At 53.4% G+C, this 133,655-nt stretch overlaps 1 protein-coding gene across 2 annotated transcripts; it reads right to left on the reverse strand.

Annotated features, from left to right (window-relative positions):
• Nucleotides 1-48,104: 48,104 nt before the first annotated feature.
• On the reverse strand, nt 48,105-112,777 carry MGAT5B (alpha-1,6-mannosylglycoprotein 6-beta-N-acetylglucosaminyltransferase B). Of its 2 annotated transcripts, XM_039562331.1 has the most exons (18): nt 112,540-112,777; nt 106,227-106,339; nt 88,034-88,178; nt 76,678-76,790; nt 75,586-75,659; nt 73,931-74,101; nt 72,977-73,141; nt 72,189-72,358; nt 63,059-63,190; nt 62,094-62,227; nt 61,340-61,470; nt 60,736-60,741; nt 58,980-59,135; nt 58,237-58,383; nt 56,721-56,837; nt 50,539-50,613; nt 49,828-50,102; nt 48,105-48,737 (listed from the first exon to the last, which is right to left on the reverse strand). In XM_039562331.1, exons 1-18 carry the CDS (start codon nt 112,605-112,607, stop codon nt 48,539-48,541), a joined length of 2,391 nt encoding a protein of 796 aa, XP_039418265.1. In that variant the 5' UTR covers nt 112,608-112,777; the 3' UTR covers nt 48,105-48,538. The 2 variants fall into 2 exon arrangements, with proteins under 2 accessions (XP_039418265.1, XP_039418266.1); XM_039562332.1 differs by lacking the exon at nt 60,736-60,741.
• Nucleotides 112,778-133,655: the final 20,878 nt, after the last annotated feature.

Genomic DNA, 133,655 nt, shown 5'->3' on the forward strand with positions numbered 1-133,655 from the left:
ACTTCTGAGGCACAGACCAGCTGTGCCCACCCTGAGCTCCTCTCTGCTGCCAGGCACATGAATTCACACCTGCCCAGCAGCATCCTCAGGCCTCTCCACAGAGCTGGAACACACCCTGGAGCAGGCTGGGGAGTCCTCCCCAAACCAGCAAACCTGCAAGGGCAGCACCATCCGTGCCACAGCAGGATCTCTGAGGAGACATTTCCCGGCCTCTCAGCAACAGCAGCCACTCAGCTGCTCCTCCCATGACACCTGTGGGATGGGGACGGCTCTGGGCTAGCAGTGAGGTGTTCAGTGTGTCTGCACTTCGGGGTAAATATCCATTTCCAACCACAGCAGACCCCGAGCAGGAGGAAGGCTGGGCAGGGCAGAGGTGGCTCAGCAAAGGACCACAGCAGTCTCTTCTATTCTGTGCTCAGGTAGCCACACTCTGAAACACTCCAAAGCACTTGGGAGCTCCCTGTACCCTTCAGAGTGAGGCCAGGGCACAGCCAGAGCTGAAATTATCCCAAGGAAATGCCTCTGTGTTTATCCTGGGGATCAGCACTGAGGTGGTTTGCTCTGACACCCTCTTGTTCCACCAAAGCCACATCCCTAAAGGTCCCGCAGCCCCAGCCAGGCATTGACACCACTCACAGAGCCCCCACACCCCGGCTGCCTCCCCACCACCCCAAAATCTGCTTAACAGGGCCACAGATGCACAGGAGATGCTTCCAACACAGACGTCAGGGATGAGTTGGTGCCCTTTGCAATCTCCTCCTGCTGCATTCCTATAGAGTGCAGCCAATTTGCATAATAAACATGAGCTATAAATGTCAAAATCGGCCACATCCATATCTTATTTTCACTTCAGACTCTGAGTGCATCTTTTTGACTCTAACTTGCCTTTGCAAATAGCTGCAGCCTGGCACTCTGTGGCTGCTGCCTTCCTAGATCCGTGGGGCTGGGCTCCCAGAGCCCAGCATCCAACTTCCTTAGGCCAGCCCAGAGCTCCTGCCTTCCCTGCAGATGCAATTTTAGTGACTCTGACAAAAATGTTGAGCCAGGAGACAGAGCTGTACAGCAGCCTGGGGAGGTGGATGGCCTCTTCTGCATGCCAGGAGGGAAAATGAGGCAGAACCAGCCAGGGATCTGGCTCTCCACGGCAGATCCACGCTGCAGATCTGGGTCCCCAGTGCCACCCTTGTGCCACCTTGCTTTGCACCATTTCTTGCCAAGTGCCACGAGCATGGAAACACATGGATGGCGTTCTCACAGGTGCAGGGTGAAGAGAGACGGCTTCAAATCCTGGCACCTTCCAGACTTGCCCGTGCACTCCATTCCTCCTCCTGCTGAGCTGTGGGTAAATGTGGATGCTAAAAGGCAGGAGCAGAGGAATTTTCCAGCTGCTGAAGCATTTTGTGAAGTTCTTCTTTCTCATGCTTTAGCTGAGAAACAGTGAAAGATGGTTTTGTAAACTAATTCTCCATTTCTGCACCTGGGTTTGTTTTCCAGCCTTGTTTTGGTACTCTGGAAAAAAATAGTTTGAATGGGTGTTAGAGAACCTCAGCCAACCCCTCCAGGGGGTGGCTGGTCAAGCGACCAATCATACCATGCTCTCTCACGTACAAAGATATATTACCTAGCTTGTAAATAATAGAACAATTCCTTTTCTCCTTGGATTTGGATTGTGTCGTTTCTCGCCAGTTCTCGGTAAAACAGCGACAGGTAAACCCCATACAAATCCTGTATAAACCCACCTGCTGCTCTCTGGGACGGCCCCACTGCCTGCATCACACCGGAGCCTTGTACCTAAATGTTCCCAGCTCCCTCCAGCGCCGCTCTTCATTCCACTCTTCAAATGCAAATGAGGATTTGCAGGAAACCATTTGATTCACGGGTTCATCCTTTATTTTGGCAGATAGCATCAGTTAAACGCCTGCTTATTTCTGCTTTCTGAGAACAATATAAACCACTTAAGTACACATGCAAGATAGACCGAGCCCTAAGTGCTTATGAGCTGTCTGATTTACCGAGGTGTCTTTATCTTTGCCGAGTATCTCGTGAAGTCATTTATTATTTAGCAGTAAATTAAAGTAGAGGGTCTGTGATTTTCAACAACAGAAATTAATATCCCAGCGCTCCTTTGTACCATATATATCTATAATTTACAGCACTGGAACCGGCCAGGCAGCGCTGCAAGACCTCCCTTGTTACCTGCTGATCACTGCTGAGTGGCAGGAATAAGAAATGGACTGGCAGGAGAGACACTCCAACAGGAAAGGGTAGTTTTAAATTAAAAGTCCAGTTTTTGTGGCTCTCAAGAGGCCCCCTTTGCTTCCCACTGACCTCCTGCACACATCACTTATGGATAATGTAGTGAACAGGCAGGATTCTCACCTTGAGACAGCTGAGTTTTAACCTCACTGGTTCTGTGCTTGGAGAATAAGAATAATAATAATGGTGATAGTAAGACGTAGCAATAAATAATGATAATGATAACAATAATAATGATAATAATGCAGTACCTGCAAGCCTCAGTAACACATGCTGTGGTGTGATTTTCCCACCTGTTTGCAGTGGAGGGGTGGTACAGAATCAGAATTCCAGAATATCAATTCCTGAATAGGCAGGGTTGGAAGGGCCCTCTGGAAATCACCCAGCCCAACCCTGCTGCCAAGGCAGGGTCCCCTGGAGCAGGGGACATGGAAGCACATCCAGGTGTGGGTTTGGAATGTCCCCAGTGTGTAAGACTCCATGCCCTCCCTGGGCAGCTGTTCCAGGGCTCTCCTACCCTCCATGGAGAGCAGTTCTTCCTCATGTTGTGGTGGCACTTCTTGTGTTTCAGTTCATGGCCTTTGCTCCTCGTCCTGTCACTGGGCACCACTGAATAGAATCTGGCACCATCCTCTGCACCATCCCTGGCAGAGCTGGAGCAAGAACGGCTATCCAGAAACACAAGTGACAGCAAGGACAGAGCTCTTCCTTCCAGGCTCCATGGACTCATAAAGCCCGTGGGTGACTTTAGGAACAAGGCTGGGGGTGTCACATAGGACAACAACACATCCCTGGAGCTCCCACCCCTTCCTCTGGGTCTGTGCCAGCTCGACACCAGCAGCCTGGTGCCAGGTTCAAGAGCAATAACATGGCCAGAAGGTTTTATGGGCTGTGTCGGGCTCTGGATGACACAAAGCAGCCAATAATTTATAGCAGTCTCATGTACTACAAAGGCAAAACATGTCCCTCTTGGATGGAGCTCTGCGAGGCGGAGGGATAAATCAGATCCAGCAGGGAGCAAAGATGAGAAAAGCAGCAAAAAGACCCAAAATGTTCTACTTGGATTCTTGAGAAGGAGGAGAGAGAAGGGGCCCTGCAAATGCCCTCCTGGTGGGGGTTGTGTGGGCTGGCCTGAGCAGGCTCTGGGGCTGTGCTGGGGTTTCTGAGCCCTGCCAGGACAGCCACCGCCAACATCTCCTTCAGCACCTTTTGTCCGTGCCCACATGAGCCCCCCGTCCTCCTGGAGCCCACCTGGGCTGCAGAACAAGGAGGTTTTGTCCACCAGAGATGTGCCCCAGGAGCCCTGGGTGGTGGTGATGCCTTTTCCTGGTCTTAAAATCAAGAGTCATACACGGTTAGAAGGGGAAAAGGGATTTTACCTTGGTATTTATTTTCAGGATCCTTAGGTGCACACGTCCAGGTCATATGCATCGAGATGCACCCCGCCAAGTATGTGTGTGTCTCCCCCCAACATTGGGTATAACATTATTGGTGTTACTAATTAGCAGATCTATCAAAAGTTCCCTAATGAGAGGCTCAAGTGAGCCCCCCTCCCCAAGGAACCTTCCCCTGGATGGTTCTATCTTGGTTTACAGAATATGTTCTGGAGAGGACCTTGGGCTCTGGGGCACACTGATCCCTAACTACAAAGCCTCTAAAATGCTGAGTCTCTCAGCTTGACAAACAAGTCCAAGAATGGAGGCAAAAAGCACCAGGAATACAGAAGTTGTAAAAAGGTATAACAGGGGTATAAAAGAAAAGGCAAAAAATCTTCATGGCATCAGTGGCAGGGGTGCAGTCACCAGGCACTCCTGATTCCTGCCTGGAAAGGAGGCACTGCCACAGCGCAGTCCTCAGGTCTGGCACAGGGTTTGTGCTTTTGGCCAGCAAATCCATCTTCTGGCATAATCCCAGGAAACTCTGTGCTACCTTAGATGCTGCCAGCAGGAACAGCACCCGTGGGCCCTGTGGATGCTCCCTCCAAGCACCACCTCAACCCACACAGAGCAGCACAACCCAACCCCCCAGCACCTACAGAGGTGTTTCACTGCACCAGTGACCGACGTTTCCTCACACCAGGACCAGGGCCACTCTTGCCATGATGCTCTGTGGTGTTCTGCCCCAAGGACCGGGCTCCCTGGCCTGCTGATCCCTCATTTCCACCACGGTCCCCCAGGCTGGATCACTCCCAAATTATATATGTGCCCTTCAATTTCCCAGCTAAATTAAGAGAGTCGTTTGTCTCGCAGCCAACCAAATAAAAACATGGAAAGGCATCAGGAAACTCAGCCTGTAACAAGCCACGCTTTCCCTCTCTCTTCTTCTCAATGTGGAGAAATTTCCAAGGAGAAACCATGGCAGCGTTATTTGTCTTTGTTTCTGGGAAGAAAAGCAAACTGATTAAAAGCAAACATAAAGCAAGGGCTGTGGAGTCCCAGAGGTTTCCTTGCGGGAGTTCAAAGGAAAATAAACGAATAAAAAACTGGAAGCATTAGAGCAAGACACTTAAGCTTTGAAGGCCATATCAGTTATGGATGAATTAAAACACACAATAATTAGCACTGAAAGCTACAATACCTGAGGAGATGGGGAAAAATTGGTTTCTTCACGCTTATCCAGCCCTTCCAGGGATGCTCCTGCCAGGATGGGTTTATGGGCCAGGCTCTGTGTTGTCACTGGCAGTGTCTGCACGTGGAGGCTGAGCTGCTCCAGCTGGGAGAAGGGTTATCACCGGGAAACACACTGCTGCCTGCGTGGCCTGGGATTGCAGCCCGCCCTGCGAGCCCTGCCCGGAGCAGGGATGGGACAGCAGCCTCTGTGCTTCCCCCAGGAACCCTGCCAATCCCCGGGATGATGGGACCTGGAGGTGGAGATAAGGATGGAGGATAAAACTCCTCCAGGAGCCTTGGGAGGCACCTGAAGTTTATCTGCTCGGTGTCTGCCAGCTGGAGATTACAGGCTTCTATTTTCCTCTTTCCAGTGGCAAGAGAAAAAAACAGTAAACAGGAAAAAAGCCCATCCTGCATGCAAAGCATGATGCTCAAATAAATACCACGGCTGTGTTATCCCATTAAAAAAGCATTTAGCTTGGAGCTTTGAACACCTTGAGCCGCAGGATGCCGGGTTCTGGCTGGGGTGGGCAAGAGGGATCGGCGCTTGCCAGCTGCTCTTGGTTCCTCCTTCCTTGGCAAACCATTTCCTCCTGGGGCAGAACTTATTTAACAGAGCCACTCTGGGCGGCCACAGACCTGCCCAGGAGTTAATTCGCTTGAAAATCAACAAAATAGATTAGGTACCCCTGTGGATCAGGGGTCCTGAGCTGGGAATTCTCCAAGAGTTCCACCTTTCCCTTTGCAGTCGGGTCAGGCTCCCCTTGCTGTGCCCCTCCACCACGGAGCTGGGAACGGAGCTTTTGAGCTGCTAATTCCCCCGTCCTGCTCCTGCAGAAAAGGGATGGCTGGACCATTGTGCCCTGATGGTCCTCCGAGGGCAGCGAATCGACGCAATCTCCAGCAGATGAATGGGGAGGAAGCGCTTCCCTGTGCACGCACACAACACCGGGGCAGCGATAAGGAAAAAAAAACCAGGGAGATCCCTATCAAATAATGTGTTCCTGTACGAGCGATTCTGAGGCTGTGCCGGGCTCCGTGGCACTTCGGGAGGGAAATTCAGAACAGTGGAGATTACAAGGAGCATAAAATTCTCTTTGCACTGCAACAAAGTTAATCACGTTGCATTTTTTTTTTTGGAGGAGGAGGAGGTAAAATGAGGCAGCAAGGGCCAGCTCCAGCCCTTCCGCCCGTGTGGCTGCTGAGGGTGGGTTGCACTGGTGGCTGCACCAGCTCAGGTTTTACACACTGGGTCTGCAGGTGCATCCCTTGTCCTTGGTGGGGTGACAAGACCAGGGGACGTGTCACCCCCCTCCATCGAGAGAAACCCCCCTCTGTGGAGCCCCTCCACCTTCAACATCCCCAGCTCTTCACAGGCCCCTCTCCTGCTACTTCTTCTTCTTCTTCTTTATTTCCCCCTCCCCCATTTTACATCTTTTATCTCAATTCGAGCAGATCAAAGCTGACCCACCCTGCCAAAATTTTCATTCCTTTAGATGGCGATGATGTGAGAAACCCTCGTGACTGATGCCTCCAGCAGTACGTTCCAAACCCTCCCTTGCTCGGCCGTGCTCCCACTGCTGAGGAGCTGGGAAAAGGGCAGCACAGCAGGCAAACTGCAGCCAGCAAGGATCTGCTGTGACATTAAAAAAGCTCTGGACCAACTGTTTTTGTCCTGGACCATACATTTAAACAGCCTTTTCACCCTGGAATATTGAAGCCGCCTGCTGAGCTCCTCGGATTAGCAGACATCCTTCGCACGAGGGAGGTCGTGGCTTCTCCTCCCATCCTTTCCTCCTCATCTTAGGAGCATGGGAGCCCGCAGGAAAGGCTGATCCCTCCTCGTGGCCTCAGCTCTGAGCGCCCTTGCTGCCACTAGATGTCAGCGGAGACTGGAGCCGGCTTGGGAAGGGCTGATCCTGGAGTCTGTGCTGGGAAGGAAAGGAGGGTCCTTGGATATGGGCATGGCGCTGTACCCCTCCCTGCAGCGCTCGGGGACACCTCGTGTGACCCGCCACCTCCAGGCACTGCTTCGGAGGTCTCCCCCACAGGGCCAGAGAAGGGTTCAGGAGTCCCGACTCTCCATCCCTGGCACTGAGCAGGGAGCATCCTTCATCCGAGCAGGCGACTGCTCCTGGTTAGGCGATAAAACGGGGTGTGAGAGCAGCAAGGGAAAGAAATCGGGCCCTTTCTTTGAAGGGTGTGCTACACGCACCTTGTTGGTGTGCAAGGGGACCATCCTGTGGCGTGGAGAGTGCTGTGGGGTCAGCTGTGCCCCGAGCCTGAGCTCTGCACTGTCCCCAAAATCCTGTCACCAGCAAGAATGCATTGGCCATTTAACCTCCCCCTAAAATCACCCACCCCTTCCCACACCAACTCTTTAACCTCCCCCTAAAATCACCCACCCCTTCCCACACCAACTCTTTAACATCCCCCTAAAATCCTCCCAGCCTGCCAGATCCTTTGCTTTCCTTCGCTTTCCTTCGCTTTCCTTTGCTTTCCTTCGCTTTCCTTTGCTTTCCTTCGCTTTCCTTTGCTTTCCTTTGCACCAGGTTTTGCCCCACACATGAAGGATTATTTTGGCTTTTTCCCATGGGATGAGACACATCACAGCACCGAGCCAGGCTGGGACGCTCCAGGGCACAGGGCAGCCCCCATCCCGACCCCTCCAAGCTGAACCTGCATCCTCCTTCTCCACAGGTCGGGACCAGGATCTTTGCTGCTGCCCCCAGCTGCGGCATCCACACAGGACCAGCTCCCCTCTCCAGCAGGCTGGGCTCGCTCACAGCACTGACATGGAACAAATAAACTGCAAACGCCTTATTTTCATGGAAAATGAGGAATGGGGATGTTACCAAGCGGAGCGATTTGATTTTGTGCTCGCTGAATTAGGACACATCAGTGGCAACCTCCCGATGAGAAGCAGTTTCCCACCACCAGTGGACGAATATTTAGGCAGAGTTTGAAGTAATTCCCCAGCTTCCCCCAGCAAAACACTTCAAGATCACCTTTTCCCAGCAAATATCCCCTGCAATTTCCATTTTCTAGTAAAAAAAAAAAAAGTGCTTTGCATCAAATTCTCAAGTATTTCTAGTTGTGGGCTGAAGGTTCACAGATACCAAATGGTACGGGAGGGTAAAACTCCCATTCTCCTCCCAAAGGGGCTCCCTTTGTCCTCCCTGTTTCCAGTTCTGACACCCATCCCTCAAATACAAAAAGTTCCATTTCCATTTCAGTTTCTGTTCTTCCAAATCTGTTCCAAGACTCAGAGGGCTACAGAAGAGCAGCCACTGTTGTGCAGGGCCCACACCCCGAAATCCCCCTGAAAGCCCACACTGATTAGAAGATTTCCATTTCTTTGAGGTTATTTTTCGATTCTGGTCCAGTTTGAGTTTTATTTTTCAGTTTGATTTTCATCTTTTTATGGTTTATTGGCTGAAGAGGTTCTTACAGATAAAGGTTGCCTTGCACCCACTGGGGGTGGATGGAGAGAGGTTTGCTGGGCTGGAAGGACCTGTTGCCAACCGAGGGCAGAGTGAGGTGGGATTTCTGCTGTATTTCCCAGGATTTTAGGCAGCATGTGCATGGATGGGGGTGCTGGTGGCTCTACACTCTGGGCTGCCATGGAAAAACCAGCCCAGAGCAGCTCTGCCACATCCACACCCAGGCCTGGAGATGCTCACAGAGATGCTCACAGAGATGCTGTAAATCCTGAGTGGGGTTTGAAGTGTATTAACCCCTCCCAAGATGCTTTTGGAGCCACAGGGGCAGGAGGAGGCTTTAAGAGACACATTTGGCCATTTGGCTGACACATTTCAGGGTGGCCCCGTGGCAGAGGGGACAGAGCGAGGCCACCCCTGAGCCCCCTGCCAGAGCCACCAGAGCAGCCCTGCCGTGGCTGCCTGAAGAATGCAAAAAGCACCAGGAATAACAGCTCCATCCTCAGCAGCTCCTGCAGCCCTGCTCCAGGCTCCAATCCCACCCATGACTGGGAAGGACTGATAAAAACCCAGCCACCATCCCAGAATCCAGAGCCTGGGAGGGCCGGGGGCTGCCTCGGAGTTCCCAGCCAGCAGGAAAACAGCTATTAGGCTTTTTGAAGCCTTCTGAAGAGAATTAAAAGGGAATTAAGTTGCTCACTTCAGCTTAGTCAGTACAAATAAACCTTCAGCTGCTGGATTAGCAATGCCAGAGCAGGAGCAGTCGCTGCTGGAATTTCTTTCTTTCCATTTTTTCCCTTTTTTTTATTCCTTTTTGATTTCATTCTTGTCATTCAGGGCAACAGAGTGTCAAACCAGGCTGGATTTTCTGCAAGCAGGAGCTGCCTTTGCAGCCACAGTGCTATTGCTGTCATCCCTCATGGAAATAAAGGAAGAAGCAAAACCAACCAAACTAAAACCTTAATCCCAATTCACACCTGTGCCTTTCACCCCCACAAGAATGCAATGCAGATCTCATTTTTCATCTCATGTTGGACAGTACCTGGGAAATAAATGAGCAGTTTGCTCTGCACAGCTGAAATCCAGAGCAGGGCTGGCACAAAGGCAGCCAGGGTGGTCCAACCCTTCCCTGGATAACTGAATAAATGTGAGGAACACTGATTTCTTCAGGTACATGACAGGCCTCAGTTTCCCTTACTGCAAAATCCCACTGCTGTTTTCTTCAGTGCATGGGTGCACAGAATCATTTAGGTTGGAAAAGACCTTTAAAATCAAGTGCAACCATTAACCCAGCACTGCATGACTGGATATCAGCCTGTAAATCTGCTTCTTTATATAAATACAGATATATAGCTATAGATATATAGAAATATAGAAGTATAGATATACAGAAATACAGATATATATATAAATATATATATAGAGATATATATAGATATATAGATATATAGATATATAGATATATAGATATATAGATATAAATATAGATATTTAATCATGGAAGCAGAGAATCATTTTGGTTGGGAAGGACCTTTAAGATCATTGAGTGCAACTGTTAACCCAGCACTGCAGGATTGGGTATCAGCCTGCAAATCTGCCTATTTTATTTATATAAGAATGTATATAATTATGGAAGCACAGAAATGTTAGGGTTGGGAAGGACCTTTAAGATGATCATTGAGTCCAACTGCTAATCCAGCACTGCAGGATTGGGTACCAGCCTGCAGAGCTGTCTCTATGTCTGCACACACACACATAAATGCTATTTATAGTGGCAAAGATGGGAATTTCTGGCTGAGGTGCAGGACAGACCCACTCAGCAGGGGTCACAGCATTGCAGCCTGGAGCTGCACGTCCTGAGTTAGACCCAAGCAGGAGGCAGGACAAACAGCCAGGAAAGTGTCTGGTTTGAGGCTGAAGTGGGTGCTGGATCCGAGTGGGATCCGGTGAGTCCCAGGGTTTTCCATCACTCCACCCAGACTGGGTACAGATGCTTCATTTGGGCTCTCTCCATGTGCAGTCAGCAAAGTGCTGGACACCAGCTGGGGCCACTTAAGCTGGGCTTTTGTGGTTTCCCTGAGCAGGATTTTAAGCAGAGCCCCGAGCCCCACCAGCCCGTGGTGCTGGTCAGGTTTATCCACCTCCAGTCGTCTCCCAGCAGGATCCAGCTTCACCATGGAGCCAAAACCCACACCCAAAACAGAACTGCTGACACTCAGCTCCCACTCCCTGCTGCTGGCTGGGGACCTGGGCCTAAACTCAGTCTGTGTGGGGTGAACAGGTGGGTTGTTGGGACAGGGAAATATCCACATGTCCGAATATCCTGGCTGAGCAGTGCCCTGCAAGACAGATCCTCCCAAGGGTGGAGACGGAGCTCAGGGAGCTTGTGCACACCAGGGTGGGCTTTTGGGTGGTCTCAGGAAGACCCCTGGCTGCTATTCCAGAGCAGAGGGAGCTCACCAGGGAGTGCCAGCCCTGGTGGGGTTTGCAGGGAGGGAGCTGCAGGTTCCATACCTGGTGAGAGTGAGGAGCCCACACGCCAGAGACCCTCCCTGCCTCAGAATCAGCAAGAACACCGGGCACAGCTGAGCAAATACCATCCCCACATGCAGTTATAAATTGGGTAAACTCCATCTTTTGCTGTTTGCAGAGCTCTTTCAGGGCAGGCTCAGCAGCTGGGAGGTTATTCCTCCTCACCCAGCTGCTCTGGGAGCACCCTGCTTGTGGGTGCTGCAAGATGTGTGGGGACCTTGCTGCACCAGGAGCCCAAGGAATGAAGGATTCCCTTGACCCTGAAGCTGCATCCTGCTGCCCCCAGCATCCCAGCTCCCCCAGTCCTTTTCCCTTTCCCTTTTCCTATTCCAGACACTTCCAGTGCTGCTCCCTGCTAATGTCCCTGTTTGCTCAGGATGTTTTCCCAAGCACCAGCTCAAAGGAGAGGTTCAAAGGCAGCTGGAGCAAACACATTTCAAAGGTTCAGGGAAACATTTACAGCCCTGAGCATTTGCTCTGGATGCAGCACCCAGTACAGGCCCTGCCTGTGCTCTGAGGCACCCTCCTGCTCTTCTCTGTGCCCCCAAAAAGATGAACAGTAGGCTGAGAGCTGGATGGACCAGAGAAAAAACCCTACAAAAGGTTCCTGAGGCAGGTTAAAACCCTCTGGCACAGGTTAGACTGGACACTGGCACTGCCTGAAAGCCCCACATCACCTCAGAACTTGTAGGGGAAGGTTTTCCTGACTGTGAGGGTACGCTGGACAGTGGGAGAGTCAAGAGCAATGCTCAGATGAAGCAGGAAAGGAGGGAGATGCTGAGATTCGCTCTCCAGAAAGGTCCCACACACGGCACAATGAGGCACAGAAAATGACGGGCACAGATCAGTGCTCCCAGCCTGATCCTGGGCCCTGAAATCATTTCACAGAATTGTTTGGGCTTCAAAAGAGCTCCAAGATCATTGAGCCCAACCTTTGCCTGATCTACACGCTGTCAGCCAGACCACACCACTATGTGCCTTGTCCAGTTGTTTCTTGAACACCTCCAGGGATGGTGAATGCATCACCTCCCTGGGCAGCCCTTTCCAATGCCTGACCACGTTTTCCATGAAAAAACTCTTCCTGACAATCAACCTGAACCATTGTCCCCATGGTAAACAAAACCATTTGCTGTTAGCACTGAGCTGCTTGAGCTGAGGCCTGAGCTATCAAACCATGCTCCTCTTGCAGAGCCTGGAGAGGAGGAGAAGGATCAGGAATTTCAACCCCAGCTTGCCCAGGGAGAGGGCTGGGAGTAGGTGAGGGTGGCAGAGCAAAGGGGAGAGACAGATCCTACTTGGAACATCTTTGCTGCACCAAAAAGTGCTGGGATTGCTGCAAGTAACACCCAGGGAAGTGTTAAAATGGGGTTAAAAATTTCCCCCACTGGCAGCCTGGGGCTGGCATCACCCTGGATCGCGGCAGGGACTCACTGGCTGCAGCAGGAGTGTCACCCCAGGGCTTTAGCAGAGGGATTCCCACCAGGGAGAAGAGCATTCACCCAGTGCTGACCTCTTACCAAGTCTTTACACATCCCTTGCTTTCCAAACTTCTGCTTTCTCGAGCGTGGACAACGCTCAGCCCCTCCACGCCGCTACCACAGGGGGAGGACGTGTCACACACCTGGGGACAAACCCCGGAGCTGCCACTTTCTGCAACCCAAGAAGGAGCTGGCCTTGCCTCACTCCTGCACCCCAGGGTAAAACACCATCCAACACTCCCCAAAACCAGTGGGAACTGAGCTGCCAAAACAGGAGTGAAGGAGCAGCAGCTCCTTCAAGGAAAGGCTTTGCTGCTGCTTCTGAGCTGCCAAGCCCCGGTGCCTCTCCCTCTGATGCTATTCAGCCTGGCAATGTCTTTTCCATTAAATTCCCTGACTTTCCAGGCCCTGCACTGCCTGGCATGTAATACTCAGGCTGTTAACGGGATGTTTCATCCCTGCCTTCCCCTCCTGCCCCTCTGGGCAATAGTGAGGTCTACGTGTGCTCCTTCCCTGTCTGGATCCTCCAGCCAGCCAGAGTCAGGATGGGAGCAGCAGGGCCCTCATGGGGGCTCAGAAGTACCTTGGGTTTCTTTGAGGGTGACCAGAGACCAAAACTGCTTTGTACGAGCCCTCTGGGATGGGTGGTGCAGGAAAAAGGGCAAAACATGTCTGGGGAAGGTCCTGTCCATGTGGGTTCAGCTGCCCCAGGGACACCCCCTGAGTGGGTTCTGTCTTTGCCTTGGCTTTGTGTGCAGGGAAAGCAAAGCACGAGCTGGCTGTGCCTTCAGACACACATTTCCATTGCTGCTGGGGCCAAGGGGAGCATGCAAATCCTGTGGGATATCTGGGCACGAGCCTTGTCCCTGCAGAGCCCAGAGCATTCCCCACTCTCCTCCCAGGCTGGAGAAATCCAGCTCAGTAACTCCTGCGACAGCACCCACAGGCTCTGGCTCAGGGGTTTGTCTAGACAAGATGTGCTGGGACACAAAGTGGACAAAGGGACAGTGGCAGATGGGGCAGGGAACACGTCAGGCAGTGTGGGGCCAGCTTGTTCCTCACAGGAACCCGCTCGGTTTGGGAGCCTCCCCTCCGTGTTCCCAGCGAATGCACAGGCACAGCTGCAGAGCTGCCTGACAAGTGATGAATTTGGCCCTGGCCTAAAAATGTCAGTTGATGTTCTCCTTCCCCATGACAAACGTGCTGGGGTTTGATGGTAATCAAACTGGGGGCAGCAGCTCCAAACACAGGCACAGCAACCAAACTGTCCAACAAAATGTTAACCCTTGATCATCCTCTCTTTCAATAGATCATTTATGCTTTTTCAAGACAGAGGAAATAGAAATTCCTTCATTTCAAGCAGCAACCGTGTGGCCCAGGCCTGTGATGAGGCAGAGGCAGCTCAGAAGCACTGGGGAGGGGGGGCAGGGCTGGAAAACCTGGAGCAAGAAGTACCCAAGCCCTCTGGAGCACCAACCTGCTGCCCCAGCCCGGAGCTGGTGCACAGAATCACTGGGGTGAGCCTCGTCCTGCTAATGAAATAATTGAACATGATTGCCTGCCCTACTCGGATCACGGCCAATATCCATCGCAGAAACCTCATCCACCAGGAGATTTATTTGTTAACGAGGGAGGGAAAATAAGAGCTCGGATCTGCTGCCAAAAATGGCCCTGGAGCTCGTGGGGGTGTGCATGGCGTGAGCCGGGAGCAGAGGGCACCGGGACCAGTCCTGGGAGGCTCAGGCTCCTGCTGGACTGGGGCTGATGGTTTGTTCTGGGCTGATGTAGCACTGAGGGTTTAAAAGAGGCTGGATGGGCAATTCTCCAGCTCTGATTAATGGGGTTTGCTCCCTGCACCCTCATTACCTGACCAGGGGGAACAGCTCAGCCACTCCTAAGGAAAAACAATGAGCAAGCAGAAGAGAAAAATGCCTGTAATAGACCTTTGCTAATAAAATCCATGACAAGGATAATAAATGAACCTTTCCTCGGCTGTCCCAGAAACCATCCCTTGCTCTAAAGCACCAGTGAATTTTTTTCTCTTTTCCAACACTGAGAAGGTTCAGTGGCCTGGCACAGCAGGATTTCTTCCCAGCTCGGAGCAAAGCATCTGAATCTGATCTCAGGGACCAGATCCTCATGAAGGGTGGAAATCTGTGAGCAGCTGCCACTCCTCACTGGAACATCCAGGCTGAAAATAAACTGGTTTGAGGGATTTAGAGTGTGTTTTCGAGTTGCATCCTCTGGACTCCAGATATTTTAGGTTTTGATATTGTGTATTAATTCTTCCTGGATGTTATCAAGGTAACCAGTGAGCTGGGATCCAGAAGGCCATCCCACATCCCTGGGCTGCAGGGGGAAAATCCCTGTTCATACACAAACAAAATGAAAACCACGAGTTTTGTTTGTATATGAGCAAAATCTTAAGTTTCAGTCCCTGAACATTGGGCAAAACCTGGATTTGCTGGAGGTGTGGGCCAGCATCCCAGAGATGTCATTCTTGGGGCTCCTGGAATGGGCCACAAACCCCCCCAGACAGCAAACCCCCTGAGTCTGCCATGCATTAATCAAGATATACAGGATATTTCCATGGAAATCAATCAGCTCATCAACAATCTGCAGAGGGAGCAAGGGTCAAACACCCTCAATAACCACAGCAAACTCCTCTCACCAGCTCTGGTTCCTCCACATCCCCTGTTCCACAAGCACCCCAGGCTTTGTCCCTGTCACCCCTCCTCCAGCCCCAGCATGGTCTAGGCCACAGCACAGAGATCACTAAACAGGTTTGACAAATCAAACCAGACCTTTCCCTTTCTCAGAGCACAGGCAGCTCCACAGCAGAATCCATCCGGACCCTGCAGCCGTGTGTGCCCAGCTCTCCTCCTCCCCCGTCACTGGTAAAGCTGAGACCAAAGGCAAAACCTGCCCAGGACCATTTTCCCCCTCTTATTTTCCACTTTCACATTTTTGCCCAGCCCTTCTCTCTGGCAATGTGCTCCCACCCAACCGAAGTTGGAGGATCAGAGCATTTAAACCCATTTTCACAGCATACATTTAACTGGACAGGTTTTGCTTTAAACTCAAGTACCCTCCTGGGGATCCATCACCAAAATCCATCCACTTGCCATTTGTTGCTAATGGGAGGGAAGATGAGTTTTGAATAATTAAAAAGTGGCTCCTCTCTGCCTGCTGCTGGACAGAGCACAGGATGTGCTGCTGCTCTGCCCCTGCTCCAGGATCCCAGCACCTCTGGTAACCCTGCAAGCCTCCTAAACTATTTACCAATCCTCCAACCTCCTTGAATATTTACTGAGGCTCCTCTAAACTCTTTAGGAACCCTGCAAAACCCCAAACTATTTCTAGAAACACAAAATGTGCCAGGGTTTCACCGCCCTCATCATAAATAAATTTCTTCCCTGCATCTACTCTGAATCAACCCTCTTCTAGTTTAAAACCATCATCCCTGTTCCATCACAATATGCATCAAACTGAGCACCAGATGAAACCAGAAGTAAACCAAAAAAATCACGTTAAGAAAGGAGCCTGGAAACGGATGTTTTCCAGCTTGAAGCTCTTCCACACCCTAGTCTGGAGCTGCTCCACCTCCAGAGGGCTGGGCTGCCCAGGCGCGTTGGATGGCACTCGCTTTCCTCACAAGGGCAGGGGGAAAAGTGATGACAAATTCCTCCAGTTAATTAAAAAGCCCCACTTCAACAACACAGCAGAGCTTTTGAACTAATTTAGGAGCGTTTATTCATTTTGTCCCGGCACAATCTCTGTGGAAATGTAAAATTCAGCTCCTGTATGATTTTCTCTTTGCATTGACTGGAAGGAGAAAGAACGAATAGATTCTGCTAAATTAATTATCAGCATTGATTTCTTGTCCTTTTTATATTTTTATCCCAAGACAGAGCTCTCAGTAACTTTGAAGAATCTCTAGCATTCGGGCTTGGAAAATTGATCTAGCAGTTTCTGTGAAGCAGCATTTCCAAGCTCCCCTTCCTCAAAATACACTCTAAATGTTAATTTGCATGCTCGAAAGGAACCAGGTGATTTGTCATTATATTTGCCTCCTCTCCCAGACGTAGCTACTCGTTCCCTTCTTAATTGATTTTCATATTTAGATTCAGTTCTAGGGAAAGTAATTCGGGGACTGAATCGGGGAGAGAATTAATAGCTGACAACAAATGGGAACTTGGATGGGACTTCATTAGGGCCATTCGAGCGCCCAGACTGGGCCTCTCTTCCTCCAGCACTTTCATTTTCATCATCTGTTATAAATCATTACGGTGAAAAATAGCTACAGAATAGAGACTCCTCACTGCTGCTGCAAAGCTGAGGCGAGAGCTGCCAGATAAGGGGGAAGAATTTGCAAACATTTGTTGGAATAAAAGGCCTGGAGGGTCCTTCCTGGCTCCATCCGCTGTTTCTGGTGGCAGGTCAGGTGTGCAGGACCAGGGGATCCCTGCAGCCAGACCCAAAGCCCATGGGGATCATCCCACGTGTGATGTGTGTCCCCAGCCAGGCATCACCCTGGCATGTGTCCTTATCTCCAGCTGCACCAGGAGCTGATAGGGAGGGGAGAGGAGGCCAGGGAGCTGCCAGGACTTTCACAGAAGAGATCCCATGGCCCAGAGGCACCCGGGGGAGTGCAGCCACAAGAAGCAGCATGGAAATCTCCTGGGATAATGGCATCCCAGCCCTTCTACAGCCAGCACCCACAGCCTGCAGCTCCCTTTGCCCACAGAGGACGCACAGCAGTGCTCGTGTCCCCTCCCTTCCTGGGGACCTCAAAGCCAATGGGATGCTCGTGGTGGCCAAATTCCTGTGAATTTTGGCTGGGAAAAGCCTGAAGCCCAAGAGCCCCTGGTGCAGCTGAGCCCTTGGGACTGCTCTGAGCATCCCAGGGCAGCTCCACAGGGGTGCCACAGCCCAGGAAAGGCTTTGGCAGCCTCACCCATTGCAGAGCTCTCCTTAGCATTACTTGATAGCCAGGAGGGTACCAGGCAGGGCAGCAGAGCTCCTGCTGATAGGAATCAGCAAAGCAGCAGAAGTTCCCTGGCTCGATCAGCTCAGGGAGCTGCACCTCCACTCCACTTACACTTTTAGCACCTGAACTTTTAAAAAACAAAAAACATCCCCAAACCAACCCATCTTTTAAGGAAGAGCTGTTTTTCTCTACCAGTGAATTTCATTTTAGGGCTGGTCCAACCCTGGCTGACTGGAGAAAGTTTCATCCTCTCTTCTAAACACAGTTAGTTCTTTTATAAATTAACTTACACACTGTCACAGTACATTACCTCACCTTGGAATATTTTTATTCTGAACTTGCCGTGGCTTGTGAATGGAACAACACTTGGATTTTCTCTGGGGGTGTTTTACCCATAATGTAACCTATTAAAATACAGCTGACTGCAGAAGAAACAGCATTTCTTCAACAGGGCCCGGGTCACCCAGCAAAATCCAGATAATGAAGAATGTCTTATGGCAAAACTGTTAAATCAGCAGCTCTTGTATGGACCGGCTCTGGGATTTCCTGTAATCACTGGAAATTGCCAGGCAAGGTGCCATGGACCACCAGCTGGCTGGAAAGCAGGGGGCCCCAGGAGGGGAATGGCACGAAGCCACCTCGAGGGGTGACAACTCGGCTGAGCCCTGACAGTGACGATGTCCCTGCCCACCTGCTGCAGCCAGAGAGCTGTACCTGCTCTGGTGGCTGCTGTGATTTATTCCAGCATTTTATCCCTGGCTGGGAAATGCTGTTTGTTTACAGCAGGGGCCACGAGGCAGAGCAGGACGGGTTCACTTCTGTGCGTGTTTGCTTTGCCCTGTATGCCTGAGCCATGAGCACGGCCCTCGGGTCTTCCCATGTTTCCAGAGACGCATTTCCCCGTTCCCAGAGGCAGAAGTGTGCCAGGGACAGCAGTGGCTCCAGCTGAAGGCACCGGGATGCCTCCAGCAGCACCAGACTCCTCGGGAATGTGAGGCTGGGGAAAACCCTGGATGGGGTGGGGGGATGAAGCCACGGGAGAGCCCTTCACCCTGCACTGCTCAGGAGCAGCACCTGCCTTTGGTTTCGTCCCTCCCTCAAAACAGAAAGGAGATGAAAACCCCTTCTTTTACCCTTTCCCTCCCTTTTACAGCTCTCTGAGGCAGGGAGGGGCCATTAACCCTTCCCACCCAGAGACCCTCCCCTGTAGCCCGGTTACCCTCCAGGCTGGTGCTTCCATGTCACTCCCACCCCATTTCTTCCCTTTCCAGCCCCCCATCGCTTCCCAGGGTGTTGTTTGGCTGCTGCGGGCAGTGACGAGGACAAGCAGGTGGCAAATAGAGTCATTTTCTGGAGCAAAGTTACCCGTGGAATGAGCATCAGAGGAAAAAACGGAGCTGTGCGAAGGACCAGGGAGTTGTGAGGGATGTGATGGGCAGGGAGGGAAGGACCAACATCCCTCGGGTGGAAGAGGAGCAGCCCGGGGTCACCCCATCCCGCCAGCAGGATGCCACCCAGCAGGCAAACTGCCCTGTGTCCGGGGTCTGGGCTGGCCCTGGTGACACCCAGGGATGCTGCTGGCACGGCTGGGTCACGCCAAGGTGCCACTTGAGTGCCGTGCCTCAGTTTCCCAGCTCGTCCCCCCGCTGCTGCTCCGCGCTGTCACAGCCTCGGCGGTGACTTGTCACACGCCCAAAGCACAGCGAGAATCTCTGCTGAGGGATGTAAATCCAAGCCAAACGCTTCCTCGCCGTGTCTCCTGGGGAGAGCAGACGGGGATGAGCTCTGGCAGCAGAGTCCCGGCCGCAGGGAGGGCAGAGCCGGCTCCCGGTCCGGAGCATCCCGATTTCCCCGTGGCCCGGCTGGGAGGGTCCGGGGGGCCGCAGGCACGGGCTGTGCTCGCTCTTTAGCCAGCCTGAAAAATTCCTCCTCCGGTGCTTTCCTGCACCGCCCGCAGCCGAGCTGGGGTGGGAGGCGGCCGGAGGGGTGGTCGGAGGTGCCAGGCTGGGGGGAGGAAAGAGGGCAGCTGCCCCAAGGATTTCATGGAATTTTCCCCTGCGTTCGTCCCGCTCATGCCAGAGCCAGAACGGCCCCTGAAGCTTCATCCCCCCTGCTCTGGCAAGGCTTGGCTTGAACCACTCCAGACCCCATCCAAAACTTTGCCTGGTACTGATCGTCTCTGCCGACAGCTCCCTGGGACCATTCCTCCCATCTTTAATAAATACTTCCTTTTCCTCCAGTGGCAAACCTGCCCGGAATCCCCAGAGCCCGGAGGCAGGAGCTCCCGGGACAGGGCAGTGCCAGGGAGTGGGGCAGCAGCCTCTGCTTCCCAAATCCCTTCTTAATTATGAACGATGAACACTCGAAAATCTGACCCGAGGTGGCTGTTGTTGAGTCATCCTCTCTTTAATTGCTTGCAAATATTACACTGTCTCACAGTGTGGGCTGTAAATTACCAGCAAATAAAGTGTGGAAGCTGTTTTACAGCTAATATATTGTTTCTTGGGAAAGTTTGGGATTAAATGGATCTTCCTGCTGAGTTAACAGCCCCTTTCCCTGGGAGTTCGGCTGTGTGAGTGCTGGGATGGGGATTGCTGACCTCCTGCTGGACCTTGCCTGCCCCTTGCAGGTAGGAAGAGCCATAGGGGGTGGGAAAACAAAACCTGGAGGCATCCAGTCCATCTGGTGTGACAGTGCTGGTGCCGCTCGCTGAGCGCCTCAGGGGTGCCAAACACTATTTATCAATATTTCCCAATACCCCCTAAGGTGAGTCTTTCTGAAGATTTCGACATGAGGGTTCATTAAGTGACTTCAAGTGAAAAAAGAAAAAAAAAAAATAATAAAAGCTGCTGCTCAGCAGTGCAGATTTCCCCAGAGGCTTCTGTTATTATCGTCTTCCCAGTTATGAGTGATTTATTCTTAACATTCCTGGCTTGGCATACACTGCAAATCACTGCTCCCGTTGTGAATCCATTCCAGCTCTCCTGGGATGAGGGGACACAGCCACAACAGGTCCCAGCATCCCTCTGCCTTCCTGGCAGTCCCCAGGGCTTGGGCTGTCCCTCTGCTCCCCACAAGCCCAGGGCATCACCCCTTGCTGTTGTCTATTAAGCCCAAGTCCTGGGGGATTAAGAATTATGGCAGGAATTTTTGAGATGTTGATGGAATTTGGAGGTTTCTGCTTTGGGGTGGGGAAGCCTTTGGGGCAGCTTGGCTGGTGCCATGTGGATCATCACGTCCACAGCTGCTGGTGACCCAAGTCAGGCAGGATTCCTGCCAGCAGCCAGCCCTGCCAGGAAAATCTCCAGGAAAAGACTGTTGGAATTGCCCCCAGATTTAACCTCATTTATTAATTCCCATCTCTGCACTCTGAGGGCATCTGTCCATCACCAAAATGCATCTGACCATCACCAAAATATATCTTAAATATATTCCCACCTCTGCACTCCAAGGACATCTGTCCATCACTGAAATGTTCCTGTCCCAGGGGAAGGTGGTGGGAATTGTTTGGGGATCTGAGGAAAGGGGATGAAAAGCAGAAAACTGCAGCAACCTCTCTGGAGAGGAGCAGGGCACCTTCCAAAAGAGACGGTGGCCAAGCAAAGGAAGGAAAAGGTGCCTCCCTTCCATGCCTTGAGCTGCTGGTTTCTTTTCCAGGCACAGGATCAGATGAATTACAGAGGGGCTCAAGGCTGAGCAGCTGAAGCAGGAAAGTCCCAGCAAGGATTTGGCCCTGGCACAGGAGGTGACAGCTCAGAGCTGCAGCAGGATCTCCAGTCACATTAAAATGACAAATTTCTGAGCACAAAGCGATGACTTGGATGTGCCTTGTGTATGACTAACAGAAAATTGGATTTCCCATTGTTTCTAGATCATTCTCATAGTTGCCCTGGAAGGAAATGGAAGGAATTCCTTGAAGCAAAGTGTCCCTTCCCAAGAAATCAAGCTTATTTCAGGGGTTTATAACTTCCTGTTGGCCATCAGAAAACAGGAGGCAAAACCCACAGCAGCCTCTATCGAACACCCCCCAAGCCACTGCGTCCCTCTGGATATCAGAGAAAGGCAAATTAAGAGTTAAGGATCACTACAGCTTTTTTCCCAACCTTTCTCCATAACTCCACAATGAAGGGTAATTAATCAGTGAAGGCTCTTGCTCTGCGAACTAAAATTAGCTTTTTTCCTCTCTTTCAGTGTGTGCAACCTGCAAATTCTCAGCGATCCCAGGGGGCTGCTGCTGGGAATGGATCCTGGGTGGGTGTTGGGCAGGGGTCAGTCCTCCAGGCCCTTCCACAGCAGCTCGTGGCATAAAGGAGGGTTTTTCAGGATCAGCCAGTGAGTTTTGCTACATTTCAACTCCAAGTGCTCCACAACTCCTTGAAAGGAGGTCGTGGATGAGTGAGGTCAGTCTCTTCTCCCATGTAACAAGCACTAGGACAAGAGGAAATGGCTCCAAGTTGCACCAGGGAAGGTTTATTTCGATATTAGGAACAATTTCTTCATGGAAAGGGTTGTCAGGCATTGGAACAGGCTGCCCAGGGCTGTGGTGGAATCACCGTCCCTGCAAGAGCTCAAAAAATATACAGTTGTGATGCTGAGGGACCTGGGTTAGGGGTGAGCTGGCAGTGCTGGGTTAATGGTTGGCCTCAAGGGGTTTAGAGGTCTTTTCCAACCTTATCAATTCAGTGATTCCACCCTGAGCACCACCCTGAGGCAGAAGGGAGGAGAAGTGTCCATGGTCTGTCAGTCAGTCCTGCATCGCTGATGCCTTTGAAAAGTCCTGCACATTCCCCCTCCTCCCCATCGGCTTCGGACACCTCCACCCGGGACTGCAAAGGGAAACCACAGCTCCTGAGACACACAGAGGGATAAATTGGGGGTGTGTTCATATCAAGGATGCTGGATGCAGAGGCTGTGGTTGTTTTCTGGGGGTGCCCAGTCGGGCTGTTCCTCACCCAGCATCTCCTGCAGAGCAGTTCCCTCACCGGGCACCCACACCAGTGCTTGGAAAACATGACCCATCCCTCAGGAAAAGCCTGGTGCAGTCAGCAAGCCATTTCCTCCAGCAGAAATACCTGGAAGAGAGTAAAAGAAGTGGAGAGGAAGGAAGCTGTAAAGCAGAGGAAGCTGTGAGGCATTCCCAACCTCGGCACGGCGACGCTCAGGAGCTGGAAAGGCATAAAAGAGTATCTGGTCTTTGTTCGCCCCTGGAGCCACAGTGCTGGCAAAGAGGAGCAAGAACAATAAAAATTCCACCCATCCTAGGTTTTCCTGGATGAGTGTTGAGGCATTTTTCTGTAAGAACGCTGAAAATAATAACAGAAAACATTTTTGTTGTCTCCAGGGAGGACGATGAACATAAAGTGGGTTTTCCTGGCTGGCTTGTGCTGGCAGCTGGCAGCACAAGGAGCTGCCACCCTAATTCCAAGAGCCACCTTGAAGAAACACTGGAAGGAAATGTGTCCTTCCCTCCTTCACTCTCTCCTTCAGCTAATTTTGTGTTTCTCTTTCTGGCTGTGCTGCAGAGTAATGAACGTGGGTGATTTGCCATCAGATAAATTGCATGCCATTAGCTGCCTGTTTAGAGACCGTATTTCCTCTTTGTGATGAGAGCTCAGTATCTTCCCAATGAGTTATTACTTGGAGATCTTCTAGACCTGGACTGTAAGTACCAAGCAATTACAGCGCCGTAATTCCAGGGCGTAATTCCAGGGCTGCTCGCCTCCCTGCTACACAGAGTCTCTTAAGCCTCCTCGGGTGGACTGGAGGAAGCTTTTCCAGGTTTAAAAGAATGGCTTAATGGCAGCTGTTTTCAGCAGCTCCCTTTTCCCTTCTCCTTTCCCATCCCCTGCCCAGCGATGCTCAGTGACCTCCAGGGTTGCACTTTGCAATAGGAGTGTGTTGGAAATCACGAGAAAGTGGCCAAAATTTTGTGCCTACACACAAACTAAACTCTGGTGCTGCTGTCCCACCCTGCCCAAGCTCCCCTGGAGGGCTGGCACAGCCAAATATCCCAGCCCAGGATCTCCACGGATGCAGCCCTTCACTGCCCTGCTCCCAGCAGTGCTGGCTGCCAGCTCCAAAGCCTTGGGCAGACACCTTCCTGCTCAGGGCCGCCTTCCCTGTTTGCACAGCAGAAAGAAAGCCCTTCCTTCCCTTTAGGAAAAGATCTTTGCCCTGGGACATGAGTCCAGAGCCACATTTGCATCTTTAATAGAAGCCATTATTGAGCTCCAAGCTCCCAGTCCAGGCAAGAGCTTGGGGTGATGGAACCTTCCCAAACCCTGCTGGGAGCAGAGTCAGGAGCAGGGCCTGGCTGTGGCAGCAGCCCTGAGCACCAGCTCCCAGCAAACAGCCTCCCTGGTGGATGATGGATAATATTAATTAAGGAAGAACATTCCTGATGAGCAATGAAACACCAGAGTAACGTCAGAGGGATGAATGGACAGATGGGTGGAGAGCACCACAAACCCCTGATTCACCAGAGCTTCCCTTTCAGTAAAAATTATAAAAATGAGCTAAGCAGGAAACTTCCTGATTTTCTCTCTTTTTTAATTTTTAACAGCTCTTCTCACTCCTGACATCCCTGCACCATCAGGCCTTGGAAACTCTCCCGACACACTCCCAAAGGCATCATGTCCCTGACAGGCTTGGTGGGGTAACCCCAGCTCTTCTTGGCTGGGGATCTGCTTGTTTCAATCAATATTGTTCTTTTATTTCCTATACTTTAACCCCAGGTAAAGGACCCCATCCTTACAGATAAACCAGGTCCAGATTTGTCTATTTCCCTTCTCCAGAAAGAAAAAAAAAAAAGAGAGGATTATTCTTTGCAACGAATTCTTTTTTTGAATGATCAAGCAACAGCACAAACCTACAGGAGATATTTCAGCCTCCCAAACTGCTGACGTTGAAATGTATCCAGGAGACCATACTGTGAGTATTTTAAATACATCAAATAATCCTCGCTTTGCAAAGCCAGATTTTTCTGTCCCAGGCCCCAGGCAGGTGGAGTTCAAGTGAGTTTCGATGGAGCATTAATAGTGTGTTAATGAAGCCTCCCCACCGCTGGAAATCTTCAAAGGCACTCTTGTTTTTGAACTGTAATTGTCCACTGAGAAATGACAAAACAAACAGCAATTACACTGGAAAAGGGATTTTTAAAAAATTATGCCAGTAGGACTGGGGCTCATAAAGCAGCATTAGTGATATATACACACGAAACTGCTGCCAGTTGCTGGAGAACTGGAAGCACAGAAGTGCCTTGTTTTCCTGTTTTCCTCCTCTTGCCTTTTCTCATTATGAAATTTTTGCAGCGGGAGCGATGGCCAGGGATGGAGGCAGATGGTGCCTCTGCAGCCAGCCCCACGAGGAGCTCCCAAAACATCCCCAGCTTGCGATGGGGAGCCGGGCTGGTCCTCTGGCATGGCAGGAATTGCATCCCTGGAAGTGCCAAATAATTCCTCGCCCCCCGGAGTGCCCAACGGGGCCATGGCAGAATCAGCCACCACAGGATGTGCCCTGAAACAGCCTCTCCAAAAAGGAGAGATCTCCCCCGCCCTGGGGGCGTTTTTATTGGCACGATGCACATAATCCGTCACCTTTGTTAGGATGGCCCTGGCCCTGTTTATGTGCAATCCGTGGAATTCTTTTCCTTGAGATAACAACCCCCGCCCCCCCTGCCCCGGGTCTGCTGGGCACAAAACTGCTGATAACAGCACAGGGCCATTTATTTTGTGTGGGATTGTTGCAGTGAGAAGCCCGAGCAGGCAGTAGTGGGCAATTACTGTCGGCTCTGACCTGCAAATGGGGAAAAATTCCCCTTCCTGGCAAGGAGAACGAGAAGTTATGGACTGGACTCGGTGCTGTGGCGAGGCAAATAATAATAATTCTCTGTGCCTGGAAAGATTGGGGGCTGAAGTGCTCCCTGCCTGCTCTGCCACAGCTTTTCACCTTCATTTTTGGAGTGTTCCCTGTTTCAGAGTGGTTTCTCTTTACCTGAAATACATTTTTTTTAAATTAAAAATTGAGGTTATTGTTGAGATGTACCCTCCTGTAATTCAAGCAGCTTGTATAAAACCACCAGGCAGCACACGGGTGCTGTCAGCTCTGTAAAGAAGCTCTAAAACCAAGGAAGTTTTAGTGGCTGAAGGGGTGGATCCAGCACCTCCCAGGATCCCTACCCTCCAAAACTGCAATCAAAATAAATTCCTTCTGCATTAACATTTCCCAGTAATTTAGTCATTGCAAACCCCAGGAATCTGGGATGAGGAAAAGTGGAAAAGCTCCTTTGCTTTTTCCTGCCTGCGAATAAATCCTAAGTATTATAATAATTTTAAACCCATAGAGAATATGAAAAGTAGAAACAAAGCACTCAGCTCCCTCCTGGTGGATAGTGCTCATCTCGCCTAGGAAATCAGCTTTAAATGCATGCTCAGATAAGCTAATTTTTTCATCTGTGGCTAGCACATTTTAAATAGTTTTATTTAACTAACAAAAACCTTTTTTGATACTGGTTTTTGGGCATCTTAAATTGTAAACCAATTTCCATCCAAATAGACCACAGCACACGGTGTGAGTCCAAAATTAATAATCATCTCATAAAGAAGAAATGCACCATTCCCTATATTATAACACAACAAAATGCAGACACAAAGAATTGCTGTAAATATACATTAAGATACATAATTGCTCAAGTAACCTCCCACATTCAAAGTGTTTTCTTCTGTTTAGCAAAACAGAGGAGTTTTAGAAGAATCAAACCTGCAGGTTGGTGGTTACCAATAAAGAATCAAGTTATGGGAATAAATAAAACACACAAATGAGAAACAAGATTAAAAGCTGGTAATTTAAAGCAAGCTTTCTGCTTTGCTCATTCAAATCAGCATTAAAATAGGTGGCTGAAGTAAATCATCTCTGAATTTACAGCTTTAAACTCCTTCCACCCCAGGGAAAGCTTGGGAAGGGGGAGAAGCAGCCCTGGCACGCTGAGGGATGCAGCTGCAAGTGGTGGGACAGTGGCAGGGGACCTCAGGATGGTGCTGAACTCTTGTGGATTTCTTAATGCCTAGAATGGATTAAAAAATCCAAATGACAAGAGCCCAAAGCTGCCTGGGGTCACTCAATCCTCCCCAGCCCCAGCTCCATCCAACACCACATGCTTGGAGAGGCACTTGTCCCACAGTTGTTCCTGACTGCCAGGGTCAAGGAGAGAAAGCTGGGATTTGGGGAGAGCCAGGGGTGCAGAAAAGCAGCAGACTCATGGCTGGTGCTCCATTTTGCTGCACATCCCATCTTGTTCAGGCACTGATGGGTGGCCCAGGGCCCTGGAGTGGGGAGACGGGAGCCTGGCCTCCTGCAGTCACCGAATCCATCCCTTCCCGAGTTTTCTATGGGTAGGACATGCAAGTTTTGTAGGAAAATGTTAACAGGGATCCTCCCGAGGACCACCACAGCATCCCACAAGCAGGATGAGGCAAGAAGGGGCAGCAGTTGCGTGCCAGCCGCACGGCAGTGTCCCAGCTGGAAATGCATCCCTCCTGGATGGGAGATGGATCCACCTTCCTGCTGCCATCGCTGGTAGGATGCTATGGGGAGGCCAGGGATGCGCTGGGATCACAAAGCCCCATGGAATCACCCACACCAGGACCCCCCAACACCTGGATTTGCCACTTCCTGTGGGTCTCCCACAGGATCCCTCCATGCCAGGCTCCCATGGTCCTCCCCACCACTCTTGAGGAAGAGGAGTCCCTTTGGAGTGGATGGAGAGAAATCTGAAGAGAGGATTTGGGATTCCAGCAGGACCTGGGGCAGCACAGAGGTTGTGCAGGGTCGTGGTGGGGCACCTCCCCACTGGCTATGGCAGCAGCCTGGGAAGACACTCAGGAAAAAATCCAATTCCTTCCTGGCATCTCTGGCTTTGACTCACTTCCAGAGCACAGCCCCGCTCCCCAGCAAGCCAGAGCATCTTTCTTTCCTATGAAACAGAGAAGCTCAGCAAAATGTAGCAATAATGTGTTGTTTTCTATTCCACTGCTCAGCGAGGAGCCTCTGGGGATGGCAGGGAAGGAAAGGGACCTCAAAATAGCGGCAGACGCTCTGTGCAGTTGGAGAAGCTCTCTGGAGCACAGAAATCCCGAAATAGAGCAAACATTCCCCTTCCCTATTCCTGTTCCAAGAAAAGGGCTCGGGTGAGAGCAGTGTGAGGTGCCCTATGTTTTTGTTTGTTTGGGAACAGCTCCGAGCACCTGCTGGGAAGAGGCAGAGGGCTTCGGAGGGGCATCTCCCACCGTCAGCCAGCGGAGAGACCCCAGGGCCTCCCTGATCACTTGGGAAATGGGGACTCTTCAGCTGCCCCTCCCACATGTGGCACAGCCTCCTGTCTTGGCATGGATTGCTGCATCCAAGCAGGGCTTTGGCAGATGCTGGGTGTGGGGGAGAAACAATCTCTGAGCAAGTCACCCGGGCTGGAGAGAGAAATCCTAAAAACACCACCGTGTCCTCTGGGAGAGACACCCACATTCCCATAGCCAGGCTGGCTCCGGGAGCTGAGCATCTGCTGGGTTAACGCTGGGACACGAGGATCTCAGAGGTCTTTTTCAACCTCAGTTGGCTGGCACAGGACTGCTCCAGCCCCTCCCTGCTTGGGGACAGCCAAGGGACAGGCCCACCCATCCCCACAGGGGTCACGGTGTGCCCCAGGCTCTGTGCTGACCCCAGGGCACAGGGGAGGCAGGGCCGGTCTCCAGGCCCCATTTGAAGCCTGGTGCCTGCAGTGGGACCACACAGATCTGTGCCTGCCCTGTCCCCTCCATCTGTCCCCTGCCACGGTTCCAAAAGGAGACCTTGAGCTTCATCCCTTCTCCTCATCATCCTCCTGGCCAAGGAAAGAGAGGAGATGCCTCCAGCCAGCACAGGGAAAGGTGCCCTGTAGCTGGGGCTGTGAGTGGGACAACAGAAGGACAAGGAGACTCTAATTCCTTCTGCTGGAGCACCCAAGCAGAGATTTGGTGTCTGGGAGGGGTCAGAGGCCCCTTTGCACCTCCCCAGGAGGGAGCAGAGCCCACAGCCGGGTCCCTGCCCGAGGAGCCAGCAGCAGGGAGGAGCCACTGCAGCTTTTGGTGCCTGCCTGACTTGGGCTCTGGCCACATCCCAGCTCAGTCATTTCCAAGTTCTTCCCATCGCCTTCTTAAACCAAACTGGGCAGCAGCTGAACGCGGCAGCACCGGCACCAGCTGCCCCAGGTCCCAGATGAGCCTTGTTTGCCGTATGAGGCACCAGCTCAAGGCTTTCTTTGTCTTGCCAAGAACAAGTGCTGAGGCAAAGCACGGGCCTTGTGCTGCCAAGAGGTACAAATTGGCACCTTTCAGCCACCCTCAAAATAACCCAAACTTGTGTGGCATAACAAGGTGATTAAATCAGCATGAGGAATTCTGCTGCTCGAGGCCAACAGAACACAGTGACGAGTTCCAAATCTCAGCTCAATTAGGGGAAGGACAGAAAGGGTTTTGGGGAGAGGGACATCTACATGTGCTTCCCAGAGCTCACTGTACCATGCCAGCAGTGCCAGGCTGGGGCAAGCAGGGGGTCTGCATTTACCCACAGCTCCAAGGACTGGGAAAACACAAAGATTGCCTAATATGCCTGATTCCACCCATTTTCACCCCCACCAACTCTTTAGGGGGAGGTGTGAGGACATTGCTGCCATGGGTCAGTGACCTGCCACCCCCTCCCACACCGACTGCCCACGTGTTCTCCTGCTGCCACACTCCTGCAGTAGAAACTGGGTGTGTTAAAGCTGCTGTTAACACAGACAGGATGGGCTCTGTGAGCAAAGAACATTTTGTCTGAGAGTTTTTGCTTCTGCTTCACCAGGCAGGGGAAAAAAAGTCAGGAAGATGCTGCACAGCACATGGGTCTGGCATGAAAGGGAGGGAATTTGCCAGGATGGTGGGAAGCACCCACACAGCATCCCAGGCTGGAGCAGGAGAGCAGCTCCACACCACAGTGCAGGAGAAGACCAGCCAAGTGTGAACATGTGGGTGAGAGCTCCAGAATCCAACCTGCTCCCAACACCAGCTGAGATCCCAGGGGATGTCCCAGACTCCCCAGCCCTGCACTGCTTGGAGAGACCTTCAGGACCTGCAGGGCTCTCCCTCGGACCATCTGCCTCCATCCCCCTGTGCAGACACGTCCAGCAGGTTCTCGATGACCTTCACGGGGTTGTCTGTGCTTGGCCAGCTCTCGTTTCTGATGATTTGGTGCCTCTCTGGTTCCTGCCATGCAAATGGAGGGATGGTAAATCTTTGGCCAGCAGTAATTCACAGCCAGACAGCGCCGGGACTGAATATAACAAAGGGGTTTGAAATCCAATAGTCCCTAAACACTTTCAGGTGCTGCCTTTGCCTTTCTATCTTCAGGCTTCAGGGACAAATAATTCCTTACAATCTGTGTTCCCGGCTCCTCTCGCCTGGAGTGCGGAGAAGGATTTCACTCAGGTCTAGCACAACGCACGGCCATTCGTCATAAAATTATTTTCATTCATTTATCTCCATTCTGCCTTTTCAAGTCCTTTCCTCGTGTGCCACTTCGGCCAAATTCCCAATTCCCTGAATTTATTATCACTATAAAATGGTTGCCTGCTCCACAGCATGACCTAGACACGCACCCCACTGCGATGCTTTAAAGGCCTTCGTCTGTTCCTATGGCAACTGGAAAGGGAGGCAAGCACTGCAGCCAGCACTGGGATGGATCCTGCATGGATGCTGCCATCCCTTCCCGGCTGCCAGGAGGCCACAACAACACGGGGGGATAGGCAGTGCTGGAGCAAACAGGGCAGGAACACATTCTCCTGGTGTTTTCTCTCCCCTGCTCACCTCGTAGCAGCTCTGCTGTGTCCACACACGGCCAGGAGGACGTGGCAGTGCTGGAGGGAGCTCAGCTTGTCCAGAAGGGCACAGGTTGAAGCTGGGATGGGATGGAGATCCAGGCACAGGGACCTGGCAGCCCATGGTGACATCCAGCTGTGGCCCTGTTGGGCTGGTCACTCTGATGTCCACTGTTTGTCCTCTAAGTGAAACACCTCCCACAAACTCACTCCCTCCAAACCAGGCAGCTCTGCCCCAGAAAGCTGCAAATCCTACTGCCTTCAACCTGTTGATAGGCACTGAGGCCTTTCCTTTCATTTACTGATGTTATTCTCTTTTAATTCTTTATTAATCAATTCCCACATCAGCCACTCCATCAGTTTGCCCGGCATCGAAATGGAGCTGACAGGCCTGTAATTATCCAGGTCGTCTCATTTATCCTTTTTAAACATTGGCAGAGATCTCACCTGGGAAATCAGCGGAGCAGATTCAGTTCTTGCTTTTGACACAGACACGATTTTGTTTTTCCTCCTGTGATGGGTCCCAGCCCTCAAGCTGGGGATCCTGTGGGAGCTGCCAAACCAGCACTTTGCATACTGCCATAGGCACCATCTCTGTCTTCTGCAGCATCCCAGCTTTCATTTAAAACTGGGAAAACAGCAGGGAAAGGCTCCCCATCCTCTCTGCAGCACACGGACTGGTCCCTGCTACTCACAGAGCACGAGCTGAGCTCCAGGGAAGGCAGCTCCCAGCTGTCACCACATTACACAGAGTATTTCCTGAGCATCCCCTGCTCTGGGAAAGCTCAGGATGCTTTCCCCCATTTCCCACTTCGAAAAAAGCTATTAAAAGATAAATCAAACTTTTTAAAGTGGGGCAAATTGGGTTATTTCCTTCTGGAAATAAGCCAAGGAGGGCTACATTTTTCCTTACCCTGGGTGGTCCTGACCTGATGTCCCCACATGTGGCTCAGGGTGACAGCACACAGGAGCATCCCCACTGCTGGCCATGACTGTGGGCTCAGCCCCAAGGGGAAGGTGATGGGCAGGACCCCCCTGTGCCCCCTTCCCTCTGAGGGCAGTGACATTGGGACCAGGAGCCATCCCACAAGGGTTCACAGCTGCTGAGATTTCCCTGGTCAGTCCTGCCCAGGTCCATCAAAATCCTGTGAAGCTGCAACAGCCTCTGAGAAAATGAGTAAAAGATCGTTTGCAGGCAGCAAACATCCATGCTAGGCTCCTGCAGCAGGTAACTTACAGCACCTATAAATCCATGTGCTGCATCTTCTGAGGCCAGGCTGCTTTTAACACCCATCAAAAGACACTGGAAAAATCAGAAGGAGATGGAGAAAAGAGGTAATCCTCTGGAGACGAGCCCTGGCTGCGTGCAGGGGAGGCAGCATGTTCACACACCCCCGTTGCCTCTGATCCAGCTCCTCTTTGCTTCCAATTTTACACTTCGGAAGGATGCTGCTTATTCAGGCAGAGCCTTCAGCAACTGGCCCAGCCCCTGGGCTCCTGCTGCAGATGGTGCAAAGCACTGGAGAGAAGGTTGGGAAAAGCTTCCCCTGTGTTGGCAGCCATGCGGTCGTGACACACTGGCAGCAGAGAGGGGCAGAAAAGCCTCTGCTCGCTGCCATCTGGCAGCCAGAGCTTGGGGAGCCAGGCTGGAGGTGAAGGGGAAAAGAGTTTCTCTGTTTATTCACTTGTAGGGAGGAGGAGGAGGTTAAACTGGGAGCAAGAGCCCATTTGCCAGCCTGGCAGAGAGCACTGAGCCACACTGGTGACCTCTGCTCAGCCCTGCCAGAGCTGCTGCCTGAGGGCAGGGGAAAATGCAGGGTTCTTTGGTGCTGGGATGCACTGGGAGCGAGAGCAGGCGTCACCAGACTCCAGCCAATGTTTGTCAAACTCCCTCTGGGAAGCAGCTTTATACCGAAGGATTTGTGTGGGATTGCTGCTCAGCAGCGGAAGGGTTTGTTCTGAGCAGGGAGATACCAGGGGATGAGGAAACACGGCATTTTAAAGCCCAAGGCTGCCCGGGGCTCCCTGGCATTTCCCTCTTGCTGCTGCTTTGTAATCCTGGTTTGTGCTTCCCAGCCGCCCAGCAGGTCCCAAAAGCACGGAGCCAAAGGGCAGCCGGGTGTGTGGAGGAGGTGATCCCTCTGCGAGGATGCTCTGCAGGGACTGCTCAGCACTGCTGCAAGGAGAGAGGGAGGCAGCAGCAAACCCCACAGCATTGTTTTCCAGCCAGGAAAGCTTGGAAAAGGCAACAGCCTCCAAGGAAGCGTCTGTGTGCAAGGGCTGCTGCGCGACCCTCGCACAGGAAGCTCAGCACTGCTCCAAGGAGGCTGGAATTTGGGTCAAGGAGGGGATTGAGCCAACTGCCTGCCTTCCCCCACCTGAAGGCAGGTTTGGAGGGTCCTTGGGCACGGGGTGGGATCCTTGTTCCAGGGGAGCTTGGGGGACATCACGAGGATGGTCCCACATGGGTGTGCAGAGCCCACAGCGAGCTGGCAGGTGAGTGGCACCACTGCACAGTGACAAGTCCCACCAAGATTTCTGAACGTGACATTCCTGCCCACGTTCAGGCTGCTTCATTTTTCACCTCTCCTGGCTCTGAGCTGCTTTCCAAATGATCTTGGGGTCTCCTCTCCCTGTTTACTGCCTTACCTGTCCCTTCACCACAGCGATGGGGTGCTCTCTCTCCAGCAGCACGGGGGGATGGCTGGAGGCAGCACGGACACCAGAGGTGAAGGAAGCCCACCAGGATCCTCCTCAGCAGAGCCCTTGGCAGGGGAGGGAGTGCAGGAGCACAGCCCAGCCAGAGCAGCTCCACCAGTGCCACAATCCAAGCTCCCACTGCAGTTTGGAGGACACCCCAGACACAGCGAGGACAAACACCAAACGCTCTGAGCGTGGCAGCCAGCACCTCCACAGGCCCCTAACCCCAGCACAACAAACCCCATCACACCACACAGAGGGAGCCCACTGCTGCATGAAAGGCCCTTAAAAAGCTTTGTTCAATACCTGTGTGGTAGTTTAAAAGCCTGGCATCGATTCTCTTTGCACATCCCTCCCCGACCTCCCAAACCCCCCCGCGCCGGGATCCCTTTGTGTGGCAGCAGTTTATGTAACACACTCAGTGCATCCAAACTGGGCACAGGCGCTTCCAGAAAGCCCTTCTGAGCACACCTAAAGCTGCTTGCTCACCAGATGGGAGATACAGGGCACAAACCACTCACAGGGGTATTACAGCTGGACGTGCTCTTTGCTCGCAGGCCTTGGCACTACCCAGCAAAGTTCCCAGGGATTCAGGAGTGCCGAGGATTTAATAGCTGCAGGGATGGAGCTGTGAAAAATAAATGGGCTTTGTTTGGTAGCTTCCTGCCACTTGTGGGAAACAAAAGTGGTTTCAAACACCACGGCTTTTAAAGCTGGGTATTTTTAAAAGGAAGAAGTGAAGGAGATTTCCAGCTGACATTAGAGCGGCAAGATAAGCTTGGGAAGTGCTGGGAAAGGAGATGGAGGCTTTGGAAATGCCTTCTTCCCTCCCACAGCAGCAGTGGGACAGACTGAAAGAGCCTTCAGCCTCACAGGGTTTGCATCACACAGCTCTGTGCTGGCCTTGGGTGGGATGTGACCCCCATTAATGTCACCTCTCCGTGGTGCCAGGGTTTTGTGCAGGAGCACAAAAGATTTTGGGAAGGAGCAGAGGTGTGTGTGTGTGTGGGGTGAGAATCACCCTGCTCACCTCACACTGAGGTTTGGGGTGGGATGAAGGGCCTCAACCCTCAGCAGGCAGCTGCTCACCTGTGGAAATACAGCCCAGCAGCTGGAGGAAGCATTTCCCCTATTTACAGCAACTTCCTGGGACCCCAGGTCAGAACTGAAAGTGGTTGCTTTTTGAGAAGCTATTTAGACCTCTACAGAGGAATACACAGCACCTCCATAAATTCCAGCAATGTCGAGGGCAGCAAGATCAGAGAATATGTCCTGACCACGAATCCATCAATCTCTTCAGGAAAGAATCAATTTTTATGTGCTCGTGGCTGTGGGGATTACTGTTGACCTTGTGCGATCATAAATAGAAGGCACTTTTGGCACAGTCCCTGCTTTCATCTGGCTCCTCTTTCTCTTCCTCTCTCTCTCCACCTCCCCATTTTTGGAAGGTAACTGCCTACTTTGCACCTGCCTACAGCAACCTCCTTTGGAAACGTCCATGCATCTTCATCTGCTAAAGGCAGGATCACATCAGAGAATCACAGAGTGGTTTGGGTTGGAAGGGAGCCTAAAGCTCATCTCATTCCACCCCCTGCCATGGGCAGGGACACCTTCCACTATGCCAGGTTGCTCCAAGCCCCATCCAACCTGGCCTTGGACACTTCCAGGGATCCAGGGGCAGCCCCAGCTTCTCTGGGCACCCTGTGCCAGGGCCTCCCCACCCTCACAGGGAAGAATTCCTTCCCAATATCCCATCTAACCCTGCCCTGTGGCAGTGAAGCCATTCCCCTTGTCCTGTCACTCCATGTCATTGTCAAAAGTCCCCTTGATGCTCCTGGGCTCCATCTCCATCAGGGAACACAGTGCTTGGATTCACACGAGCAGGACACGGCCGAGGTGGGTGAGTGGGGCACAGAGCAGCCTGGACATGCCCCCAAACCATCACCGTGCTCATTTACACCTTCCCACAGATGCACAGCCCCGGGCCAAGCTGGGCTGTTCAGCTGAGAGCTGTCAGAATCGTTCCCACAGCTCTCCCCTCCTCCCTCCAGCCCCCACAGCTTCAGGAGCCCGGGATGATCAGCCACATCCATTCACAATCATCATTAACTCATGGAAATTGGGTGAGCCAAGGCAGTGGGCAGCACAGGTCCCTCAGCCCGTGGCTGGGGGCACAGAGCCAGCCAGCTCTGCTTGTTCTCTGGAGACTCAGCCCAGGGCTGCCTTTTCCTTCTTCTCCAGCACCCAACCAATTAACTGAATAAACGAGGAAGCAGCAATTAATCCGGCCTCTCCATCGGCCTGCTAACCAGCCTCTCCCAAATGGAAGCTCACAGCCCTCCCTGCTACTCCAGGCAGCTCCAGAGAACAAGACCGCCAATAACTTTTCATCCTCTGCTCATCTCCACCCACACCCCACATCAGCCTGAGCTTCCCAAAAACCAAGGACAGGCTCTTCCACAGGCAGCTGGGGCAGGGCATTGGTGCCAGAGGCAGCTGTGACCTGGGGTTTTCCGTTCTTGCCACACATGAGGGCACTCTGCAGCTTGTCCCCAGAGCATTTCACCTCGTTCCTGGGAGCATTCCACCAGCTTTCAGCTCTGGGATGAGCCATGAGGCTGGATCCTGTTTCCCACAAAGCATCACACACTTACCGATCCCGCAGGAATGAGGTGAGGCACAGGTTCTGTGAAACTACTGAGGGGAAAAAAATAAAAAAATATATATTTTACAGACCCATCTCCTGCACAGGCAGGCAGGTCTTTGAAAGCTGGAGTGCCTTGTAAAATCTGGGTCAGTTTTGTGAGATTATTTTGAAGGAGTGGAAAATCATTCTGACAACATCAAACTACCCCATTTTGGCTTTTTTTTTTTTTCCCCCCTCTGAATAAAGTGCCTTGGAATGACTTTTAGTTCTTTATAATCTAGTGAAGTTAAATCAAAGTTAGACCCGAATAAAATGTCCCAAATGATTGGTGACAGAGCTGTGAACTCTCTCTGTGGAGCTGGCGGGGAGCAGCTGGGTCTCTCACCCAGGCCAGCACTGCCACAACTCATTAAGTGAGACAGTTAAATCACCCCTTCCCTCACCCCTGCTCCTCCTTTAAGCCCAATTCCCTTCTCTTTCCAGGCCAGCAGACACCACCCCGAGAAACAGAGACCAGGGAGTTCTGTTCCCATCTGGGAACCACTGATGCCCTGGTTATGGGATGGGAAGGAGAAAATATTTGCATTATGGAAGAGCAGCACCCTCAGCACGGGGAGGACGCTGCTTATACCCTGTCCTTAGCAGGAAGCGCTGCCCTGTGCCCCGAGGGATGGTCCTGCTGCCCCACCACAGGCAGAAGCCCCCCACATTCCCAGCACATGCCAAAGCCACCATCCCACGTGCTGAGACCCGCTTGGGGACATGAATCTGTGTGACAGCAGCATCGCAGCGTGAGCACCCTGGGCATCACCAAGGATTCTCTGCTTCAGTGGAGATCCCACCTGGACCAGCACCATCTCCTCCCCTTACCCACCACCCCTCCTCCAGGAGAGCCTGACCCCGTTCACTGCTGTGACCTCCCCTAAACGCAGCCTGAGCAGAGCAAGGTGAGGCTCCCAGCAGAGCAGTGGCAAGGGGGATAACAAGGCCACCCCATGGGCAGGGGATCACCCCAGACCCCTCGGGGTGGGCAGGGGATCACCACAGATCCTTCAGCATGGGTAGGGGATCACCCCAGATCCCTCAGGGTGGGCAGGGGATCACCCCAGGCCCCTCGGGGTGGGCAGGGGATCACCCCAGGCCCCTCGGGGTGGGCAGGGGATCACCACAAGCCCCTCAGGGGCCGCAGCTGCCCCATCTCTGTGAGGCCCTGCTCCTGCAGAGAGGGCCCCCACCCCACGGTGCTGCCAGGGCCACCCCCTCCAGCCCCCTCCCCGCACAGCATATCAGGCTCTGCGCTGTGAGGACAGCAAACAGAGCAGGTGATAGTTTCATTTCCCTTGCAAATGAGCCCCCGTTCCTTCCCCATCCCCAGCACCTCATCAGCAGAGCCATCATCCCCACCCCACTCCCTTCAACTCATCCCCAGCCCTGACAGAGCCATTTCCATCTCACGAGGAGCCCTCGCTGTCTTCTCCCCATCTCACTGCAGGCAGGTTTGCTTCCCAGAGAAGTTATTACTGTTAACCATTAATATTTACAACTTGCTTTTCCAGCAGACTTGATTCCCTGAGTCATCATCCAACGCCAGCTCCTGAAGTCCATCACATGGCTTAGGATGGGACAATGCAAAAGGTGCCTTATATGGCAAAGGGGCTTTGTGGATGTGGGGAAAGGGCTGAGGTCTGAGATGTGGGTGCGAGGAAAACGCTACCAGGTGCCATCCCAGCACAAGGGCCCCCCAAATCCCCACCACTCCTCACAGGGAGTATTTTATCCCTATTTCCCCATCCCTTGCCTTCCTGCTATCCCAGGCAGGGTGGGGGTCCAAAATCAGCCAGCCCGAACCCACAAGCTGTGCCAGGCTCCAGCTGTTTTGCTGCATTTCAGCAGCCCTGGGAGCTCTCCTGGTCTCCACAGACCATTCCCCACCACAGCTGCTCTAAACTACACCGTGCTGGAGCAGAGTAATTAAAAGTAAGCCTGAAACCTCCCCAGGGAACTCAGAGCAAAACCCAGGCTGCAGAAAACAAGGACTGGGAGCTCTTGAGTCCCCTCCTGGTCAGGAGATGGGTGCAGGCACTGGATGGGGGTCACAAGGGGCAACCACAGAGCGATGCCACCTTCTGAGGTGTCACCTGCCCCGGGATGCCCACTGTGGTTAATGCACAGACCCAGTGGCATCAATTCAGATCCCAGCAGCCACTGACCTCCCAGAGAGCCGGGATCCTGCACTGCCTTGGCTGGAAATCCTGCAGGGAAGAGAGAAGGAGACATTTAGGGGAAAATTCCTTCTGCCCCCCAGAGCTCTCCTCACCCTGGCCCAGTCCAGCCAAGCTCACTGGTGCCCCCCCACACCTCTGCCCTGGATTTTTAAGGCACTGGGGAGCCCTGGCACAGCAGAGATGGGCTCCATCCTGCCCCCAGCCCTCCTCCCTGCAAAGCAGATGGGGAACAGGAAAAGCCAAGACAGCCAGCAGGATCCAGCCCCACTTTCTTTAATTTCTGTTGAATAATTAAACCCTGGGAAGTTAATACTTTCTGCTTAAAAAACACCAATTTCAGTGTTTGTAATTACTGTTTTATTGAAGCATTAAAAATTAAAGGGCATCCTGAGGTTACAGTGAACATGAGAGCTGTGTTCAGCCCCAGCAAGGGCAAGCTGAGCTCTTGGGTACCAGCCCAGCACTGGGGGGGCACAGCCCCTCAATGTTCCCCTCAAACTGGGGGTCTGAGCCACAAGCCCTGCCCAGCCCAGGCTGCCTCCCTGAGGAGGGGACCCCTGAGAGCCCCCAAACCATCACCCCTGTTGCTGTGAACACCCCTCGACCCTCCCCACAGAGCACAGGGGTGGGGATATCAACTCACAGAGGAGCCTCAGGCCCCCCAACACCCCTGCAGCCAGGGACACCCCAGAGCTCCCCACCTGCAGCAGCACAGCCCAAATCTCACCTCCAAAAACACTTTATAGGCTCCAGGTGCTCCCACCCTCCCTGCACCATGGAATGGGCTCCCTGGAGCCAGGCTGGCCCCAGAATACTGTGTCCAGACCCCTGGGAATAGGGAACAAGGACAGAAAGGTGCTTTCAGTACCCAGCTGTGAGGAAACCTCCTCTCCTCCCCTAGGTCTCATGAGCTCCCATCCCTTTGCCATCAATTCATCCCATCCCACGTGGAGATATTCTTGGGATTTGCAGCCAGAGCATCTGCTGGCCCTGCAGGGCATTTCTGGGGTGGGAGGATGCCCTGATGGGCGGCAGTTCCCCCACCCCAGAGCAGGGGGACACGGCCAGAGCTGTGTCTGACGAGGCAGGGGCACAGCAGAAAATAAAGGGCTGGAAATGCCAGTGAGTGTTTCCATGCCCATGGAACAGGGGAGTGGGCAGGCTGGAGAATCACCAGCCCTGGGGAGGTGCTCAACACCTGCATGTGGAGGGTCCCTCTGCCAGCTGCTGGCAGGGAGGTGCTGCTGGATGTGGGGAAAAGTGGGGAGGGGACACAGAGCTGCTTCTCCTGTGCTGGGGGTGTTGGGCAGGTGACCCTCAGACCCCACCACCCCACGTGTGCCAGCCAGGGCTGTGCCAGGAGCAGAGCTGGAAGGGCCAGAGGCATCCTGGAGTGTTGGAAAGTGCGTGGCACAGGGAGCATGGCCTGTGGGAAGGGTGACAAAAGCCACCTCGGTCCCTGCTGAGGACACCTCCCTCTTGAAAAGGAGAGGCTGAGGCCGGGGGTGACGTGGCCTCTCCTGTTTTCGCAAAGTCCTATTTCAGGAAACAAAACAAACACAGAACCCAAACAGGAGATGCTTCACTGGTTCTGGGTGGGGAGGAAGAGCAGTTCAGTGCTGCTCCCATCACCTCAGTGCTGCCAAGCCAAGAGCATCCCCCATCCCTCCTGCCTCTCCTGCCGACCCTCATCCCAGTCCTGCTCTTCGTGTAACTCCTCTTGGGAGATGCCTCGTGCTGCAATTCCACCCTCGGCTGCCTCAGTGCTCCTGTGCAGTTCACAGGTCCGGCTGAGAGCCCAGAAATATCCAGCAGCTCTTTCCCTACCACTTTACTCCAGTTTGGGCTGCTCTGTTCCCCAGTTTGGGGACTTGTTACTCCAGTTTGGCCCCTGTTAACCCGTGTGGGGAATGCAGTGGGGCTCAGCCCTGCTCTGGAGCACCCAACTGTCTCAGCCATCCCATGCCACATGGATCACCATCCCCACCACCCAGGGACTGGCAGGATGCCCCCATGAACTCCCAAACTGGTTTCCATGGCAGTCAGTTTCCAACTCTCTCATCAGTCTCCACGGCAATAACTCTTCTTGCTCCCCACCCAGGGTGGTGGGGCACTGCCAGGGGTTCCCCCAGCAGCTCCCCCAGTTTCCCCCAGCACCTCAGCCCTGCAAGCAAACCAGTACAACCAGTGCCGCTCACTCCACCTGCACGGAGCCTGTCAAGCAGTCGGATGAGGCACAACCTTCCTGCAAACTCCATGAGAATCCCATTTCCCTCCCTCTGCCCACCCCTCACCCCCATCCCTGCTGGTTTCCCACTGCTGTCTGCTGTGCTGGGGCTGCCTGGCAGGTACTTGGCGCTCTCCCAAGCTGAGGGCTGCAAACCATCCCCGTGGTAGCAGAAGGAGACAAGCTTTGTAAAAGTGACGCACGGCAGATGCAGATTAATTTTATTTTACAGTCCTGCTGAGGCTTTTGAGCGAGTCACCGATACGGGACTAAAAATACCACCAGGGGCCTCGAGTTTTTATTTTTCCTGTTCAACAACACTTACAACAAAAACACGCAGCCAAAATAGCAGCTACAAAACCGGCTGAGCCCCTGGTGGGCGATGAAGGAGCTGGGGGTGGGCAGGTGAGAAGGCTCTGCCTGTACCAGGGTGGCTGGAGGAGGAGGAGGAGGAAGAGGAGAAGGAGGAGAATCACCCTTCCTCTGCAGCAGAACAGCCTTCCTAGGAAGATAACCCCGGGATCTGTGGTGCACAGGTTCCCTGCAGCTTTGGATAAAGCTGAGCCGAATGTAAGGAGCATAATCGTGCATTTTTCTGTGCTGCTGAATATTGGCAGTGTGATTTTGTCAGTGAATTTGTCCTTTCTGGGATATTTAATGGAGCTTTGTCTGACTGCTTTGATGCATCCAGGACACCGGGCATCCAAGATTCCCATCTGGGAAGCCAGCCTTTGGGGAGAAGCCTCTGCAGGAGTTCACCTTTCAGCCTCCTGGCCAGTTTTCAATAGGGCACTGGCAGCATCTTTCCCAGTGCCCAGGGAGGAGCCAGGCAGGTGTGGGAATTTTATATCCCATGCTCCTGGAAGGAAATTCCCCAAGGTAACAGCCAAGGTGTGCTGGAATGCTTCTGCAGGAGCTTCATGAGCAGGAGAGGGGTGCAGGGAATAGGTTTAGGGGTTTTGCTGGCTGGGCTTTAAGAGAGCAGGAGTGGAGCAAGGAGGGTTTGGAGCCAATCCTCAGCTGCCCCTGGGATCCAAGGGGTCCAGAGTTGTGATCCAGAGCGAAGCAGGAGGAAAGGGCTGCTCCATATCCCTGCTGAGGCCCACCTGGAACTGCTTGGTTAAGGTGCCCAGAAAAAGAAGGACAAGCAGATGTTTTCAGTCAGGCTCTTTGCAGCATAAAGCAGCAGTGGGGAAGTCCAGGAAATGTCCCTGCACTTTGGTTTGCTGGTAGGAACCTGCTCAAACAGGAGCACGAGCAGCCGAATTCGCAGAGTCCTTGGGAAAGTGGTGACGATGCAATTCAGTCAGGAGGGTCGTTGAGTCACCGTGGTGTCCCCTCACCTGTGCCCCAGCCTGGGGAGCAGCAGGTCGAGGGGCCCAGACCCAACCCCATCTCCCCAGGGGATGCCCGGGTGGCAGCTTGTCCTGGGTTGCAGTGTATTCCATTACCATCCTCATGAGCTGTTGAAATCAGGTGGGGCAGTGTTTCCTTGCCTCCTCCCCCCAGACTATCTTGCTGTTAATGGCCCATCATTGTCCTGCCCCATGACTCACAGATAACTCCCTCCGGACTATCTTCTGTTAATGAGCCTAATCAACACTTGGCCTCATGACTCATTACCCCATTGTGAGATGCTCCACCCAGAGGGGGGAACCAAGCATCCCATCCTGGATATAATCTGAGATTCTGAACACCAGAGACAGCCTTTCCACTGGATTTCCAGAGGACAGGAGCTACACAGCCACTAATGGGCCCTCTGAGGAAGAGCAGACCCTTTTTCTACAGGATCACCCCTTCAGAGGACTGCTACCACCACCCTGCCTAACAAGGACTCAGGTTGTATCTCGACTCTGTCAGTTTGAACCAGTGTTTTCTTTTAGTTTTTTCCCTTTTCTTTAATTTCCCCATTAAATTGTTGTTCTGACTTGGTGCCTCCCACTGGTTTGTTTTCAAACTCGTACACAGCTCTGGTGTCACAGACATGTCACTGCACATCCTCCCCTTTAAAATGCAGTTAAGACAGACAGCACAGTTGTGGCTTGGGGGGAAAGATGATTAACCATTGCGACCCCAATTACAGCTTCTAATTGGGATTAGTCTGGTGAGTTAATTAAGTGTGGAAATCTGTTGCCTCCCACTTTTCTTTTATGAACTTCTTGGTCCTAAGCCCAGTGCCAGCCTGGCCACACCTGGGCACAGCTGGAAGGGCAGGGGACAGGCACTGCTGTGTGGTGACACAGAGACTGGGGTTCCACTGCTGGTGACAGCCAGACGGGCTCCACTTTAGCACCCAGCCACTGCCACCGTCTGACCCAATGCAGAGATGGCAAAGGGTGGGGACAGGGAGCTCAAAGCCAAACGTGAGTGAGCCTTTGCAGAGGGACAGGAATGTCACAAGAGCCTGGGGACAGCAGCAGCCAAGGCACATCCTTCTTGCTGATGCACCGAGGGTCTGGTGGCTGAGGTACCTTGCAGGTAAACCTGGTGGAACATCCTCCTTTGTTTCCAAGGCAAACCATGCAAGGAGATCCTGGTGTGCCAGTCTTGGTGAGAGCGAAGGACATGGGGCAAATCACGCCCAGGGGCTCAGTGGGCAGCAAAAGTGTAGGATTGGGAGTGCCAGGAAAGGGAGAAGCAGCAGTGCCAGTGCCCAGGCTCTGTGCAGCAGCCGGGGTGCCTTTCCCTGAGGAAAGGGTTACTGGAAGGGTACAGACAGGATCTCCCCACCCACAGCTTCTGCAGGAGAAGGACATGGGTGGGTTCCAGTGGGTCCAGAGGAGGCCACGGAGATGCTCCAAGGGCTGGAGCCCCTCTGCTCTGGAACCAGGCTGGGAGAGCTGGAGGTATTCACCTGGAGAGGAGAAGGCTCCAGGGAGAGCTCAGAGCCCCTTGCAGTGCCTGAAGGAAGCTGATAAGAAAGATGGGGACAGACTTTTTAGCAGGGGCTGTTGTGGTAAGACAAGGGGTGATGGTTTTAAACTAAACCAGGGTCATTTCAGACTGGATATAAGGAAGAAATTATTTATGGTGAGGGTGGTGAGGCCGTGGCACAGGGTGCCCAGAGAAGCTGTGGCTGCCCCATCCCTGAAAGTGTCCAAGGCCAGGCTGGATGGGGCTTGGAGCAACCTGGGACAGTGGAAGGTGTCCCTGCCCATGGCAGGGGGCTGGAATGAGATGAGCTTTAAAGGTCCCTTCCAACCCAAGCCATTCCATGATTCCCATCTCTCCCAGCACCGTCCAGGCCCACTGTGCTCCCCATCCTATGTAGGGATCATGCCCCGCTCCCACTGCTGCGCACAGCCAGGCAGCTGGAGAGCTGCTGGAGCTCCCTGTTATTTTCCTCATCACTCTCCTGAAAATTAATTAATTCAATTAATTCATAAAATAAACACTCCTCCACGCTCGGTGGCGCTGAGCCAGCTGTGCACGGTGTCAAACTGCAAGAACACCACCCATTCCCAGGCTGACCTTCCAGGTCCCAGTCCCTGTGACAGCAAACTGGGGGAATTTGGGAAGGAATCGGGGCTGGAGAGTGAGGGGTTGCAATGCACCATTTGGCAAAAAGCTGCACACAAAGCTCTGGAGTGGCTGCATTTCCATGCAGGTTGCGAAGTCTTCCCTTATTTCTTAGTGATGCTGTCAGATGCTTTGAATCCTCAGATGAAAGGCACTAAATTAGGACAGATCGTTATTTCCTGTTTTCTGGTTTATATTTAGAGAGAAGCTGATACCTCTGGCAGCTCGCTCTAACACTAAAAGAAACTTCTCTCCTGTTTCTAACTGGTCTCTACTGGGACCTGCGTTCCAGAGGGTGAAAGGTGGTGGGAGCCCTCTGAGAGACAGAGAGGAGATGGGCTGAGCACCCACCAGCCCCTTTCCTCTGGCATTCCAAAGCCAGCAGCAGTTGGGAATGGGCACTTCATTCATCTGGTTTTGTCCTCCTGATGCCCTTTGCAGGCAGCCGTGGCACCTGTGCCAAGGGGCCCTGGCTGGAGGCCAAACCCCACAGAGCCACCAAATCCCTCCAAAACATTCCCCTCTCTCCCCATCCTCCCCAATTTTACTTTTTCCCCCTTTCCAGAGGGATGCTGAGGGTGGGTCCTGGCTCAGCTCCCACACCCCCTGGGCTGGGGGATGTCCCATCCTGTGCCCTCCTCAGGCGATGGCAGGAGAAGCTGCTCCCTCAGCACTTCTGCTCTGGTCTGGGGATGGCTCTTGGTATTTCTCTGCTTGCCTCGGGGAATGATATTGAACGGGCCTTATCTCTCCCGAGAAAATATCGATCCCGAGTTTTAATGGCTTTCCACTAACGAGCCGCAATGAGCGTCACTGGGCACCACTGCTGGAGCTGATAAAGACAGCAGTGCTCAGCCCCACAGCTCTGAAAAGGGGTTTCGCCCCCAATCCAAATCCCTTCTGCGAAATAAAATAAAGAATGAAAAAAGAAAGAGAAAGGAAAAAAAGGCAGAAGATTTTGCTGCTCTTTTCACCTAGTAAGTCTGAGGACAGATTTTCAGTTTGTTCACTTTCTTTGCAGCTCTGGATTTGCCACAGGGAGGGAGAGATGAGGGAAGGGGACGGGAGATTAAATGCACTCGTTTATTTTGGGACAGTCATCCTAAAGGGGGAAAAATAATATTAAAAAAGAAGGAAAAAAGTAGGAAAAAAACCTGGCATCAGGGAGACAGGACTCAATTAAAGCAAGACCTTGAAATACATGAGGCAGCAGTGCCGAGCACGGGTCCATCAGCCATCCCTGTCAGGCGGCCCCGGCTCCCGGCGGCTGTGTGGCAGCAAGATCCATCACCTGGGGAAATAACCGCGGTGCTTACATCTTCAGCAGCTCCTTGATCTACTGATAAACCCGTTAGGGGAAATAAATGGGTTTCTCCTGCCCGGACTGTCCACATCAGGGATGCGATTTGCCATTTTATCCAGCCGCTGATAAGCGGAGGATCAGGAGGGAAAAGCTACTTTCACGGTTTGCTAATAAAGCCCCAGATAAGAGCAGAGCAAGCACCACGAGCTCCCCGGGCTGGGATTTACAGCCCCGATCGCTGCTCCGGGCTGGCTCCGCAGGACAGGGAGCTGCTGCAGGGAGAGGCGATGGGATGCTGTGAGGGGACACCGGGGCAGGGACCGCCCACCCTCTCTCCACAGCCCCCCACTGCACCGGCAGGGGAAGGGTTTGATGCCATCAACATTAAAAACGGGGAGGAAAAAAAGCCCCAACCAACTCCAGGAAGAAAGTTCCGAGTGGAATTACTTAGAAGAAAAGTGAGGCGCAGAAACATAAATCGCCCCTGGCTTCATTTCTAGGTAAGGAAAATGGATTTCCAGAACAATATCATTCTTTTGACACGCCTGTCCTGGTTTCACAGCTGCCAGAAAACAGGTTAGGAAAAACATCCAAGGCATTCCAGGAGGCTCTGCTGGCTGCACACCACCAGAGATGCCATCAAAAGGAGCGACCCCCACCCCGAGGGGACCCCAGGGGCTCCCCAGCACCCACTGTGGCTGTTAAACAAACTGTCCCAGCAGCAGCACCGGGGGACGCAGCTGACAGCTCCTCATTTCATTTTTGTTTGGGTTTGTCCCTAGTTTTGACACCATTTCCCCCTCTTTTCCCCCTCCCAGCTGGGGATTTATTCTTTGCAATTAGCTGTGGGAATTAGCTATGGCAGTGGCTCTGCTTCCCTTCAAATCTCTTCCACGCTCCTGCTCAATAAACTGTGAATTTGATGTTCATATCCTCAGATCTCCCTTCCAAATGGAAATGTGTCCTGGCCAGGGAGACCAGGCTGGAGACCTGCTCAGGAAAGAGCTTGGGAAGGCAGTGGGATGCTCCAGTGATCACCAGGCACAGCCAGGGCAGAGAGAAGCATTTCCAGGTGACAAAGTCCCTTCTCTTCTACAGCAGCTCCTCCAGGAGCTGCTGCCGACCCAGCAGCTCCCTTCCTTGGTGCCACCTCCACATCAGGATGCCACTATGCCCCTGGCACACACACCCCCCACATAACAAACATTTTGGTGCCAACTCTGCACCCAAATCTGATGTCAACACCCAGCACTGGCATTCCCAAAACACCCCAGCCCCCCAGCTCACCCCAACATGGGGTTTTACAGACCAAGGCACCCCAGCACCCACACTCTGGTCCCTGTTACATCCAGCATCCAGGGGTGATGCTCCACCACCAACAGGCCGAAGGAGAAGCTCTTCCCCAGGCAGCCCCTGAGCAGGACTCAGTGCCCGCTGATGGGGCAGAGACATGACAGGCAATAGCTGAGCCTCACTCAGCCCCATCACCCAAATTTACAGGCTGACTCGAGATCCAGCAAGGTTCCAGACAGATCATTATTTCCCATGACAGCGGCGAAGGTGAGCCAGCCACCTTTTGTTTCAGCCTGGAGGAAAATGCTGCTGCCCCGGGCTAATTGGGGCTCTCTGCGGTGGGAGGCAGCGCTGGGCTGCTGAAAGGTGAAGGCTATTTTAAAAGCAGCTGAGCAGAAACAGTGGAAAAAGCTGCCCAGGGAGCTGATGTGTAGCAAGTGCTGCCTCACGAGGCATCCTGAGCCTCTTGGTCTTTAAAACTTGCTTAGACCTCCTATAAAATCCAGTTTTATTTGGTCTTTACAACCCTGGGAAGCGAATTGCTGGTGGTTCCTGCTGGCAGACCCCCTGTGCCTCTCCCAGGCCAACTCCTGCCCACCCAGCACTGTCAGGAGTCTGTGCCAGGGGATGCTTTGAGGCTGAGATGAAAGGTGTTGTGGAGAGGTGTTGCTGCTCAGCTCTGCAAAAGAGAGGCTTGTGCTGCTTTTATTTAGACACACGCTGGCTGCAAGACACAAAAATTACTTAATCAATCCTTCCCCTCGGCTGGCGTCACAGGCAGGATGGAGGCTGCCCACGCAATTTGGAGCTGAAGATGATAAATTGCTCTGGGATAACGGCAGCATCTCCGGCTCATCCAGGGCAGGATGTGGCCAGGCTCACATGGGGGGTGCCCAGAGGACACAGCACCCTGTGGGTGTCCCAGGGACACAGCAGGGATGTGGTGAGGGCAGCTGGGCTCTGCCTGATGCTGCAGCACATCTGAAGGAATGGGATTTTCTCCCAAAACCTGGCACAGGGAGGACAGGCTGGAGGTGCCAGGGGGTGTGGCAGAGCTCCAGTGACCTCATGCACTCATCCTGCCACTGCTCTCCATCAGTCACCGTGAGTCAGAGCAACAATTCCGCCAGGGATCCCGCAGTGACAGCGCCAGGCCAGGCTGCCGCCCCACCAGCCTCCCTCGCCATCCAGGCCAGGAGCAATTCCATGCAGGAAAGGGCTGAGAAGGAGTTTCCAGCCCCTGACTTTCCAGCCACACGTTTTATGGCATGCAGGAATCTCCCTATTCCTCTTTCCAAACAGCAGGAGGGCTGAGCACCAACCTTACAGCAACACCTTGTCCTGGTGAGCAACCCTACAAAAACGAACCAGGTCACTCCAGCCAGCACCAACCCAGCCAGGGGATGTGCCAGGAGGGGAAACACCAGCAGTGGGGGGGAAAACACCCCCAAAGCAAGAGGAACAGCACTAAGGAAAGTTGAAGAAGCGAAGTTCTATGGAAGATGATTTCTTGGAGCTCTCCTCTTGCTGGGCTGGCAACATCTGGGGCACACCGAGTCAGGATGTGGCTCTTCAGCTGCTCTGCCCTCAGTCAGCGCCCGCCAGGAATTCCTTTTGGGTGCTGCAGCACATCCTCCCCTCTGCCCACTCACCTGCATCCCGAGCAGCCCCTGTGCCCTCACCACCGCCTCCAACCATCCCTGGGGAGATGTTCAGCTCCGTGCATGGCCCAGCAGGGTGAAGAGCAGCCTGAAGGCTGGGGGGATCACTTTGGGCACCTCTGCCCTGCCCAGGGACCAGCAGCCTTCCCAGGAGCCCGCCCCAGCCCCTTCTCAGGCTGTTCAGCCCACGCTGGCTCTTCCTGGGGGTACCAGGGGTGCAGTCCCCAGTGTGTCCATCTAACCCAGCCACTCTCCTCGTGCTTTGTTCTCCCCCGGCTCACCCAGGACAGGCACCAGCATCACCCCTGTCCCCTCCAGTGCATTTCCACCCAAGAACTCCCACAGAAGGGCTGGGTGTGGGTTCCCCTTTAATTTACCACTTGTCAGGGGGAGGGTTAAAAAAAAAAACTCAATAAATAAAACAACTTAGGATGCTTGAAGAAGATGAAAACCCTGAAACTGCAGTCTGCTGGTGGCTTGTCCCATTGCCAGAGGAGGGGAAGGGTGTCCCCAGCCCCCCTCTCCCCACCACCCCAGCCCAGTGCCACCAGGTCCAGGTGGGTTCGGATGCGGTCGGACGATGCTCCTCGGGAAGAAAATGACTCCAAAGTTCAGGACACGGTCATTCACGGCTGGCTGGTGGATGAAACAACCCCCAGAGTCTGACAGCCCCGGCTCACCCACCAGGAGGGACCTGTCCCAGCTCCTCGGCTGCCGCAGAGTTCTGAGGAGAAGCCGCTCGGTTCCCGTGTCACAAACGCGGTGGGGACTCCCCCTGTCACAAGCAGTCCCTGCACAGAGCCACCTGTCCGTGGCGGAAGTCGCGGCAGGGGCAGAGGCGCCGGTACTTGGTGTTGTAGCCGGCGCAGCTGAAGAGCAGCGGCTCCTTCTGGAGGTAGCACTCGTGGACGTTCTCGGCCACCGCGGGGTACAGATGGTTCATCTCATACTCGGTGCTGTCGCAGGCGATGCTGAGCCTGGGGGCCAAGGAAAAGCTGCGTCAGGTCAGGTGAGAGGGATGCCAGGGGGGTCACTGAAGGGTTTTTGTCCTTTTTGGGGAGGTTCCTTTGCTAAAAGTGGGGACAGATCTTTGGTGATCTACGTTTGCCACCCCTTGGCTACACGTGGGTGCTCAGCCCAACACACCATGCAGGAAGCGGCGACCCTGGCAACTCAACCCCGCAGCCCAGAGATTGCCCCAACCCACAGATGGCTCAGCATCACCCACAAAACCCCACCCAAATTTTAGGAGTTGGACTCATTGATCCTTGGGGGTCCCTTCCAACTCAGGATGTTCAATGGCTCTTTTACAGCCCCGTGCTGACCAGAAGCTCTGACCACTCTCCATGGGCACCTCCCACTGCAGACAACATTCCCTGGAAGGGACAGGGGATCAGTGAATGCCCACATGCTCCCTGTTAGCTGGGATTAGCCAGAAAACTGGAGTGGGCATCAGCAAAAGCCCCGAGGAGCAGCAGAAATGCCCAGTGTGGGTTTTAACATCCCTCCCCTCCCAGCCGGAATAGCAGCCCTGGTATCGCCCTCCCACCAACCCTTCTCAAGTGACGAGTCCCTGAGCCAGCTCGCTTTAAGGTCTGGAGGAGGACAGGCAGGGGGAAAGAGTGAAATCCAAGCCCCAGCTCTAATTTATCATATAAAAATGTCAGCGGGACGCGCGGCGCCTGCCTGACCAGCGCGACAGCACCGGCAACGCTCGCATTTTAATTGCCCACAGAGCAGCACGGAGCCCGGTGGCAGATTTATACTCTATTAAAACTTCACCAGTGTGTGCTCAAAATGCAGTTTTATAGAGAGAGACATTAAAAAGGACAGACAGGGAGAGAGTGTGCGGGAGGTGGAGAGGAATGGGATGGGAGAGAGGCAGAACCGTGCCTGGAAACGCTGCTGTTGCCTGCTGAAGTGCCCACTGCCATGGGCATGCAGGGTCATCAGTGGGATTTTGGCAGGGGGGACAGGAGGAAAATGGGTGCTGGGGATGGGGGGAGCAAAGGGAACATCATCTGGCTGGTGGCCCCCCATAACCTCACTGAGAAGGCCCCAACTCACTGGAGAAACACCTCCTCCTTGTTGAGGAACCTGAAGAAGGTGGGCTCGCAGACCAGCCCGTGCCGCCGGCACGTCTCCGTGCACGTGTGCTGGGGCTCCGACACCCACACCTGCAGCGACGCCACCGGGGGCCACGCCTGGGGCACCCGCCCAGCGCTGGGAGACCACACCAGGTGGGTGGCATTGGGGGACAGGGCCAGCAGGCTTGGAGGGCTTTGCATAGCAGGACTCTTGGTCTTGGGAGATGGAGGAAGAGATGACGTGGTGCAGAAATCCTGGTGGGAGAGGAGATAACGGGTCAGTGCCCTGAGATGTTAACAGTGGGGAAGGGAGGTTGCTGGTGAGACAGGAGGACACTTGGGATGATGAGTTTGCTCATCAGGTTGAGGTCACCTGCATGCATAGATGGCATCTCCTGCTGTGGGGGATGAACCTCTTCTTCCCTCACCTCTTCTTCTCCCAGTGCTGCCTTATTCTCTGCAGCAGAAAGGCCTTGACCCAGCCCCAGCACCCCCAGGTGTCCTCCACCAACCCCCAGCACCTTTGGTCCACGACAAACCTCCCCCAGCCCCATCTCCTGGTGCTCCCTGCGATCAGGGCACTGGCTGCACAATGCCCATGGGAGAGCAGGGAGGTTCCCCAGGGAGAGGAAGGAAAGTTGGCCGCGAGGACAGAGATGGTTCCCCAGGGAGGACAGGGATTCTCCCCAACCTGGTGCTGAATGTAGGCGTGGATCCGCTCCAGCATCCCCTCGCAGGTGTACTCGTAAGGCAGGTAAGGGTCCACCTGTGGAGGGCAAGAGCAGAGCACAGGCAGCAGGTGGGAACAGCTTTGCCCTGCCCCTGAGGCAGCAGCACCTTGGGCATGGCTCTCCCACCCACCAAAGCCCATGGCCCACTAAAGCAAGCAGGGAAGAAAAAAAAACCTCGCAGGCCATGAAGTGATAGAAGAAGAGAGAGGAGTACTTTGGGTTTGACCTATTGGTGAAAATGAAGCCACACTGTCCCACTTTAGTCCCCCTTCCCTCCACTTCCAGTAAGTTATAAAATCAAATCAGTTTTCGTCCAATAGGTCACTTCAAATTAAGGCATGAACTGTTCCAGCCTGAGAAACTCTCCGCAGCTGTGGGCAAGGGAGGAGCAACCTTAAAGTACAGGGGAGGAGGTAGAACTGGAAAAGATGCCAAGCTAAACCAGAGCAAGAGCATCTTAGTGCTGCCCCAGGCCTGGTCTGGCATCCTCTGTTGCCCAGACCTCAGCACAGCTCTGCCCACTCGGAGAGGAAGGTCCAGGCTCCGACCCACAGAACTGGCCAGTGGAAAGGGCAGGGCTGAGGCTGGCTGTGCACAATAGAGGGGAAAACATCTCCCTTTTCCCACTGCCATGCCGAGGGTTTGCTGCCCAGCACAGGTGGCTTGGATGGGGTGGAAGCCATCGTCTCTGCCAGCCCCAAGGGCTGGGGCAGGGAGGCAGGAGCTGGGTGGGCACTGGGACGGAGCAAACACTGGTGATGGATGTCAGCGCTGTCACTGCACCTCCATGTCCAGAACTGCTCTCTACAGAGTCAGCAGTGCTCAAACCATGGGATATTTTCAGTGTGGGTTACAAAATGTTCCTGGTCTCCAGGAGGCTCTGCTTGCCCTCACTTCCCGACACCTCCCAGTTCTGGGAGTCACCTCAGGTCCTGGCATGGCAAACCTCCTCCTCTGCACTGTGGCTCAGCAGTGTCCCCACATGAGCTGGCACATGTGGTGGCACAGGTTCCAGGGCAGGCAGGAGAAGGCAGCCAGGCTCTCTGCCCTCAGCAGGACCAGTGCCTGACCATTGCTCCCAGGTCTGTAGTGATTTTCCCCGTGGGAAGAGCACTGCCACGAGGGCTGTGCCTGATGTCCCCCTTCCCTCTGGAACAAATTAATTTTTAAGGAACTTTCTGCCCTGGGAAGACATACTTTTCCACAGCCCCTTATTTTTCCAGAGAGATGTTCCATGAGGTGCAGGAGGTGGGTGCATGGAAGGGGCCAGTCCTGGGACCCCCTTTTACCCTGTGTATCTCTGCAGAGCTTTATTCAGAAAGATTTTAAGCAAAACCACCCAAAGATAATTAATCCAGAAAACACTGCTGCTTCTATTTTCTGAGCTCTGCACTTCCAAAATAGCCATTTCCTTTTGAAGTACCTGTCAAAACCAAGCTCAAAGGCTCAGTCTGCTGAGAACCCTCTAAGCATCTCCCTGCCATAAATATCCCACCTGAGATCTCAGGCAGGCTGGAAATCACAGCTGCTCCATCTAATTACAGATGTGCACGCTAATCAGGGCTGACACAGTGACAGGCACCGATCCTGCCTCTGAATTCCTGATGGGCTCTCAGCTAACTGGGGCAGAGTCCTCACAAAGCAAAATTGCCCATCTCAGTTGTGCAGAGCCAGGTTGGGTGCTGGGGCTGCCTGGTACCAGTTTGGGGGAGACAAACCACCCCTTGCTCAGCATCACCAGTGCTCAGTCTCATCTCACCACTGCTTTCATGGGGGGCTTTTCCCAGCACCCCCTTTCGCCAGGCATAGTGCAGTCATAATTCCAGAAACAACCTCATCCCCCAAAACGCTGCAGCACATCACACAAAACCTCCTTGTGCCTGCACCTGTGTCCAGAGGTGATGCTCCAGGTGCAATCCCACCTCTCCACAGGCTCCCAGGGGCCTTGTGGGACCCATGGGCATCAGGAGTGGGCTGGAGCCCACTGCAGCCCCTGCTCCTCCAGTTCCTCTCTCTCAGGGGGTCCCCCAAAGACTCTCACTTCCCCCTGCTCCCCTCTCCAGGTCTTGTTAGGATTCAGCTCGTGCACTCAGGACTGAGAAAATGCCAATTTTGAGAAGATAATTGTTTAATTAAAATCTGACAGGCTCGGCCTCTTCTCCACAGCTTCGTCCTTAATGGCACTCCTCACATCGGGAGCTCAGGATGTCCCCAGAGCTCTGGGAGGGAGGAGGAAAAGGAGGAGGGGGGTTCTGAGGTGGGGATCACTGCATCCCACTGCAGAATGATGCATGGGATGGCATGGGAGGGAATGGAGGGGTTGGTAAGATGGACTTTGCCATCCTTTCCCCAGGTGGGGAACACAGAGCCAGAGCCTGGCAGCCCCAGTGCTCTCTCCATCAGCCCAACAGGGAGTTACTGGTGTCCCATGGGGCTGTCACCACGAGAGCTCTGGGTTTAGAGTCTCCAGCTGGAAGGGAGTCCTAAGTATCCTTCATTCAAAAGGAAAAGAAATCGGAGAGAAAAAAACCTGAACGTCATCAGACAAATAAGTAGAAAAATAATGCAATTCTGTGCTGGCACGTAACAGCAGGCTGGAACATTTTAACCAGCTATTTTCACTGTGATGTTTAATGTGCCGCTCTTTCAGGCATAGTCTGAAATGTATAATTTTCCATTATAGTCCCGTATGTTTGACTTTAATATAATGAAGCCTTCTCCCTTCACTACGCCAGAATATTGGGTCTATTAAATTGCTTCTGTGAGGACTGGTTTTGACAATGGGAAAAGCTGAAGGCCCAGAAAATGGTGGTGCTTGCAAGGCTCTCTCCTTCTCTGGCCTCTAACCCCTGGATAACAGATGGAATCCATCACTGGGACAAAGCCTCCAGCATCACCTTTCCCAGGGGGACACCACTTGTCTCTCTGCCCCCTGTCCCCGTGCCCAGATTTGATCTCTGGGGTAGAGGGGTTTGGTGCTTCCCTGTTTTTAATTTTCCTTATAAATAGGTCAGGGATGCAAACCACCAGGGAAACCCAGAACCACTCTGAGTGAGATGAATGGCAGGGACACAGCCTGCCAAAAGCCTTCCCCAGCAGCTGGAGGGTGACCTGGAACAGGTGCCACCTCTGAAAGGACAAGAGAAGGGAGCACAAGGGCTGCTCTTGGGGGAAAAAACACAGATTGCAAACCCAAGCCACGTCCCAGGCATGATTCAGCTCTGCCTCCAGAAGGAAGAAGTTTCTTTCAGGCAGAACTAGGTTGGGAGGGATGCCGGCTGCATCCCAACTGCTCTCTCTGCACAAAGCCAGCAGCCAGCCCTGAACTTGGGGAGCTCTGCCAGCCCAGCAGAAGCTGTGGGATGGCACAGCCTGCCCCCAGCTGCAGCCCTGGGTGTCAGCAGGAGAAACTGGGGTGCTGCAGTGACACAGAAATATTGCTGACAATCAGCAAATCCCCCCCAGACCAAAGCAGGGTGAGCTTGTTGTCAGCTCGACCACACCAGAATTACTGCCAGGTTTATGGACCAGCTCCCAAATCCCCAGACATGCTCCCAGCATCGTGGTTCCCAGTCCCTGGTCCCCAGCACAGCTTCCACCTGATGGCAGACCCAGTTTTCCCACAGCATCCCATATCCCCCAAAATGTCTCACTGAGTTCTGGCCTAGAAGATGCAAAACATCTGCGGGATATGTGATTTTTCTGTCATACAACAACAACAAAAAATCCCTAAATAAAATCGATTTCAGGTCAGTTTTCAATTTTCAATGTTTTCACCCATCAAGGAGGGGGAAAGTGCTGTGTTTCACATTCAGTCTGTCTGAGTTGGTGAAGCAAAGGGAAATGCATCATTTCAGATCCAGCATTCCTTTCAATAAATTGGCAGGGTATTTCCAAACAAAGGCAGGCAGATGGGAAACAAAACCATGGTATTTCATTCCAGTAATTTTGAAATGAAATGTTTTGACAGAAAAAAAATAAATTGATGGTGGTTACTCTGAAACACAGACAAATTTATTAGATATTCCAATAACAGAACACCCCATTTTGCCTTCAGGGGAAAAATATAAAAGGAATCAGTAAAATAATTTCTCCAAACTCTAGTAACTGGCTGGGAAGAGGAACACTAAATTGCCCAGCTACCATCTTTCTGCTGCTCCTCCTGCTAATGTCCTTGTTTTCAGTTCCTGCTGTAACAAACAGTATTTTAAAGACAAGATACCCAGGGACTCCTGGAGCCAAAGCCCATAATAAGGCTTTTAAACCTGTAAGGTAGGTCAATTTTTAGGTTTAATTGCCTTGACAGCATCTCTAATAAAGCAGACCTTTCTATTTAAAAGATAAAAAGCTGGGGGAGGCGGGGGAAGAGGCTGCTGTAAGTTATTCACACTCACTCCCTGCTCTGCTCTGGGAGGATTTATACAATGTCTGTAAACCCCCAGAGAGGTGAGTTGTGGATTAACTCCTCGGTGGGAAGGAATCCCTCCTCTCCAGAGCGACCCCGTGTCGCAATGCAAATGGGGCCTCAGTGACTGGAGCTGTTCATCTAAGGCAAACTTAGGGCTTCCAGCAGCTGAGGGTAATTCCAGAGGCTGGGATGTTTTGTGGGAGGGGACCACGGGGTGGGGATCCTGATCCCAGAGTGGGAATGCGGAGAAGAGCTGAGACAGGAGCTTGGTTTGGGGCAAAACGGGGGTGGGCACAGCAGCAGCACACTCCAGTGAGTGCCCAGTTCTGGATACCAGCTCCTCCTGCCCAGTGCCCATCACACCACCAAACCCTTCCCTAAAGTCCTTTTCAGTTCTTTAATTTTTAACCAGACCATTAAGCACAAAAATGACCTGGTGCACATCCAGTCAACACTGCAGCAGCACAACACAGCTGCCCAGGAACCAGCACAGCCCTTTCCCCATCCTCTATCTCACCATTCTTTAATTATTTTAGCAGCACAGCAGCACCAGGCTCCACTATTTTCCTTCTTCTCTTGTGGAAAAACTGAAAATCTCCTTCCCTCTCCCAAAACAGCTCCCAGCCTCACACCCACAGCAATTCCTTCACTTCAGGGCTGTCTCCAGCCCAGATGGTGGAGGGTCAAGCTCTGACAGCTGGCCTGGCAGCACAGCAGCAGGGATGTCATTATTTTTAATTTCATTCTAATCGAGATACGGGAATGAATGTGCAAAACAACAACTGTTTTCCTAAGTCGGGTTTGATCAGTCTTTACAAGTTCACAGAGAAAATGAGAGTGAGGTGAAGAGCTGCAGTGATCACCCTCGAGGAGGTGAGACCCAGGGTTATGGCATGGCCACAGCACCTGAATCAGGTCCCCAGACTGTCACAGGCACCCACCTCTGCAACTCCTAATGCAGGGAAAAGCAAGGACGACCCTTCTCTGACCAGCACCACACCTTTCCCCCCAAATCCCACCCAGCACCGTGAACCCTGAGCCCCCACAGCCCCAGGCAGAGCCCAGGTTCCACAGCACACCCCTGTCCTCTAGAGAGGATGGCTCATCCCAGGCGAAGCAAATTGCCAGCAAAATGGCTATCAGCACTTTCCTTCCCTCCAGGAAAACTGACTTTAATAATCTGGACAACTTGAAAGGCTCCTGCCACCGGGCAGGAGGTAAATATTCATGAGGGGCCCTTCCAGAGCGAGCACAGCAGGAGTGCTGCCTTCCCCGGGGTTCTCCCCTTCCTTACATCCCTCGCAGAGGCAGCTCCTGAAGTTATTCCCATCGATTGGCTCCATCCAAAGGTAACGATCAGTGAAATGGGGGAAAGGCAGGCGCAGAGGGCTGTGGCTCTCTGGGTTTATCTCTGTATCACACCAGCTCCCAGAACTGCTCTGCATCTCCAGCAACCTCAGCCTCCTGCTCCCAAACCTTATCTGCCTTATCCCAGCCTCCCCTCGCTCCAGGGACTCCCAGGGGATCCCTCAAAGGCACAGCTCTGCCCTGGGGAAACACCTACAGTGCTCTGTGCCAAAGCACGCGTGTCCCTGGGGGAAAAAATCCAAAGCAGAATGGAGGAAGGAAAAGAAATTAATGTCTGAAAAGGAGAGCCAGACTCCAACACCTGCTGCTGCTGCTTGTCCAAACCCAGCAGCGGGGAGGTCACCCCAAAACTGCTCCCAGCTGTACCTGTGTCCTCATGATGGTTTTGATGGCAGCTTCGAACTCCTCGGAGTTGTTGTAGTCAACAGTCCACACGTGGGGCTTCCCAATGAAGTCTTCAGCATATGGGTGTTGGGAGGACACCTGAAACACAGCGGGGCCAGCTGGATTTTGCAATCCCTGCTGGAATGCTCACAGCTGGATGGCAGAGAGGAGCAGCAGCCTCACAGACACAGTGGGGTTTGACCCACTGCAATAGGCAGTGCTGGAAAAAGGTTTCCTCTGGACCCAGCTGCTCCCCAGCCTCAGGATGATGTGCTAAAATTCCCAACAACACTGAATTCCTTTTGCAGCCCGGAGTGTCTCCATCTCTGTGACACGGGTACAATTTAACCTTGACCTGAGCCATTCTGTGGGTCTGGAGGGCAAAAATGCACCAAAGCAGGAAAGGTGCATGAAGGCACCACATTTCCCAGGTTTGCCATCTCTAGGAACAAGGCAGGGACAAAATTCAATGCTACTGAAGGCTGGGAAAGCCTGGCACTGGGAGAAAGCAGTGCTGGAAGCTGCATCTCCTGATGCCACAGGCAGCCCCCACACTGATGCTCCACAAGTACTGACATCCTGGCTTTTCCCTGGGCTACCCACACAGGTGATTTTTGGGGATCTACCTCTTTTGTTTTCAGCCCTGATCTCCTCCAGGAAGGGAAGACAGAGGGTGCTGAGCAGAGGAGGTGTTTTGGGGGCACCACAAAAACATCACAGAGGGGCCTGAACGCCTGCCAGCTGGAGGAGAAGAGCTGTGTGTTTTATCCTCCTCGTTGCTGTCCTTCCTCATTTCTCTCCTGGCAGATTGATCACCTCTTTCCCCTCCAGCACATAAACACCCTGAGGCATTTCACAACCCTCGCCCCCGGCTGCCACCCAGCTCCAGGCTGAAGTACAGCCACAGCCCCACCAGAATGGGTGCTAACACCTAATTCGGGGGGTGCATGGGGCAGACAGGGGGGCAGGACAGCCCAGTCCAGCTGCACAGTCCCCCAGCTCGCTCCCTGCTCACAAGGGAGCCTTGCACCGCATTATCCACTTTATTAATAATAAAAGAGGCAATTTTCTCGAGCCTTTAACTTTTAAAGAGTTCCTGCTCTACTTAGATTGAATTCCCAGCGATGGGCAAGCCTGGGAGGGGTTTCATAGCCCTGCCACACTGTGCAGGGTCCCAGTGTCCCTCTGGGTGGACAAAGGGGTGAGCAGGGCAGCATCGCCCCGGGTTGGGAGCAGGGTGTGGAGGGGATGTGGATTTGGGCTGGTGGGGAAGGAGCTTGGGGTGCAGCAGAAGGCTCCTGCACCACCTTCTCCTTGGAAACCCCAAACCTACAGCAGAGCCCCTTGCATCCAAGCAAATCTCCCAGCTGCAGATATCCACTGAGGAAACCTTGCATGAAAATAAAAGTAACCTCAGCACAGCAGCTGCTCTTCCCCAGGCCGGCCAAGCCCTGGTGCACAGCGGGGTGGCCCCATGCGGCCCCCACACCACACTTGCCTCTCTGGACGTGGGCTTCCCGCGGAAGAACTCGTGGTTGAGGGAGCTGTGGGGAGGGTTGAACCGCGCCTGCAGGAAAACGCAGCCGTTGGCGATGGCCTCCAGCGGGGCCGGGCCCTCGTAAGGGAATCCAAAGCCAATGAAGAGCTGCAAGGCAGAAATCCAGTGCTGGTGAGTGTTTTTTTTCCCCGCAGGGAAACCTCCCAGACAACCCACCAGCATCCCCTCTGTGCTGCTCTGCTCCTGCACGCCGAGCCTTTGCTGCGGTTCGACAAACAGTGCTCAAAATTCCCCCTGTTCCACAGCTCACAGCCCACTTTGCAGGGCCATGGGGTGTCCAGGAGCTGCAAGTTCCCTCCTGGTGCTTACAGCCATCACTCTGGCCCTGTGTGGAGCAACATTGCTTTGCCAAAGCTGTTTAGGCTGGTAAATCAGGAATATTTCCCCCAGGCAGCAGGGATGTGCCCACACGCTCCAAGAATCCCGTTTATTTTTATCACAGCTGTAAGGTGAAAAAAAAAAAACCAACCCCACCCCACTTAGCAATAAATGAATTCATGAGGAAACTTTGCGCTCTGCTTGCGGACAGCGTGCAAGGAGAAACTCATCAAGCACATCTTGGTGTGAAATGTGCTCTGCTCGGTTCCTGCCTAATTATCCCAGCTGAGAGGCTCGTGGTTCATTATCCCAGCTGGGAGTAGCACAGGTAACGGGGGATGGGGTCCTGGGGTGCGCTCACCCACCTTTGCCTTCCTCAGCAGCTGCTGGAACTCGTGCTGGGGCAGCAGCCCGTGGTTCTTCACGAACGCCGGCACCTCGGGTGGCCTCTGTGTCTCATAATAAACCGTGCCGTGGATCTCCATGTACTTGTTGAGGATGGCCAGGAACTTCTCCTTGCCCTGGGGAGGAAGGCAGAGGTGTGAACTGCACTAAAAGACGGGCCTGACCTCCCCGCCATGGTTATGGAGGGGGGGTTTAATTCTCAAACTGCTGTCCCAGAGCACCTGCAGACCCACAGCAGTGCAAAATCCCCACCCTCCCCTCCTCATTCCCTGGAAACTGCCCCAGGCTCCTGGAGAGCCTGGATGGCTGCAGGATCCATCACTCTGATCATCAAGTTCCTGCCTTCCCTGTCCCCTCCAAGGGCAACTTCGCCTCTGGAGCTGCTGAATTAAAGGGTTCAGAGGAAAGTCTGCAAAGACCAGAGCTTGCTAATAGCCTCTTATTCCAAGTAACAAGTTCCAAGGATTTTCTCATTCAGATTTAATCCTGTTTCACTACCTGGAAAATGAAAAGGGTCATCAATTTTCGTCTCTTGGAGGCTTCCCTCCTTTTGCTCCAAAGCAGCCTTTCATTTTAACAATTTCTCTGCTGCAGATTTTTTTTGGCTTGAAAAAACCACAGAGGGCCCATCCTTTGGATGCTGGATTTTCCAGTGCTGCAACAGCCCCAAAAGAGCAAAGACCAGGGGGAATAAGGAGTTATAAATGGGGAATTTGAGAAAACTCTGTTTGTTGCTTAAAGCCTCCTCAAATGCTGTATTTCTGCCCTCAGCCACGGAGCCCGAGACTTCTTGAAGGCTTTCCCAGCTTATTAAAACTTCAGCTCCTATTGTGAGCCAGAGGCAAGAAGTTCTGAGGGGTAGGAAATGAGAAATAAAGGGAAGGGAGGTTTAATGAAATGTTTCTAAATGTCAAAAACACCCTGCTCTGGAGAGGGTGTTTGGTCCAAGGCTGGTAAATAAGCACCTGGCTCCAGAAGACGGAGGTGTTCTTTGCATTTCTAGACCTCAAAATCACTCAAAATAAAGAAAAACCTCTCTATTCCCATTTTTATTCCATGGGGTGCCACAAGATGGGAAGCAAAGGCCAGGCAGTCTGGCCTCAAGGAACCAGCAGGGCCCAGCCCCAGCCTCTCCACCCAGGAATAAATGACCCCAAATACGCAGTTTGGGGAAAACTGATGTTGTTTGTGAGTTCTGACTCAGAACAGCAAACGCCTGTAGCACTCAGGGTGGAGGGAAATGTCCGTTCTGAGGTTTTAATTCTCTTTAGTGCCTTCCCAAACTACCCTAACCAAGCTTCAAGGAAACTTCTGGATAAGAAAGGGCAAGGGAATGGCAGAAAAATAAGACAAGATGTTACAGTTCTCCTAAAATGAGATCTAGTGGGTTTCAGTAGAGCTTTTAGGGAGCCCCCCAGCCAGGGGGGATTTGCTCCCAGACCTGGGGAGTGATGGAAAACCCACAAACACCAGCAAAGAGGGAATGCTGTGGCTGGGTCCTGGCTCACCACAAGCACCCCTGCTGATTAGCAGCTGCTAATCACAAAAGCTGGGAAGGGGGGGAGGTACAGCCCCCATTGCATCAACCCACATCAACCCCTGCAGCTTCAGAGGACCAAGCCCACATCAAGGCAAAGTCAACTCTGACAAAAACCTTTTCTCTCCTGAGAAGAGGCGCAGAGGCAAAGCCCAGCAGCAGCTGGTGTGGTACAGTACCTGCAACTGGAGCAGCCCCAGGCGGTGCACAGAGGGAAAAATAGAAATAAATCAACAGACAATGAGAATTAGCTCCTTTTTACAGCCCTGGAAGGAAAAGCAGTTTGCTAGCTCTGGATAAGACAGGGGGAGCACACACAGCCCCTCTGGAGATGCAGGGGGATGTTTTGGGTGTTTGGGGGGGCTGTCCCCATGCAGTGACCCACCCCTCTCCCCCAGGTGTTCCAGGCTCAGGGGGCACTTTTCACAGAGCGCTTGAAAGCAGAGATAAACTATCCCCATCATAATGCAGCAATCACTGCAATTAATTAACGGCAATCATTGTAATTAATTACATAAAATCATCGATACGAAATCCTCAGCCTCAGAGCCTGCTGGAAGGGAGCATCACCCAGAGCAAGGAGCAGGCAGTGGTGTCCCACCGGCCTCTCCCTGTTTGCTCACAGGCTCTGGATGTGTCACATCACTCCCCCAGGAACGTGCCAAGGATGGTCCTCCACAAACACACCCAGATCTGCACCTCAGCAGCTCAGGGTAGGAGCCAGAGGCTGGGGCTGCCTGCCAGCTGCACCTCTGCCCGCCCCAGCAGCCCGAGGACACCCACCTTCCAGATGCTGGCCTCCTTGCCGTACACCACGGCCATGCTGCTCACTTTGCTGGCCTTGATGAGCTGCCTCTCGGTCTGGTTGAGCTCTTCCGACACGAAGCCCATGAAGGAGTTGTCAGGGGTGTGAGCTGTGGGCACCAAGGGGAGGAGAGACGTGGCTGGACAGAAGTTTTTTGGGATGTCCCCAGGGCTGGGCATAGAGCCCGAGATGAGCCCGGCTCCAGAGCCTCGCTGGAGCGTGGAGGAAAATGGAGCTTGAGTCCCTATCCAGGCAGCTCACACAATCCAGGCTTCAGAACCCACTTGAGCAGCTCTTCACAGAGTGAGGTGTATTTAAGGCTGCCAGAGGGGGTTTATCCAGCCAGGAAAAAGGAACACTTGAGTCACCCAGCAGCCAGCAGGACACTGGGCTCCTTTCAGACACGCACATCTCCCGTCCATGCCGCAGGCAAATCCCAACCCCTGAGCTGCTCTCACCTTCAGAATCCCAGCTGAAATCAAACCAGCCTCTGCAGCCAAAACCTCCCAGCTGGAAGCTGCTGGCTGTGCCCTGACTGTGCTGGACCAGGGGAAGGAGCCTGGTGTCTCTCCCTGGATCATTCTGTGGCCCAGCAGGAGCTCCCTGTGGGCAGGGGAAGCAGGAGCAGAGCCGGGGAGGACGACACTGCCCGAGCATCACCTCGTGGAGGATCTCAGAGCCCCAGCACCACCCTGGCAGGTCTCAGAACCACCCTGGCAGGTCCCCACTTACGGAACATGGTCATGAACTGGGCGGGCTGCAGGTTCCAGTAGCCCCAGTTGGTGCGGTAGCCGCGCAGCGTGGCGTACTCCTCGTGGTTGTAGGCCGGCTCTGTCCCAAACGTGTCGATGACCCGGACACGGCACCTGCGGAGCAGACACCACCTCCTGAGGACATCTGCTGTCTCCAGGAGCCTTGTGCCCCGTCTGCACCCCAAGCAGAGGGTGCAGGGGCATCCCAAGGAGCCCTTCCCAACACTGCTCCCTCCTTGCAGGACAATTTCCCCTTGCAGGACCCTCAGCTTCCTGACAGCTGTGAGAATGATGAACCTCCCCGAGGCTTATTAATGCTTTTCCCAATATCCCGGGAATGCTGAGGCAGGCACTACCAGCACAAGGCTGAGGAGAGAAGAGGAACAACAAGCAAGGGAAGAGCAAAACAAGCTGAATGCAAGAGCAAATGCATTTATAATAAAAGCAATAACGCAGCTTGTCATTTTTCTCTCTAATAAAATTGTGTAGGATAGTGGAAGAGATGGGAAAAAATATAATAAATAGCAGGTCTATCAGCACTAAATTAAACCACAGGTTTTCCTGGCTGGTGATGTACCAGGGGACAATGACATTTGTCTTGATGCTCAAGGAGCCAGGGACAGGGCTCCTTACAAATTCCCAAGGCTCACACTCCCCTCCGTGGTGTGCCCACCCCTGGCTGCAGGAGTGGAATGGAAGCACACACACAGCGCAGGCACACGCAGGGTTTGGGCTTTCCCCAAGTCACTCTCTTCTAATGAGGTTTTACCCTAAATACGTGAGCCTCAGAATGCCTCATGCCAGCAGGGGACACGGCAAGGCACCAGCCAGGCAAAAATCAAAGGTAAAATCAAAGGGTCTGGCTTTTTGAATTGGTCATTAGCATTAGTCTTCGCTTGCTAATTAATGAAATGGAGAACAAGAGTGGGCAGTGCCTTTGCTTACCTGTATTTCTTAAAGGAGAGCCCCATGTGCTGCTTCATCTGCTGGAGGCCGTGGTAGTCGGTGTAAATCAGGTCGAAAGGCAGGGGACTGGTCAAGGGGCAGTTCCCCCGTCCTGGAGGCACCCCTAAGTGACTGGGGAGAAGCGGGAGGGATCAGCCCCCAGCACCACCAAAGCCCCGCAGCACAAACACTCTTTTCCCTGCTGGGCATCGAGCAGGAGCCATCAAACAGCTCCTCTTTGGTGGAGGGGGAGGCAGATGGTTCTGCTTCGCCCCAGTTTTTATTTCCCAAAATCTTTCCAAAGATCTGGAGAGTCCTGGTGCCTCCCCATCTTTGCACCTGCTCCAGCTGGGTTCCTGCTCCTCCCACATGGACTGTGAGGCACAGCGTTACCCCAGCCAGAGCTCACCAGCATCCCAGTCACCACATGGCCTCCCCTGGACCTCTCTTGTTGAAGACACCAGATTTCGTTTACTTTCACTGCAGTCACACCAGTGACAGACTTGTAAAGCCACACCTTTCCTCTCCTCTCTGCCTGCAAGGCTCCCAGCTGAGCCTAAAGCTTGCTGTTCCCAGCTCCATATCCCTCCCAGCACACCCTGGAATGTTTCTCTTATTCCAGTCCTGACCCACCATATCCCAGAGCACTCTCAGCTTCTCCTTGACTCTGCTGGCACTGTCTGTCCCTGCATGTTGGGCACATTTCATTCATATTTTTCACTTTCGGTCCCGCTTATGAAATAATCCCATAAAACGGGGGCAGCAGGGCCCTGGGTCTCACTCAGGGGGTTTCCAGTCAGTTCCTTACAAACAGCCACACTCAGCCCCTCTTCCCTCCTCCAGTGGATAAAATGTGTTATGAAAATCCAGATAAACTCGACTGACTGCAATCTCTTTATCAAGACCATCAGTTACCTCGCTGCCAGGGTGAGATGTGATTAATCCAGCAAGATACCGGGCTGGCAAACCTGTGGTGTGTCTCCTTCCATTTCCAGTTACCTCTGTGAACTGATGAATCCCTCTCTCCAAAGCTGTTCCACCAAGTGTACCACTGATGTCAGCCTGACAGCCCATCTGCTCGTCTGGACCATGTTTCCTCCTCAGAAAAAAAACCCTGTGACACCTTCCAGCTTCAGCAGGTTTCTCAAAAATCCATGTTGCTTGTACTTGTGATTTCCCAGAGCCAATTCGCTCAGAGGCTGATTCACTCCTCAGTTTTAATGCTCTTGCATTTTGTTTTTCCTCCTAAAGATGACAATTCCTCATCCTCATAACTCCACTCACACCCAAAAACCAACAGCATCCTCATGGAAAACCAAACTGCTGAGCTGATTTGGTCCACCCAGGCTGTCTCACTCCCACCATGCAGTTGTCCCATTTCGTTCTCAGTCCTTCCAACAGGGCTGAGGAATTCCTGTTTTATTTCACAAGTCTGAGCTCAGACTCTGTGAAATCTCACCCTTAGTTCCTGCCTGCCAGGACGTCTGTCTTTGTTTTCTTCTGGGCTCTTCACTTACTCCAAGCCCCTGTTTGGAGATGGGAATTTATCCCAGCTGTGCCTGTAGGTATTTTCTTTTCTTTAAGGAATAGAAGTTCTGGTCAGGTTTTGCACTCCCAGGCTTTGAATGTTTCGCTCTCTGTGACCTCTCTTACTGGTTCTCTTAATTTCACTGCATTTTCCCTTCTTGAGAGTCCCCTTTCCAGCCCTACCTGGGGTTTATCTGTTGCTCAGCTGAAGCTTGAATGGACCCACATCCCCAGGGCCCATCCCCTGAGGAGCACTTCTGTGAGGTCCTCACCTCTTGCCGAGCCCTTCAGCATTTCCTCTATCAATCCCATGGCTATTTCCAGAGGAAATCAATGCCTTTCCCATCCAGGGACACAATTATCAGAAGTATTTGCTCTCCAGTCTCTCACAGACATCAGAAGGGGCCACACAAAGCCAGAAATTTGTTGGATGTAAGAAATATGATAAAGGGCTCTTGGTCTGCTCCTGGCCACAGCTCCCTCTTCTTCTGAACCTGACCAGCTGGAAGATGCCCCTGCTCATTGCAGGGGTTTGGACCAGAAGACCTTTAAAAGGTCCCTCTGAACTCAGACTTTTCTATGATTCTGACGTGGTCCCAAGTCCTTGAGTGCTGAGCACCAAGGTCCTTCTTCCAGCCCCATCCCAACCTGACACCAGGGAAGGGTCACCCCAAACTCCTGACCATGACAGGGACTCCACAAAATGTGTAAATGTGGAACAACCTCGCTGGCCAAAGCCAGGAAAAGCAGAGAATTTCAATTTTAGACGAAGGGCTGCTTTTGCAGCTGCTTCATTGCTCTTGTCACAAGGAATCTCAGCATCAGCTCAGGGCAGCCTGGCCGGGGATGCTGCAGGGGGAACAAGTTGCAGTTTTGTCACTTTTATGCACAATTTTACACGACAGGACTGATTGGGAAGATGGCAGGAATAGAAAGACTCTCACCTCCCACAGCCACCTCGGTACAATAAACAGGGCACCAAGGAGACTCAACCTCCTGGAAGGCTGAAGGGGAATTTTTAAACCAGGATTTTGTAGAGGTGGAATCTCTAAACATCACATTCACTCACACAGTGCTGCTTTTTCCTCAGACACCAGCCAAACAGTGATTTACACCAACCTGCACTGTGGTGGAACCAACCCATAAACCTTGTATTTAACTAAAAATCCCCAAACCATTACACTGTGCTTGCAGCACACGCCGTCCTCTAGCTGGTACGTGTCACACAAGCCACTGCACTACAAAGTAATCTGTAATTTAAGGAAGCCCTAACCAAGCTTGACGAGGGGCTGCAGGAGGCAGCAATTAGTGTAACTCACACTGAAGCCTCCAAAAACCTTCTCACCAAGTGGAGAGAGCAGGTCTGAGTCTCCCAGCTCCCATCAGCACCGCAATCTGCCACACATCCCCTCTCCAGGTGCTCAGGACTTGCCACATCCATTTATACTCCCTGTGCCATGGCTGCATGGCTGGAATAGCTCTGAGAGCAGGAGCAGTGGCTTTGAGCAGAACATCTCTTCATTTACCCCCCTTATCCTCCCTAAACACTTTATAACCACTGATTTTATTATTCCACTCATGCAAATCCAGCCTGCACCTCTTGGATGGGGGGGGGGGGGGGGGGGGAATTTTTTTTTTTATTCCTCCTTATTTAAACATTCTTTATTCAGGCTTTCATCATTTGCCAGTTAAGTCAACTAATTTTCTACTAAACCCAATTTCACTCATGGTTGGAGTGCAATTTCCCTGATTTTTCCTCATGCCATGTACTATTAATGGCGCTTGAAATTACGCAAATAAAATTGATGAGCGCAAACGCCGCCTTCGCCGCCAGCACAGCCCAAGGATCTGCTGTGGAATCACCCCCTCCCAGCTCCTGGGGGAACCTCCCAGACCAGAGCAGCCACGGGTGGTGACCAGCTCAGCACCTCTGGCTGGTGATCCAGGGGCTCACTCCATCCCACATCCCGGATCAGAGCATCGCCTGAGCCCTCGCTCCTCTCCGGGAGGGAGCAGCCGAAGCGGCTCCAATCCAAGTGGATGCCGAGCTCGCCTCTCCGCCAGCTGCCTCCACCAGCTGTGCCTACTCCAGAATAAATCTCCAGCAGCTTCTTGTCCTGCTATTTTCCTCTTAGAGGTACTTTAATCAGCCAGGGGACCGTCCCCTCCCCGGGCGTGGTGCAGGCGCTCTGGAGTCAGATGACTGCGGGGTTATCTTTACATCCCATTGACCTATTTACAAATTAACCCAGTGTTTCTCTCCACGTTATCACTCCTGGTGCTGAGAAGCCCGGCACTAAATGGATCCCGTGGGCATCTCCTGGAAGCTTGGGCCAATATTCTGTATTATATTTAATTGCATCTTCTCTGCCCGCATCTGCTGCCATCAGCAAGGCTGAGAACAGAGCAGAGCTCCTGTCCTCGCTACTCCCTCACCTTCTCCAAGTCTGCAAGAGCCCAGCAGGCACAGGGATGTTGTTATCCAGGGATAAAAGGTGCCAGAGCCAGCTCCCAGGGGTCTGTGACAACCCAATCACAATCAACAAGTGCAAATCTAAGCCCAGGACATGAACATCCTACTGCCTGCCCTCTGCTCCCAGCTCTTCCCCCTGCTGGAACGAACACTCACTAGAAATGAGGATTTCCAAGCAATTTCAGCATGATTTTTAAGCCACCTGCAATGGTTTCACTTTCACAAGGTGCGCCTGGCCCATCATTGATCTTGTTTGACACAGCCCTACTCATCCAGGGGGGAAGTTCAGCAATCCATTTATTTATTTCCAAGACCCAGAGGTGCACAGGAGGGTGCCAGAACAAACAATTCTTTCTGGTCACAGATTCAGCAAATAGTGAAGAAACTTCCCAGGAAAGGAGAAATAAATACTTGGATTCCTTCAGGGAGCAGCAGAAACTGAGCACTCACATGGGACAGAAGGGCTGTTCTCCTGCTGCCCCAGCTGCTCCAGCAGCTCCAAAAAAGGGAAGAAATTCTTCCCTGTGAGGGTGGTGAGACCCTGGCAGAGGCTGCCCAGAGAAGCTGTGGCTGCCCCATCCCTGGGAGTGTCCAAGGCCAGGCTGGACTCGAATACCGGGAGCACCTGATGTTCATTAAAGGCTGAAGGTTCCTCCTCACCAGTGCAGAGCTGATCAGTCCCACAGCCTTTCCATGCAGCTCCATCAGGATCACACAGAACCGGCCACTTCTGGCTGTTTCCACAAGCAGTTCCTGTCTCTCCCACACAACAGCAGGACTGGTTTTGCCAGCTGGCGAGGGGAGTGAAGCCAGAGCCTGGGCATGGCACAGGTTTTCATGTGAACAGATGCAAGACGGAAAGATGGCTTTTATCTGCCAGGAGATAATTAGAAATGTGCTTTCTGGACATTGTGTTTCCATCTGAACAGCCCTTTTTGCAGCCTGAGCACACCTCGGTGAGTGTGGAAAGGGCAGGGAAATTGCAGCTCTCGCTGCACTCCCAGGCACTGAGAGGAGAGTGGGGGCAGTGGGAGCAGAGCCTCACCCCACCACAGCTCCGAGGTTCCACCCCAGCACAGGGAGGGTGGCTCAGCACCCAAACCCCACGCTGGCCACAGCAGGGAAAGGGCTGCCAGCATGGGATCCAGGCACGTGCTTCAAATCCAGCGCTTTGCCAGCACTGGAATTAAGAGTCCAGAACTTGACACAGGAGCAATTAAGCTCCGGGATCGCTTTGAAAGCCCTGACCCCATGAGGCATCAAATCCCATTTTCTTCGACTTTCTGTCCTGCTTTATGAGCAGTTAATTTCGAGGGGACAATTGCAAAAATCACCTTTCAGTGTCCCCAAGATTGATGCTGCCCAGCAACTCACAGCTCTGCGGCCCCTTCTCCCCCAGTCTCTCCCTCAGCCCCAGAAAAGCAGCTGGACCTGCCAACATGGCTTAAGGATGAGGGTAGGAGCTGGATCTTCCAGGAGTGCCCATTGTGCTGCTTCTCCTGGGGAAAAAGGCTGAGAGGATCCTTCCTGCCTCACCCCAGGGCACAGATGCTCCAGAGGAAAAGCCTGGGTTTATTAAAGCTTTTTTTGCCGGCACAGCCATTGCTCCAAAGTGCTGCTTGTAATTTTCCAGCATCTACTCATGAGCTGCCTCATTAACAACCCAGCTCAGAGCTTTCAGGCACTTCCCACTCCTCCCCTAGCAAGCAAGCAACAACACCAACACTGGCCTGGATTCTCACCTCCCTGAAAGCACTTTTGGCCTACCAACACAGCACAAGGGGTCTTCAGCAAGAATCAAGTGTTGGCGTTCAGATTTGGGATGTTTCTTCCCTCCCCGCTTCAAGACAAGGCTCAAAAAGCTGCTGGCTGCCCACCCAGCACAAATCTCGGAGAGAAAACAGCTCCTGGCTCCCTGCTCCAGCTCGGCAGTTTGTTTTCCTTCTGGGAAGAAGCACATAGAAACACGGAATGGTTTGGGTTGGAAGGGAGCTGATAACCCCGGGTTTCACCCCTTGCCTCTCCAGAGGCACCAGAAGCAGCTCACAAATTCACTGGGAGTTCAAAGGAGAACAAACACCTGCACTTAGTTCAACTACAGGAGAAAAAATAGCCCCTGGTAAGACTCGGCAGTGGAACTCACAGATCTTTGAAGTCTATAGTGGGTAAAAGATAACCCAAATAAACTGGCCCTGGAAAACCAGGGCTGAGCTCCACGGCTGTGATCTCAGACCTCACAGGGACATTTGGGCAGGGCTGAGCTGAACCAGGGGTGAAGCCTGCAGATTCCCAGAGCTCCTAATCTTTGTTCTAGATTAGCACTGGTCCCTAAACCAGAGGAAGAATCATTTGACACCCCTGCCCCTCACTGCTGGGCAGGGAGGGCTGCCCAGCACACATGGTCACACTCCCAACCTGTTGTCACTGCCAGCTCTCCATCACCAGCTTTTTTGACCAGGGTGTCACTTCTCCTCCTTCATTTTCCTGATCCTCAACACTCCAGACCCAATCCAGACCCAATCCAGACCACCTCCAAGCACTGCTGCATTGCAATCAATACAGATGCTAATCATGAACAGCTCTCAGATAACCACTGGCTGAAGTGTATGCAGACAAATCTTCCAGTGATCCCTTGCCAGTGATCAATATGCACAGAAAAATCAGCTCAGAAATGTGAAGAGACAAAAAAAACAAACCAGGACAGAGGTTAATCTGTGCTGAATAATTTATGCGCTCCAGCGAAGGCCTTGCTGGACAGGAGCAGCTACAACTCCCAGCCATGAAAGGAGCAGGGGTTGCCAAAGAAAAACACACAAGGATGGATTCAACGTTTCACACTGCTGGAGCAAAATATCCCCAAACCCACCCCCCACTGGTGCCTGTCCTGCTGCAAGGTCAGCAAGAAACGCCCAGGATGGGAGAGGACAAATTCAGGCCCAGTCTAGAGAGAGGCAAAGCTTTGCTACTTCAGGAGGGTGCAGTGGGCAGGAGGGATAAGGAATCAGAGTGCCTGGGCTGCCCCTTCCCCAGTGACACAGATTTAGCTTTGCTGCATCCCTGCAGCCCAGCTCCAGCCCTTTGTGCATCCCTGGCTCTCTGAACTCCTGCCCAAAGGTGGCTACACATAAAACCCCCTCCAGGCTTTAAGGAAGAGCCCGAGATCAAATATTAGCACAACTCAGGACTAATTACACATGTTCTGCTAAGCCTCCCACTCGCTCGTGGTGAGGCAAAAGCTTTTCCCAGCACTCCTTAGAGCCTCCAGCCCAGCAGCAGGGATGCTGCTGAGAGATCTGCAGGACTGCTGGCACCACTCGGTCCTCCCCTGGGGCAGAACCTCTGCCCCCCTCGGGACACCCACATGAACCCATCTCTTGATGGGCTGCAGGAGGGTGCCAGTGGTGACCCTCCCAGCGCTGGGCTTGGTCTCCAAAGGGACAGAGGGGACACGGCTCCAGCCCCAGGTCCTGCCTCTGCTCGCCCCAGCCCATCAATATGAAAGTGAGCTCTCAATGTGGTGTCCAGCATTTAAAAGGACTCCAAAGCCAGGCAGAGGACACATGCTCGGGGAGGTGGGGATGGTTTCTGGGACACAGAGAAGGGCAAGATGTGCAGCCCCAGCCCGGCTCGCTCGCTTCCCATCTCAGCTACGAGGGGGAAGAGAAGAGCTGCCGTTCCCAGGCATCCCAAGGGCCACATCCAAATCCACGTCAGAAGAGGTGTTCTCATCACTGCAAGTGGGGTGGAAGCTCCCAGGCTTCTGGGAAAGGGGGAATCCTACAGGGAGCAGGGCAGCTCTCACCTGAGTCACTCGCAGAGAGAAACGGGTGCAGCAAAACCACCCCCTCCCCTCCCTAAACCACCACCACGAGGTTCGTCATTGAAAAACACAAACAACAGCCACACAACAACAACAACAACACAACCCTGCCAGCCATTAACTCCTTTCATCCTTCAGTACACGGGTATTATTTAGCGCGTCATTCCCGCCTCTTTGAGAGGATGCTGCTTCTTGCATTAGGACCAGGATGATTTTTTTTGAGCTAATTAGTTAGGAGCTAATTCTGTTCATTAATTCTGAATGCTGCAGGGGCTGGGCTGGAGGATTTTTGTTGTTTTTCTCCAGGATTGTTGGGGTTTTTCACTCCCTTTTCAGCATGGCTCATTATGTGGCCGATGCTGGTTTAGCATCTCCCAAAGCCTGCCCAGTCCCTGAGGCAGCTTCAGGCGCTTCTTGATTTATAACCCATCTAATTTGCAATTTCCCTGGTACTTGCCCTCCACTCGGGATGTCTCAAAGGAGGTGAGCAAAGCTTATGAGGTGACAGAAGGCAGCAGTGTCAGCCCAGTAATAACAGAACTGCATCAGCAGAGAGGAAGAGGGCACACTGTTAGCTTCTCCCTCTTACTCTTCCCATCTAATATTGGTCCCTCTTGGACACTCTCACCCTGTGTTGCCCCATATCCCATGGCAGAGAGAGCCCATCCCTCTGTGGGAAGTGCCTCCAGCAGCAGCAAATCCCCCCACAGGTCCGCAAGTCGCTCCCAGCACCTCTTGAGGAGGGACAACTTGGGGGCCACCACCCCCTGCAAGAGATGCAGGTTCCACTTTGGCAGCCCCCCAGCTGCTTGCCTTGTGGTGGAGGAGGGAGGAAGAGGAAGAGGAAGAGAAGGAGGCAGGCACAGTTTCTGCTCAAACAACACCAGCAAAGCCCCAGGGGTAGGGTGCAGCCATGCAGGGTGGGAAGAGCCAGCGACCTGCAGGACACCTGCATCCTGCAGCCATGTGGCCACCAGCCCAGCAGAGAGCATCCCTGGGCAATGGGGTGGGAAAGGGAACTTTCCTGTGGCCAGCTCCAGGCAGGTGACAGGGGACAGGTGATGCATCAGCTCGGATCCAGCGCCGGGGCCACAGGGCGCATGTCCACATCAGCCCCATGCAAAGCATCACTTTTCCCCAGTCCTTCCCACTGTCCTGGGACGTAGAAGGGATGAGATCTCTCCTAGGCATGATGCTGGTGGTACAGTACAGCACCAGCACTGTCTGAGATGCAGGTGGGCAAAGAGCCACCCCCAGCCTTTTCAGACCTCGTGCTTTCACCCAAGACCTCGATGCAACCCAGCACCCACCTCTGCAGCTCCTTCAGGGAGACCGTGACCCTCAGGCTGTGTCCCAGCACGAAGAGGGCAGCCAGGATGTCAGCCCACTGCACCATCTCACCCAGGGGGCCTCCCTTCAGCACCCGTGGGCTGAAAACGTCCCCCGACTCCTCTGTCAGGAAGCCAATATGGATCAAGATCTGCAGGGACAAGCAGAGGGGTCAGCACTAGGGAAAGGGACAATTTGGGTTTTCCAGCCCAGAATGACTTATGGTCTGTGATTCCCTCCAGCTCCTTTGCAGGCTGTAATTATTCACGGAGCTCAGTCGGGTGTGCAGATAAAAGATCTATGTCCAGTTAGCACAGAGCCAGTGGTCAGAGCTTGGCAGCTCCCTTTGACTGCCACTCTGTGTCCCAGGCTCGTGTTCTCCATGTCCATCCCAGTCTGAACCACAGACTAGAGCTGGATTTCCTGGCACACAGGGGCCAAAGGAGAAGGCACCACAGAAATACCAATAGGAGGGCCAGGAACCTCAGCTTATCCTCAGAGGAGACCTGTCAGACTCCAATGGCAGCTGGACACCATCTCCACCCACCAGCACCCGTCTCCAAAATCCACCCCCATTGTTCAGCAACACCAGTCCTGCCACATCCCAAATGCCTGTGGACTCATATCCATGGACAACAGACCGCCCCTGCAGACCCATGTGCTTCCATAAATGAATTTTCCTCCCGGCTCGCTCCCATCCCAGCTGTCCCCACTCCCCGTGTCCCCAAGGGCTCATCTCCCCCGTGTGTTCCCTGAGAACCCCCCGTACGTGTTTCTGGTCCCTCTGCCGCCCCGCCAGCTTCTGCTCGAGGCGCCGCGCCGCCCGCAGCCACTGCTGGGCCAGGTGCCGGATCCTCTTCTTCATGAAGCTCAGGGACTCCTTGCCCGTGCCGATGAGCTCCAGCAGGCGAGCCAGGTCCCTCCGGAAAGCTGCCTAGGGAAGGAGCACGCTCTGCACAGTGAGTGTAGGGAAAGCGGGCGCCAGAGGCACCCCTGGGCTGCCCCACAGCCTGGGTGAGGTTTGTCCATCTCAGCAGAGGTGCTCTGAGCCCTTCGCGCTCCCCCGGAGCCGTCACAGCTCCTCCACTTCGTGCCCCAAATCCCAGAGGCCCCACTGCACCCAGAGCATCTCATGACAACCCGGATTCCTCAGCAGAGGAAAGGCACGGACATGCTGGAGTGGGTCCAGAGGAGGCCACAAAAATGATCAGAGGGTGAAGCATCTCTGCTGTGGAGACAGGCTGAGGGAGCTGGGGGTGTTCAGCCTGGACAAGAGAAGGCTCCAGAGAGATCTTCTTGCAGGCTTTCAATACTTACAGGGGCTTATAAAAAGACAGGCACAGACTTTTTAGCAGGGCCTGTTGCAACAGGACAAGGAGTGACGCCTTAAACTAAAAGAGAGTTGATCCAGACAGGATATAAAGAAGAAACTTTTCATGGTGAGGGTGATAAAACACTGGCACAAGTTGCAAAGAGACGTGGTGGATGCTCCATCCCTTGAAACATTCAAGGCCAGGTTGGGCAGGGCTTGGAACACCCTGTTCTACTGGAAGGTGTCCCTGCCCATAAAGATCCCTTCCAACCCCAACCATCCTGTGGTTCCATGAAAACCAGAGAGGCATCACAGCCCTGCTGACACTGGATGTTTATTTCTGGCAGCCTTGATGCCGATGCCTCTCCCCAAGCCCCTGGCCCAGCAGAAGCCAGGCTGGGCCCACCTTACCTGTGCCCGGGGCGGCACCGGCGGCGAGGGCACGGCCACCGTCCGGTTTCGCCAGGGCAGGGGCGGGCAGAACCACTCGACCTCGCTGAGGTAGATGAGGAAGGAGCACTCGGTGCCGTCCACTCCAAAAAACGCATAGCAGGGGTCAGAGGTCCAGCGGGCCCTCATCCACTGCAAGGGGCAAAGAAACACGTGGGGCTCATGGGGGAGACGTGACCGCCCTCCCAGCTGCCCCTGCTATGGAAAACCTCTGTTCTCCACCCCCTTTCTCTGTCTGGGAGATAAAAATGAAGTGCAGAGGGTGAAGAAAGGGCTGCAAACCCAGCCCCAGTGCCACGGGGCTGATGTTCACCCACTCTGCCTCCCACTCAGTGCCTCCAGGGGATGTGGGGCAGAGGAAGAGCCAGGAGGGTTTGCTGGGGGCTCCCTGAGTTTCTTGCACTGGTTCCAGCCTTCCCTGGGGGCACAGCCATAAATCCCCAGGAAATGATGCACCACAGGGATTTCTTCTGGCTGGCTTTGCTGGGGAGCTGCTGATCTCATCGCCCCTGGAGCAGCAGGGCAGGGAGACAGATCTGCCAGCAGTCCCCAGGGATGATTTCACATGGAGGAGAATAACCAGGGACCAGAGCAATGATTTATCATCCCCCACTAGGGCTCTTGCCAGCCTCTTCCTAATTCAACTACAAAAACAAATCTGCTCAGGGACAGGTTGCTGTGCCCAATCTGTAAAGCACAGCCATCACCAGGAGGGGAGATGGGATTACAGCCTTCCACAATTGCATTACATCCTGAATTTACTCAAATCGTGGAAGGAAAGGGTAGCTAACACCCATGGAAGAGAAAAATCCAGCCCCTCCATATCATTTTCTTACACCCTTCAACATCTGTTCAGGGAGACTCGGCCCTGCAGAAGCCTGAGCTTGAAGCAGGTTGGGAAGAGGAGGGAAAAGGGTGATGCTTTTAATTAGCTGATGTAAATAAGCTCTCTGACAAAGCCATCATGCTCTGGGCCAAGTGCCAGGCAGCATTCCGGTGCAAAGAGCAGGCTGGGTCAGGCAGGACATCCGATTTGAGATGGAGGTCCTGGCCACCTGAACGAGGTGCTGCTCTGGGCAGTGCTGGGCTTATTCCCCGGGCACCAGGGAATGTTCGACATGACAGAGCTTCCTCCTCACTGTGCTTCTGGCATTAAACACACAAACTGCAGGCAGGGTGGTCTCACAGCTGATTCTGTGGCTTCAGTGCTTTGTACCACTCCAGCTAAAGGTACATTGGGGGTGGGTATTACTGGGGAAAGAGTCCCATTTCTGTAGCACAGGCTGCCAGAGAAGGTTGGACACCTCCCTCGTGTTTTCTCCTCACAGCACAGCCCTGCTTTGCTTTCCACACCTTTGGCTCTGCTCCTCCTCCTTCAAGGGGCTGCACCTTTCCAATATTAACAAACATTTTATTCTGGAAAACATCCCCTGACCCCATTGCCCTTCCCAGTTTAACCCCCAGGGTCACTGCTCAGGGCCGTTCCCTTCCCTTCCTTTCCCTTCCCTTCCCTTCCCTTCCCTTCCCTTCCCTTCCCTTCCCTTCCCTTCCCTTCCCTTCCCAGCAGCTTCCATCCCAGGTGGAGACCCTCTCCCAGACAGGGAACCCCAACTCACCTCCACCTTCCCTGCACAGTCGGGGTATTTGGGGTCCCTGGGCACCTCACACTGATCCCTCCTGCCTTCCATCACTGCAGAGAGACAATTTGGGCATGGAGAGAGCTGGGACATGACAGTGGAGCATCTAGAAATGCTGGGATGGGATGGGATGGGATGGGATGGGATGGGATGGGATGGGATGGGATGAGATGAGATGGGATGGGGCTGGCAGCCCCCAAGCATGTTCACTGGTGCCACAGCTGGGCTGGCAGACAGCCCCATCCCACTGGATAGAGCAGGACATCAAGACATGAAGCATCTTCAGCATCCTTCCCAAATCAGGGAGGAAACAGAGGAAGCCACCCTGCTTCAATGCCAGGAATGTTCCCCTTCCCTAAATCACAGCAGGTCGGTTTCCAGCACTTCCCTGTGCCCTCTGCCTGGTCCAGACCCCAAGTCCCACCTATCCCCACTCCTGTCAGCAGGCTGCAGGATCTAGGGAAATACTTGACAGCCTTTATGCTGTAAACTTGCAAGAAAAACTGTCCTGCTGAGCTGCTGGAAGAAGACTCAGCTCCCAAAGTGAGTTCCAGAATAAGCCACAAAGTGGCTAAAAAGGCAACAGGATCTTTTCTCCCTCTGTGATTGGGTCAATAAAAGCCACCACCCCTCCTCTAAGCCCTCCTTTGCCCATGACTGAAAAGCATGAGGTGCAAGAGGCAATGGAAGGATCTTCTGCCTAAACCCCAAGGACCACGCAGCCATGTGGAGAAACATCTGGAGAGCCCAGCGGCACTCCCAGCAGTGCCACAGTGGGATGGGAATGCCTCTCCTGGTGCTGAATCCCAGCCCCTGTGCATTTGGATCCAAACCACCAAATTTTTCTACCCAGGTGCTTCTGCTGGCACTGCTCCTCACCTTTAATTTTGCATTTAATTCCCTGGCATCCATTCCTGACAGCCATTCAGATTTGTTACCACTCGTCCTCCTGGCAGGCACGAGTTTTCCAAGGAAGCCAGCCTCTGACCAGCAATCCATTCCCAGCATTTTTACCAAATTTTTCATGGTTGGATGTGTGTTTGGAGCGTGGGGACCCCCAAGGACACTCACCTTTCCCATTCAGGAGGCTGTTCCGGAGAATCTGATCCACTTTTATTGCAATGTCCGACACGTTCTGAGCTATGGCCTGGATCCTCTCCATCAACCCAGCTGCTGGCTGGAACCTGGGAAAGAAACCAAATTAACCCTGAGAACTTGGTGTCTCCCAGTGGTGACACTCAGAGGTGCTCCGAGCGAAATCCATGCCCTTGGAAGCTGCCAGCAGGTTGAACTTAGCTCCAGGATGAAACATGGGAGCACCTGGTGCAGCATTTAACAGGCAAAGAAGCCGCTGCCTTCCAGGAGGTTTGATTGAAAACCTATTTAAATCAGTATTTATACCTCTTCTGCCATTTTCTGCAGTGTGCTGATAAACACGGATCCACCTGTGCATTTTATGCAGGGAAATATTAAATAGTCTGGCAAAAAAAAAAAGTTTTTTCTTATTTCAGATGTGCTGTGTTCGAAAATCCTCTGCTGTGATTATTGGCTTTGAGGTGCACATAGGAAGCTGTGCTGGGGAGAAAAAACAAAGGAGAAAAAGAATAAAAATACAGGCAAAAGAAGGTAAACCCAAGGAGGGAGGGGGGAGCTTGTGGGCTTGGAGCAGAGTGATGAAAAGCACACAGGACACGTGGATGTCCTGAGCCAGTCCATCCACCGAAGATGGGGATCAGCTTCTCCTCCCGAGTAACAAGTGATAGGACAAGACAAAACAGCTTCAAGTTGCACCTGAGGAGGTTTAGGCTGGATATCAGGAAAAATTTCTTCACTGAAAGCAAGGCCAGGCATTGGAACAGCATGCCCAGGGAAGCGGCGGAATCACCATCTCTGGAAGCATCCCAAAAACATGCAGATGTGGTTCTTAGGGACATGGTTTAGTGATGGGCTTGGCAGTGCTGGGTTAATGGTTGGACTCCATGATATCAGAGGTGTTTTCCAACCGCAGTGATTCTGAGATTCAGCTGAGTGGATTTCCAGGACCCCAACAAGGAGCAGCAGTGAGGGCTGTGCAGGGTCAGGGAGCTGGGGCGGCATCGAGAGCACGGCAGGAGCCGGGGCTGAGCTGGGGATTGCAGCCCTAGCAAAGCCCACAGGCACCTTCCCACCAAGGCTTGAGGTCAGATCCCACCAGCTTGGGTAGCTGCATGTGCTTGCATGGAATCAAACCTGGAATCAACACTGTCCTGGGTGAACAGCCCCCTTAACCTCAGCCAAGGAACACATTGTGTGCACAGGGAAACAGAGCCCTGTAAAGAGGCCGGGTGTCCATTAAAACCTGGTGTCACCTGGAAAAGGGCAAAGACAACTCCATCCATCAGCAGTGGTGCCCTGCCAGGCTTGACAAGGAGCAAGCCCTCCCCCTCCAACACCTCTGCTGCCACTTCCACCACAAACAGCCACCACATCTGGATGAGTTATCCCAGTAAATAACTTCCCCTTCTGCAGCGTTCGGGTCGTAAGTTTTCCCTCCCGCTGCCGCCGAGGTCGTTAGGATACAAGGGAATGTCACACGCAGTGAGCAAAACCAAAAGGGCTACCTTGAATGCTCGTGGCACAAAAAATACGTGCTGATGTCAGGTCCTTCGTGGTGAAGTTTTATGTTTGTTCTCCAGCAGATCAGTGAACCCGAAGGCTGGGATTTAAAGTACCTCTGTCCTCAAGGCTAAAAAAATCCTGGTTTTATGAACCGACACTGCTTCAGTTGTTGATTTAAAGTCCATTTGCCAGCAGCGAGCAGCCCACATTTTTCCTTCTGGCATGGTTTACAACCATCAATATTCAGGCTGCAAATCTCCACAGGGAGCCACTGATCTTGGGCTTTTAAGAAATAATAATTAAATGCAGAGGACACCGTTGCCCCCGAGTCACTTCCAACCTTTGCAGAGAATAAACCCCAGGTATCCTGCTGTAACTGCTGCAGCAGGGAGGCTGCTCGTGAGGCCCTGGGAAAACATGGGCACAAAAATAACCTGAGATAAGCTCAGCTTGTCAGCATGGTTCTGAGGAGATAAAATTGTCCTGGTCTGAAAGCTTGAAAACCCCCATTTCTGCAACCCTTTTTCCACCAGCAAGCAGCCATCAGACCCTACAGGTGATGAAGAGGCACTCAGTAAATACGTGGGTGGGCAATTTAGGAGGAAACATCACATGGATGCAGTGAATTTAGACCCAGTGAGCCCAAACTCCTGTTTTCAACAGCAAAAGGATGTGGGCTTGATGAAGATGCTCCCCAGGTTTCTCCATCACTCATGGCAAGGAGAGAGGATGACCACAGCCATTGCTCTCACTCTTCAGAGCACTTAGATTACCCCACAGTCTGGCCTCTGCCTCTTCCCAGAATCTATCCCAATCCTCACTCGCTCCCAAACACCCAAGGAACTGGGTGAGCCTCAAAAATCAGCAGAAACCTCAGGCCCCACCTTCTCACTGATGACCTCCAGACCTCAGCTCAGCCAGAGCTGAGCACTGGGCAGCCATGAAAACACTCTAACAAAAGCCAGGATCGTTATCCTAAATAAATGGCTTTCTTCCAGCTCAGCCTGAGTCCTGCCAGGCGGCCACAGTGCTGGTGGCAGAGCTGGCCCAGGCTCTGTGCCAGCTTGCCCAGCTCTTGTGAAGCTACAACTGCTCCCCAAACAAAGAGATTTCACCTCAAAGCCCTTAGATAGAAAATGTATTTCTGAGCATCACACTCCAGTCCTCCAAACAAGCCATGAGCATCACAAGGCTTTCCCCAAAACCCAGAGGATTACTGGACAGTGACACTAAAAATGCCCACTGTGACTCTTGGAACATATGAAAGGAGAGGGAGAAAGGTGGAAAAGCCCCTTCAAAACACAGAACCAGGCTCAGACCTCCCATGCTCCTCACCCTTGCACACCCTTGTGACTCTGAGCAAGGGATTTGATGCCCGAGGGGAAGAGCCACGCTCCCAAGTTGAGAGCACTGACAGGTCCCAGTGTTTGTATCTGCTGGGTAACAAGGCCATCACTGGAGCAGCAAACTTCATGTAAGGCACTAAGGGGGTGACAAGCAGGTTAAACATAAGTTACATCAGCTATCAGCACAGCGATTTGTCACCCAGGAAGGAGACAGGAAAATAAGGCATTTAAAGGAAAATCTCCAATGGGTAAAGGTTCTGTGTGCCTCGTAGGAGTTCGATGCCTTGTTCCCACTAACTGGAGACACCAGCCAGGACAAGGTAAGAGGTTTATTCTGCTCAAAGATAGCTCAGCAGAGCAGGAATATCCCACCAGATGCTTGTATCCAAGCCAGGATGCCAGCACAGCCCCTGCCAGCCCAGCGGGAAAAAAATCTCCTTTCCTCCAGCACCACCACTAGCCAGGGAGCAGCTTTTTGCCTTTTCCCTTCTTGCTTTTTAAATTTTTCCATAGCGACACTCTAAATGCCACCAAAATGTGCTGGCACTGTGCCAGCCATTGAAACTGCACTAAATTGCCACGGCTTTTCTAGAACAATTTTTTCCCTGGGACCTTAAAACCGTTTACTACAGCAAATACAGTACTTTTACTCCTGACCATCAATATTGATTTCGTCTTTATTATTTTCAGATTTATATTTCCCCGTGTTGATTAAGATTCAGATCACACCGTGCCTTATAATGCTCTGTATACAGTATTCATCTCCTTTCAAAAACTGCTATTAAGATGTATCTTTCCCCACTGACAGATCATTTGCCATAGAATATAGCCGGAGGGTGGGTTTTCTGTCACTTTTTTATGCATTGATTTGGTTCCCTTCACTTTGCTCTTGTCCCCAACTCGGCAGCACCAGCTCGGATTCAGCCTGTTTATCCCTTTACAAGCCACTGTATTTTTATTGCCTTTTATACAAGTGGCATTATGAAAAGATGAATCTCTTTCTCTTTGTGTGTTGTCTTCATAATACAAGCCCTAAACATATTTGCTTGCTCATCCGATATTTCTTGCTATTAACTGGTGAAAGCCATAGCTTTGGGAAGACCAATACAGATGGAGAAAAGCAGATGTTCTGAAGATAATACCTCAACAAATTCAGCATTTGCACAGAGCAGTTTACCAAAGGATTTCCACTCGCTCACTCCAGTCTGTGCTGCCATTTGCCTCTTTAAATATTTTTTAAGTTTTTGCTTAAAAACCCAAAGCAGAGCAGAAAGCAGCAGGGAGGATGCCCAAGGCTGGTGCTCCTTCCCTGCTCTGGGGACACAAATCACATCCAGCCCCACAACAGCCTCAGTCTCCAGGACAAGGAGCTGAAATCCCACAGGCAGCACTGACGGCCAAGGGAAAAGGATCTTTCCTGTCCTCCTGGTTCCTGCTGCAGCTTGAGAGGTGTTGCCCATTAAAACAGCTGGGATATCTCCAGGAGAAATCAGCCCCAAGGGCTTCTCCAGCAGGTCACCCTGAGGGCTCAGGCTGCTCTTCCCATCCATCCATCTGTCCCTTCATCCCCAGCCCCTCCAATGGAAAGCGCTTAGAGCCACCCAACTCTGTGAAGTCACGAACTCGGTGGCTGGAAATCTGTGGGGTCCCAGGGATGTGAGGAAAATCCCTCCTCCAAGTGCTGGATAATTAAATAAAGTCATTTAAATATCCAAGAAGATGGAGAAATTAAAAGCTTTGCTCCACTAATGTAAGAGAATACAAATAAAACTCATCAATGCTGGAGATAAAACATTTTTGGGAGATCCATGCGGTTGTGTGAATCTCCACATCCTCTCTGAACTGGCTTGTATCTGAAAATCCAGGAGCCAGGGCTGCCCACGTGGGAGAGGGCAGGACACAGACACAGGGGGGTTACTGGGTGGCTGGTACTCACCCTAAAATTTATGTCACAGTCCCCTGACATCGATGACCCCAAAACAGGAGGTGTAGCATGAGAGGCAGCAGTGGCCGGGGCAGGTGCCGTGCTCAGGAGGCTCAGCAGTGCAGTTTATATTTATTGGCCTTGTAATCCTGGATTTAATCCTCATTGCTCCAGTGCTGTTCCCTGAGTTTGGATGAGCTGCCTTGGATTGAGCTGCTGGCCCAAGATGTGGGGGGGCAGCACACCCGGTGCTGTGATGGGCTCCATGTCCTGCTCCACTTAGGAAAGGCTCCGACCCCCAGGGAGCAGAGCAAAAGCCCAAAGTTCTGGTTATGATCAGCTTGGTAGAAATTTAGAGCAGCATTAGAGGGGAAAAAAGTGCAAGGACTGAGGCACAGGGCTCGCTGCTTTGCTCCTCCACGGCGAGGGCTCTGCCAGGTCACTCAGATGCTTGGTGCCTTTCCTGACATCAAACAAGGAAAGGGATGTGGCACCTGGCTTTGCGCATGTGAGAAGGCCCATACCACTGAGAAATGGGTTTATTCTTCACAGGCAGCTCCTGCCAGTCAACTGGATGAAAAATTACAATTACATGCAAATATTTTTTACCATTTCAGAGGATAGCGTTTGCTCCCAGTGCAATTTCTGGGGTCTCTGTACATCCCAATGCTTTCCACCTCAGGGTGAGACAAACAGCTCTGTCTCCCCTCCACGAACACCTGAGTAAAGACCTGAGTTCACTCTGGCCATGTTTGTGCTCACCGGGAATTCCCCCTGGGAAAACATCCCGGAGAACACGATGGGAGCGTTCCTTGGAAACTCTTTTGAAGCAAATACCAGATGATGCATGGGCAGAGCCCTGATTGAACTGCTCCAACACCAAGTTACATAATAAATCACATAATAAATACAGGAGCATTTAACTCCCTAAAGTACTTCCATTTGTTTTCATTTCAGTTGATTGTGGGTGATATTTCTCACACACAAATTCTTTTCTAAGAGACCCTGAGATAACCCAAAGCCCACAGCTGCACACCCCAGGAGAGGACACTGACATTTCAGTGAGCTGCCAATAAACTTCACGAAAAAAAGGATGAAAATCAGCTTTCCAACCAAACCCTGTAGCTCACCAGCACAGCCAGCAAAGTGTAACCAACACCATTAATTAAAGTATTTTATCCATGCTATAAAGCGCTTTGAGATCCTCCCCAAGCAAAACACAAAGCTGAAGCCACAAGCCCAAAAACCTTCATTTTCCTTCTGAACTGGGCTGAGCCACACACCCAGGCAGCTGTGGGTTTATTTATGGTAACATGAAGGATCATGAAAAGGAGGGTTATGGGATCACCACTTTGTTGGGGCATAAATCAGATATATTTATCTACAGGCTTGAGTAGTCTGATGCAGGCTGGGAGAAACCACCTTCAGTGAGCTGGGAAAGCATTGCCAGCCTCACAGTCTTGACTGAGAGGGACCTGCCTAAAAGTGAGACCAAAACCACCAGTTTTGATCATAATCCTCGGGGCAAAATAGAGTCCTCGCTTCCCATTTCCTTTGCCAGCTGTGGGTTTGCTCGAAGCTGGTCCAAAATCATGGAATTTGAGGGAGGGTTAACAGGATCTGATTTTCCTTGTAGGGTAAAGCAGACCCACAGGCTGGGTAAAAGCAGCCCCACATCACCAGCGCCCCAGCACTGCCCCTGTACAGCCCCCCAAGGCAACACCAACCACGGCACAAAAACATCAGTGACTGCACTTGGCCTCCAGGTACTCCTTCACCAAGAAGCCTCATTTGCCAGCCCTGTGATAAAGCAGTTCCCAGTGTGTCGATGCTTTGGCGTGGAAATAAAATAAAAAATAAAATCAAATCAATGAAATCAATAAAAAATAAATCAAACTAAACAAAATCAACAGAAAGCAAAGCCTATCGCAGAACTAGGTTCAGCAAATTGAGCGGGAGGTGCTGGGGGAGGTACAAGCCTGGGAGCAGGAGGGGAGGGTGTGACTGACCTGGGCATACCTTGGCACCTGTCCTATCACCACGCTGGTAGTGCCCAGCACCATTTGGCTGTGAGGCTCTTCCACGAGGCCACATCCCCTCTGGAAATGTGGGATACATGGATGGACCCCTGCTCACCTTCTAACAGCACACAGCCACCTCCCTGCTCTGCCTTAGAGAGAAAAGCAATTTATCTCAGCTGCCCAAGTGTGAATTTCCCTGGCATTTACGTCCTCTCCTGACTTCAGTGGGGACCCCAGACCCACAGGGACTCCCTGTGCTGTCCTCATCCCCTCCAAGTAACACTGAAATCATCCAGGGCCAGGCTGGAGACACCCTCAGGAGTTGGCAAGAAACAACTCAGCACCTCTGCCAGGATGGAACGGGCTGTGGGACCTGTGAGGAAGGCGAGTGCTGGGGAGGAAGGCTCCTGTCTCCTGATGCACCCCTGCTCCTGCAGCCAAGCTCAGCTCAGCAGAACCAACACCCAGCAAAGCCAGGCTGGATCACAGGCTGGGTCTTACCTTCCCTGGGCTGCCCTGAACAGCTTTCACACCCTGCAGCTCCCCCTCCCCTTTCTGCAGCCCCCACTGAGCCCCTCAGTTTGCCGAGGAGATGGGGAGGCAACACACAGAGGGGTCCAAGACTGCTCCAGGCTCACCTGGGTAGCAGGAGACCACAGCATCTGGCAGCGATTTCGCTACAGCCAGCTCACCAGTGGCAACAATTCAGGAATTAATAGAGCCAGGCTGGCAGGATGCAGGAACATCATCCATTTAGTGTCATATTGCTAGACTTTTAATTACTGGGGGAATATGGAGTCATGTAATGATTACAAGAACAAATACTTAAAGTGTGTGGAAATTAACTGAGCCTTGGCAGTAATTAAGCTTGAAGATTAATCAGTCGTTAGCAAATAGCACCCTTTGCAGGCTAACCACCGTGTGGAGGAGAGGGATGACCAGGGATGCCAGAGCTGCAGACCCCAGCCTTCCCCTTTGCCGTGTCCCTGTGGGATGAGGTGGGCAGGGGCAGCCCAGCTCCTGGAAAAGGAATTCTCCAATCCCCAGCACTGCTGGGTTATGGTGCTGGCTTGGGTCAGCCACTTCAGACCCCCTCCTCCCCTCTCTCCCTAGCACTTCCCAGCCAGAGATCAACCCTTCCCCTGCAAACTAATATTTCCCTTGCCCAGTAAACAGCTCTCCAGGAGGCTTCCATAAGTACTCCTAATTTCCTTCCCCTCTGATGATTTACGAGGGTTGCATTCAATTAACAGCCGTATTGATTTTGCTGCAGCTGACTGGCAGGCTGCTCGCCCTTGTTAGGGAATCCATCCTTCCCTTCCCAGCACGGGAAAGGTGCAGGCAGGATGCAGGCAGCAGGGAGCCCAGGCAGGGCTGGAGAAGGGATCCAGCAACACCTGGGGCTCACCGGTGCAGCCTGTGTCCTTATCCCAGCATGACGTCCCACAAAACCTTCGGGCAGCTCTTCTAAGGGGAAGAAAATTGGACATTTGGGACATTTGGGTTTTCCAAGAGTTTTATCTAATGCATTGCAAGAGGCTGCTGGGCTACAAATGGAGGCACCTGTGGAGTATTCAATCAGACAGCCCCTGTGGAGCAAGAAAGATTTTGGAGCGAGGTTCATCTTGGAAAGCTTGGGAGGCTTTCCAAGGCAGGCCAGTAATTCCCCCCTGTATATTCAGACTTCTCCTTGCACTTTCCAAGGGGTAAAGCTACCCCAACCCTCTGCTCGAGCGGTACAGTGCTCACAGGTTATCTCATAAAGCCCAGCGAAGCCTTCACCTCCTTCCTCTCAGCTGGGGCTCTGCAAAACCCAGCCTTGCTGATTCCATTGGGATCCAACCTTCAGCAGGAGAGCACTTTGTGAAAACAATAACTAATCCACTTTTGGGCAACTGGAACTGCAAAGTCCATGCTGGCGGCTGTGCTGAGCGGGAAGGAGACGAAGGCAGCAGCCGTGCCAAGCAGGGACGCTTTGAAGACTAAAATCCCTTTGAAATTAGCACCCTTTAATTGTATTATCTTTCCCTGACAGCCTCAAGTCGGTCACTGGTGATCAAAGAGGCAGAGACAGGGAGGGAAGGAGACAAACCCTTGGTGGAATCCCAGGATCCTAACGAGGAACAGCACCCAAGTGTCTCTGTGGGGCTGATCCGGGTCCAGGAGATATTGCTGGGTCCTGGAGCAGTTGGGGGTGCCCAATCCCACCTCAGCACAGGGGTCCCCAGGACTGCAGCTGGTTACCTTCAAAGTGACAGGGACCTCAGCACCCGCACTCCGCAGGGTCTCAGCCCAGCTGCGTTGGGATTCCCCCGGGATGCTCTGCTCAGCTCCAGACAGCACCCAAAGCTGTGGGGTCAGCACAGAGCCAGGCTCTGCTCAGAGCAGGGTGGCTCTGTACCCTTCCAGCTGCCTCACGCACCCCTCAGAGGGCCAGGACAAGCCAAGAAAGGGCACTCTGGATGAGGGAGCACACGTGGCAGCAGACACAGGGCCACTCAAACCTGCTGAGACCCAGAACAGCTGTAACGCTTCCAACACATCCCCTCTGGCCACAGACCTCAGCCAGACCCAGGGCTGGAAGGAAGGGAGCACTCGGGGAATGCTCCCCAAGTGTTGGCAAGCGCTGCCAGTGCTTCGTTAGGGACTGTCACAGCAAAATGCCACCCTCAAGAAACTCCCCCATGGTGGCTGCTTCACCTGGAGATGCTCTGCCCCACGACCAGAAATGGATCTTCAGTGGCCAGGTGAGAACAAGGAGAGGAGACAGATGGGTTTGGAGGCAGAATCAAGTGAAGAGAATTGATTTTCCTTTAGGGGTGATTTATAAGGAGCAAAAGGTGATAAACTAGTTGCCCCTGACTTTCTGCTTCTGAACATTAAGATGTCTGTAATCTCAACCACTCAGGCCCATCTGAGCACACACACAAAACCCAAGGCTGTTTTGATGTGGGTGCATCAGCTCCCATCCTCTCTGGTCTCTCCAAGAGATGGCCCCAAAGTCATCACTCACACAGCAGATCTGAAACACCAAATCCCCGTCTGCAGCCATTGCTGCCAGCCCACAGAAACACTTTAAAGTTTATCTCTTGGCTGCTAGTGTAGAGAAACTACCATCACCTGCAATTACTGGTTCTTTTAACACAAGACTGGCCAAGAAAATCATTAAATGTGAGCAAGCACCTTCCAGTGGCCAGCTGTAATAGTCCTGTCCACTCCTCTCTGGGATTATTGGTAGTCTCATTCGCTTGGGTACCAGCCAGCTTCGGAACGACAAAATCCCCAGCACCTGCCATTGCTGAGGCAAATTATATTTTCTCAGTACTGGAAATGATGCTACATAAAAGGCAGGACCACGCATTCCACGGCTGCCTGTGCAGCTCTAACTCAGGTGTGCAGGTACCGTGGCAGAGCTCAGCCTTTAATTACAGGCTCGCTTACTCTGTTTTCCATTATAGGCGCAAAAGAGGCTCGATGGAAAGCGAGGGAGAGGGATGGAAATGCTGGTGGGAACAGGGAAAAGCACAGCGATGGCAGGAGGCGGAGGTGGGAATGCTGTGTGGGAGCCAGCAGGATGCACCACAGCTCCTGTGCTGTCAGCACGGAACAGGGCAGGGGTGACCCCTGCACGTCACATCCCTGCCATCCACCTCTCATGTGTCACCCGAGGCTCCACCTGAGCAAAATCCACATTGGCATCTTTTCCCCATTGCCAGGTTGGTCCCTAGTGCTGCCCCTTTGCTTTTCCATCTCTGCCCCCCCAGCACTGGTTACCATTTGTGCAGGTCTTGGCCTGACACTCAAATTAGTGCCAATGAATGTTTAAAGGCTCCCAGAGCACAGGGAAGTGTCTCTTTAGTGAATCAGGTGGGAAGGTCTGATGGCATCTCTCATGCTGCCAGCTGAGATGTACATCACGGGGAGCCAGGGCATCATTTTAAGCCCTTCTGCACATTTAAGCCTTGCTCTACTCCAAGGCTAAGCACATCAGCCCTGGATTCCAAACAACCACCAGTTCCACTGCTACCCAAGGAGTACAGGCACAAAGCCTGTCCTGAGCTCAGGGAGCACATCCCACACACCAGGTGCTGCTCCAGGCCTCGGCAAGTCCCACCTCCGGCTGCACCACAGCACAGCACCGCAGGCCCTCCCACGCCTCCACACTCGCAGCTGGGACTGCTGCTGCAGGAAATCATGAAATACCCCAAGCTGGAAGGGACCCATAAGAATCACTGAGTCCAAATCCTGGCCCTGCACAGAGCAGCCCCAAAAATCACACAGTGTGCCTGAGAGCGCAGTGCAAACGCTTCTTGAACTCTGACAAGTTTGGGGCTGTGACCACTACTGCTAAAAATCGCAGCCAGTTCAGAAATCCCAAAAGAAAAGGTTCCAGAAATGGCAAATGAGACTAAACAAGATCTCCCCAAGCCCCATGTCCCATTGGGCCCCACCACCCCCACAGAGCAGCTCAGCACCTTGGGCTGTTCTGCTCCTGCAAAGCCCCCATGCCCAGCGCTGCTCCACGGGGTCTGACTGACCTGTCCAGAGGGAATCGTGCTTCATCCCCTCTGTGGAACTCCGTGCTGTTCTCCAGCCTGGCCAGGATGTCCATCCTCTTCATCAGCATCTCCAGCATGTCGCTCATCCTGCGCAGCACCCCTCGGGACTCCAGCGCGCCCATCACTGCGGCACAGAGAGCAGGTGAGACCCGGCCACGGCTGGCACTGACAGACCCCACCCATGGAACCCCCTGCCCACGGCCCCAGCCCCACATCTGCCCAGTGGCCCTGTGCTCCCCAGCCCCACGGGTGGGCTCGGTGGGGTACGGGCCATCTCGGTGCCCTGCTGTCCCCAATGTCCCCTCCCCGGCTCTGCCATCATCCTGCCTGAGCAGGGTAAATCCCTGCCTGTGCCCAAATCCAGCTGGGCTCCTCCAGCTCGGGATAGCCAGTGGTTATCTCAGCCCCCTCCCCTGGCTCTCCAGCCATGAACTCCTGACTTATCCACCTGATCCAGCCTGTCCTGTGGGCTTATGGAAAACTGATTTTATTCCCAAGCACCAACCAAACAGCCTTTCATTTGGCACTTTCTATTTTTCACTCTCCAGCGCCCACCTAGGCCAGCATCCTGCCTTTGACAGCAGCCTGCAGGGGACGCTTAAGGAAGAACAGGGGAAACTGAGCAAAGAGGTGGTCCTCCCCCAACACATCCTCCCAGCAGCACCGGATTTTCCTGTTACAGAGAAGAATTCATTTTCTGCCCGTATCTGCAATGAGGTGGGTGGCCCAGCACTGGAAATAGCTCTGTCTCAAGCGCTGCATCTCAGAGAACCCCTGCAGCAAGGAAGGCCCCCAGTTCCCAGCCCTATTTAACACTGTTTCCTATGGGTTTGCATGGCACTGACCTGCTGCCACATGGAAAGCACAGGGGGATCCAGGAGCTCCTGGCTCCCGGCTTGGTTTGCCATCGAGCGACAGGAGCCTGAGCCCGGAGCCAGGGAATGGAAAATAAAGCTCCTGTTTCATCTCAGCTCGGCTCATTTCACGTTGGTAATAACTTAATCAGTGCATAATCCCCTGAACCTCTCCCGTTTAGCTTATCTCCACCGTTCCACTCACATGTGCTTTCCAAGAGGCAGCACATCTTTAATGTAGGGAGCAGCAGGGGCCAGGGGGGCGGCGCTGGGAAGGCAAGCAGCTGCCAGACCCCTGGGTGGCTATCAGGTGGCTATCAGGTGGCTATCAGGCAGCTATCAGGACTTAGGGACACCTCATGCACCTCCAAACAGATGCAAAACCAGTCTCACAAAGCCAGAGGGAGGCTGGGATCCCCTACCCTGGCACAGCCCCCTGCAGCCAGCCCAGCCAGGGCGGTGGGATGGATCAGGGTATTCCAATGGCATTGTGTGCCAAGGACAGCCCTGGCATGGGCTTCTCCTCACCACAGGGGCACGTGAAACAGCACAGAGGCCTCAGTGTGGATGGTTTGGGTGCTCAGGTGAGAGCAGGGTATGGCCGGGGTGGGATCAGGGGCACCGTGACAGCTCCTGCTGCTGCAGAGCTGCAGCCCCGGCCCCATCCACGCTCCCCCAGGAATTCCCCCACTATTCAGCCACAGCTCCCAGGAGCTGGGAAGGCTGCTTCCCAGGGAGGGCTGCTTCCCAGGGAGGGCTGCTTCCCAGGGAGGGCTGCACTGGCACTGCAGCTGAACTGGAGGCTCCAGCCCCTCACACTCCTCTGCCAGGTTCTCAACCCGGCGGGCGCTGGGATAACATCGGATCACTGCGGCTCTGTCGGAGGCACGGCACACGAGCACAGGGTTATGAGCCCTCCAAGAAGCTGACACTGGGCCAGCCAGACCTTGCCAAGGGCTGCCTTCCACGCTTGGCTGAGATTATCAGCAGCACATTATTTTTCCTGACGCTATCTAACAAAACAGAAGAAACATTGAGAGCAAAAGCAATCGCTCAAAAAAAAAGGACAAACCACCATTCATGGAGATTGAAACTGGGCTCTTCCCCAAACACTCCCTCAGTTCCATGCAAGAAGTCAGTGACTTCTGCTTGAATCAGTGGGTGCCCGAGGTCCTGTGCAGCCTCGGGTCTCCTTGGGTGGGTTTGAGAATGCAAGAGGCACTTGTTCCCATCCCACCAGGAAGGTCACCTTGTCCCCTGGGTGATATAAAAGTCACAGCCTGTCCCACTGGAGAGCAGCAGCACTCATGAGCCTGCAATTAAAAGATCCTATGGGGGTAAAGAAGTGGAATCTTGAACCCTGGAGCTCCATTTTGACAGGGGCTGCCCCAAACACAGCTGAGCAAATCAAGAGAAGGCACAGCCAAGGGAAATAGAACAGCTCTGAGATGGGCTTAAATCAGAAAATCCACTTCAGTTATTTACCCACAGCCTGAGTCCATCCCAGTGGCGTCCCTCTGACAGCTGGGCTGTGTTCATGTGTTGCAGCCCCCAGCACCCTCTGTCCACCCCAGGACTGACCACCCCCCAAATGGGGATTTCTACTCAGAATTTGCTCCTGTTCTGACATCCCAGCATGGGCAGCAGGGCAGAGCTGAGACCCTGAATGCAGTTTTTGAGTGAGACAGTGATTACCGATCCCTCTTGGATGCTCCTGTGCCACAGTGGGTCAGGCTGGAGGTCAGGAAAGAGACCTGAGCCAACCCCTACAGCTGGCCACAAAGGCTCAAACCACAACCACCAGATTCCCACGGGTGGAGTCCATCCTGGCCTGGGGATTTGGATCCCAGCTTGCTTGGGGGGTCAGGCTGTGTCGGTTTGCTGGGAAGACACAAGGATGGTGCCTGGGAAGGCAGTGGAGATGGAGATTTCCTGGCAGCCCAGGCCAGGATGCCTGCTCCGAGTCCTCACCACAGAAGCACAGTGGACAAGACAGCTCTACTCCCAAGCCACTAATGAGGGGTGAGGATATTCCCACCAGGCCACAAATCCATTTCCCTCTGCATCCCAGAGAAGCCAGCAGCAAGTGAAGCCACAAGCTCCAGCTCTGCACCCCACCACTTGGCCCCCCAACATTCCCACTGTCTTCCCTGAATTTCCCTGAGATGTCCCCTCCTGTCACTGCCACCACCCAATTCCCAGCTGGTTTTAAGCCATTCCAGGATGCTTTCCAACAGCAAAGCTCTGAGCCAACAATGAGCCAAGATATTCCTTCTCAAACAAAGAAATAATTAAAAAAAAAAAAAAATCCCAAATACGACATAAAAATAGTAATAAAAAAACCAAAATCCCAGCTTTCCCTGCGTTATCTTTTGGGGCACCCCTCCAGAAAGCAGAGCTGTGGCAGGACACATCTCCCCCCAGCCCTCCCCTGGCACTCAGAGATGAAGTCAAAGCTCTTCCACATCAACACCTCTCTCTTTCTGTTCCTGGTCTTTGTCGTTGTTGTTGTTGTTGTTTTTCCAGCAGCTTAAGGAAGCTAACAACGACCTGACATTTTTGGCAATGATTATTACATCTCTTGGAAAGTGTGTCTCATTAAAACCAAAAGAAAGGAGGAAAAGTGCTGAAGTGACTCTTTTAAAAATGCAAGAGCCAGGATTAATTTGTTAACCTGAAATGAAGACTCAGACACCCACCCAGGGCTGCTCAGCTGCCTGAGCCAGGCACGGGGATCCAGAGGATGGAGAAGATCCTGGCCAGGACCTCAGGCTTGTCCCTGAAGCCAGTGATGAAGATCCCCAAGGAGACTTTACCCACAGCACTGCAGGCAGCCAGGATAAACCCAACCCCACCTCAACAGCACAAAAGCCCAGTGAAACAGTCCTGAAAAATAAAACAGCTCTGAAAACCATTTTCTTTAAAAAAAACCAAAGCCACCAAGCTGCTAATTACAAAGGAAAAATATTCTAATTTCCCCTGATAACCAGCAATGATGGGACAGCAAACACAAGTAAACCCGATCGACAGATTAATTGGAGTTTGTTAAAGTATGACAGGGTTTTGACAGCTTTCCTGAGTGGCAGCCATGCTTTCCAGGCAATCACTGAACTGACAGAGGTTTTCATAGCAGCACTAGGAAATAATGATTGCAATCAATCATATCTTACCGGATTTCATGAGACATGCTGGTAAACACAGCAGAGGGAGGAGAATTATTTATGGGCCTTCTGAAGAGCACACAGCTAAGTAATTGGATAAAATCAGGGGAGAAAAGGAAAGCATCCCCTCAGGGTGATGTCTTGTGGAAGAAGGAATAGCTTCTCTGTGAAACCAGCGGAATAGTCACCAGCCAATATGCTCAAATCTGGATGGGTTGAAACCCAAGGGAATTCACTAATGATGCACTCGTCTTCAAAACACCTCCTCGGAGTGAAAGCAGCTGTGAGCAGGCGTCACCTCCTGCCAGGACCTGCCACTGGAACCTCCAGGAATGGGAGCCAGGATGAGCACTCAGGGGAGTGTTGCTGCGTGTGCCAAGCTGAATTCAAGGGTGAAGTTCAGTGGAACTCAATGATCCTCGTGGATCCCTCCCAGTTCAGGATATTCTGTGTTTCTACAATTCTCTGACCATGCAGGAGTGGAGAGCAGCTGAGAAAGGAGCAGCTCTAGTGCAGGGGACACCTGGATGGGCAGCTCAGCACAGGCTTGGGACCAGCGGGGATGATGTGAAGTGGTGCTGGCAAAGCCCAGGTTGTGCCACAGGGGAAGGAGCAGACAGGAAAGAGTTTCCTTGTGTTTTCCATGTTTTGGGATCCTGAGCATCCTCCACCACTGCTCACACTGGGAGCCCTCTCCATCCAGCACTGCCCAAGCACGGATGGAGTGTGGAGGATGTCACCCTGTCACACAGGCTCTGGGGTGCCTGGGCTGAGGTTTTCAAAAGGAGTTAAACCCCTCAGGAAAATAAAAATAGCACTTTGGGGCATGTCCCCTTGTGCTGGTTTCAGCTGGGGTAGAGTTAATTTTCTTCCCAGTGGCTGTGTTTTGGAATTGTGCTGAGCACAGGGTTGATTTTACAGAGATGTTTTTGTTATTGCTGAGCAGGGCTCACACAGAGCCTCTGCTGCTTTTCACTCTGCCAGGCTGGTGAGGAAGCTGGGGGTGCTTGGGAGGTGGCACAGCCAGGACAGGGAACCCAGACTGACCAAAGGGATATTCCAGACCCCATGACATCATGGTGAGGGTATAAAGTGGGGGAAGAAGGAGGAAGGTGGGTTTTGGCATCGGTCAGTGGGTGGTGAGCAATTGCACTGTGCATCACCTGTTTGTTTCCTTTTTGTTATCATTATAATTTACCATTATTATTGTATTTTACTTTCTTTTCAATGAATAAACTTTTCTTATCTCAACATACAAGCTTTACTCCCATCCTCCTCCCCATTCCACAGGGATGGGGGAGGACGAGGGTTGACAGAGTGGCTTTGTGGTGCTTAATTTCCCTTTGGGTTTAAACCACAACATCCCTTTAGCCACTTGGAGTGACTCAAACCTCCCTGCTGGCAGCTCCCTGTCCCTGGGTTACCCAGCCCCATCCTGCTCAGGGAGTCTCACACTGCTCAGCAACAGCTTCGTGCTGAGAAGATGGGGGAAAAAAACCCCACATTTCCACCCAAACCCAAGTGATTTCAAGGGCAGAAAAAGCCTCCCTTGCCCATCACTGTGGGGACACCAAGGCACAGCCTCAGCCCACATCTCCACAGACCCGTGTGAACAGCACCAAAGCATCTCCCTGGCATTTAAAATGCAGTCCCACACTGTATTCCCAATATCCATAACCTGGCTGGTTGGCTGTTGGTTCCCTCCCTTGTCAGACACGTCGCAGCCCTGCCTGGCCATCCCACAACAGCTCCAGCACACGCAGGGGGTTTGCTCAGAGATAGTGAGATATTGCTTATGTCCATTGAAAATACCAGCTGAATTAATTTCAATCTGGAGCATCATTTGCTTTGGTTTTCTCCTTTAAAGGACAACTCCAGGCTACTTAAACCCCTTCAAAAGGGCAGCACAATCTTGGAAGATTTATTGCAGAGGAAACTGGAGGATCTCCAGTGGGGTTCAGGTAGACCCAGACCCCACTGCCCATCTCCTCGGGGGTAGTACTGATGCCTTGAGAGGCCACCTAGAAACAGAGACTAGACAGGAGTAAGGGAATAAAGGTAGGTGTTTATTTGAAAGGCCTTCAAAGGTACCCCTGGGGAGCCAGAGGCCACTGCCCAGATGGACCCCAAGATGGACAACAGGTCACGAGTTCTTCACACTTTTATAGGCTTGGTTCATTTGCATGTCAGGGTTATTTTTCCAATTAAAGCTTCGGTTTAATGATGTAATTTCCCCTCAGCTTGCCCCCTTCTCAGAGACTTTTGGTTTATACATTTTGGGCCTAGGACAGTCTGAGTGTCCTTGAAGAGCAGGCCTGGAGAGGCCTTGTTATGTCTGGCTGGCACGAGCGAGCAGAAATTAACAGGCTACAAGAAACTCAGAGTTACACACTGGGCAGTGCAGGATTTGAAAAATACAAAAGTTAAAACCTAAGGCATCAGTACCCAGAGCTGTCCTGGGCATCCCATCCTCCCACGAGGAATTTCCCAGGGAGCAAAGCCCCAGCCCTTCGATTGTCTGCCCCTCTGATGTTCCTCTATTTACTTGCACTATCGATTTTGATTCAAGCAGATTGAAAGACCAAAGAGCCAACTAGCCAAGGACTAACTCTGACACATAATCCATCGCAATCACAGTCCAGAGACCCAGCGCTAGCTGCAAACAAGAAAGCCCAAGGCCAGGCTCAGGCTGGCAGCAATGGCCACCTCCTGTCTCCATCCCTTTGGGGAAGCTGCTCCAGGGATGGACAAGGTCCCACGGGGTGGCTGCACCCCTTAAGGGCACCCATGCCCCAGCATGGGCTCCCAGCCAGTTACTGCTGCCAGCAAACCCACCCACATCTGCCACTAAACCGCCCCAGATGTATTAATTTAAGTCACACAGAGAAAATACGGACCTGCTTAGCCAGTGCCCCAGTGGCAGAGCACCGGGGGCCACACAGGGAGCTGCCACACAGCTGGAGGTGCCCATGGAGCAGCTCAGGGGCTGCTGGTGAAGTGGATGCTCCATCGATCTGCTGCTGGAGCGCTGGGAGCGCCGGCAGCAAAGCGGCTCCCTGGTAATCAGCCAAACTAAGCAGCCTTAAGTCACTGGCTGGTAAAGTCGATTATGTCCCACCTGCCTGCTATCACCTACTCCTGGATTTAGCCACCCCCTCGTGTGCTGCTGTGTAAATGTGCAGCCTCAAGGGTGTTTTCCCTCGCTCCCTCTGCGTCGGACTGGCAGGACCGTCTGTGTCCTGCAGGGCTGGTTCAAACTCTGCCAGGCAGGACCTGGCCCAGGTGCAGCCGTGTGATTGCAGCAATTGCAGCCTTTCCTGGGCTCAGGGACCCCCTCCTGCTCTCCTGCAGCCCCCCAGAGCAGCAGCGCCTGGGGTCGATGGCAGCGGGGGGAAGCGATGTGCTGCGGGAGATCCCTGCTGAGAGCCGGACCCGCTGCGCCGCGCTGCCCAAAGCAGCACCAGCAGGTGCGAAATAACCCCGTTCAGCCCCAGAAATCTCTCCTGGAGGCCTCACGCCACCCCTCCGGCCAGGCACTGCTCTGCCCATCTCGCTCCCAGACTGTCACGGCAAAGCCACGTCCTTGGGACCCATCGCCAGCGGCTTCGGGAGCAACGAGCCGCATCTCTGCTTCCCTCCTGCAGCCGCTGTCCCGGCACGCTGCAGGTTCTCCCGCGGGCATGAGGCCCCAGGAGGGTTCCAGGAGGAGGCTGGTTAGAGGAAACCACCCCGAGGTGTCCCTGTCCCTGCCCCGCTGGCTCTGGGGTCTCGTTCCTCCCTCCTTCAGCTGCAGGAGCCCGAGCTGAGCCCGCAGAAGAGGGTCCTGATGATGCTTTTCTACCCAACCAGCTCCCCCTGTCCCTCCGACCCCGAAGGAAACCCTATAGGAGCAGCCTGCAGCTCCACCCCAACACATCCGCTCCCTCTTTCCATACAAATAAGAAAAGGCAGGAAAATGAACAATACAAACACTCACACTCCCAGGCAGGAGCGTTTCATTGCTGCAAGGGAGAGCACAGGGCTCTTCCCCCCAACTTTTATTACTTCTTACCCTGCCACACACACACACCAGAGCCCTGATGGCCCCTCTGGGATATGGGGACAGTCCCACAGGTCCTGCCACGAGCCATCACTGCAGGTAAAAGGAGCTGGATCATCTCCTCTCCCCCACAGCCCCTGGAGATGGGCTGGGGGAGTTGGGAAGCTGGGGAAGAAGAGATGAATACACAAAACCTCAACACAAGCTGGAGTTCAGCTTTTATTTATTTTAATATATTTTTTAACCCATCTTTCTTCCTCCTTCTCATCCCCCTTTCACTTTTTCTTTTAAAAAAGCAGCAGCAGGGAGTTTTTCCGTTGCTTCTCTATTGCCAGCCAACACTATTTCAAATTGCATTTTAAGCTGTTCTGCAGCGCTTCAAACACCTCACACTGCAGGAGAGGCTTCCAAATTACAAGATTAACATCGATTTGAAAGTGCTTCCTAAAACACAGGGGCTCCAGCACAGGGATGGATCAAGGGCAGCAATGCCTAGAGGACACCAGAGCTCCTGGGGCATGGCTGGACCCCACACTGGGGTGGATGCTGTCAGTACTGGGGGCAGCTGAGACACCCAGTTCCAGGTGAAAAGCAGCACACACAGGTCCCACAGGACAGGGACAGCCCCAGAGTGACTCCACAGACCCACGAGCCAGGGACCAACCTTCATTTGGGTTCTCGGTGTTTACAAGAGGCATCTCTCCAAGGGCACCAGCATTTAACTCGGCTGGTTCTTCTCCTGATGGCCCCTGCTGCTCATACAGGGAAAATTGTGCTATCAGGAGCCAGTGCCCCAAGGATTGCAGGAGAGGAAGGATTGCACCCTGCACTTGCACAGCCCAAAACCAGCCCATGGAAGGCTCCAGGAGGCTCAGCACCCCCATCACTCCCCTCCAGCTCTGCACATCCAGCACTCGAGCACACAGCCGCGCTTACAGCTGCCCCAGAAGGTTCAGCTTCAGAAACAGCAGAACTCACTCATTTAACATTTCTAAAACGATCACCCTTTCTCCTTCAGCCAAATAGATCGGCCAAACAGTGCTGGGCATCCTGCCACTCTGCTTCCAGGGGCACATAAATCATCCCCTTCCTCCAAACTCATCAATCTCCAGCAAGCCCACGGGCCGGATCCTGCTGGCAGCAGTGGAGCCCAAAGCAGGACCCAGAGCTGGGGGGCATTGGCAGAGCTGCAGGATGAGCCTCAGCTAATCTCTGCTCGAGCTGAACCGAGCCCTGCTCTCTCGTTTAAGCCAGAGAAACAAATAAATCAATGGGAAAACCCAGCTCTTACAGAGGCTGCTATGGTTCCCACTGTGCTAGTTTTATTTTCTGAAGTACCTGCTGCCTCCCGGGCTCAGGATGAATTTTGATTTAGGAGTGAAAAGGGGTAATAAAAGCATAAAGAGCCATTAACATTCCTCCTGGCCATGGTGGGGTGTTGGCTCATCACGAGTTGATGGAAATGCCATTTGACTTCCTTATGAGCTATAGAAAATCAATTAATTGATTTAATCATTCCCTGGGTGTCCCTGCTTATGGAGATAACAGAGTGCCAGGGCAGCAGGATGCTGCTCCTGCCTCCTCTGACACAGGGGCAGCAGGGAAGGGGCCAGCACACATCCCTGCTCCGAGATCCTCACCACTGCTGCCCCAGTTGAAGATGTGTGAATTGACACTTCCAATTTTCCAATTTAGTGGCATATTTTTTTCTTCTCTTTAAGCCTGCAGGCATTCAATTCTGGGCAGCAATTACATCAAGCAGACATTTCTTCAGGAAGAGACATTTTCCCAGGGTGGATTAAGCCTTAACCACTACAACAGCAGCCCTGAGACTGTTTTTTACCCCTCTGTGCCCTAAAAAGCACCAATCTGCATTTGGCTCCCCCAGCACACGCACACAAAAGTGGGCAGGACCCCCCCCAGTGTCACGTAGAACCCCAGGGATGCCTTTATTTTCCTTATTTCAACAGCTCTCATTTCCCTGCCTGCAACACCAGTTTAATGAGGGCAGTAAAGTTTTACACTTCCACTTTAAACTCCCTTTCCACAAGCGGGTTGAGGATGGGAGCACAGTGCACGTAACGATGGCTGCAGAGCTCGGGGCTGAAGTGGGGACACCAGCAGAAACAGGAGAGGCCACACTTCCTCCATCCAGGCAGAACAATGGTCTGCTCCCAAAAAACTGCAGATTAAGGACACCCCTGTGTTGGCCATGGAGGTGCAACCCCAGCACAGTGGAGCTGATGGCACTTATGGGTGTTGTGTCACCTGCTTCAAAGAGCCCTTGGGGCAGCTGAGGATCCAGCAGGAGCTGGCAAAAGGCAATGTTTGGGGCAGAAACCCTGTGTCTGGGCTCTACCTGGGTTTGGTGGCTCCACTACCTCCTCTCACCCCACCAATGCCTGCACAAGGAAGGAGGAGAACGGTAGGAGCTGCTGGATCTCAGCATTTCCAGGTGAGTCCAAGAGCCAACCCCGCTGCTCCAGGAAAGATCAAAAGCCCATCAGGTCCCAGCAAAGCTCCTCACCAAGGAGATGCTCCCAGCACCAGCCAGCTCCACTTGGCACCAACCAGACAACTTCTTACAGCATCAGCTGGCTGCTCCAGCCTCCGAGGATTCATGGAGTGGCTTTGGATGGGATGGATAAGAGAGGCTGGAAGTGAGCCCCAAGCACTGAAGAGCTGCCCAGCACGCTCCTCCACATGGCTTCCCCTTGGCTGGCACCCACAGGCTCCGGGAGAGTCTAATCCAGCTCTGGATGCAGCAGCAGGAAGATAAAGCACTGGGGACGTGCAGGATCTGCAGGTCCCAGCCGGTGCTGGGGAGGTGACAGCACACACTGACCCACACCTGGCACCGGGGAAAGCCGCCTGGATAACAACCCCACAGGCAGTGCAGGAAGAGGGGACGGGAGAGGGGAACCTCCTGTCTTCTGAGGGAGTTTTACATAAGTGAACTGTGGATTCAGACCCTGAGAAGAGTCTCATTCCTCCTCCTGGAGCAGCATCCCGGGCCCTGCCGGCGAGACACGCTCCAGCATCCGCTGATCCCGACAAGCTGCTTACAAGCGCTGCAGTTACCCAGGGCTGCTCAGCAGACAACATCAAAACATGACACCAGCAGCCCGGGAGAGGGTCATAACTCACTCAGGAAGAAACTGGGAATAATTAGCACTGACTTTGCCGAGCAGAGCCCGCCCGGCTCCCTCCCTCCCTCCGCTGCCCGTGCCCCCCGTCACTGTCACTTGCTCACACAACTGGTTCTCCTGTCGCCTCTGCTGAGCATTAAAGGCAGCAAGATAAATTTATAACTCACATGACTTCTTGAAAGCAAAGGGAACACGACATCCCTGGAACCACGAGTCTGTGTGCTGTGTCTCAAGGAGGCTGCAGTCCAGGCCCTCGCTCACGGGTGCTCTCTGCAGCCAGAGCAGGTAAGAAAAGGGATTCCCAAAGCCACAAAGAAACTTTTGGGTATTCTCCCCAACCCAAGCTCCTGTCAGAAGGACTGGGTGCTCTGCCCAGAAGTGGATTGGGATCTGTCACAAGTGGCAGCGACCCAAGTTTGCAAATGGGTCCTGAAATTACTGTTCCCGAGAGAGAGGGAGGGTGAACACATCTGTGTTTTACTTTAAAGCTCCCTTGGGCTGAGCAGCATCTCAGTGCAGCCAGGACAGAGCTGAACCAGGCTGTGCCCTCCTCTGCTGTCATCCCTCACAAGGAGAGAGAGCACACAGTGGGTCAGGATCATGGTCCAGACCTGCTCCTCCTCCTCCTCCCCTCCCAGCACAGCTGACTGCGAGGGGGGATGACTGAGTTACCCAAGCTCACTCTGATCGTTAGCAAATCCGAGCTTGACCTTTCTGCATCCTCTGCGAGAGCAAATGGTGATGTTACCTGGCCACGCTAACCCAGCTGGGATGCTGCTGGAACAGAAGGAAAAGCAGCAGAGCCAGGAGCAGGAGCAAAGGACCCCTCTGAGGAGATCATGTAGGTTCTCACATTTCTATTTGGCCTCTCTGCTCCACTCCTCAGGGAGCAATCCAAGGCATTGAAATAACACAAGATCCCTTTGCTTCACAGTGCTGTGGCTCTGAAATGGTGAAGATGCCCTACAAAACCCCGAGCAACCTTCAGCATTATCATCTGCAGCACAATTCCCGCCCCTCCACAACATCCCTGCTCTGGAGAGAAACAGAAGCCACAAATACCAAAGCTTACAGCTGTGCTGCACAGCCCTAAACATCTCCCTCTCTCCTCTTCTGTGTTCACTGATGGAAGAAATCACTTTAAGCAGGTGAGACTCCAGGAGCTGGAGCAAGTGACAGCAGCAGGAGAGGCAGAACACTCCAGGAGCTGGAATACTGAGGGGGTTTGAGGAGAACAGGGCAGGATTCCTGCTGGGTGATGTTAAACACCATCTCCAGCACAACATGCCTTGGCTGTTGGCTCTGGATCTCTCCTGAGGGTCCCGTAGCCCAGCGTGGCAAACCAGAGCCATTCTGACACCACAAGGAAGCCCAAGTGTTCTTTCCCCATGGTCTGCATGTGGCACAAAACACCCCAAGCCAGCAAGGGGAGGCTTCCTTAGAAGACTTTCTCCATAACTTTTCCACATTTATTTTTATTCCCTCCAAAATGAATGTAAATGACCAAATCCCAGAGGTTTTTGCAGCAGAAGCTGTTCTCTGGTGACCTGCAATCCTGCTGTGCCTGCAGGCACTGGTACACTGCCCACCTCCAGACAGATTCCAGGTCCAGTTACCATTGCCCAGCTCCAATATCCCAGTGGTGTAGGACTGGGAAAACTTCTGTTCTAGCCCACAAGCTCCTTATCAGCCCATCAGGGTCCATATCATGGAGCCCTGAGGAGACCAGACCCCAAAACACATCTCAGCAACCTCGGACAAGGTGCAACAGCCTTCCAGAGGCTGAGCTTCACCCCTGCTTGCTTCTGTTTTCCAGCTTGTGCTCTAAAATCAGCTCTCTCCCACCCTTGTCCTTCCTTCATCCCACTTCCCACCGATCCTGCTCCCAAAGCGGCGGAGGAAACACAACACATGAGCCCAATTGTGGTCAGCCACAGGAAACCAGCTGGAGATGCTGCTGGGAACTCGTTTTGGGGTGGGAAAAGGCAGGTGCTGAGCTCTCCAGCTGAGCAGCAGGAAACACTCGAAAATGGGTTGGGAAGACAGTCATGGGAACAGCAAACACACAGCTCCAGCCGCTCAGCAAACCCCCACTTCCCAAGGGCAGCAGGACTCAAGGACCTCAGCACCAGAACTGCTGCTGCAGCAGTGATCCCCAGGCACAGAGGTACCTGTGAATCACTCCAAACCCTTCTACCAAAGTCCCAGCAAGGTCAGCTGAAATCAAATCAGACCCCTCTTGCAAGAACCAGCAGCCCAGCAGGAGGGCAGAGCTCAGCTCCAGCCGTTTCGGAGTATCAGGACCTGTCCTACACATCCCCTGCATTTGCAGCAAATTCCTCCAGCACCTCATACCCAGCCCTGCAGGAATCAACAGCAAGAGGAATCCAAAGGCTTTTGATTCTTTGAACCAGCTACAGCAGTTGCAGGCAACATTCCAGCCACATCTAATCGCGTTTTAACACTTAATAACCTATTTTCCCCCGCTAATCCCCTGCAGCAGCAAGTTCCACCAGCGGGGTGTACATCCCACCAAATCCAGCCTGGGGCACAGCCACGGGCTGAGGGACCACTGCCAAATCCCTCCCAGCAGCATGATGACAGAATTTGGTGCTTTTTCAGCATCAGCCTCCTGCCCCCTGACTCTGGCAGTAAAACAACAGCAAGAAAGATGCTTGGGGGGGAAAAAAAAATCACCAAACATATTAAATTCTAAATAAGAGAAGAGGGCACAGAAAACTCAATCTCTTGAGCCTAGAGCCCTTCCCAAAGCATCTCCCACATTCAAAATTTATAGACTTCTCTGTTCCTTTTTTTAATCTACATCTTTGTTTGCAGAACAAATTCTCTCAGTGGCCATTTCAAAACAAAGGAACCTTTGTCTGTGTTTACTTGACAGAAGAGGATTAGGATAAAATAACTTGCGTTTCAGAAGGGGGTTTTTTATTTATTGTTAAGATGCAAAGCCTCTGCTGCAGCGAATCACCAAGCAGAGAATCCATCTGAGGAATGATTTCTGGCACACACCGAGAAACTTGGCTTTTGGAGAGAACCTCCGAGAAAGGTATTCACGTACAAAAATCGAATTTAAAATGGGATTAACTTCTGGACTGTGACATTATCCATCTCTCCTTTTCATGCTCCTGCCTCACATCTGTGTTTATTTTGGTTATGACCGGCTGCTCGCACAGTTCAGGAGCCGAGAAAGCTCTGGGCAGGGCTGGGACATTTTCATGTCTCCCTTCGAACTGCAATAGCTGAGGCTCAAGGCTGGGCTGGGCAGGTCACTCAGGGAGAAACAGGAACAGCCCCAGCCTAAACTGGACTAGGGACTGTGAACTTCAGCATCCATCCACAACCCAAAGGATTTTTTGGGTGCAGATGATTTTGAAGCAAATGATTTTTTGACATCCCCCAGCTCTCTGCAGCCACCCCAGCCCCGCAGGCCCTGAAGGGCATGGGCAGCTTCCCCTGCACAGCGGAGCCTGGCAGGACATGTGGGAACAAGGAGCAGCACAAAGAGCCACAAAAGCTGGGATCAGCCCCAGGAAGGACTGCAGGAGCTGACACTCACTCACCACAAGCCCACCCCAATAAATACTCCAGCTCCTCTGTAGAGCAGCCCACGCCAGAAGCACACGGAGGAGGATGTTGGCAGCTTCCCTGCAACATCCATCAATTAATGAATAATGCTCCAAAGGGCACTTCCAGGCGTCCAGGTGGAGCAGGCAACAGCAGCAGGGACCAGGCTCCTTCCCCACCAAGGAGCCCATCCCTGGGAAACTCTCAGGCCTGGGCATGGCAAACCTGAGGCCACACACCCAGGAACTCCTCCCAAGCCACTGGCCATGAACCTGCCCAGGTTTGTGCAGATTCCCACCCCTCCTCACACCAAGAGCTCACCAGCTCAGCACAATTAAGCTGCTCCTCCGAGCTCGCCTCCAGCCCAGCACTGTGTGCTCGACAGCAACCGTAACCGCCAGGAACATTTCCTGGCTTTCCCTGGGATCCAGAACACGTGTTAATTAAATGCCAGTTTGTTATTCAAACAGACCTTTGGAGACTTCACAGCGCTAAAAAGCAGCGCATCCATTCCTGCTCCCACCCTCCCCACTTCCACCTTCATTCCACGCTCCTCCACGCGAGCTCCGCATCCCCTCAGCCAGGAGAGACCTCCTGCGTCCCCTCCTCAGCCTCCTGCTCCAAAAAACAGACGGGGTCAGAGCTGCCCACAGCCTCACATCAGCCAGGTGTGCTCCCAAAGTCTGCAGGGATGGAGTTTCCCCACCTCTGCAGAGGCTATGACTCCCCATGTCCCAGAGCACATGGGAGGCTGCCCAGGATGCATCATCCTTCCTGCTTTTTTCCATGGGGTGGGATAATTCATTTTTCCAGCCATCAGAGCTTCCCCTGACAGCCCCAGCCTTCCACTGGTGACAGAGGGAGGTCTGCAGTGACACTGGCCAGCTCCTGGCTTGGACATTCCCTGAGGCCTCGGTCCCGCTCTGCTTTGGGGGTTCCTCACACCTGGGAACAGCTACATCACCCTGGGGCACAGCCAGTCCCTACAAAGCAGCGTGACAGGAAAGGCTGAACCCCAAAAGCCTGAACCAGGTGTTAAAGAGTGAGAAAAAGCCTCTCAGGCTGTGCCTGCCAAGCTTTGGGGACAAAGAACAGAACCTCCCCCCAGTTCATTATCTTCCTCCAGAGACAGGAGAGAGGATGCTTTGTGTTTAAAACCAGTGCATGAGGCCATGAATGAAGCTCATCTTCCCCAACAAGAAGCACAGCAACAGCCAAATGTGCAGCAATTCATCTGGAAGCAATAGTTTGTTTGGCAAAGCCACTGAATATAGGAAAAAAAATTTGGATTTGCATTGAATTTTTGAGCTTTCTAACAAAGCAGGACTTGCCTTACCCAGTTAGACAGCTAAGAGACTAAAACCTTGAAAAAATAGATGATCTAGGTCATAATTTACTTCTTTTCTTCTTTAAATGAGACCAGCCAGGCATTACCAGAAGCAGCATTCAACCTGCACCACCTCAGAGCAAAGCAGCATCTCTCCCAACCAGCAAGGCCAGTGCTCACAGCCCTCAGCAGATCCAAAGAGGATCAGGCAGGAGGGTGAACCCTTTTACACACCTTGATTTAATCACCTGAACCCCTAAGCATGGAGGATTTGAGGTGTGAGGGCCTGAAAAAGGAGATTTGTTTTGATCCAGCTCCAGGGCTGTGCTGACACTGCTCCAAATAAACGAGACAGGCAAGGATGGAGTCAGTGAATTCAGAGATCTGGGTTGAACTGATGACAAGGATAAGGATGGGAAAAGCCACTCCAAGGCATCCAGAAAGGGGCCAAAGAGCTGAGGAATGGTCTTTTTGCCATTATTTCACCCCAATTTTAGAGCCCTCTGGGTTGACACCAGATGCTTCTGCAGGTTTCTGGAAACCTTTGCTGCTCTTTGCAGCACAACCTGTGCCATGTCTCAGCTGGTCCCACAGTTCATCGGTCTCTCTTTGCCTTTCTTTCAGTTCTCTACAGATTTTCAGGGGCACTGGGGCTCCTCTGGGACAGAGGGCAGCTGTGACAGTGACACCTTTAATTTCAAACTCAACAATCTTTTCAGAACCTGTCTCCTCAAAAGCCAGGTCTGGAGAAGGTTTGGGGAAGGCAGTGGTTTGGGGGCTTATGCCCACTCTCCTCGCGCTGCTTCTTATCCCAAGAAGGAAGAAATCCCCTAAAACCAGACTTCACTCAGCAGCCATGCTGGGATGTGTGCTTGGCTTGAGGACAGGAGCACAAAACACACCCTCCCCAGGGGACACGTACCCTGAGCAAGTGCAGAAACACTGAAAGCACTGGCCCTGCCTCCAGGCTGAGGTCACCAGGAAAACACCAGCCCTTGGAAAAGGGGTTAATGGAGCTGGTGATGGGAGCAAGTGTGGGAGCAGAGGGGGAGGAACATCAGCCACCGTGTGCACCATCCATAGGGAGAGCACAAATCCAGCTGCCACGGGCTGCAAATCCAACTCTTGGAAAGTCAACTAAGCAACTAAACACCATGCAGCTTCTGGAAACCACCACTTTATCCCTCTCCTTCTGTAGGGAAGCAGCTGGCACTGCTTTCAGCACCACAAGGAAAGGATTTAATGCCCCAAAATCACATCCTGGGTGAGGCTGTGGAGCTCAGATCCTCCCATGGTTTTGGCACAGAGAAGAAGAGGACCATGGTGGCCTGACCAAGCCCATCTCACCCTGCTCAGGGGAGCTCATGTTGACTGGAATCTCAGAGGAAAAGTCAGGGGAAGCTCAATCCATGGCAGCAGAGTCCTCCCAGAGCAAGGGCAGGACATGACTGTCCCACCACTGAAGTGTCTCCTGAGCTGACTTCATGTCTCACCAAAAGAGGTGTTAAATGCAACAGAACACACACTTGCTAAAAATTAGAATCTTTCTCTTCTACATTTCAGCACCTGCATAAAACCACAAAGGCCTTTTATTTTCCCTTCCCTGAGGAACAATTTCCACTCTTTGCAGACCAAAACTGCTCAAACCCACCGAGACCTCCAAGCACCTGAGCCGAATCCTCCACACGTCAGACCAGTGGCAGCCCACACAACCCACACCAGTGCCAGCTGAAGCTCTGATCCCGCTGCCTCCCCATCCCTCTGCTGCAAGCCAGGGCCAGAACCTCCCCCCCAGCATTCATCCCCACCATGTCACACCTCTGTGTGTGAGCACAGCCACGTTTGAGCCACATGGCAAAGTGACCCATGCCACGGCAAGAGAGGCCAACAGGACCCTGAGCCATCCTGATAACCCCAAAAAGGGCCAGGAGGGAGCTGTGGGAATGGAAGATCCAAGCACCATCCTCCTGCATGCCTGGCACTCATCAGCTCAGCTGGACCGTGCACGTGGGGGTCACGGAGCAGCAGGTGGGACCGGCCGGACACGGAGCCGCGCTCACCTTCGGTGCGGATGGTGAAGGGGGAGTCCCCCAGGCGCTTGGCTGAGAACTGCCCTCCCAGCGATGTCATCAGGAAGCACAGCGTGAAAAATCCAATGCCCAGCACGAAAATCCTGTGGGAGAAAAAACAGAGCTGGAGCAAGGTGTGGTGAGGAGCCAGCTCCTCCCTCCTGGGGCAGCCCCACCACCCCTGGGGTGGGTAATCCCTTTGCACAGCAGCAAGTGGCATTTTGGGTTTGGGTGTCTGGGACAATCCCAGCTTTCCAACTGCTCCATCCCCCCCCAGCCCTGGCAGGGAGCATCTGTGCAGCCCCAGCCCCACCAGTACCTCACCCCAGCCATGGCCAGACCCACGTGCACTTCACAGAGAGCCCCAGGACGCTTGTGCCCAAACCCTGGCACTGAGCAGGGGGGTTTTGCCCAAGAACCCCCTCTGAAACCTCTGCTCCAATGAGCAGGACTTGAGGAATCCTGCCCTGCCCTCCAGGGGGAGTGGAGGATTTGCATCTTCAGTGGGGAAGCTGAGCCAGACCACAGCTGCCCGTGACAATAAACAATACCTGTACTCCTCTGGGAGAGAGGAGCAAAGAGAGACCTTTACCTTCCCTTCCTCCCAAAGGATCTAAAAAAAGCCCTTTTATTTTTTTTAAGAAAGCCTTTTGTTCTGCTGTAACCAGGCCACCAGCATTGTCATGGTGTCACCAGCCCCGTGCGTGGCCTGGGGCCATCCCATCCCTGCTTTGCCCACCCGGGCTGGCAGGGAAGCAGTTCCCACGGGGACAAGCCGGGCAGGATGTCATCTGCACGTCACCTCCAGCGAGGGACAGGAGCTCCCAGCACTGCTCCTGCTCAGGCCAAATTCAGGCCAGCCACTCTTTAGGGGGTGGAAAGGCTGAAGGGAAGAGCTCTGTGCCAGCCTGGTTGTTGTGCACCAGGGAGTGCAAAGCAGAGAGCTCTGTGCCAAGGGATGGATGCCTGGCCTCCTTCCACTGCTCAGAGATGCTGCCATCGTCCCCGAGACTCCGTGCAGGGGCAGCATCCTCCAGCAGGCACACGGGAAAAGCCCTGGCACAGCCACTGCCAGGTGTGGGTGTGACAGCTCCCAGAGCAGCAGCCTGATCTCAGCCACCAAACGCAGGGGAAATCTCGAGGAGGAGAAAGAGAAAAGACAGCCCCCAGCCAGCTTTGTGAAACAACAGGCTTGTCTCACCACAGATGAATCCTGTGTGGGACAGGGAGCTGAGGAAGCCCTCAGGGGTGCCCGCTGGCATCGCTGCCTCTCAGCAGCCCCGAGCCAAAGGGAAGCAAACCACAGAGGACAGGAGCCTCCAACTCCGCTTTACGAGCTCACAGCATCCTCCACAGGGCTCGGGAGCTGCACACAGACACAGCACAGCCACCCAGGCTGTTCCAGGTGCACAGGAGCCCACAGCTCTCCACCTAAGCATTCCTACACAGCTAAAAGGCAGAGGAGTAGGAACCAGCCCTTAACTCTGGGCTGCAACACACCAGCGCTGCAATTATGTGCTGCTGCAAAGGGCCAACAAATAAAGTGACCTGCTTCAAAGCCCTCGTTAGCAACTGGAGATGTTGTGGAGAGCTCAAGTACCGGGTCAAGCAGCTCAAGAAGGGCTGGGCTTCCCCAGGGAGATCGAGAGGAGGAGCTCCCAGGGCAGCTCCCTACTGTCCCAGCACGGCATGGCCAGGCTTTCCTTGCCTGGACAGGCTCCTGGACAAAACATGGCACTTGCAGGGGATCCCATGAGCTCCCTGCCTCCATCCAGCCAGCTCTGATGCTGCTGTCACACGGTCAGCACACACCTGAGCCCCAGAGCCAGGGCAGCCTCTCTCTCAGCAGCACCCAGCTCAAGAACAAAGGGTTTCCTCTGCCTGCTCTGAGGAGAATCAGCCTGGCTCACAACAGACAGGCCCCTAACTCCTGTCCATCCCCATGGAGCAGCCCTGCCCCAACCCTCAGGGGCACCTGGCCATGGGCTCTGGACAAGCAGCACAGCACAGCCTCCCATCCCCTTCTCACCTCCCACCTAATCAGGGGGAAAAGCAACACCCTGGGCTTGTCAGCACTAACGAGCTCTGCCAGCTCAGCACAGCACAAACACTGCCTGACAGCCAGGCCAGGAGAGCAGATCCACCTGAGAGAGCTGATTTACCCGGGAGAGCTGATCCACCTGGGAAAGGGGATGCTCAAGTGCATCACTAAAACTGCCTGACATCCCTGTGCAGGTGTGGACCAGCTGAGGTTCCTTTAATTTCCCAATGAGCCACCCCTGGAGGGGTGGAAAGCAGTTCCAAGATGCATAAAGCACTGTGTGCTCACTGATCCAGACTCCCATCCCTAAAGCCTGGCTACAGGCAGGGCTGGTGAGCCCCACAAGCAGCAACCAGTGGAGCAGAGCCACCCCCTCCCCAGTAGATGCTGCTGAACCATGGAGCTGTGGCATCTGCACACAGAGATGATACAAACCTCAGCCCCCATCCCAAAGCAGACCTGGGAGAAGGGTTTTCAGAGAGCTGTGGTCCAGCTCCAGCAGAGAGGTGATTGTGGAGGCAGCAGAGCATCCCTGATGCTGCAAAGAAACGTGGTGTCCCATAAATAGCTTGGAGAGGGGGTGATTTGGGGACATTAGTGCACTGCCATTATCACAGCCTGTACCCAGCGTGGTGCTGGGGCTGGGAAGAGCTCTCAGGAACACACTGGAGGGGGTTGCTGCACCCAGCTTGGCTTTGGAGGGCTGAATTTGTCCTTAGGGAACTCTGTGCTTCCCTGGCAGGAGAGGACAACAGCAGGGTGGAGAGGAAAGAAGCTGAAGGGGGTCAAAGCCCAGCCAAGTCCTGCACCCCAGGGTCCCTCCTGGGAGCACATCCTGGTACAAACCCCACCCACAGCCCTGTCCTGGTACCCCCCTCCCCCAAGGGGCACTTTAACAAAGCTTTACCTGGATAAATACTCAGATCTGGTCCTGCTCTCACACCTCCTATTGACAGTATCTTTATCATCATGCAAGACATTGTTGATGCTTTTTACTCTTCGTAATTATAGTTTGGCAAGGAGGGATCGTTAAACACCGAGCAGAAAGAAAAAGGGGAAGGGAAGAAAAAGATACAAAGGTGATCTGTGCTCTACCATCTCCCTAGGAAACTAAACCTTTTTCATTTTGACTGGATTACAGAGAGAGTAGGGGAGATGCAAGATGCTTTTTTCCTACATTTAAAAAAAAAAAAAAAAAAGGAATCGGAGCCTAACTGGAATTGCTGTCCTTGGGAGATGAGTGCATCCAGCCCAGAGCAGTGCTCCAGGGAGCAGGGAGGGTGCAGGGCCCTCTCTCAGCCTGAGGACCCCATCTCTTTCACTTTTGCTGATGTTCTCCAGGTGAATAAAAATGCCTGGCCCAGCCTCAGCTGAGTGGAAACTCCTTGTACAGAAAACAAATACCACAAAGTAGGTAAAATGCACCAGATCCCAGATGGTCCAAATGCACTGGGTCCTCACCCCCAAAATCCAGTCTAACTCCCTGAAGACTATGGAGTTCCAATGACCAAATAACATCTATCCTTCATGCTGGCTTTGCCTGTCACGCAGTGTCAGGTTTAATTCATTGCTCAGGCACAGTTCTGGTGCCAAGTCCCTCTCCACGTCCTCCCCAAACTGAAATGTTCAGGGTTCTGGCTCAGTGCCCACAAGAGAAGAAAGCAAAATTCCTCAAGTCTTAAATGAAAATTGGAGGTGATGTCCCAGTCATGGAGGATTTCGGCCCACGGAACTGGAAGCTGGATGTGACCAGGAGGGTCTGAGTGCTGAGCTGGGATGTGGCGGGGGGAGGAAGGCCAGCAGCACCCAGCAGGAGGGGACTGTGACACTGGGTCTGTGGCAGCAGTTCTGTGCTCACAGTGCCACATCACCCCGCTGGGACCCACGGGGAGAATATTATGAGGGTGCCTGGGGAAACCAAGGGTTACAGAGTCGGGTAACATCTTGTATCAGAGAAGTTTTCAACTCCCAAATGCTGAACCACCATTCCCACCAGCAGAAGTCAGGTTAATAAACGACCCCTCTCCCTCAAACCTTTTTTGCTTGGAGCCTGACAGGGTCATGGTGCTGTCAAAGTGATGCTCAGCCATGGGCATTGCCCTCCATGCAGGGGACCAGGGTGAACTCTCCTACTGACCACTGCGACATCCCATGGAAAGCCTGGCTTTGGCTTCCAGCTGGCAAATGGAGCTACAGAGCCAAGAGCTGGGCGATCTGGACCAGGGCTGCTCGGTGAATTCCATCAAATGAGACACCCTTTGCTGCTGAGATGAAGTCAGAGCCACCCTTGGACATTCCTGTGTTTTCCACACTGATCTGCTCCCTCTCCCCTTCCCTTCCTGCAGGCGCTCTCCCAGCTCAGGGCTCTGCATTGCTTTGCTAAGTGTGTCTGGAAGGTGGTTAATGAAATGTTTTGGTGCACAGGATCAGGTTTCCTGTGTGCTGTTTGCCGATGGCACCGCTGCCCCGAGCCTACATCACAAAGGGGATTGCACCACAGGATTCCCTGGAGCAGCCAAGCTTTGCTCAGCCAGCAGCAAGGAACCCATTTACAGGACCCATCCCGACTGCCAAGATCTTCTCCCACTCCTGGAGGTTATCCCTGACCCACATCAGCTGTGGGGTGCTGATTTTAGGGGAGCAGAGCAGACTTGCACCAGGTTATGGCTGGAGCTGGGCAGTGCCAACACTCGCCCATGCTGGGCTGGGAGCAAGGTGACACAGGACTGTGGCATGGAGGGTCACACTCAGCGTGACAGCAGCATAGAGGAGGTGCAGGGGTTCTGGACATTGTGGCACAGCTAGGAGAGGGTCTTGGGAATTTCTCCTCTTGCACAGGGAAAGCCTGACTGTTAGCAACAAGGTAACCCCAGTGGTTCTGGTCTGTACTGGTTTGAGAGCAGAAGCCAGCCCAGGACACACGGACAGGGCAGTGCAGGTGCCCTACACTGCTATGGACACCAGGGACCCTCCAGGCATCACAAACCTCTCATCCACACACATCCTCAACCTTGCTGGGACTTTGTGATCACCCTGAAATGCACTCCCCGTGCTTCCCCACCCTGATCCCAGGTCACTGCTGAAAATCGGGTTCCCCTGCTCCAGGAGTGATGCCCAGGGCACAGGGATGCTCAAGCCAGTCGCTTCCTCTCTATGGAATTCAAACGCAGTTAAGAAAGCAAACAGCCAGGCAAAGAGCATTCCCCGGGGCGAGTGTGCCCTTTGCGCGTCTCTCACAGTCACTCCCTGCTCCACCTGGAGCAAGCCTGAGCTGTGGGAACGCTCACGCCTCTGCCACCACTTTGTGATATCCCCTTGGCCAAGTTCCCCGGTCCCAGGGCGGTGCCGCGGGGTCCAGCGGCAGGAATCCCTCCAGGCAAGCAGAGCCAAGCAGCTCCCGAGGAGAGGCAGAAACCTTTCCACACCTGGGCGCAAGCGAGCGGCGCAAGCACAGCCTGTCCTCTCTCCCAAGCGCCGGGCGGCAGCCTGGGCAAGGCAAAAGGCAGCGAGCAGATCCTTCCGGTGATCCCAAACCTCCAAACACAGCGGGGAGCACTGGAAACCGCTGGGCTGGGCTCACCCCGCCTTGAGCTTCACCCCCGGCACGTTCCCCTCTATCTCTAAGGGGTTTTGGTGCCTCTCCCCATTGAAAAACCAAGCAACTACCGACACCTCCCCTGTGTCTCAAGCCCGGGAGCAACCCAAGAACATCTCCAGTGAAGCAAAGAAGCCGGAGAGCAAGGGCTGGAGAGGGGAAGCAAAGGTATGGAAGCAAAAATGGGGAGTTCCAACACGGGGAATAAAGCAATGGGTGGGTACGGGTGTGCTGGAGCCGTAGGGGTTCAGGTTTGGACATCCACCCCGGCCCCACTGCTGGTTCAGGGTGGGTTTCAAAGTCCCCAGCTGCACCAGCAGGTTTAAACCAGAGGAACCGAATCCCCGCCGAGTACCAGCATCTCCGAGGACGGTACTAAAAAAGCCAGCGTTGAACAGCCCCGCGATAACCCCAGAGATACCGGCGGTGGGGCGAACCGGGAGCCGGCAGCCAGCGAGAGCCGCACGACCCGCACGCTGCCCCGCGGGCAGACCCGCCCGGATCCCTGACACCCTCAGCTGGGCTCAATCCGCACACGCACAGCCCCGCAGGCTCACACAGAGCCCGGCCAGCCGCAGCCCCCCGCACCCAACGCGCTCCGCCGGCCGCTCCCCACCCGCAAGGAGCCGGGAAAGGCGGCAGCGGCCAGGAGGAAACACCAACTTTACCTAAAGGGTCTCAAGGTGACGAGGCATCTTCTGACCATTATCTTGCCATCCGCGTTGACTGTGATCATCGTTCAAAGTTGCGGGCAGGGGGCGGCCCCGCACCCCCCCCCAGAGGCAGCGAGGGCGGCAGCGAGCGGGGCTCAGCGGGCGGGGCGCGGGGCTGCGCGGGGGCGCATGGCGGGGGCAGTGGGGGGACACGTCCCCCCAGCCCTACCCCTGCCCGTGCCCGTGCCCGCTGCCGGCCGAGCCCATGGCCGGGCCCCCCTCGGCTCCGCTCCGCTCCGCGCACCCCGCGCTGCGGCTCCGCTCCGCCCCGCACCGCCCCGCGGAGCCTCCGCCGCGCTCCGCCGCGCTCCGCGTGCCATCTAGCGGCAACCCGGCCCCGCGGAGGAGGCGGCGGGACAGGGGGGTAAGGGAGATGGGCGTGCGGCAGCCCCCCGAGGAGAGGGGATGACGTTTTGGGGGGAGGATGGCCGGGTTTGGGAGGAGAGGGCGGCAGCATCCCCGCGCAGGTGACAGCCCCCGGCGTGGGGACCGCGGGAGGCAGGGATGGCCCTTCGGCGAGGGCTGTCAAACCAGCAATGCCACCGAGCACCGTGCCCAGGAGCTGTTTGATTTGGGAGGTTTTAGGAGCAGGGCGAACCTCCCTTGCGGGGAAAGGCGGGTCTGGATTCCCTGACAGCACCAGGCTGCAGCTTTGCGGCCCCATCACCCTGTTTTCTCCCTGGGAGGCACAGTCACGGCCCACGATGTGGCTTCCCAAAGTTCCCGGGTATCCGTGGGTGCTGCCAAGAGGATCAGGGCGGTGTCCTTGGGAAGACAAAGAAGGGGCCGTGAGAGCTGAGGCAGGAGCAGCAGTGCTGAGCTCAGCAGAGGGGTTTCCGGCTCGCCTGTGAAAGGTGACAAGAACAAAAAGCCTCCCAAAACTTGGGACTTAAAGGAGCCAAGTGTGCACAGAGCCCAGAGATGCCCCATTTCCAGCCCCAGCCAGGATGGGTGCACCCCACCGGAGGATGCAGCCCCCCGGGGTGGGCACAGAATGGCTGGAAGGACAATGTTGTCCCCCCTGTGCACACTTGGCCGGGCTACAGGACAGGGCCAGGCTGTGGTCTGGGGGGGCTGTGGTGCCAGCAAGGCCCCCTCATGCCACGCTGGCCCCATGGCTGGCTGTCCCCCTTTGCACTGGATACCACCACAGGTGCCATAAAGCATAGGGTGACACTGGGCGACAGCCATCCCTTGCCTTCCCCACGGTGGGATGCTCTCCTCCCATGGCTTTCCCCAACCTTTCTCTATCCCATTTTCTTCCAGAGAGAGAAATCTCCCTCCAGCCCCACCCCCCTGGCCTGGCTCAGTGATCTGCTCCAGAAGCGCTGAGCAATTCCAACGCCCTCCCAGCACCAGCCACCCACTCCTCTACAAACTAACCTTGATTGTGCACAATCCCAGTGTTCTCCTGTGGGGCTGATGAAGAGGAAATGCTGCTGTGATACTGCATTTCCATAGGGATCCCAGATGCTCACACTGCTTCCTTCTCCCCAATGGAAACCAGGGGTGGCCCTGATTAGCAGAGCTCCAGGGGGCATCAGCTGCAACAGCACCAGCCACAAGCGAGCTCGGGGACAGACAGCTGGAAATTTACCCCAAAACAGAATTTCTCCCCATGAAACAGCACTTTTTATCCAAGCAGGAGTGAGAAGCAAAACCATATTCTCTAGGGCTTCCGAAATACAGAGGGATTTTTGTGTTCGTCCACGCTTTGCAAGGGAAGGTGACAGGAAAGGAGTCATTGCCACTCCAGGTCTGAGTAGGATCACAGCAGGATGTGGCAGACGGATGCACAGACTGAGGATTTGCAGGAAGTGTGGCTCAGGAGCAGCAGTCAGCACTCTCAAGCCAAACCCAAACTCTCAGGTCATCTTGGCAAGGACTCCCTTCTCTGAAGCCCATCCTCTGGGGACCTTATGGGCACCACCACCAGCCCCAGTGCATGGACAGACCCCTAACTCCAGCCGGGGTGCTCAGTCCTGGCCATTTTAGGTGCAGTTGGGAGCATCTGGCCTCCTCTGGAAAAACCACGTGGCGTTCTTCACCTGGCCAGTGGGCAAGGAGGGGAGCAGCAGACTAATGAAGGTGCTGTGGGGATCCTGCCACCCCTGATTTCCTGCCTGCTTACTCCATTCCCAGCTCCTGCTGCTCTGACAGGAATTCTTAGTCCTCATTTGAGCTGTAAAACCACCTCAAAACCTGATGTTTTCCTGCTTGCTGCCCTCCAGAGCCGGCAGCAAGAGGTAGAGCCCTTCATTCCAAGAACTTCTTTCCAAGATCAGCTCAGCTCCGTGGGGCTGGAAACCTTCCTAATGCACATAAACACTGCATGGAGTGGGTGGTGGAGCAACCAAGCCACTGCCTGGCGTGTGCCAGGAGCCAGCTGTGCCTTCCCAAGAGGCTGGGAGAAGGGAACATCTCACCCAGGAGTGCAGAGCAGGGGGGACCAGAGTTCCAGCGTGGAATGGATCTGTGGGGTAGGACCCTCTGACCTCCATAAGGACGTGCCAGCGTCCTTCTGTCCATCCCACAAGCTCTGGATCGTGCCAATGGCAGTGGCTTCCCAGCAGGAAAAGTCTGGGGTGTGGCGAGGCACCACACATTAACTTTGTAAGACTGAGGGGTGAGTGACACTGAGGGGAGAAGGGACCAGGGAGGAGATGGTGTCCTGCCATTCCTCCTGCCAGAGCTGATCCTGGGCTGGAAAAGGGTTTGGCTGTTTCTTGGGCAGGCAGAAGGCAGCTCAGCCACCTTGGCTTCCTTCAGGTGCCTCCTGCAGCACTGACCAGGAAAGATAAAATAAAATAAAATCAGAAATCTGCTCTTGTCAATCTCCATGCACATTCTGGCAGAGTGCTGGAGTCAGCAGGAAGCAACTGGGACTGGGTAGCCAGGTAGGGTTGCTTCTGCCACTCCCAATTCCCACCAGAATCATCCGTGCAGGATCCATCACCCCAGGGTTGGGAATGTGGCATTCCCCATCCCCCCAGGGCCCTCATCCCTGAGGAGAAGCGCTGCAGCAGCCAGTCCTTTCCCTGTGCTGCTGCTCGAAACAAAAGCTTAATTAACTACCAGCTCTCTGTTTAGAGGGATAAATCTAAATTCCAAGGATGGTAATAAAGCAGTGAATTATCTTCTTCGGCAGCTGAGAAGCAATGGCCCCAAAAATCAATATGCTGAAGTTATACAGCACACAAACACACGTATGTTTGTTATTCCGAGTCCAGCAGCAGCAGGGAATGCAGAGAACCAACTCAGCAGCCAGCTGGCCCAATATAAACCAGTTTTGCACCAGTTAGAGCCCCTGCCCAGCCAGAGGTCGACACAGAGTATCTCTGGTGCAGGCTCCAGGCAGCTCCTCCACAGCTCTGCCTGTAACTGGGGCAGGGCCAAAGTTCCAGCTCCGACACCAGAGCATCCTCTGGGAGATGGGACTCACCCTGCACCACTGGCCCAGCAAAAGACCTTGGGAATTTCCAGCTGATCCTTGGTAACTGTGCAACCCCGAGTCCCCAGGCTGCCTAACCAGCCATGGCTGCGCAGAACGTGATGGTTTGGGTCACCACAGCTGCAGGAACGGGGTTATAAATGCAGGGGGGCTGTAACCCACCAGAAATAAAACTTAAAATACATTCCTGCAAAGGTCACAGACGGACACTCATCACTGCTCAGCTGAGGGCACCTCCAGACAAGCCACAGCGACAGGGTTTATGTTGGCTTCTGGTGAGCAGTGCCCATGTGCTGGGGGTCCAAATGCACCCCAGGACCCTCCAGAGACTCCCCAGTCCAGTCCTGGCCTCTCCTTCAGTGCTTTCCAAAGCCTGGGCTTTGGATCTGCCCATGTTTCTTCTCGAAGCTTCCTCTTAAGCCTCAAGCTACTGGGTCTTCATGGAAAAATAATGATCCCAGAGGGGGAGCATCACAGCAAACCACGGGAGCTGTGATGAGCTGTGACAAGCCACTTCCTTAAGTTCTCCCCGCACACAGTCCTGCCCTTGAGATAAGAGAGGTAACTCGACTGCAGGAGCTGCAATGCCCAAATGCTTTGGGCATTAGGATCACTTAGCCACTCCTCTGTCCCCCCCAGGCGACATTGCTGGGGACAGGGAGCTCTTTTATTGACATGAAACAACTCGGCTCCACCGACGGCAGTCACGCCTCTGCCCATCTCTGTAGCAACAAGGCAGAAAGGCTCCGAGCCTGGGCCTGTCCTGTGCCACCGAGCATCCCCAGCCAGGGGCAGCCATAAAAGCCCTACATTTGCTCCTCTGATGGTGTTTGGAGACAACACTGGGCAAAGAGCAGGGAGGGGATGGCAGTGTCCTAAAGCCACCTTCGCATCCCCACGCACGGGATGCTCAGGAGCTCCCCGAGACTGCTGAAAGGGACCTGGAGGAACCAGCAAAGACCCTGGAACTTCTCCAGCAGCACTCGTGGCCCTGCTGCTGCCAGAGCACTGAACATGTGGGTGCTGAAGATTCACCCACCAGCTTAAAGCCCCTGTAACTGCAGCCTCCAGAAGATGCAACATTTCCTTTCAACTCTTGGAATCTGGAAACACTGCTCGGCTAACAGGCAGCAGTGAGAGGGCACCTGACACTGCCTGGGGGGGGATTTACCCATCATGAGGGTCCCAGGATCTGTTCTCTGGTCCGTGGGGCTGCTTTCTGTTCACCAGGGCTGTTCTTTGGTCTCTGGGGCAGTTCTTCGGTTCACAGGGCTGTTCTCCGACCCCTGGAGCTTTTCTCTGGTCCTTGGGGCAGTTCTCTGGTCCCTGCGGGTGTTCTCTGGTCCCTGGACCTGTTCTTTGGAGCTGTTCTCTGGTCCCTGGAGCTGTCTGCTTGGCTGAGGTCTCAGTGGGGTGCAAGGTACCCCCAGGCAGACACTGATCTTTGTCCCCTCCTGCCCTGGGACAGCAGCTGCGAGCCCAGTTGGTGCTGTTCAGCACTTCTGCACCGCCTAAGGGCAGAGCCAGCAGCATGGCCCGGGGCAGAGCCGGCAGGGTTAGAGGCTGGCTGCAGCCCTCAGCAGTCAGGATGGGCTCTCTGAGCTCACAGGAGGAGCATTCCAGCGCTTGGATCCCCAGGGATGCTGCAGCCCGCAGTGCTGGCAGCACAGCCCTGGACACAGCCTGTGCTCGGGTACCTGCTGGAGGTGCACAGCCAGGTCAGGTGTAAAACACGGGATTCGCCAGCCCCCATCAGCACAGAGCTGTCAGGGCTGCCTTGCGCGGGGAATTTGGGAAGCTCCTGCTCTTCCAGCCCGTCAGCACTGTGAGTCCTTCACTTCCATTAGCTGCTAATTCACTAATTCAGCAGAGGAAAATAATCGAGGGACGGATCACTCCTCAGCTCCCAATGAGCGCTGAATTTCCCTTTCTCTTCTTGCTTAAAGAAACTCATGTATTTTTCTTACTATGTTAATTGAACCCAGCCGCGACCCCGCCTTCGCCGAGAAGCAAACACAAAAGGTGAAAGGAAAACCTGAACCAGCTTTATCGGTCAGGAAAGGCTCCTGGCTCCCCGGCTGCAAAGGGAGATGCTCAGAGGAAACAAGAGCGGCAATTAAAAATTAAAGAGAGAACAAGATGTGTGCAGCAGAGAGGGGAGGTGTGTTTGGATGGCTGCAGTTCATTAAGGGGGAGCTCCTGACCCCCTCGGGGAGCACAGTTCCCTCAGTGGGCAGCTCTGCCCGCTCCATCCGGGCAGGGAAGAGGCAACAAAGAAGGGACAGAGCCCAGGGTAAAGGAGAGCAGCGGGGCAGGGTGGGCGATGCTGACCCACTGCTCCTGAAGGGAAGAGAGCATCCTTCCTCCCTTTGGGTGAGGTTATTTGAGGCTAAACACCGCAGAGAGCCCCCACCGGGAGGGGGAACCAGGAAAAAAGTCAGGGAAAGAGTCAGCCCCGAGGGCTGGATCTGTCCCTTTGCCGGGCAGACTTCTCGGAGCAGCCAGTTCAGGTTCGCCTCCCCCCGTGCCTCTCTGTCACACTCAGCTGAGCACATTTCCCAGCCCGGTGGGGTCCCAGGAGGACACTCCGTTGCTCAGCCACCGGATTAGCATCGAAAGGACAAGAAAAATCCTCTGGCGGAGCCTCCCAGGCTTGTTAGCGCGTTATCCTGAGCTCCTGCAGCAAGGGAGAGCCCAGGAGCTGCCCCAGCCATCCCACAGGAGGGATTTTATCCCCTGTGGAACAAGCTCGCTGACCTGGTGGCACCACCACCTTCACCGTGTTTGAGCTCAAGGTGAAAAGTTGCTGCACCACGGGGCTGGGAGGAAGGGAGAGCTTAAACCCCCCCTGACAGGCTCCCGAATTCACAAGGACTTGGGTCCCAGGGCTCACGTCAACACCCCAAAGGGAGCCCAGCAGGACACTCACACCCCCTGCAAGCGGGCTGGGGAGTGCCAGGGCTGGGAGTCACCACGGAGAGCAGCGGGGTGCTGGAGCAGGAGGAAGGTTTAGCCAAATCGAGAGGGACAAGATAAACCAAGCTTCGGCTGTAATTAAAGAAAATCAAGTCAGGGGTGAGAAGAGCAAGAGTTCTCCAGTCTCTTAATACTGTGGGGGAGTCGAGGCCGCTGCACAGCGCCCACAGCCCCTCTGACAGGGTTTGTGAGGAGTTCGTGCCTCTGCCCCACGGGCAGGGTGTTCCTGAGCCCGGCAGCCACAGCCCGAGCTCCCAAAGAGGAGCTGAGGGTCGCCCACCCCCTCCCTTGGGACCCGTCAGAGGGGACAGAAGCGCCGCTGTCCCAGTTCCCCCCCAAACGCTGGTGCTCGCCAGGCAAAGCTCTGCTCCTCCCGGCACTGGGAATCTCTGTGCCTCTCCATCTCACATTCCACAAACCCACGCTGCTCCTCGCGTATTCCACAGCCAACAAAGCTCCAGCTCTCCACCAGCGCTGCCCGGGCAGGCTGAGGGGGTGCAAGGCTGGGACATCCCAGGGCAGCTCCCATTCCTCTCGCCCTGGCTGTCCCCAGGAGGCAGCTGGGAGGGTTTAGAGCCAGTGCCATCATAACTGGGGAGGGGAGGTGGTCCCCCAGGCTCCTGCACTGCTCATTAACACAGGTTGATTATCCGCAAGCAGAGCATTCACAAGTAGCATCTCCACAACACCAGCCCAGCACCTCACTGCCCTTATCTCTCTGAGATAACAGGGAAAGGGCTCCGCCAGTGCTGCTGCTGCTCCCCGGGGATGGCAAGAGGAGGGGACAGGCTGACCCTGGCAGTGCTTCGCTCCAGTGACGAGCTGAGCCTCATCTCCCTGGGACACCTTCTGGGGACACCTCTGTGCCGGGGACTGGGCAGGGCAGGATCAGACCCCAGCCAAGGCCTTCCACTGTCCTGTTCTGGACACAGCCAGGAGACGAGCAGTGGAGCCCAGCAAAGCCCAGGGCTTTGCCCCTGCTGCTGTGAGGACATCGGGAGCCTCCAGCTGAGTCAGAGGTCCCTTCTTCCTCCAGCCCCCCGGCACAAAGCCCCTGCCCTGCTCTGGATGATGCCCAGCCCAGCTGGTGGAGCAGATGCAGGACCTGGGCACAGGTGGCTTTTGTTGTCAGGATCCTGGGAGCCTCCAGCACCTTCCTCAGCCTCTCAGCCCCACTGTGAAGGTGATGGCAGCTCCAGGCACAGCCCCAGGAGCTGGTGGTGCTGGGATTAGTTGAGGATGGAGCTACTGGGGGCTGAGGAGGAGACACCAGCCCACAGAGCTCTCCAGCTCAAGGCAATTCCCTTGGGTGCCCCCCAGCCCCAGCTGTGTTAAAGGCTGCCATACCAGGAGGCTGAAAGTGGGAGAAGTCTCATTTCGTAGCCCCATCTCTGCCAAAAGACTTCAAAATTCATCGAGGAAATCCTACATTGTCCCAAATTATTCAAATTCTTGATGAAACAAATGGAAAGCCCCCAGCTATGGGCTGGGATCATGCAATTAGGTTTTTAGAAAATAAACCTCTGAAACCCTCAGACATTCAAACCTACATGAAGAAAGATGTTCACTTTTCACATACAATGAGTGGAAATAATTTTAGATTTTTATTATTATTATTATTATTATTATTTTAGAAAGAAAATAAGCATATTTCAATCCAGTCAAGAGTGAAATTGAGTTTAACAACAAAGCAATTTCTATTAGTGGAGACAGAGGGGAAAAAATATGGATGAATAGGAAACTCACAAAGAAATGTGTCAGACAACGGTGGAATTAGGAATTAAAAGAGACTTTGCTTTACTGCTGATAATATAAGCACATAATGATCTACCTCATCCCTAATGTGCTCCCTTCCTGTAAAAACACTGTCAAATCACTACAGTGGAAAAGATTGGGGTTTAATTCTGCCCTCCATCTAGCAGGGGAGGGAAAGGGGTGCTGTGCTTTACAACCCCCATTAGGGCTGGTCCCCTTCTCCTAGAGAGCACCTGCTCTTCCCATCCCACTCCTGTTCACCTTGTCCACTCACTGCTGGTGTTTTTGGGGACAGGCAGCATCCAGCTCCCGAGGGTCCCCATCCCAGAGCACACAGCAGCACCACGGATTCTCTCCCAAGGTGCCGCTGCCCCTCATCGCGAGTCATCCCCATTGCCAAGGATCTCCTTGGGTTAAAAATTTAAAGTTTGAATAATCTTAAGTATCAAATCTTAAAGCAATTACACTGCCCTAAATCTTTATTGGCTTTAGAGATTAACTTCTCATCTCCAACAAGGCAGCTCCACTTGTTTCTGCTCAGCAGGATCACGATTTGAATATGGAGACAAAGGAATATTGATCACGCCCTGTATTGCTAAATGGAATTTTTTGTACCTCTTTCCTTCATTTTTCTTTCTTTTCTATAGTTCTTCTCCTACAGACAAGCCAGTGAAGGCGAACTGCTGTAGGAGCTGGGGCTGGAGCCGCCAGGTGCTCTGTCACAGAGGCAGGGAGGAACGCAAAACTCAATTTCCAGCAAGTCCTGTTCCCTTTGAAATCAATTAGGCAGCTCCCGAGGCCCCGGGTTGAAAAGAGACGGACGGAGGCAATCAAGGGGAGAAGCACTTGAGTAAAAGAGCAGTAAAAGCACGGAGAAATTCCCTAAAATGCTGCTGATCCATCAGCTAAGAAATCATCCCATCATCCTGTGAAGGAAGCAAGGATTTGAAGAGCTGGGTTGGTACCAGCCCTCCTTCCCAGAGCACGGCTGGGACACGCTGCCAAAGCCACCCCAGCGCCGTGGGACAGCTGTGACACAGCACAGGGTGGGTTTTCCCTGGGCTTGGATCCAGCCCTGGGTTAGGGATCCAGATGCATCCATTAGGGACAAGACCTCATTCCCAAAGGGCATTTTGCCCCATCCTGGGGGGGTTCAATTCCTTCAGGCTCAGCATCCCCCTGGCACAACAGGCATCCAGAAAGTGGCATCACAAGGAGCACACAGTGGCATTTGTGTGACCCTGAAGGGCCCTGGCAGGGGGGAAAGTCAACAGAGGACAGGCAGCGCCTCAGGGAAGGATGGTTTGGGGTTTTCCCTCTCCATTTCCTTGCTCAGGAGGGAAGAGCACACTGCTGGCAGAGCTTGTTCCCACATTTACCCACGTCAAACCTGTCTCAGAGCCTCTGTCTTCCAAATTTCCAAAAGGAAGGGGAGAAAATCAGAATCAGCAAACTGAGGAGCAGTTGGAGCTGCACTTGGCCTTAAAGAGGATTGATAAGTCTCCTCCACACCAGTAAATAACCAGACTCTGCTCCTTGCCCGGAGATGGGAGCATCCCCCCTCCAAACACCTGCAATAAGACACTTGCAATTACTGCTTTGTCTCCTGGAAACTGGTAAATAATTCAAACAACCCTGCTTTTCTTTTTTTTTTTTTCCCTTTTGTTTTTCATTTTAATTAATCCACATAGAATTTTGTCCTCCAAACACAATCACAGCAGCCCAGGAACAGCCAGCAGAGGATCTCATTATGCAGCTTCCCAGCCAGATCCTGCAGCCATTATTAATAGAGACTTCACCGAGCGAGGAATTAATAAACCCCGACGGCAAGGGGGAAGGGAAGCACTCCTTCTGGAGCACATCACCCTCTCCACCTTGTCCCTGGCATGGCTGGTTAGAGGTGCCAGGGGGCTGCCATGCTTTAGGAACAGCCAAATCCTGCCTCCTGCAGCAGCCGGGTGCTCGGTCCTGCAGCCCGGTGCCACCATCCTCTGTCAGTGCCGGTGGCCCAGGAGGAGATGCCGGGTTCAAACCAAGCGAGGAAGTCAGGAAAGCTGGCTCAGCACACACAGGTCACTGCACAGCCTCACGGCAGAGTCCAAGGGTGTGTTTTCACAGAGCTGTGCTAATCCTTCTTCTCCCTGCTCACACCAGGAGCAGCCACGTGTCTGGAGCGCTGCCTCAGCACCAGGAATTGCTCTCCCCTGGGGGTGGCTTTATGGAGTGCAGACACACAGGCCCCTCCGAGTCCCTGCCCTGGGAGGAGAGAGCAGGACTGTGCCCCCCAGCACCCCAGTGTGGGGGTAAAACCCTGTGTTCAGCTGATTTCGGGGGTTTGGATCCTGCCCCAATGCTCAAACCCACGTGGTGCCTGTGCTCATGGGTGTCCTGTGGTGAGCACCCATCCACGCATCCATCCGTGCTGGATCTGCTCCGGTTGACCCCTCAGGCAGAAGGAAACACCTCTTCCTTGGAGCACTCCCTGTTCCAATGGGGTTTTCCTGACAAGGCAGTCCGGATGGGACAGCACTGACTATAGGCAGGGACACAAGGGACACCCTTCTCCTGAGGGATGCTCCTGCAGGAAAATGCCAGCATTACCTGGAGTAACTTGCACAGGGACCAGGCACAGCCACAAAAGGCTGGCACCACACCCTTGCTCTGCCCTGCTTTTCCCTATCTGGATTCTTCTCTCCTTGTCCCCCAGCCCCGGACAGCGCCGTGCCGGCTGTGCAGGCTGCAGGAGGGTGTGATTCACTTTGGCTCCACGGCTTCTCTGCCTTGATCAGCTGCACTTAGATAAACAGCAGTACGTCAATAAGCAGCTCTAATTAAAGGTGTTAATAGCACTGGGAGCTGGGGGAAAGCGAATCGAGGCAGGAGGGAGAGCAGTTGGCAATCTGAGGAGAGCGAGGGGAGGAGCTGGGAGACCTGGGATGCTCAGGACTTTCCCCTTCTGCCTTGGGGAGCTTGGCACGCACCCCGCGGGTGGGAAAATCAAGCTCCAGGAGCCCCCATGAAATTACCAGGGAAACATCCCCATCCTGATTATCCTGAATAATTTATGCAGATGCTGTCATGCATTCATATTTTATGGAAGTCTTGCAAAGCCGTGGATATTCACAACCGTTCGCTCCCTTCTAGAAATCTCCATCTGTGAGGGGTGCTGGGAGCCGGAGTGGGAATTACACCTGGGGGACCTCAGCTCCCTGTGGCACTGGGGACAGGGCACGGAGCTGATCAGGGCAGCCACATTCCCAAGGCTGGGTTGTGCCCCTCCATGCCAGCATCCATCCCCCAGTAGCTCCTGGGGACAGCCACGCCAGGGCAGAGGGGACAGGGGACACTGGCACAGCAGCACCACTCCCACCATGACACCACTCCTGCACCTACCAGCCTTCCCCAGCCCTGATTCCCCAAAGCAAAGAGGCTCTGTGGCCCCATGGAAGGACTTGGGAAAGGGTCAGCTCCCACAGCACCATTCCCTGTGCCCAGGAAGCTGCCACACAGCGATGCTGAGCAGGACAAATGGGCAGGAGCTGCTCCCAGGGGTCCCTTTAGCCCCTGATGGGTGGGATGCAGACGGGGGCAGAGGGGACCCCTGCGCTGCCACTGCCTGATGGTGGGCTGGGCATTCCTGCCAGCTCCAGCACTTCCAGAGCTTTCCCAGCGGCTGTCTCCCTGGAAACTGGAAGAAGGAAAGGGCATTGCTTCCCTTCAGGAAAGGTGGGTGGACAAGCTGTGCAGCAGTTCCTTCCAAAAAGGGGGATGGATGGAAGGCTGTGGCTCCTCTGCTGCCCAGCTCCAGCTGTGTCAGGCAGGATCCTTCCTTCCCAGGGATCCTCCACGGATCACTGCACAACCCAGACCTTGCCAGTGCTCCACATCTCCATCTGCTTTGGGGTCAGGACGACTCAGCACCTGGACCCAAGGCCACATGGGGGAGGTGACAGTCACTGCAGGAGAAGCAAAGGACTTTGTGGAGAGCCAACAGAGCAGGAGGAAGAAGGAGCAGGTAGTGGATAGGGAGGAGGAGAACAGATGGGAGTAAGGGGAAAACTTGAGGAAACCAAGAAGAGGTGCTCAGAGCATGCTGGAGAAGGATGTGGCCTCAGGGGAGCCTGCCAGGACCCAGCAGAGCAGAAAGTCAACGATATTAAAACAAAGACACTGGATATTTTCATTCCCTGCAGCTCCTGCTCCGCAGAGGAGAGTGAGGATGTCTGAAACGCAAGCAGAAATTAAACCAGAGGCACTTCAGTCTGCTTGTTCGGCCTGTAAAACATCTGGGGAGAGAGCAGGGACATGGCTTAGAGAGGGCAGAAAGGACTGGCACAGGTCCCCAACCAGCCCCTGTGTCACACCCCCCCACACTCTGGTTCTGCTGTTTGCTTCCCCTTCGGGGACACCCCAGGAACCCTTTGCTCAAGCCCAGCTGCCTCTGCCTGCAGCAACTCCCATCCATTTCAATTAGTGAACCTGCCCCAAAAACGGAGCAGAGGCCTCAGCTCCTTGCGAGCAGAGAGGGGGGACACAGCTCAGGGCAGCCACTCTGAGCCTCATCCATCACACACTGACCACGGGCATGTCCAGCCTCCCCACGCCGGGCACGGCACGAGCAGCACCCCAGCACCAGCAGCTCAATCAGGGTTGGCCTCTGCCAGCAGCATCTCCCAGCCCAGGGAAGGAGCAGGCTGAGGATCCAAAGGCAGGCAGGAGCCTGGGGACTCACCCGGAGCCAAATTTCCTCCAGGAGCTCGCATCAAGCTCAGTTAGAGCACTGGTGATTTATTAGGAGAGCTACTCCTGGGAGCAGCTGTGAGGCTGCAGAACAGGCGTCTGCTGCACCAGGGAGCAGCACAGGGAGATTTTGGGGGCAGAAGCTGCTGGTTTAGCTCTGGGTGTTCAGCACAGGGTCACCCTCAGGGCTGGCTGGGGCAGCAGAGATGCAAAGGAGGCTCCAAGCCCTGCTGGCAGCAAGTTGAGAAACAGGAGGTGGGGAGAGCACAGCTCAGCTCCAAACCCACAAATGAGTGTTTCTTTTTAATCTTTTCCAGGGAAATGGCTTCTCCAGTTTTTGTCTGGAACAGCCAATCAAACCCAAGGAGTTGCATCCAACTGTGAGTGAGGGGAAAAAAGAAATCCAGGTCTGTTAAAAATTATGAAAGACACCTTGACAGTGTCCCTTTAATGTAATTAAAAACCTATTTAAAGGCATGCCAAATGTTTACTAATTAAACAAGCACTTCATTCTGTAGCCATAATGAAAAAAGTAATTGGGATACTTCAAGCAAATCCCAGGTTTTTAAAGAAATAATTACTTTATAGAAAATTAGTTACTAAATTAAACCATTCTTTACCTGCTGTTACTTTGGCTCTTTTTCTCATTTTTGTGCAGTTGAATCCTGACATTACCTGGGACAGATTTTTATCCTGGATAATGAGTATTTCAAAGGACTCAGGAAAAAAGAGGACAAGTAGGAAATGCTAGCAGGTGCCCAAATATTACTATGGGGCTGGTGGACAAAGCATGGCATGGTTGGAACAGACTGAAATGCGCCCTCGTGGCTGCACACCCGGTGCTCTGCTGGCTGATCTCCATCCCAGCACCCCACTGCTGCTCCAGTGCTGCCACTGAGGCAAACCAGGGCCACCAGCTCGGGTACAAACATGGGCCAGCCCCCTGAGCCCCATTGCCATGCTGCTCATGGAGTGAACTCATCCCCTGAGGGGAGAGAGGTGGTGTTTGCCATCCTTGGAGATGCCTAAAATCCAGCTGGAATAGTCCTGGCACACCTGCTGGTGGAGGCCTTGCTTGAGCAGGAGGTGGGACCAGACAACCTTTCCAACCTCAGCCCCTCTGGGATGCTGTGATGACCAGAGGAGAAGGAAGGATGGTGTTGTAGGGCCACACCACAGCCCTGCCTGCAAATCTGAGCTCCACGCTCAGGTGCCATCGAGCAGCCAGGTCATATCTTTGTGCCCTCCTTGCAAAGAAGGGTCCCTGGCTTAGCTCACGGATTCCTCCGAGGCAGAGCTGTCCCCCTGGTGACCACCCACAGACCTGACACACGTCCTAAGGCTTCCCAGATGCTGCCAGTGCTCCAGTGTGAACAGGTCTGAGGCCAGTGTCCAAGGACAGGTATCATGGGACTCTGCACAACATGGTCTGGTGGAAGTGTCCCTGCCCTTGCAGGGGCTGGATGAGATGATCCTTAAGGTCCCTTCCAACCCGAACTGTTCTGTGATTGAGAGGCAGGGGGAGGGAAACCAAGCACTCCCAACCTGTGTCAGTAACAAACACCCATCACAAGAGGTTCTTTCTGTCTCCTCCTCCTCCTCCTGCAGACTCTCTCCCACGCAATCCTGGCCAAGCCAAGGCTCTCATTTCCATACCAGAGCACGCAGCACTAAATTTAACGTGGCTCCATGAACCACCCAGCTCTTGTTTCCCAGCCAAGGTGTGCTTGCCTCAGCTTGTCAGCTTTACCTGGCTCTTCCCGAGGGCAGGCACGGGCTCTGAGCACGAGCCCACTAATCTGAGGTGACACCAGGCTGAATGCAGAGAGAGGCAGCGAAGGCACACGGTGACCAAACATCTGTGCAGGAGGCAGCAGGGGCTGGCTCCCAGTTGTGGGGCTTGCAGGGGCCTGGGATAGCAGATGGAGAGTCTGATTGCATTTGCTGATAATGGATTAGGAGGCTTTTCTTGGATCTCCACTTTCTCCTGGTTAGCCAGTTCCTTGAGGGGCTCTGCAGGGAGGTGTTACAAGAGATTTATTAACAAGATGAACTGCAATGCCAGGAAAAGCTACTCCTGAAAAATGCACTTTCCATCTCACGTGTGCACAGGCTGAAACCCACCCCATGTGAAAGCACTCAGCATCCTTCCTCCTCTGGCAGATCTGCTCCTTCCCTCCCAGCTGCTGTTTCACCAGAGCAATGGGAGAATGCTGCTGTGCCTCCTCAGCCACCCAACAGCCTCCAAAACATCCTTATGGGCCAACAACAGCAAATGTAAGTGCCTTAAAAGCAAGGCAAAAGAGCCAGCTTGTCCTCAGCATCCCCAGCATTGTCACTGCCTTTCCCCAGGGCCAAACTCCTCTTGGCTGCTCTGGCAACAAGGCACAGGCTCTTCCCAGGGCTGGGGGAGAAACAGCAGCTCCAAAGGTGTCCGTGTAAGGGCAAAGATTGGGTTTAACACCCACAGGCAGGTGTTGGGGAGCTGGGTCTGACTGGCAGGGCAGCCTTTGGCACAACTTCTAGAGAGGAGTTGGATGCTCCCCGTTTACCTGACAGCCTCCAAAAATAACTGAGAGCTTCCAGCAGCATCACCTGCTCCCAGCTGTCCTTCAGGACACAGACACACAGTCCCCCCCTGGAGACAAGGCAGATTATTTGGGCTGCCTGAAGCCAGGGGTCACATCTGGAAAGCCCTACCTGGCCCCCAGTGTGTCCATCTGCAGCCTAAAGCAGGGCTGTTCCTGCAGGGATCACTCCCAGCCCAGGGAAGAGCACACTGAAGGTATACACTGCTGGCCAGCAAGTCCGAGTAATCCATTTTTCCCTGTTTTCCCTTGAATCTGATCCACCTCACGCTGCCCCAGACATGGGCTGCTTTAGCAACAATCCCACCCTGCAGGTGAGGAAGCCAAAACCCATCCTAAAGCCAGCAAAGGAGCCAGGATTAGAAATCCAAAGCTCAGCTCACCAGACTGACTCACCTGTCCCACACACAGACACAGCCCAAGGTGAAAACTGCTGAACCTTTGAGACAGAGGTGGCCACAGCTCCCTGCCAAGCAGGAGCTACACGGGAAGGAATGGTGAGGGAAAAAGAGATGAAGTGAAGGGGGAGGCAGACAAGAAGCAGGGAAAGTGAAGAGGAGAGAGAGAGGAAAGCAGGTGAGCACAGGGGTACAGGAACAGGAGTCTCCTGGTGCATGGTTAAGATTATGCTTCACTACAAGTGAGATAAATTAGCTTTTTCTGAAAGGAAGGATACAGAGCACACCATCACCATGTGTGGGAGCCTGACAGCACCTCAGAACCAATGTTCAGGGAGAGCTGAGAGAGTCACCAAGTGCCAGGTCAAATCAGAGTGGTTGTGCTGCCTTTCAGCAGCTCCCTGAGAATTAACCCCTTATCTTGTAACCTTATCCCCCTGAGGAGTGGTGTTGGACTGTCTGGTCCCTGAATGCCATTGCAAAGCCCCACCACGGGTAATCCCCAGGGACAGAGCCCAACAAGCCCTGGATCTCCATCAGCTCATGGGATATCTGCAACAAATGAGGCTGCAGGTGGAGGAGTTACACCCGGGCTGCACAGGAACTATTCCTGCGCCTGCCATCAGACCCAAGGATGAAAAATGAATTCAGCAACTAAACCACAATTCATCTCAGCTGGCTGAGGGCTGCCTTTGCAGCCAGGATCCAGGCACAGGCACCACTTAGCCTGGCCAATTTCCCGTGTTGATGCTTCACCCGAGACCCTGGCAGGACAGAGCCATTAATTACAGAGGCTGGAATTGTCTCTCCTGTAGATAAGGGGGAACCAAATGCAGGTCAGGAGCTGTATGTGCCCAACAGGGGAAGGAGCTCTGCCAGCAAGTGCTGCTAAATCCAGTCTTTGCTGGGATCACACGAGTGCTGCGTGCTCAGCCAACCCAGCCACAGGTCCGGCTTGGTGGGTGGAACACAATTCCTCGGGGAGCAGAGCTGCTGCCATGCTCAGGATTTAATTGCCAGGTGTAGCCAGTGAGAAGCGGGTTCCCTGCTCTCCCCAGGCTCCTCGGAGCCGCTGATCCCCACCCACTCAGCTGCAGGTGCTTTGCAAAGGAGGTCAGGAGCTGCCAGAGGCTCTGTGCCCACGGTCAGGCAGCAGCCACAGGGACAGGACTGTCCCACTGTGCAGCTGGGACATCCCCAAGCAGGGCAGGCAGCTGGGACCTCACCTCCTACATCCAAGGCCCAGCAGGGCCCCTGTAACTCCCTTGCTCCTGAGCTGGCTGTGCCATCACACTGGAAGGGTTGAGGGGACACAGAGGTCACACACAATAACCCCAGCCAGGCTTCTGATGATTCACTTAAACACAAAAATAGCACAAAGTGCTTCGTGTTCCACCCAGTATCCTCAGAGGAGAATGCTTAGGAGATTCACCTTCCTGAACCAGCAGGATGAAGCTGCCACACCACAAAGAGAGGAATTTTCCAGGATGAGCCTCATCCTCAAATGCCCCACCAGACCAGTATCCTGCCTACCCATCCCCTTCCAGCTGGCCATGAACTTCCCACCAATGCCACAACATCTCTCCATCCTTTCCTGTGTTGCTCTTACACTTCCCCCCTCCAAACCTCTCTCCTCCACAGCTGGGAGGATTTGCACTGAAATCCAGTCCTTGCCAGCAGAGAGGAGATCAGCCCCACACCTGTCCCAGCTCCTCCCTTGATTTCCCACTCGAGCTGACCCCGAATCCAGGACCTGGAGTCTCCACAGCCATTCAAAGAGGGACAGCAGCTCCTGCTGGCTCTTGGCTGGAGCAAGGAGTTACCTTTACACCGCTGGGTGCTGATGCAGCTGCATTTGTTGGTTTACTCACCAAAGAGGGTCCAGCTCCTCTCCCAGCCCAGCAGCAATTCCTGGTTTGTGTCCTGGGACAGCAGAACAGGGCTGTTCACACTTAGTGCCTCAAAGCAAACAACATCACTTCGTACCCCTCCTTTTGCTCCGTACAAAACACACTACAGAGGACTCAATTATAGACTAAACCCATCTTCCATCTGTGCTGTGCCACACCAAACAACTTATTAACGAAGAACAATTATAATTATTGACGCAGAGGTGACTCCAGAAACGCCACCAGAGCAGCTTGTATTTGGGAGCTGCTGTATCCCACAAAACATCCCATTCTGGGCACTTCAGGAGGATGCAAGGCTCCCTTTGCACACACACAGCACAACCTGCCTTCACTCAAGCCTCTTCCTGGTTTCCAGTACCGAGGAATTGGCTCAAATCCCGCAGCACAAGGTCTAAGAGCCCTTCTGCTATTTCTGTGGTCATTAATTATGACAACTGGGTCTCCATCAGGGTGTTACAAGCTGGAAGGTACAACAGCTAATTAACATTGTGCTCTCGGTCCCCACAACCTCCCAGCTGAGCCACAGCTCTGCCAAAAGACTTGCTGGAGAGAAGGCAAGGGGAGGGAGGGAAAAAATATAAAGAAAGACAGAAAATCATCTTCCAAACCTTTCTCTTTTTAAGATGCATTTCAAGAATCTCGTGGCTGGTAACCTCGCCGAGTTACAAGGGAGGCTGCTTGTCAAGAGCTGACCTGAGCTGGATTTAATTGGGAGCCAGTTGGAGCGAGATCCAAAGGGCACCTTGGGGAGTAGCAGAGGATGGGAACAGCCACCACACGAGCAGAGAGCACCCTCTGCAGCTGCAGCCAGAGCCTGGACCTGCAGTGGGCTCTGGGCTTGGGCTGGAGAGCCCCGGGCTGTTCACAGCTCCAAGCAGCTCCCAGGACAGTGGTGCTGACTGGGGATTTGCAAACTGGATTAGCTGGGAGCAACCAGCTGCTAATCCCAGCTCCTCCTCTGAGGCTGCCTGTTGCCTTAGGCACAACCACTGCCTTTCTGCTTCAAAATTCTCCGGTTCTGCAATATTTATCTCCTGCACAAAGTTGGGGGTTGTTTTGTTGGTTTTTTTTTTTTTGAGGAAGGAATATATTAATAGAGGAAAACCAAATCAAATATTCTCCAGCAGTACTTCCCAGTAGAAAATATTGACCGGTTTCCACATCTAAGTATTATCAACATCCTAAGACTTTAATTCCACGAGAAACAAAACAAGTCCATTTGAGACTTTCAGTCAATGACTTGGGAACATCATCATTCTTACTAAATATATCCCCTCAGGAAAATATTGACCATCAAACTGCACTTTCAGCTGGTTAAAACTACCCAGGGCATTCCCACTCCTTCATTCCACAGCCTGAGCATCTGCCACCTTAACAACTTCATCACCAGCTGAAAAGAAGTTTAATTTTTAATGGAGCAACATGACCTTTCTCTCTCCTCCAAATGAAGTGACACATGCTCACACAGAGGAAAACCAAACCACACCATGACACGCTGTGAGTTCAAAAGGCAGTGAAGGCACAGAGAGCTCTTTCTGTGCTCTGCACAAGGCTGGCTCACAGGTTCATCTGCACAGACAAGCAGAACCCGAGCTCTGCTGATCCCTCGGTGTTGCTACCTATCAACACATCATCATTCCAGAACTCCTGGCTGCCTGAATATGAAAAATAATCCTCTTGTTTTCCTCCTACATATTTTAGCACTCCCCTCTGCTTCCCACCTGGCTTCTTACCAACCTCTCCTGACCACATGTTGTTACAGCCTTTGGCTCCCTCACAAACTGAAATCTTTGGCTTTGATCCTGCAGAGAATCCAGACCCACAGTGGGGGTGAGCTATTGTTGGAAAGCCAAGAAAGACCATGTATATATATATTTTTTTTCCCCCACAGTTCAGACTGGGGTGTGTGAAACTGCCCAGTTTATGGCCTGGGAACCCTTTCACCAGCCCAGTCACCAATGCCAAGCAAAACCTCCCCTGCCTGGTGAAAGAAAAAGCTCACAGTGGATAAAAAAAGGATCTGGTTGTCTGTGGCCTTGTGTCAGCCCCAGGAATGCATCCATCAGCCTGGAGTTCTGCAGCAGACCCACTGGGTTCCCCAAGCACACCTGGTGACCAAGGCAGGTTGAGCTGCCCAACACTGGGAGCAGCACAAGTGACAGCTCTGCCAGGCGAGGCAGTGCCAGCCCCAGCGAGGGCACAGGCCCACAGTACCCAAACAAGCACTTTCACTATCAGCATGGCAAACACACCAGGATGTCCCTCGGCACAAAGGTGTTTTATCCAAGAAGGAAGAACATGAACTTTTCAGTCTGGAAGCATCTTCAAGCCATCCTCCCCTCACAATCCCTGCCACCGGTGGTTTATTTGTTTGCTGCACAACATCATAAACATTTTTACCAGCTAGCAAACTTAAAATGCAATTGCTTCCAAGTGAAGCCCAGTGTGCATAATGCCCTCTCCTTCCCTTGGAGTCATTTTTCCTCCTGTGTCTATGGAATCAGGAGCGTGGGCAGGCGCAGTCCCACGCGGGTCCCGCTGAACGCCTGCGGGTGCTGAGCCCTGTCCCTGCCTCTCCCTGCGAAGGGCAGCGCTTCGTGTCTCACTGCCACGTCTGAGAACCAGCAGAATTAAGCTCTTGTGAAGTATAATTATGATAATTATTCATAAATGTCGTCGAGATGTGCCTGTGATCGCTGCTCTCTTTCACTTTGCAGTGGGGTAAGGGTGGCAGATGAATGCAAGCGCTGGAATATTCATTTTTCAGGCTCACTCGTGCCCTATTTTCTCCAGAATTTCCAATTACAGCACAAGTGCCTGTTGAATGCCAGCCCTGCAGGGGAGGAAAAGCAGCCACTTCCATGGCTGGGTCACCTCCACACAGAGAAAACACCGAAATGGAAGCACCAGCTGGACGTGTTGGGTTTGCCCTGTGTGGAGCCGAGCACAGGAACACACCACAGCAGCCATTTCTATCCTATACAGATATTTTACAGGAATAGGTATCATGGGAAGAAAGGCAGTTTAAGAAGTTTGGCCTGCAAGTTTTAGATGTGTACTTGGAGAAATTCCAGCGAGGGGAAAGGCTGAGCACTCACTGCCATCCTCCACATGCACTTTGCTCCATCACAGTGGGAACAGGGCAGGGACACTTCAGCAGCTTCTGATTCTCTCCACTGCCTCTGTTTTCAGCCCCCAACACCCAATCCCATGGCTGGAGCATCCAACAGAGGAAATACCTCCTTAGCACCAT

The sequence above is a fragment of the Corvus cornix genome, chromosome 18, assembly GCF_000738735.6.
Source record: "Corvus cornix cornix isolate S_Up_H32 chromosome 18, ASM73873v5, whole genome shotgun sequence".
Lineage (NCBI taxonomy): Eukaryota > Metazoa > Chordata > Aves > Passeriformes > Corvidae > Corvus > Corvus cornix.

What these genes read in the sequence shown, in the direction of transcription:
- MGAT5B (XM_039562331.1), bottom strand. Translation starts at nt 112,607, where the DNA reads ATGATCACAGTCAACGCGGATGGCAAGATAATGGTCAGAAGATGCCTC. An exon ending in CCAGTTCATGACCATGTTCC is followed by an intron (nt 61,471 to 62,093) that starts GTAAGTGGGGAC and finishes TGGTGCCCACAG; the next exon opens with CTCACACCCCTGACAACTCC. An exon ending in AAGGAGGAGGTGTTTCTCCA is followed by an intron (nt 48,738 to 49,827) that starts GTGAGTTGGGGC and finishes CTTGGCCCCCAG; the next exon opens with GCTCAGCATCGCCTGCGACA.